The 119,237-nt window shown below is 44.5% G+C and overlaps 1 protein-coding gene and 1 long non-coding RNA gene across 2 annotated transcripts; both read right to left on the bottom strand.

The window, feature by feature from the left end:
• Positions 1–20,289: 20,289 nt before the first annotated feature.
• Positions 20,290–118,966, bottom strand: TMEM266 (transmembrane protein 266). Its single transcript, XM_072627117.1, has 11 exons — positions 118,919–118,966; positions 114,882–115,027; positions 108,514–108,702; positions 91,372–91,526; positions 86,493–86,566; positions 65,236–65,292; positions 61,715–61,853; positions 59,231–59,346; positions 36,397–36,571; positions 24,858–24,920; positions 20,290–20,933 (listed from the first exon to the last, which is right to left on the bottom strand). The coding sequence occupies exons 1-11, from the start codon at positions 118,964–118,966 to the stop codon at positions 20,329–20,331; spliced, it is 1,767 nt and encodes a 588-aa protein (XP_072483218.1). The 3' UTR covers positions 20,290–20,328.
• Positions 74,404–75,968, bottom strand: LOC140517418 (uncharacterized). The gene is made up of 3 exons (XR_011971581.1): positions 75,852–75,968; positions 75,371–75,458; positions 74,404–75,212 (listed from the first exon to the last, which is right to left on the bottom strand). It is a non-coding gene; the product is annotated as an uncharacterized lncRNA (long non-coding RNA).
• Positions 118,967–119,237: the final 271 nt, after the last annotated feature.

Raw genomic sequence — 119,237 nt, 5'->3', positions numbered from 1 at the left:
ACATTGAAAGATGACATTCCTCAACCATGCATATATCCTCCAGTATAAAGATTGTGGCCTCTCTGAGCCTTAGTCAAGAGTTTTTGTGAGTTATTGTAAAATTAACCACCCTACCTCCGACCCTCTGATGAATCTCGCAGACAGCGGGCAGACTGCCCATCACTGGGCTTCTCTGAGTGCCTGCCAAGAATTGTGCTCCCCTGGCATCAAGGCTTTAAAACTGGGGTCACCTATGGGCCAGTGTTGGTGCTCCCCTTACAGCTGCCCTCTGATACCTGGGACCAATATCATGATCCTGATTTTATAGATGAGGGAACTGAGGCTCAGAGTGGCCCTTAGCCACTAAGTGTCAGGACCGGGTGTCATGTAATGGCTCATGTCTGGTAACACTTTTCTGTCACAAACCACTTGACTACATTCTGTCATTTGACCCCCAGCCCTTAGGAAGCATATGTGATGGGTTTTATTGTTCCCAGTCTACAAGTGGGGAAGCTGAGGCCCAGGACTGGTCTGAGTCGGCAAGTGTGTGGCAGAACTCTCAATGACACAGCTCATGAGAAAGCCTCTGCCCACAGGCATCTCCTGAGAGAGAGAGTATGAAAGCTGACCACTGAGCCAGCCCAGGTTAACCCTGTATGGACCAAGTCAAGCTGGTTGATTTTACATCTTGTGTCAGTGTCTCATCAGTTTAGAACCATCTACGTCTGCTCAGAGAGGGAGCAGCTGGAGCCAGCGTGGGCTGCTTCTGTTGGGCATGGATATTTTGGTACATCATAAATGTTTAAAAAGTTGTTTGAAGAATGCACTGGCTGTTTGCTCCCCCTGAAGATCTATTTTGTAACTCCCACAGGGAGCGAGCTCATGAAAAATAAGGCCTTTGTTCCAGTTATTTCGATCGCCAAGCCACATGGTATCTCCCAGCCCCCTGTTCCCCCTCAGTCACCTCCAGGGGTAGTCCCATGTGAGTTTGCACTATGACTCCATGGAGTCCTGCCGAATGGCAGTACTAGCTTTTCCTCAAATACAAGTCCATTTTCCGACCCTCCCTCATCCCTGCAACGTGCTCACTCTATGTCTTTGCCTCCAAATTTATTCCTTCAAGGCCTGTCTTTTCTGTGAAGCCTTCCTGGACCCTCTTCTCTCCAGCCTATCCCCATTTAGTGCCTCCTAAACATCCTCTCCGTGCTCCCACCTCACCCTCTGTCTTTCCCCTTCATTTTCTGTAATCCTGTTCATCCCTTCATCTCTCCCTATTCTCCTAGGCCTTCACCTCTATCCTGGTCTTACCTGCCCTCTATTTGCATACATCCTCCATCAGCTCTTGAGTGCTACCATCTTTGATATCCAGTCAAGCCTCATTCAACCTTTGCTCATCTGATTCCCAGCACTGTGCACCTGACGCTATGAGCACTCCATCCTGAGGACCAGGGCTACCGCGTTTGTCATCTCCTTTGGGCCTGCCCCAATCCCCTCAAAACCAATAAGACTTCCTATACTTCAGCAGGAGTCCTCATATCTTTTGAGTGACAAAATCCATCATGAGCCTTTCTCCTCATCCCCCATGCTACAAACGCTTCTAAGTTCTGTACAATGACTGGGTTGTTCTGAGTCTTCCTTCTAGCTTTAAGTTAAGAGTCAGCTAAATGGTGCAGTGGATAGAGTATTGAATTCAAGACTTGCTTTGGACACTGGCTGAGTGACCCTGAGTGAACCACTGAACCTCTGCCTCAATTTTCTCATCTGTTAAATGACAAGGTTTGGATTCAGTGACCTCTGCAGCTCTAAATCATTCTGATCCCTTCCTGACCATCCCAGGTCAAACTGTGCTGACCCTCGATAACCTCCCTTTCACCCATCTCTGTAGTCACCATAATGCTAGCTTGGGCCACTTTCATCTCATTTCCACCACTCCTGTAACCTCGTAGTTGGTCCTGATTGGTTTCTCCTTTGTCCAATTGATGCATCATACATAGCTGCCTAAATAGTTTGCCTGATGCAAAGGTCTAACCATGGCGCTTTTGTTCAGAAACTTTCCGTGGCTCCCTTTTACTTACAAGATAAATCATAAACTGCCTGGTATTGGGTGCCAGCTAGAGAGTTCAAACCCTGCCTCAGATACTAGCTAGGCAAGTCACCTGTTCTCAGCCTCGGTTTTCCCATCTCTAAGTTGGGGATAGTAATATCTACTTTCCAAGGTGGTTATGAGCCGAATGAAGTAACCAATGTGATGCTCTTTGCAAAGCTATAAAGTGTTATATAAATGCTAATTATTCTTATTTGGGACCCTCCACAGTCTTGCTTTGACTTGCCTTTCCAGTCTGCTTTCATGCTGTACTCACAGTCTATGTTCCTGCCGAATGGCAGTACGAGCTTTTCCTCAAATACAAGTCCATTTTCTGACCCTCCCTTATCCCTGCAACGTGCTCACTCTATGTCTTTGCCTCCAAATTTATTCCTTCAAGGCCTGTCTTTTCTGTGAAGCCTTCCTGGACCCTCTTCTCTCCAGCCTATCCCCATTTAGTGCCTCCTAAACATATTTGTGTAAATGTAATCGCCTAGTGGACTGTGTAAGCTCATTGAGAGCAGGGACTGTTTGAATTTCGCCTTTGTGTTCCCAGGGCATAGGACAGTGCCTTGCTTACAGTAAGTGCCAAATAAATGCTTATTGTGTTGAATGTAAACAAAACTCTCATCTCTCCTGGGCATGGGAGGCAGTGAGTAGTTTGTGCCTGTAAAATGAGGAATCGTTTGTGGGAAAAACAAATTGGGCCATAAAGGGAGCAGACCACATATCTGGAGTCAAGGTTGGTAGGTAGACATCCAAGCATTCCTCCAGCCGAAATGAAGATCAGGGTGAGCAGGGAGGGTGGATGCAAGGGAGACAGATGAGAAATAGGAGGGTCCACATGCCAGATGATAGAGTAGGAGTCCTGGGAGATTGGGTTTTTAGAAAGCTGGGCCAGCTCAGGAAGCCTGAAATCTGAATCCTGTGTCTGTCAGGACTGTAAGATCCTGCGTGAGTGATAACTCCTCATCTGTGAGCTGGAGACAATGCCTGTACTGCCTACCCAAAAGATTGGTTGTGAGAAATGTGCTTTATAAACCTGAACTCTATTAAGAGTTCCATTGTCAAGGCAGAGAGAATTAGGAGGTGTACAGAAACCAGAGGGCTGAGAGAACGGGCATGAAATGTAATGGGGAAGGACATGGTTAACTGAGGCAGGCAGGGCTATGTTAGCTGGGAAGCTTTTATGTGTTTCCAGTTAGAGATGCAGCCAATCCCCATGTGGGACTGTGGGTGGAGGGAAGGCCTCCTCACTGGTAAGGGAACTGGGGAGGGGTGGATGTACATCTGGAGAAAAAATCCTCCAGAGGCTGGAGGTCCTACTGAAGGCTTTGTCCACACTGCCCAGAAGCTGTGATCTCGATCAAGAATAGAAGCATCCCTGGAGGAGGAGCCATATGTGTGGATGTCCACATTCAAAACAAACTCTATCTTGGACATTAGGGCAGATTAGCTCAGCAAATCCTCTCTTGGTTAAGTGCTGCTAAGCGAGGGTGCCACATTAATCTACCTTCCCAGGCCTGCTCACCCCGTCCACTACCCAAGGTGCAAACAGCATGACCACACCCTGCTGCTGATCCCTATAACCCCGTAAATCTTCCTTCCTCCTTGCCAGGTCACCCTAACCTAGTCACTCATGATCTAACCCCTTCCACTGGACCCCCCAAAACCTCCTCTTTCTTGTTCACAAAATGCCACCTCCTCAAAATTTTCAGCCATCATCCCTTCCTCCTAACCCTCTTCTGAAGATGCCAAATTCCTCTCTCCTCAGGTGGCCACCCTTCTCACTGACTCACAGGGCTCAGCTCCTGCTAGACTTTTCCTTCCTACATTGTTATCATCCTTCCATGACCTCTCTCCTTTTGAGGTCCACCTAATCTGCATGTAACACCATCCCCCCATGCTGGTTTGTGTAATTTATTGGCTTCCAGGTCATTCAGCTTTTTCTAAGGCTTTAGCGCTTGGCTCATGGTCTTCCTCTCCACCCCATCCCCTGCCATCATCCTCAGAAACTTCAAGACTGAGATGTCTCTCTTCCTCCAGTTTTTCAGCTCCAACGACCTCCTCCATTTCACTGTATTCAGCCCCACACTGAAATAGTCACCTCTTTAATCTGGCTTTCTCTTGGCCTCATACCTCTTTCATGCACTAGGTTTTTGAAAACTGCTCTGGCTTCAGCCTCCTCTCCTCTCTCTCCCATGTTCTCAAGCTCAACTTTGTCTTTATTCTCATTGAGGTCTGATATCCCTTCACCATTCCCCCCTATTTTTTAAAATTTATTTAAGTTATTCAACATTTATTTCCACAAAATTTTTGGTTCCAAATTTTCTCCCCATTTCTCCCCTCCCCCCACCCCAAAATGCCGAGCATTCTAACTACCCCTATCACCAATCTGTCCTCCCTTCTAACATCCTTCCCTTCCCTCATCCCCATCTTCTCTTTTGTCCTGAAGGGCCAGATAACTTTCTATACCCCATTACCTGTATTTCTTATTTCCTAGTTGCAAGAACAATACTCAACAGTTGTTCCTAAAACTTTGAGTTCCAGCTTCTCTTCATCCCTCCCTCCCCACCCATTCCCTTTGGGAAGGCAAGCAATTCAATACAGGCCACATCTGTGTAGTTTTGCCAATGACTTCCATAATAGTCGTGTTGTGTAAGACTAACTATTTCCCTCCATCCTATCCTGCCCCCCCATTGCTTCTATTCTCTCTTTTGATCCTGTCCCTCCCCAAGAGTGTTGACTTCAAATTGCTCTCTCCTCCCACTGCCCTCCCTTCCATCATCCCCCCCCACCCTGTTTATCCCCTTCTCCCCCACTATCCTGTATTGTAAGATAGGTTTTCATACCAAAATGAATGTGCATTTTATTCCTTCCTTTAGTGGAATGTGATGAGAGTAAACTCATGTTTTTCTCTCGCCTCCCCTCTTTATCCCTCCACTACAAAGTCTTTTGCTTGCCTCTTTTATGAGAGATAATTTGCCCCATTCCATTTCTCCCTTTCTCCTCCCGATATATTTCTCTCTCACCCCTTAATTTCATTTTAAGATATGATCCCATCCTCTTCAATTCACTCTGTGCTCTGTGTGTGTGTGTGTGTGGGTGGGTGGGTGGGTGTAATCCCACCCACTACCCAGATACTGAAAAAAGTTTCAAGAGTTACAAATATTGTCTTTCCATGTAGGAATGTAAACAGTTCAACTTTAGTAAGTCCCTTATGACTTCTCTTTGCTGTTTACCTTTTCATGCTTCTCTTCATTCTTGTATTTGAAAGTCAATTTTTCTTTTCAGCTCTGGTCTTTTCATCAAGAATGCTTGAAAGTCCTCTACATCATTGAAAGACCATATTTTCCCCTGAAGTATTAAACTCAGTTTTGCTGGGTAGGTGATTCTTGGTTTTAGTCCTAGTTCCATTGACTTCTGGAATATCCTATTCCATGCCCTTTGATCCCTTAATGTAGAAGCTGCCAGATCTTGTGTTATCCTGATTGTATTTCCACAATACTTGAATTGTTTCTTTCTAGCTGCTTGCAAAATTTTCTCCTTGACCAGGGTACTCTGGAATTTGGCCACAATGTTGCTAGGAGTTTCTCTTTTTGGATCTCTTTCAGAAGGTGATCAGTGAATTCTTTCAATATTTATTTTGCCCCCTGGTTCTAGAATCTCAGGGCAGTTTTCCTTGATAATTTCATGGAAGATGATGTCTAGGCTCTTTTTTTGATTCTTTCAGGTAGTCCCATAATTTTTAAATTGTCTCTCCTGGATCTATTTTCCAGGTCAGTTGTTTTTTCAATGAGATATTTCACATTATCTTCCATTTTTTCATTCTTTTAGTTTTGTTTTGTGATTTCTTGGTTTCCCTAAAGTCATTAGCCTCCATCTGTTCCATTCTAATTTTGAAAGAACTATTTTTTTCAGTGAGCTTTTGAACCTCCTTTTCCATTTGGTGAATTCTGCTTTTGAAAGCATTCTTCTCCTCATTGGCTTTTTGAACCTCTTTTGCCAATTGAGTTAGCCTATTTTTCAAGGTGTTATTTTCTTCAGCATTTTTTTGGGTCTCTTTTAGCAAGGTGTTGACCTGCTTTTCTTGCATGTCTCTCATTTCTCTTCCCAGTTTTTCCTGCACCTCTCTAACTTGATTTTCAAAATCCTTTTTGAGCTCTTCCATGGCCTGAGCCCATGGAATATTTCTTTTGGATGTTTGGGATACAGAAGCCTTGACTTTTATGTCTTTCCCTGATGGTAAGCATTGTTCTTCCTCATCAGAAAGGATGGGAGAAGATATCTGTTCACCAAGAAACTAACCTTCTATTGTCTTATTTTTTCCCTTTTTTGGGCATTTTCCCCAACCAGTAACTTGACTTTTGGGTCCTTTGTCAAGAGTAGGATATACTCTTGGAATCTGTAAGATCTCAGTTCCTCCAAGGTGGCACGATCAAGCATGTACTGGTCTGGACGCAGAAAGGGATTTTTGTGCCCAGAATCTTAGCAGTTACCTCTCCACAGCCACCTGGCCTCCAGTTCTGCCAAGTCAGCACTGGGGGCTGATTTTCAGATAAGCTGGATGGGCAAGGCCACCATTCAGTGTGAGACAAAGACCAGGGCCTCCACACAGGGCTGAGACAAGACTCAGCTCCTCAATGTCCCCAGGGGTTTTTATGCTCCAACAATGTATGCGGGCTGCTGTAGAGGCTGAGAACTGCTGCTGCCTGCCCTATGTGGCCTCTGCAGGCTGCTGCCTATGGCCAGAGCTATGGAAGGCCCTTCTCCCTTCCCGGCCAGCTGAAAAAACCTGTCACTGACCTTTGGCACCTGTGGGTTGAGGGATCTGTGAACCTGCTGCTGCTGGGACTGGGGATTCCTCCACTGGAGATTCCGCCCCTGAGGGCTGTTCCCGAGCTGTGCTCCACAAGCCAAGGCTGGGCTGTGCTCTGCTCCGTGTCTGGTGCAACTGATGTTTCCGTGGGCCTTTCAGGTCATCCTGGGCTGGAAATCTCCTCCACTCTGTGTTCTCCACTTTGTTGAGAGTTCCTCTTTACAGGTATTTTATGATCTGTGTGGGGAGACCCTGCGTATGTGTGTCTTTCTACTCTGCCATCTTGGCTCCACCTCCCCCCTATTTTCTTAGTTCATCTATCCCATTTCTGGCCCCAGTTGTTTCATATGCAGCCTTGACCCAATGGATTGCTACTTGCATGCTAACATTAAAAAAACACAAGTCTGTCTCTTCCCCTCCAGCCCAACCAAAGTTCAGAATCAAGAATGGGTTCCATTCCTAGTCTTGCCTAAGTTTGTGAACAAAATTAGAAATTATTTAGTCAAAAGACCTCATTTTACAGAGAAGGAAACTGAGACCTAGGGAAATCGAACTCCTTTGTGGCATGCAGTGAACTGCTCTTCTCCCCACCTCCCCTTGGGGCCTCTTCTGCTCCCTCATTTGGCAGGTGGAAGAGACAATCCCAACCTAGTTAAGAGGCTTAATTGATGTTAGAAAGGCTCTGGGACCTTTGGTGAAAGGTGCCCTAGAAATTGGAGTCATTGGAGAATTTTGAAGTTGTTCATTCTGGCTTTTCATGTTCTGATTGATTGGTGGGGTCATCAATTTAATTTCCCTGTTTCAGAATAAATAGACAGTTTGCTCCCCTCCCCGGCTGATGGCATTTTTGCATAAAATCCTGCCGAAGCCATCTCTTTGGCAGTTGGCTATAAATTTCAGCAGCTGACATTCCATCGTTTTCTTTGGGTAATTAAATTAAATATGCACCAGACACCAATATCAAACTTTTTTCAGTATTGGAGCCCAAGAAGCTAACTTCATTAGGGTTATATTGAGCATTTAATGTCTGTGAAATACGATGGGACGTGGGCCTCCATAGATTTTATGCCTAGGTGGAGAAAGGGGATCTGGTGGAGACAAGGACTGTAGAATCCAGCAGCCACACTCTACTCTGTTTCTATTTTCAGTGTGTCTGAAATCCGATGGTAGCTGACTGCGTGCATGCATGGTTGAGAACTGACTGCTCCTTTAGAGAAGCCAAAAGCAGAATTGGGCCAGAATCTGAGGCTCCCAGGGAGACTCTGGGTGAGGGTCAATGAACCAAGGATAGGGTTGGAGGGAAAGCCCTTCCAGACAGAATCCAGTGTAGACTTAGAATTTGGGGCTTCTAGGACATAGGTCAGACTGGAATCCCCAGCTTTTCCAAAGGAGGTGAATCTGAACTCAACTAATAATAATCCTTTAATGACTCACTGCTCCATCAAAACTTTCCCCAGCTCCATTACCCAAACTGAAACCCACCCTATGCCTTCTTATCTTGGTGCCTTGGCTCATGCTCTCTCTGGAACACTCAGCCCTCATTCCCTTCATCCCCTTTCCCTCCCTGGGGTTGATTCCTCTTCATTCTTCAAGGCCCCATGTAAGGGTCACATTTCCTAGGAAGTTCTCTCAGACACCCCAGTCTACCTTCCATTTTCTCTGTGTATCCCCAGTACTTGGCACACAGCAAGTACTTAATAAATGCTTATTGCCTTGCACTACATAGAATCAGACCACAATGAATTCTTCTTGAAAGTCTAAAGATGTTCCACATGGGAGGAGGAGTTAGTCAGGGACAGAGGAATTTGAAATCACAGGATCTGGATTCAAATTCCAGCTCTACCCCCCTCCCATCCTCGGTGTCCTCATCTGTCATATGAAGGACTGGGTGATCTTTGAAGCACTTGGCATCCTTAATGCCTAGATTCATGATGGGGGAAGAGTGGAAACCTTGGGTGACACAAAAGGGTCACAGAGAGAGTCCTTCCATTCAGCACAAAAAGGGACATGGTGACCTAGGAAGGGAAGCCCTGTTGTGGCCTGGAAAATTAGAAGGCTGGTGAGCGGCGCCATGGGCGAGAATGCTACCACACCCTTTCCAGGATGGATTGGAGTATGGCTCCAGAGATGGAAAGCATGTCTCCCCAAGTAAGCTGCCCCAGCAGCCCTTCCCTAGCGCCACGTGCTAAGCTCTTAATAGATGTTTGTTGACTGACTGCCCTGCCCTGCCCAGTCCTGCCCCGACTGGCTGGGCATCCCCATCCGAAATGTTCTCCGTAACCAAGCATGAGAGCCAGCCCCTGCCCAGGGTGGGCATAGTCAGAGAGCCTGCAGAACCCGGTTAGAATTCTGGGGGCCTTCTCTCCCCGCGTCCCAGGGCAGATAGCTGTCCAGGCCCAGACTGAGCACTGAGCCAAGCCCCTCTTCTGGACAAGGGAGACTCTTGGGGCTCCTTCCATCCTATTCCTCCAGATGCAGGACTGGCTAAGCCTGGTGAAGGGATATTTGTCCCCCTTTCCACTTTGCACAGTGGATGAGGAGGGTGGGAGGCTTTCTGCATGCTTTCAGTGAAGGAATTACAGCTAGAGAAGCCATCGTTAGGGTCAAGAAGAAAGGATCACGAGACTTAATCCAGAATGGGGCAAGGCATCTTTATGTCCTGATTCCCCTTTCCTGGCTCTGCCCATCTCAATCACTAGAATTATGCCTTTTATAGCTTCAGAAACACTTGGCAAGTCCACAGGCTCCTCCAGGGGGATCACAGCCCATCTCTGCCCTCTGATTCTGCCTGAGTCTGCCCTTCTTGCCATAAGTCATCCAAAGAAGAGACTCCTAATGAGTCGGAGACTTGCCCTGGTGTCTTTGAGTATTTTGAAGACACTGGGATAGAATGTGGGCCATCCCCTGTGGGTGACCCCTTTATCTTATGTAATGGGTCTGCCTACCTCCTCCTTCTAACTTTAGGTTTTCAAAAGTATATAGTTTATATGAAGAAAAAAGTGACATTAGACATGCTGAAGAATTGGTAAAACTAATTTTTTTTAAAGTAGTATTTCTTAATTCTCTGCTGAGAGAGTACAATTATCTGAGGGGAACCCGGGGTGCCTTTGAAAAGAATTTTTTTAGATTATGAATTTAATTTTATAATAAACACTCAAAAATACAAAGAACAAAGGACTGGGGAGAGATAGGATTTTTTAAAAAGGCCATTAAAAAGCATTTTAGAAGTTATAGAGCAAAGGAAAGAAAGGTCCTGGGGTGAGGAGAAAACGGTAAAAATAGAGCAGTTCTTTACCACCTAGATAAATACAGATATGTGAGTATGTTTATATTTACATACACATACTTGCTTGTATGCTTACATCTATATTTATTTGTATATACACAAATGTCTATATGCGCACATGTGTTATAACACAAATGAATGTGTGTGCATGTGTATTTATACACACATTTGTATATGCACAAATGTACAAGTGTGTATATTTATACAACATAATGTATATGTATACACACATAAATGTACATGTGTACGTGTATATTACACATGTGCATGCATATATATGTGTGTGTGTGTGTATGGGTATACACAAATGTATGCATGCATGTATGTACAAATGGTGTCCCAACAGTCTTAGTGCAGTTCCAGGCTACTAAGAACTTCTGGGACACCCAGTGTATGTGGTGAATGTGCAAACTGTCCCGCTGGTTCCACTGACTTTACCACATCTGTGCAAACAATTCTTGTCATTTTTCTGAACCCTCCATGTTGGTCATTTCTTATGCTGTTGTAATATTCCTCTTCTTGACGTTGGTGACCTTGCACAGCCCTCCCTTACTCAAATCAAAGTCAACTGCAAGTCATATCATCATCTTGATGTCATTGTCCTTTTCAAGAACGAAGGACAAACACAACAACCTTTCACTGACCACAATTTGCCCTACCATCCCCTGGTGGGTGGGCACCCACCTTGTTCTCAGTCCTTTGCTGCCACAGAAAGAACTGCTGTAAAGGTTGTTGTGTCCCTATCCTTTGCTTTTGATCTCTGTCAAGGTCAGTGCCTTTTTGGGGTATCACTGGATTAAAGAGTCTATAGCTCAGTGACTTTGGTGCAATGAGTTGCTTTCTAGAATAGCCAGACCTGTCAGAACTCTGGGTCCCTCAGGCCTGTTGGAGCTCAGTTTCATCAGTGCCAGATCTGACTGGACTGGAAAAGTTGTAGGTGCAGCCAGGTTGGGGGACAGGCAGCGTCTCCTGTCTGAGGTGAAGGCCTGTCTTGGTGAAGGCCACTTCTTCCTTCCTCAGTGCTCCCTTTCCTATGTCCTGCTATCTCTCACACCATTTGGGTACAAGTCATCCTTGGCAGTAGTGGATAGTTCAGCACATCAGAGCCAATGCAAATGCTTCCTAAATGAATATACTGCCCCCTATTTATACCTGCCCTGAATCTTTGAAATGTTCTAGGCATTTTTCATTAGGTTATTTTTCTTTAAGAAGTTTTATTAATGGCATTTGCTTTCTGGATATCTTACCTTCCATCTCCTCCCTGCTCCCATCCTTATGTAACAAGGAAAAACAGGGAAGCAAAACCATCCCCCAAAGTGGTCACATCTGACAGTGTATACGGCATCCCACACTTGTAGCCCCCTACTTCTCTTTCATTATCTGTTCTTCTGCACCAAGGTCAGTCATTGCAATTACTCAGAGTCTGGCGTCCTTTTAATGTACTTCTTGCTGGTGTCTCTCACTATAGATTTCTTCTCTTCTCCTGCCTTTTTTTTTTTCTGAGTGATAGGAACAACATTCTCTCTTCCCCTCATGGAGATTGGGCTGGTTTTTCCATAAAAAGTACTGAGGTCACCCTGGAAATTGGATTGGTTCAGGGGATGGAAAGGCTTGGGTGGTTAACATCCATTCTGGCTTGTCTGAGCTAAAACAAGCACTAGCGCTTCAGCCTAGTTTACCAACCATGATGGTAACTCACAAGCAGCACAACTTCACCTGGCTCCAACCACCCTTGGTGTCCTTAGTTGAATATCCTTCCCCCGCTATCATCAATCAAATCTCCCTCTTTAAATCTGTTGAATGACTTATATGTTTCATTTTGTTCTGATATTGAACTAAACCATCAGAGAGCTGTATGAATACCAAGACCACTTGGTATTCATAATTTCTTCCTAAGCACTTTGGATTTTGCCCATGCTGCTTCATGGACTGTAGCCATATGGCATCACCAGGAGAATACTGATGGATCATCATTCCAGGGAGCAGCTTGAGATCCTTAAAAGCCCAGTCCCATTCTCCTCATGTAATCCAACCTGCCTTCTTCCTCTAGTTCAATTCTAGATCTAGGTTATGGTCCATTTACAGGATCTGTCTAAGACACATGTACTGATGACATCCTTATAGCTTTCTGTAAGGATGGTCCTTAGATTCCTAAGCCAGGGCTCTTTCCACTATGCTTTAGTGACTCTGCATTGATACAAATATTCCCCTCTGGTGTGTAAGTACCTTCTTCATATTTCCCCATAGGCTCCCCATGGAGGATCCCAGGGCAGTGTAGGATTTGTTCTAGGCCTTTTTACATTTCATGGTTACTGGGACAGGGCTGGTGCAGTCTGACCTTGAATTCTCAGGAATGATGCTAGGGGAATGTAGGTCCTGACAGTTCTAACAAGATAGAAAGACTTGAATGTGGGTTAGAGGCATACTGTGTCTGCTCTTTGAGGACCAAACTAGCTATACATGTGGAGAGAATCATCTTCAGTAGGTTGACCCTTAGTTGACAGGGACAACCTGTGAAATAGATCTTACCACATTTTTCAAAAAAGGATTTTCAACAAATAAGGCAATTGCATTATTTAATTCTCACAATTAGCCCAAAATTTCACTGGATATAGAGAGTCAAGATATTCTACAAACATTTGCAGCAAATATTTCCCTTCTCTATGTGCAGTAGACAGAGAAAGTATATGGATGCCTCCTTGTTTGTTTTGGGAAGCAGACTTGCATTGTTTGAATAACCCATCCCTGGGCAGCCCCTGGTGTCCTCAGATGCTTGTCTCTGAAAGAGAGCTAATTGCCTGAGCCTCTAGCAATATACTGGAGGGGGAGAAGGGGAAGTATACCACCTGGTTGATGGTAGGGAAAGTATGTCAACTGTGATAAATCACCATAAGCCAAAATGGAGTTGGAGAAAGAGAGCTCCTTGTTGGATGCCCAGGAAGATGTCTCCTGGAGTACCTAGGAGATTTAAAGAAGGAGATTTGATTGATGATAGCGGGGGAAGGATATTCAACTAAGGACACCAAGGGTGGTTGGAGCCAGGTGAAGTTGTGCTGCTTGTGAGTTACCATCATGGTTGGTAAACTAGGCTGAAGCGCTAGTGCTTGTTTTAGCTCAGACAAGCCAGAACAGATGTCAACCACCCAAGCCTTTCCGTCCCCTGAACCAATCCAATTTCCAGGGTGACCTCAGTATTTTTTATGGAAAAACCATAGGAGTCCTTATCTCCCTAGGAGATACCTTGTGTGTGAGACTTGGTACCGCAGGAGAAATCTCTAGAAATAGAATCCCTTGGATCTGTGTTTTTGAGCTGTGATACAATTTAGCCAGAGGGTGTTGGAGACAGAAAATAAACTAATCCCCCAAGAAAAGGAATAGACACCATCTACTGGGAGTTGAAGAGAATTGCATGGATGGCTGGCAGGCTAGCTCATGGGACAAAAGGTGGTAAATAGTACTGGATCCATCTGCTGAAAGCTGAAAAGAATTGTAGGAAAAGAGGGACATAGGTGGAACAGTAAACTACTAGAGATGTGAGCTAGAGGAGAAGCAATGCTGTGGACCAGCTAGTGGAGCTAGACATGGGAAGAAGGATGTGGAGAAACAACCCCCTGCTGGAATCCCATCTGAGGAAGTAGAGGAGGGGGTTGAGTTCACTGTTGGGTATTTTCTATGATCTCTGATATAAACTCTAAATAAACCTGTCCGTATGTTGAGTCTTATGAGCCACCTGTGCTTGTATGGGGAAACTGGAGATTCTGCCCTTGAGTCGGAGGTTGTAGTCAGTAGGAGGGGCATGTTATTAGATACTGAAATTCCCAAATTTTCTGGGTAGATGTAATGAACCAGAGAAGTAAGAAGGACCATCAAATATACCCACATCTTTCATATATGACACAAGGTCTGCACATTTATTAGAATTAGCATAGTACATTAGAAAAAGTACTGGATTTGGAATCTTAGGACAGGGGGTTGAACTCCCAGCTTGGCTTTTTTTTTTTTTTAACCTACGTGACCTTGGGCAAGTTTCTTAACATCACTGTGCCACAGCTTTGACTTTCTTATTCATGAAAGGGAGGGGTTGGACTTGGTGACCTCTTAGGTCCTTTTTAGCTCTAAATCTATGATCTCCCATAACTCCTATGTGTAGAAGAATAGGGAAGGTACTAAGTTGAGAGAAGAAGATTGCCCAGAGGTGGTAGCACTGGAGTTGGATTTTAAGGATGAGTATAAATTCAACAGATGAAAAGGGGAGAAGGAACAGTCCAAGTGTAGGTAAAATGTGAGCAAAATCCACTGTGAGCAGTCAACTAATACTGACATTTTCTAGTACTTTGAGATTTACATAGTAAGGCAGATAATGGCAAGATTATTATCTCCATTTGACAGGGAAACTGAGGCTCAGAGAAGGAAATTGGTTCATTGGTGATCAGTGTTAGGAAGTATCCTAACTGGGACTTGAACCCAGGTTTCCTTATTACACAATGTTGTGCTGTGGGCAAAAGAGTGCAGCATGAGCATGGAAAACATAAAACAACCAGTGCGAATGGAGTGTGGCAAATGGGAATGGGAATTTTATGAAATAAGGCTTGAAAGGTAAGGTAGCAGTAGATGACAGAGGGCCTTGAATGTTGATCTAAACTATACTTGATAGGTCACAAGGAGACACTGAAGGTTTTTGAGGAGAGGAAGGACACGGTCAGGTAGATCTATGCATAAGGAAAATTGGTCTGGTAGAGTATGCAGGATGGTTTGGAGAGAAGGAGAGAGGTAATGGGAAAAACTGTTGGGAAATCACTGTAATCATCCAGGTTCATGGAAATGAGGATCTGTATTAGATTCTCAAAGGGGTGGTGGGACCAGAGAGGAGGAATGAGGCATTGCAGGGGCAATACTACAAGCACCCTCCCCACCCTACTTTTCAATGCTTTACATTCCTTTATTGATCTGTCTTTACTTAATGAAGGCATCAATCCCTCTTTGGTGACTTTATCTGCGCATTTGACAGTTTCCATGATGATACTGAACGTGTCCCCACATGAAAGCAAAAGCAACATGGAATGAGATTCATTATAGAGCACTGAGCTGGGAATCAGGAAGAGATCAGTTCAATCCTGCCTTTAGCACTTACTAGCCATAGAACCACAGGAAAGTCATTTAAACATTTGAGTCTCCATTTATTCATCTGTCTTTTCTGGGACTCATTTCACCTGGTAGTTGTGAGGTAAAAATGTGATAAGATAGGGAGGGCACTCTGCAAACCTTAAAGAGCTATTCAAAGCAGTTAATAAAATAATATTGAGGATCTCTTTAAGATCATAGCTCTAGGACTAAAAGATGCCTTTGCTGAAAGGCCATCAAGTCTATCTTCCTTATTTTACAGAAGAGGAAACTGAGGTATGTGGGTGTAGCTTGCCCAAAGCCACACCATCATCATCAGAGGCAGGATCTGAACCTATGACATTGAATTTTAGAGAATGCTTCAGTCTTCAGGAAAGCATTACATTGCCCAGTGGGAATTGCTCATGGCCCTCTACGAGAAGGACAGAGAGATACAGGGACTAATCCAAAGTCAGGAAATGACTGAGATAAGACAGTGATAACTTTGTGACTTTGGCAATCCAGATATTAGGGAGACTCTCAGGGCATGTTTCCATAATTCTTGCTTTTTTCTGAGCAGAATTTCATAGAATATTGCCGCTATTAATCTCAGAATTTCAATTCAGCATAGAGGCCATTTAATTTGACCTCTACCTGGACAAGAATCTTTGAGTTCTGGAGTCTGAGGGCTTGAGTTCAAATCCTATTTTGGCTATTTACTATCTATGTAGGCCTATGATCTAATTGGCAAAGGGAGCTCCTTCTCCTAATGAAGACCAGGAACTGTTCTGCAACTTGTAGTCTTGGGAAGGGCAGGGAGAGTGAACAAGTTAAGGATCACACAGTGTACTTACTTCCTGTGACTCTTGGACCAGCCATGGCATCCACTAGGCCATGTGGCTTGTCAGTTTCCAGCTTGTCAATGTCCTGCCTAGGATGTGGAACGTGATACTCCAGGTGTGGTCAGACCAGGGCAAAACACAGAGGGCCCATCACCTCCTAACTCTGCTAAGCATTCATGTTAATGGCTAATGTAGCATCCAAGCCCATTATGTTTTATGACTATAACATCACACTGTTGACTCATATTGCTACAAAGCTGCCACTCCCTGTCCTTCCAGCCCCAATCCCTGGGTTGTCCCTCTTGCCCTGTGTACTGCCTTTTAAAATATGTCTTATCTACCTCATAGGGATGTTGGGAAGGAAGTGCTATGTAGTCTTTAAAGCTTGCTATGGGATCACAGGATTTTACAGCTGAAAGGGATCTCTGAAGCCAGAGATGAACCCAGATTTTCTCATTCCAAGTTCTCTTTTTCCAAATAATAACAATTGACATTTATATGGATCCCTAAAACTGTGCCAGGGGGCAAGTACTACAGATACTATTATCCTCAGTCTACAGATGAGGAGACTGAGAATCAGATTTCATGACTTGTTCAGGATCGCAGAGCTAGCATCAGAGGCAGGATTTGAATCTGGGTCTTCTTCACTGAACATTGACATTGGCTCTGAACTTCTTGGCACAGCATCTAGCACATAGTAGGTACTTAATAAATGTTCATTGACTCTGTCCAATACACTGCCCACTATACAACACTGCCTCCTGATTGTGGGTACTAGTAGACATTTAATAAATGCTTGTTGATTGATTTTTATGCAATGGAGAGAGTGGTCAAAGAACCCTGTTCTTAGGCTCATGTGCGCTGTGTCCTGCCTGGTGCAGTCTCCCATTCAGAAGCTGGAGGTGAGCCTGTAAGTTCAGAGCATGCACAGGTATCCTCTGTCTGTTTCTTGTCTACGTATTGTGTGGTGAAGGAGAGACCTTTGGTTTGGTGGCCAGAATGGACAGAATATAGGAAAAGTTCCAATGGGGAAATTTACTCTCTTTTTTTTGCCCTGTGTTCCACAAAGGGCAGGGGGGAGGGGAAGGGCGCATTTTCTACCCCATCATACCAGTGATGGCCCCTGGGCAAAGCTATATTGAGGATGGGGGCCAACTTTGTGTCTTCTCTCCTTTGTACAGAACCTTGTCAGATCTCAAAAGATACAAGAATGGGAGCCTGTAACAGACTTTATGGTAGCTGAGCCAGAGGTGGGAATAGCCCTGAGGGGAGGACTGTAGGTGGCCAGCACCATGTTCTGTAAGCAAGGGAACTTTGTCTATTGGCTATGAACTTGATGGGGTGAATGATTTGTAGCGGTTGCTCTAGGTTTGGGCCCATTGGCCCCTGGGGTCCAAAATGTAGAAAAGAGAGGATCCTCCTGATTTGGGGGCACGTGTCTCATGCTTTTGTGTTTTGTGATGGGCCTGAGGTATTTTGGACTTTAGTTCTTGCTCTGTCTTTTCAGTAAATATCTCTAATTCATGTTAATTGGACAAATGGTATTGAGTCATTCATAACAGTACAATCAATGATACAGGGAAGATACTAACTCTAACTGATGATTGCTTTTGGGATAGCATATCAGAACAGGGGCTCCAGCCAATAGCAGTGAACGGACCCCTCCCATTGCCCCTCAAGAGTGCCCCTGGAACCCCAAAGCTGAGATGGAGTAGCCTTGCTTGGTGACACGGAGTAGGAGAGTAAGTCCAAAGTGCTGCTACATTTACAAATGTGATCATTCAAATTATTGTGTAACATGGTCATCAACTGGTGTCAGTGATGTGTTATCTGACCACACCAATTGTGACAGCCTTCATGGTGGTCCTCCAGGGATGCCTCATCCCAGGGGGAATGGCTTGTGGTTCTTGGAGTCTCTGGAGGCCACAGACTGGTACTGTACCATGGGCTGCACAAACCCAGTCTATGGGGAGGACCCATCAGTCTTGAGTTGGCCATTGGGGAAGGCTACCATTCATGGAAGCTCTGCTGTATCTGTCCATCTTCCATGACCTGGCCTCAGTTATATATTACTCCCCTTCACGTATGTGGCAGTTCAGCCAGACTCACCTTTTTATTTTTCCTCCATCTTCATGTCTTGCCTAGGCTGTCCTCCATGCTCATGCCCTCTTCCTCTTAGAAATTCTCATTACCTTCCAGGCTCAGGACAAACATCACCTGCCACAGGAGGCGTTTCCTACTTGCCAACCAAGTGTGAGTGCCTCACCCCGAAAGATAGCCTCTTATTGATTGTGCATACCCAACCCACCTTTCTCCCCGGCTGTCCCTCAGGCCTGCAATGCTCCTCCTCCTCATCTCTGCCCCCTGGCTTTCTTCCACCTTCTGGCAACAACCTTCCCTGGTCCTGTGAGACCATCCATAGTGTATCCTCTCTATTGCACATGACTGAAAAACGACTGAACGACAATAGTAAAAAATATGTCGTCTTTGTACATAGTTGTTTGCAGGTTTTCCCTGTCAGACTGTACTCTCCTTGAAGACATAGACAGGGATTCTGCTTTTTTTGTATTCCCAGAGCTTAGCACAGTGCCAGGAACACAGTAGGTGTTTAACACTGATGAACTATATACCTATCCATGCTATTTTCCCCAGCCCAGGCTGGAAGGCTGGCTCTGTCTCATGAGTTAAGGGAGGGAGCACCTACATTAATAAATAAAATCCTAGTCCCTCTGAAGTTAGCACAGATGATCTGGCCAGTTGTCTTCCTCTAGAAGAGAGAGAGGGTCAGGAGATCAGGTTTTTCAGCTGATAAGACTGGGAACTCTGGGTACACCAGTTGGACACCACAGCATGACACTTGGGGGTAGTAGACTGAACGACTTCACTGTGGAAGGAGTAACCTCACCACACAGAGCCTTAAATAGATAATTTTGTACCTGGAGCAAGCAGTCTAAAACTCTCCAACCACGGCACTGGATAGGTTGCTGCAGCCTAGGTAGTAAGGTGATGTGAGGGAACTCACCTTGAGTTCAGACACAGGCACACCTCTTTAACTCAAATTACCTTTGCTAACTACAATGATCTCTCCAATGAGGAAGGACTGCCCAGAGCTCGCAGCACCATGCCCTAGATTAAGGCTTGTCAGTATCTGAAACTTAGTAATAAAATAAATATACAAAATAAATATATAATAAAAAAAATAAATCTAGTTATACATAAATATATATAACTGTATTTATATTATATATTATAAATAAATATGAATATTTAAAAAATGAAATAAAAGCCTGGGCACCTCTGTAAACTTGGTCTGGACCTCAAGGCTGAAAGACTCTTTCCCCTTCCCCTCTGAACCTCCCAATATCTTCGTCAATTTGGCTAGGTTCTAAAAAAATTAATATAATTAAAGCTCCTTCCTCATTTCCACACTCTTGAACTTTACTGAGTTGTCCCAAGACAAAAACTAGATTTGTTTTCTGAATATCCAAAGATCTTGATGATAAAAATAGGAGACTGAAACATGAGAGATATGATATGAGACTGAAATATGAGAAATATGAAATATGAGATTGGAAGCCAAATGAAACAGAGTCTCAGACACCATTTCTTCCTGTCTTGACCTTCCAGAAGATTCTCTGAAAAGGGCTTTTGGGGTAAAAAATAAACGGAAATAAAATAAATAAAAACCAGCCACAATATTGGTACAAAGGGGTTTAGAGGTGTTGTGTACAAAGAAAATGTAAGAAATCAGAGAAAGAGAATTTGACCCTCAGCTGTCCTCTCCCTGGATTAAGCCAGACCCTGGTATAAGGGCCAACAGTCTTTGTAAAAATGACTTTTAAAAAAACAACCGCCATCATCTTGCCACCGCCCATTCCCGGCAAAGTCCACCCTTCCTGCCTCCCAGGCCCAGAATGAAGTCTGAAGAATCTGTACATCTTGTGAAGTCACTGTAGAGTGCAGTGGCTTTCCCAAAGGGCTAGCAGATGGACCTTTGGAAATTGGAACAAAATGGATTTGTGCTGGCTCTCAGGACACATGCGTCTGGAGGAAGAGTGGGCTTATTCTCACATTACTCAAGGAGCAAGGCCCTGCTTCTGGCTGGTAATGGTCCCCGTAAAGCTGTGAAATGATTGTCTCCCATCCTCCCCCCTCCCTTTTTTCTCCAATCCCTCCCCACTACCCACACCTGCCTCCCCTAACTCTACTTTAAAGCACGTCAGGACTCTGGGATCTGGTTCAACTTCTGATCTTTGGATTCCAAAGACTTGTACTTATCCTCAAACATGGCAGGGTTGGGCTGAACATGGATGACTGGCTTGATCTGAAAGACAGTGAAGCCTTCTTGATTCTTCTCATTGTACATCTTAACCCTGTGTTCCACCTCTGGGCTGGTCAGGGCTGAACTGGCTGGGCTAGGCTTTCTGAGATTTACTAGGTCCAAGCCTTTCTGTGCTAAGCAGGAATCCTCCGAGAAGGAGGACAGTAGTTCCTGGACCACAGTGCTGTTGACCTGGGGCTGGGAGGGCTTCACTGGGGGCAAGTTCCCCACCTGTTCCAAAGGGCAGAGCTCAGACGACTCATCCCGGGTCGTGCTGAAGTCTGTTGAGGAGCCCAAGGTCTGACTGCTGTCACTCTGGGCCCATGTGACTGAACTGCCCATGGAGCAGGACATGCTCCCGGATGTGATGCTGGGACACGTGCCATTGCTACCCAGGTTCAGGGGCATGTCCACTGTGAATCGATCCGAGGAGGTATCAGGATGGTGGATATCAATGGCGGCTGTGGTGATGACACAGATGGCCGGCTCAGGAACCCCACTGTCTGTAGGCAAATGAGAAAAGTTGGAATTAAGAGGGTCCAACAATGCATCTCCCCAAGCCCCCACTCAATAAACTCCAGTGACTCCCTATCACCTCCAGGATCAATTCTAAAACCTTCTGTTGGGCTTTTAAAGTCCTTCAGCCCCTGGCCCCTTCCTACCCTCTCAGTCTTCTTAGACTGGGATACATGGATGCTAGTCTTCTCACTGTTATTCACTCATGATCTCCCATCTCTCAGTTCTGTCACTGCCTGGCTGAATGCTCTCCCTCCTCCTCACTTTTGCCTCCTGGCCTCCCTGACCACCTTTAAGACTCAGTTCAAATTTCACTGTCTTCAAGAAGCCTCTCTTGATTCCCTACCTCTACTCCCCACCCCCCTTACTGCTAGGACCTGCCCTCTTCACCTCCTTTCCATTTTCATTGCATGTTTCTTGTATGTACAGATATCTGCAGATTTTTCTCCCCATTAGAATATGAGTCCTTGAGCAAAGGAATTGAGTTTTTGCCTTTTGAGATTATATCCCCAGTGCCTGGCACAAATGCCAGGCATAGTGTAAGCATTTAATAAATGCTTGTTGACTGAGAGACAAGTTTCCGTGAAGAGGACATATTTCTTGGAGTGGTTCTTAACGGACTTTAAACTTATTACATGTCAAAAGTTGGGAAGCAAAGAGAGAGAGCATGTGCCTGAGACCATGGGCACGGCTACCTGATTATTCTGGCCTACGTAAGGGCATCATCAAGGAGTGGATGCAGAGACTGGAACAGTAACCTGGGTGTGGAGGAGGGAGGGGTGAGTGTTAATGGAGAGTCAGCTTTTGCGTTGAGTGCTTGGAAGTTTATGTGTCTGAGTGTGGTTTGAGAGTGGTAGTAGGGTGGGAAGGACAGTCATGCAAATGTGAGTCAGTTTGTTGTGAATGGTGGGGGAGGGAGAGTGTGGAGATGGCCAAAGTTAGCCTGGGCTGGCTGTGCTGGGGGCAAGGTGAGGGGAACCCCGGAATGCAGGGCTGCTCCCCACCTCACATCACATGGCCTGACAAAGAGTGGAGAGGAGAGACTGTTAATTAGGTTTAGGCTGATTACCTCAATTGGACATTTTCTGATCTCTTTCTGGTTCTGTTTGGGAAAAGCATGATGGGCCTGGGCTCACAGAACGATCCAGGCCATGAGGCACTGTGATGGTGAGGGACGTTTTGAGACATAATTATCTTCGATGTCACCTGGTCCACCGATGCCTGTAAATGCACCCACCTCTCTCTAGCCTTTAAAAACCCTGCCTAGATCCTCTGATCCCCTCAACATATTTATTCTCTTCTCTCTTTCCTTCCCTTCTTGGATGAACTACTTGGGAAAGTCATCAGATGCTTTAATTTCCTCTTCTCTCTCTGGAGGTTCTGGAGGCTTTCACCCCATCATTCCACCAACACTACTCTCTCCAAACTTCCCAAAGATCCCTTCACAGACAAATCTAAAGGCCTTTTCTCAGTCCTCATTCGCTTTGACCCCTATGCAGTTCTTGCCAGTGCTGACCACCCTCTCCTCTTAGGTGGGCTCCTTTCTCTGGGCTTTCATAACACTTTTCTCTCCTCTCTTTTTTTGGGGGGAGGGGCAGGGGGAATCAATCAAGGTTAAGTGACTTGTCCAAGGTCACACAGCTAGTGAGTGTTTGAGGCCAGATTCGAACTGAGGTCCTCCTGACTCCAGGGCCGGGGCTTTCCTGTTTCTCCTTCTACCTCTCTGACTGCTCCTTTGTCAGTTTCCCACCTTGGCTCATCATTCTTAAGAAGGGGTATCAGATGTCAAGGTTCAGTCCTGGGTGTGCTCTCTCCCTCTCTCTCTCTCTTCTTCCATTTGGTGACCTTGTTGGCTCCTGGGGGTTTATTGATTCAGATGATATATTTCCAGTCTCTTTCTGAGCTGCTGTCCATTAGACATTTTGGACTGGGCCTCCGGCTCCAGATCCAACTTTCTTTTGACCTCATTAACAATGACCAACTTCCTTTGATCTGGTCAGACCTCATGGAGCACTGAGTTCAGTCCTGGGCACCATCTTTCAGAAAAGATATTGACACAATGGGATCACATCTAGAGGAAGGTGACAAAGCTGAGATACCCTGACATGGAAGGGTCAGTTGAAGGCATTAGGACTGTCCACTCTGAAGAAAAGGCTTTTGGAATAGTTGAGTAGGACACACACACACACACACACACACACACACAGTAGCCATCTTCAAGGATTTGAAAGGCTGTCATGGGCAAGCAGGAAAGAGAACTCCACATTAGTGGAGATATGTGAGTGGGGATTTGGTAAGCACGCTTTCCAAATGTTGTACAGTATTCTTGGTTGGGTATGGGTTTAACTAGAGAACCTTTGAGAGCCCTTGGAGCTCAGAGATTCTGGACTGAAAATTAGGTGCTCAAAGCTCTGGAAAGAGAAATTCCTGTTCAGTTGAATGTGTCTGATCATTGTCAACTGTTGGGGTTATAGAGATGGGACTTTATCAACTAGGTGACCTTGCTTTCCCAAGTATTCAAGTGAATAGGAAATGCAATAACTATTTCTGGGTCAGGATTCTTCTTTCTATCCAGGATCCCCAACCATGTAAAAAAGCAACTAAGAGCAGCACATTAATATAAAAAAACAAATTATCTATCTATCTGTCTGTTTGTCTGTCTCTGTCTAATCTATCTATCTATTTTTCTTCCTTTCTTTCTCTCTCTGTCTGTTCATCCTATCCATCAGTCCATGCATCCATCCATGCATCCATGCATCCATCTATGCATCCATCCATCTATGCATCCATCCATCTATGCATCCATCCATCCATCTATCTATGCACCTATCTTATACTTATTCCTATGGAAACAGATCTTTAGCTCACCTGCCTTTAAAATTAAGAACAAAATTGAGGAAACAAAACTTTATTCTAAAAGCACAAACCCTATTTAAAAAAATTTCAGTTTCGTATTCTAAAAAATTGTGGGAGCTTCAAGGAAAGTGAGAAAAGCAAGATGAAGAAAGATAGAGAGGAAAGGAGAGAAAGGAAGAATATGAGGGAGGGAGAGAGGTCTGGTTGCCTGTAGATGACTGCTATTCAGCGATTACATGCTATTCAAGGTTACCTTCAGAGTCTTATTATCTGTTACCTATTTGTCCTTTAAAAACCAGAGTAGCCGTTGTTCCCAGCTCTTTACTGTCCTCCCAAGCCTTCTGTTTCCAGAGGCTCTGTGCTGGCTGAAACAACCAACCCATCAAAGTGTGAGCAGCCATAGCAGGATTCAGAATAAGGTAAAGGTTGGTAAAGGTCAAGGCTAGTGTTGGCTTCTGGTCTGGAGTTTCCCTGTTGCGACCAGGAGTGACCTCCTCCTTCTTCTTCCTTATCATCTCCTCCTTCCTCTCAGGTAGTATTCCCTATGAGGCCATGTGCTCACTCACCATCACTCCTGGGCTTGTTTTCGCACAAACTCAAGGGCTGTGTTTGTATTTCTATCATGGGACCCTCAGGAAAGTTAGGAATTCATACATAAGTCACACAGAGACTGAATTCATGGATCAATTTTAAAAAAATGAATTAGATGTTCAGGAGGGAAAAAAATAACAGGCTATCCTTGAAGAGAGATGGGTTCCCCACCCCTGTATTAGATGGACCCTATAATCTCTTCCAGATCCAAATCCCATGGATCTGTGAAAACACTTGCCATGGAGAAACATGTGTCTGCACCAGCCCAGAGGCTGCTTCTTTTCTCTGGAGTACTTTGCCACTGAAGGCCACTGCCACCAGGTGGAGAGGTGAGGCCTTCCCCTTGGAACAGACAGGAGAGGAGAAGGATGGAGATGCCAGAAATGATCTATACAGAATTAATTACATCTGTCTCACGTTTTCAGGCACATTTGGACAGACAGAGCTTAGGAAAGGGGACTTACCACTGCTGGGCTCATGGTGATACTGGCTGATGTAGCTTTTCATGTCATCCTTCACCATGGCCTCTGGGAGAGACAGAGAGGGAGACTGCTGAGCTTTCCTGAATACTTACAGCTGCTAGGCACTCACTCATTCATTTGTTTGACAAGCATTTATTAAGGTCCTACTATGTGCGAGATGCTGGAGATACAAAAACAAAAATGAAGCTAGTCCCTGACTCAGTAGACTTGCATTTTATTGAGGAAAACAACGTGCATGCCAATAAGTAAATATAAAACATATGTCTCTATGTATGTATGGTGGGCAGCTAAGTGGCACAGTAGATGGAACATTGGGCCTGAAGTCAGGAAGCCCTGAGTTCAAATCTGTTTTCACACAGCTATGTGATCCTGGGCAGGTCACTTAACCCTGTTTACCTCGTTTCCTCTTCTGTAAGATGAGCTGGAGAAGGAAATGGCCAATTGCTTCAGTATCTTTGCCAAGAGAAGCCCATATAGGGTCACAAAGAGTCAGACATGACTGAAAAGGACATATATACACAAATATATATATATACACATATATATGTATATATACACATACATATATACACACATACATATATATAATACAATATTTATTTCCTTATCTCTATAATAAAGGCATTGAATTAAGTGCTCTTTCAGATCTAAAGCCTATGAACTATGAAAACATATGCTGTAGAGAAACAAGATGTTCAAAGGCAATTGGCCTTGTCCAAGTCTTATTATACAACCCAACGTATACCTATACACACACATACATACACATACACATATATCCCTATACTTATAACTACATATCCATACATCTTTTATTCCCCTTCCTGATTCTCTCATTTGCCTGAGTCAGCTCTCATGTTTGGGACCCTCATATTCAGCATCATGGGACCCTGACATCCAGTGGTATGCTGATAAATATTTAACAATCAGCTCTCCAAAGAATAAAAGTAACAGGACATACTCTAAAATGTAATCTGTAATGCCGTTTTCTCCATCACTTTCTCAAGGCTAGAGAATCAACAAGCCAATACATCGAGCCCTGATTTATAGCATTTGTTGATTTCTGAGTTATAAATGCCCACCTTGAAAATTTAACAACCAGCTCTCCTAAAGCAGTATGGGCTGGCTCCAGCACAGCCCTGCCCATACCACTATTCTCTCATCCTCTAGCTCTAGACTCATCTCCACCAAAGAACTTTCCTGGATAACTCCAGCCCAACACTGCTCTCTCCCCCACCTGCCTCCCCAGGGTACTAAGTATGCCAGACATTGCACAAATTCATAGCGATATTCAAGTGACTTATTGTGCCTTTGTCTTTTTGTATTCTCATTGTCTAAGGTGGGAACCTTGCCTCTAATTCCACTACCCAGCCCAAGAGCAGGGACTTTATTTGCTCCATCCCTTGTCTCTCTCACAGCATCCAGCCCAGGGAAGGGCATGGGGGACATTCAGCAAAGACTTTGGAGTTTCTTAACCTGGGATCTATATAAAAAACCTCCCTTTTAAAAAAAATAAGTGCATTTCTTTATTTTATTTTAAATAGCTGCATTTCATTGAAAATTGTTTCCTTTAAAAAATTTTTTTCCCAGGCATTTCAAGGCATGGGTTTTTCCAGATTCCTAAAGGAACAAATGCGTTAAAAATCTCTTTCTTGGAAAGTAAACGAACTTCAGCAACGTCAACTTCAACCATCATCAACCTACTCTACCTGCATTTTACAGGTAAGTGAAAAGGGGGTCCTTGAGGGGGTGACCTACCAAGGATCTTAGTAAAGTAATGGCCCAGCCAGGAGTTGAATTCATGGAGTTAAATGGAAAGGGTCCCGATCCCCTTCTCTTGGCAGCATGGGCTGGGGGTGGTGGTCAGGGCCTTGAAAGGGGAGTGGGGTTGAGGGTAGCCACGTGGAGTTGGTGGACCTGCTGAAAGCCTGGGCACGTGGTCAGCTCCTCTGAGAGTGAGCCTCTGTCCAGCCTGGTATCTAGCTGAAGCTTAAAAGCCTCCTTTCTCTAAGTGCTCTGGGGGAGGGGAGGCTTCAGAAAGACTGAGCTCATCCTTTGGAGCCAGAGGACCCCGCCCCCCCCCCCCCCCCAGCCCAGGGCCTGACTCTGGGGGCCCTTGGTGGTTTGCAGGTGAAAGGAACAGATGTTTTCTGAGGAGTGCTCTCACCACATGACAAGACCCAAACCACCGAGCCCTCCCAGGCAACATGCCTGTCTTCCGCACACTATTGGCTCTTAAAAAGCTTTTTTGGCCCCTGTTGATCCTTAAATGCCTCCAGTCAGAGGTGTGTCTTTCGCTAATGTCTGAGTTTAAAGGGGGCCTGGTGAGTCGCCTCGGGGCATGCTCTTGGACCTGCACAACAATGCTCTTGCCGGGGGCTGATGGCAAAATACACTTCTTTGAGTCCATCCATAATTCATGCTCTAAATACCCTCTCCCCATCACAGCTTGGGGCATCTGCCTGGGCTTGTTGGGAAGGGAGGCATAGCTGGTCCCCTTTGGGATTAGGGAGAGGAAATCCAAGTGATGCCAGCAGCAGAGAGGTAGACAAACCCTAGGGAAAGGGAACGTAGACTAGGTTGAGGTGATAGGGGGCAAGGAGGGTGGAAGGTACAGATCCCTTCAGTCCAGCTTCGGCAGCTCAAATGTGTGGGCAGGACCAAGTCAGCTGGGAAGCATCCCCTTTAGGTCTCAGGATTCTCTGGCAAATGGGAATGGGGACCCATTCCTACTTTAGGATAGGCATTGTTACAGGGGAGTGAGCACAGGTGTAACCAGGGTGAGGTGGTGGGGATGTTGGCCCATGTTGCCTCATATAGGGAGCCCTTGTAGTCTTTTGGCAATGTAGAAACAACAGATGTTCTTAATAACATAAAAGTTCTTCTCCCACTGCAAAGCTTGTCTGATTTGAGGTGTTTGCATTTGCTGCAAGCATTGCTAGGGACAGTTCTGGTGAAAGGAACATGGAGAGAAGAGCATTTCCTTTGGGATTCGAACAAAGTCCTGACATTCCCTCAGCTCCCAACCTGAGCCTGAGTTAGTGATGAGGGAGGTGTGGGTGCTGCTTCTAAAAGTATGTTTGGCAACTTCTCCATAACTTAAGTTTATAGTGTCATGAGTTGCTATGATCGAAAACAAAATGCTTACCCGGTGGATGAGCCCCCTTGCATGAAAGGCTATAGGAGAATCACTTTGTAGGCATGAGTTCCTTGCATGAAAGGCTATAGGAGAATCACTTTGTAGGCATGAGTTCAAAGCTGACCTCAGACACTAGCTGAGTGACCCTGGGCAAGTCACTTCACCCTGTTTGCCTCAGTTTCCTCATCTGTAGAATGAACTGGAGAAGGAAGTGGCAAACCACTCCAGTATCTTTGCCAAGAAAACCCCATGAAGGGTGGGACACTATTGAAAAACTGCTCAACAACAAATGATGACAGGACTGAAACTGACCCACAGTCCCATCTCACTGCTCTGTTCCCTAACCTGCTGAGCTGAGGGGTCCCAGACTAAGGGCCTTGAGGGTTAAAGATCAGGTGCTGGGTTCCCTGTACCTGGAATGTTAACCTGTCCCATTTTGACTTGCTGAATTCCTGCCTAGCTGTTAAAAGACAATTCAAATGCCTCTCCCTCTATGCAACCTTCCCTGAAATTAATTTGTAATGAATCCTCACATCATACTTTCTTTTGTAAAGTTCTAATACACTCGCCACAATATTATGCATTCTAAAAATCATATCAGCACATTAAAGTTGAAAAGAATGTAGATTGGCTTGTACCTGAACAGGAATTCCTTTGTCACATCAATCCATCCTTTGCTTGAAGACCTCCAGAGACAAGGAGCTCACTACCTCAGAGGCAGCCTCTTCCCCCTAGGGACAGCTCTTATGTTTTAGAAATATTCCTCTTAAGTCAAAATCCATCTGCCAACTCCATTCATCCAATGTAGTTCTGCCTCTGAGACCAAGTAGAATGAATCTAGTTTCTCCTCAGTCTTCTCTCTGAGTTAAACAGCCCAAGTTCCTTCAGTCCATGTTGATATGAGATGGTGGACAGTGTTCTCATCATCTTCCCAAGGATGTGGTCAAAATCCTCACTTCTAGTTCTATGTGTTGGTATCTTATACTCTTATTAAACTATAAGTTCCATGAGAATAGGGTCATGTTTTAATTGATCTTTTTATCTTTCCCAGGACTCAACAAAGTGTTCTAAGAGTAGGAGATTTGTTGTCAACATTATGTTTTGAGGTAGTCTAGTGTAGCGGTTAGAGGGCTGGCTTTGGAGTCTATAAGAGCTGGGTTTAAGTCATACCACTGCATATACTTGCTGACCGTGGGTGAGTCGCTTAAAGACTTTAGCATCCCAGGTAGCTCTCAGTTATAGAGATAAGCTGCTGACCTCCATTGGGGAAAGGAGTTTCCACAAGGGGAGTTCTCTCACTATGTAAATATTCCAATGGATCTGTGATTTCACTGAGGTGGAATTCCCTCCAGTGGTGCAGAGAGCCATCCATATATCCCTGCCCATTTTATATGACTCCTGGTCTCCTGCAAGTTTGTCATGGAAGGGTGGGGGTGGGGGTCCACCCAGCATGGCCTTCCTTAATTTCTCTTGATATAAGTATCCCAGTGGAGCATTTGAACTGTCCACCAGGCATTCTTCCATCTTGCCATGTCACCAGACCATCTCTTTTGTGAAAGGCATATTTCTTGGTTGTTCTTGACTTTAGTTCACTTTTATTGTTTCTCATTGGTTCTGTGTTGCAATCTGCTACACCTGCCATGTATCTCTGCCCTCTGCAAGATGCTAATTTTGAATTCTTTGGAATACAATAAATTACAGGTCCATGTGCCTCCCCAAATGTTAACATCTTGGGGAAGAAGGGATGTGTAAGAAACTGGAAAACTCATCTGGGATTTTCTCCTAGAAATTGAAATGGCCAAGTGACTGACATTCTGGCCAAAAGATCAGCACCCTCAAAGCCTGGCCCCTGACCTTCCTTGCTGGTCCCTCCATGGGGTGTAGATATGGAAGAGAAGACCGCCCCAACTTAGGAATAAAAAGCCATTTAGAGAAAAACCCCTTCCCTCCGGTGAACTCATCATGTAATTTTGATCTCTGGGCCAAGGGAAAAACAGTAAATTTGGAGCTTCCATAAATGCCAGCCCAGTCAGAGCATGCTGATTCCTCTTCTTGCCTGCCTTCCCCCAGTCCAACTTCTGTCAAGGTTGGGCTGTGAGCATCTTCTCAATGGTTCCAGTGTTGCAGCTGCTAACAGGCCAGCCTGGAATAGCATTTGTGCACATTTTTACGACAGTGTTTAGAAAAGGAGGAAGGGGCTGTAAGTGGTTCCAAGCATCCTTCTGCGCCTCCAGCCTTACCGTTTTTATTTCTGCTCTGTCCTTCCTGACTTTAACAGCTCCTCTCTGCTGTCCAGTTGGTTTTTCCAGACAAGGGAACTATTCTTCTAACAGGCTCTGATGGGGCCAGGCCAACTTGCCTGAGTACAAGGGAAAACGTGCCCTGGGATTATTTTAGAAGGGACTGTACCCCAATGGAATGGGTTGCTCTGGAATCTCCTGGTGATGGTGACTGGGAATTAGCTCAAAGTTCAGTCTCCTTGGCAGTGTACCTTCCTAGGGATGCTCAGTGAGTAGACAGCAAAGGATGCACTGTGATGTGAGGACAACCCCTGGCTCCAAATATTGCTTATCATGGGGCCTGAACATTCACTCTTAGAGAGTCATTCCTTGGGAGCTTCAAGGAGTTTTTCATCTCCAAGAATCTCTTTTGGATGAAAAGGGATCCCTTAAGCCTTTACTCTCTTTTATTTGGCATTTGAAGTCCTTCACAAGTTGGTTCCAACTGACCACTCTCCTTCATGCCTTCTCTTGTCCAGACAAGCTGGCTACTTCCCATACCTCCAGACTTATTCCTTTATACCCTCCATATTGGTCCAACCCAGAAACATTGGCTTTCTTGCTGTTGCTCACACACAACATTTGTGACTTCGCACAGGCTCTTCCCATGCCTGGAATGCACTCCCTCCACCCCTCTGTCTCTAAAAATTCAGAGCTTTCTTCAAACCTTGACTCATCCCAGCGGATGGGGAACATCTGGTCCACTCCCACAGCCTCATTTTGTGGGTAATAAGAGTTTACGTTTTTGTAGTGGTTTACACCCTCACAATTGCTCTGATGGGTAAGTATGGTTGCTCTTCTCCCCCTCTTACAGAGCTTCAAACTGAGGTTTTGAGACTTGGCCAAGGTCACCCAGCAGATGAGTTCTGAGGCCAGACTCCAACACTGGCTTCCAGAGCCCAAACCCAACAATGAGCACACTGTATGATTTAGCTTCTCAATGGACATGCTTGGATCATGATAATAGCAGCTAGTGTTTATAGAGCACTTTGAGGATTATAAAATGCTGTTACCGAAAGGATTGCATGTGACCCTCACAACCTTGGGAGAAAGGTACAATATTAACCCAATTTACAGGTGGGGAAACAGAGGCGAATAGAGGTTAAGTGACTTTCCCAGGATCACACAGTTGGTGTCTAAGGCAGGATTTGAACTTGAGTTTTCCTGATTCCAAGTCCAATACTCCTTCTTCATGCCACATAGATGCCCAACATGGAATTGTGGGTCATGGAATCCCAGGATTTAGAGTTTGAAGGGACCTTTGACATTATCTAGTCAGAAGAACTGTCAGAGCTGAGATTTGAACTTAGGTCTTCTGAGAAAAGGCAAATCTTCCCTCCTGACCATGCTGGGGCCATGGGATCATAGATTTAGAGATATGAGACCTCAGAAGTCATCTAGTTCAATTGTCCCTCATCCCCATATTTGTTAGAAGTGGACACTGAGATTCAGGGGTAAATTGACTTACTCCAGGTCATATAGGTAGCAAGGTAGCCAAGGGCACTAATTGTTCCCACTGGTGAGTTTCTTTTGGGGGTCTTCATTTTGGGCAGGGGCCCAGGTCTGGATGCCTTATTCTACACCTGGCTGTGCTTCTGCCTACAGACTTAGCTACCATACACTTGGAAGGACTTCTTATTTCTCTGCACCGCTTCTCTAATTCCCTTTTATGGGTTGTCATCCTCTACCAGAATATAAGCTCCTTGGGAGCAGGGCTTGTGTTTCTTTTTGTTTGTATTTGTATCTCCAGTACTTAGCACAGTCCCTGCATACAGTGAGAGCTTAATAAATGCTTATTGCCTTGTATCCAACTTGGAAAGTGAAATTCAAAGCCTCTAGGCCAATGGGGCTTTTAGCAGTGGGCAGGATGGCTGCCCAGAGTGCCTGAGGCTCTGTTCCTTTCTACCTTTCTGATACTTTCCTTCCTCAGCACCCAGAGCTCTTTGCAACCATGACCTCATTAATCCTCCCAAAGCCCCAGTCAAGTGGAGAGCTGACAGCCTTCATTATAGAGGTTTTGCCCCCTGGGGAAGGCAGCCTGACTTGCCCATGGTTGCGGCATCAGGGAGGGGAGGCAGGTGAGGGCAGGTGGCATGAGTCAGTGACAGAGCCTGGGAGGGAACCCAGGGATGCTGTCTCCTAGATCAGCAGCAAAAAAAAAAAAAAATGCCCAAAGGATTGAGAGTGACACAGAGTCATTGGATGTCTAAGCTAGAGGCAGCCTACTCTGCTGTAAAGAGCATGGGATTTGGGGTCTGAAGAGCCGGATTCAAATTCTAGCTTGGCTACTTAGGATCATCAGATTTAGACTCAGAAGGGAACTTTCAGCTCATTTGGTCCTATGCTTTCATTTTATAGATAGGGGAACTGAAGACTCAGAGGAATTCAGTCAAGCCCAAAAGGATGTAGCTGAATCAAGATTTGAACCTATGTCCTCTGACTTCAAATTTAGCATGATTCCCACTTCCCTGCTTCTTGCATTTGACTGAATGACTTAATGAATGAAAAAGCATTTATTAAATGCATTCTATATACCAGGCCCTATACTAAGTACTGGGAATACAAATACAGAAGAGAGACAGTCTCTATCTGTAAGGATCTTAAGGTCCTACTTGTAAAATCTCTTGGCAGAATCACTTTTTTCTCTCTGGGCCTCAGTTTCCTCCCCTGTAAAATGAGAGAAGTTCTTAGCTTGCGAGCTCTCTGTCATCCCTTCTGCTCCTATGCTTCACAGTCCTGGCAGAGGGGCTGGTGACTGTGGCGGAGCCTTACTTTTCCTCCCCTGACAATTGGTACCTCACCTGGACGCTTTTCTCTCCAGGAGGTAACAAAGTCACTACTAGCCTAGGGAACTTCAGCGGTGGCAGGGGGAGACAGATGGACAAGGCCCCCATCAGAGGGACTCTGGCAATTTTGAAGCGTCAGTGTGGTGGAACGGGACTCCAAGGACTGGGATGATATATGGGCTGACGTGGCTACGCCCGCTGGGGGCTGTAATTCATTCATTATGGGTGAGCTTTAAGACTAATAAATTTGGGAGGGAAGTATTAATGCCTACACAGGGGCACTGTGAACTTGGCAGTCCCCGAAGCCTGGGACTTTGCAGCCCTGGGTTTTAAAGATGATTTAAAGGAGTTAGGCGGGAGCAAGTCTCAACAGAAACCAGCCAGCGTTTGTAGGCTTAGGACCTAGTCGGCAGCTGGGGGTGAGGGGAGCTTCCCTTCTCTCTTCAGGGAGGGTCTGGCAATGGTCCGGAGAGTTTCTGTTTAGGTCTTGACATTTCCACTCCCTTTGGATGCTGAGCGGCTGCTGTGCTGTCACCATCCCCAGATGACAAAGAGGCTTTCTGGCCTCATCAGATCCTCTATCAGGCTCTCCAGAGCAGCAGGAGCTCGGCAAGTAGGGATCTGTTTTAACCATAGCATGGTTCAAACTGGCCTCTCCTCAGGATGGAGGATATCAGAGCTGGAAGGGGACTCATCAGGTCCAGTTTTCTCCTGGCTTACATTTATACAGTGCTAGGAGGCATGAGAGATACTTTGTTACCTATAGGATTTCATTTAATTCTCATGCAGCTAGTTGGTTGGAGGACCAGGTCTTGAACTCAAGTCTCCTGGCTCCAAAGTTCTTGCTGTTCCCACCATATCGCCCTGTTCTGTCCTGCTCCTTGACTTATCTCCAGAGCTGTCACTGGGAATTCTAGCATTTTGGGCAAATTTTGGGGTGCTGGGCATGGGGGATGGACACAGAAACTCTGGGAAAGCCTGGGGCGAGTACACATCACCACTGATCCCAGTGATAATCCTGGGGGTGGTTCTTTAGGCCATGCAGTCTACTCCAGTTGGATGCTGGTGCCCAGGTGCAAAAGTGGGATAAGACAGAAATAAAAAGGAGGAAGGGTTGAGGGGCATCATCTGGAAGTGGTCTTCAGGCCTTGATACCTCCATGTGGGCACCAAGAGGCAAAGCCTGGTGACTGCTGCCCATCACCATGGTTCACAGTCCTACTATAGATGTCTGCTGGCACATACTCTATCAACCTCCTCACCTTTCTTTGGAAGCAAACATTCTACCTAGTGGGGCTACCATCAAATTACCTCTAGCTCCCCATTATCTCTTTCCAACAAAGCCAAGATTCCTTGTTGATTATAGTTAATGGTGATTTGGAAACAGCACAGAAAATCAAAATCTAAAAGAGCTTTGAAGTAGCCTTGGAGCTGAGCAGAGTTAGTCAGCAATGGGTAGTGAGGGAGTCAGTGATGTGAGCTGCTGTGCATGCTTCCTCGGGCCATTTATTTTGTCTGTGCTCTCAGTGACTCTGGCCCTTGGTTATGAAGGAGTTGACAGATACACTCAAAACTGGAAACATGCCTTCTGCATGGATACGGGATGAGGAAATGCAAGATGGGGGATGAGGGTGACTCGCTTGGCAGCTGGAGCTGGGCAACAGCACATAGGCCAGCCACAGAGAGGAGAAGCAGGGCCAGGAGGAGTGTTAGATTTGGAGGTGCTTTGGAAGGAGGGGGAAAGGTGGAGGGATTTGCCTCTGCTTACCAGAGTACATGGATGGTTCTTTATGGAGAGAAAGGGCCATTTCTACAATTCTAAAGAATCCTTTCCCATCATCCTGGACTTTATCATCCCTCATGTGGACTTTGACTTCTCGGATCATAACCTCCCAGCAACCTAGGCTGGCCATCTCAGATTCACTCTCAACTCTCACTTTCACCTCCCTCCAGCCAATCCATTGTTAATTCTCATCATTTCTCCCTTCACCATATTTACCTTCTAATTGGTCTCCTTCCCTTGAGTTTCTCTCCACTCCAATCCATCCTCCAGTCAATAGTCAAACATTTACTAAGTGATCACTTCTAAGAGATGCTATGCACTAATAAGTAGTGGTAACACAAAAAAGGACAAAAGACAATGCCTACCTTCCAGGAGCTCACAAGGGGGGAGACAGCAAGCAAAGAAATATGTCCAGAAAAGCTCTTTACAGGATAAATAGAGAATTGAGGGATAAAACAAGGGATGGCCCCAGAACTGAGAGAGATCTTCCACAGAGCTGCTAATGCATGGGACTGAGCATGTCACTGTCTCCTCAGTTACCTCTGTGGCTCCCTATTACTTACAAAGATCAAATAGAAAACCCTCTGGTATTCAATGCCTCTCTCAAACTAGCCCCTTCTTCCCTCTCCAGCCTTCCTGTACAGTAACCCAGTGCTCCCCACTCGCTGATTCAGTGACATTGACTTCCTTACTCTGTCTCTGGGTGCCATACTTTTCCATTGGCTGTCCCCCATATTGGAACACACTTCTTCCACCCACCCCCTTTTGTTTCCCTGGCTTTCTTTAAGTCTCATTCCAATCCCACCTTTGGGAGGAAGCTTTTCCTGAGCCCCCCCAGAGCCGGAGACTCGCTGTAGGATGACCTTCAATCTACTTTGTATATTTCTCATATTTATCCCCCATTAGACCTTGGACTCCTTGAGGCAGGAACCATGGTTTCGCTTTTCTTTGTATAACTAGTGCTCAGTACAGTGCCTAGTACAGAGTAGGTGCCTAATACGTGCTTACTGACTGATTGGCCCTTCCAACTCTGAAAGTCTGTGATTCTGCTGTAGCCATTGCTTTAGCAGGTCTTCACACCTCTCCACATTCCTCTGGAGTAGATTCTGGACCTCTGACAAGGTGGGCCTGACGTAGAGCCTATGATGCCGTTTCTGTGTGAGGACACATTTCTTGAATGGCTGAGAGAAGCCTGACCCACGATGCTGTCTGTATGTGTCTTCTCATACCATGAAATATCACAGACTTGTGTCTCTGTGGATCTGCAGCCAGCTGTCTAGCTACAGGCCATGTCTTTCAAGTATCATTATAATTACCATGAATACTCGAACTCACCAAGGAGGGGAGAAGCCAGTTTCAACAGTAAAGTCCTCAAGCATAAATGGGAGGGTGGCCTTCCCTGATAGAAATGCTGGGACCTCATCTGTTCATAGGAACGTGGGGGTGGGGGCCAGCCACCTGCCAGATGATGGTGTTCTGCTAGGTCTCCATTGGCTTCCCAGGGCTCCCTGGGTCAGGGGATTGGGAGGACTCACCGTGAGGGGGCCGCAGCTCCGTGATGTTGTCATCCGAGTCTCCTGTGTCCACCACCTTGTACCTGGTGCTGCGCTGTGGGCTGAGGACGTGAGGGGCTTGCAAGGCTGCTTCTCGTTCAGCCGCCAGGTCCAGGTCCTGTTGGGCCAGATGGGCCCTCAGCTGCCGGATTTCAAACTGGAAGACCAAGGGAAATGGATCACAGGTACTGCATGGTGGGCAGAGGGGGTATCTTTCTTTTGGAACCTAGTGTCCTATATGAGGGTCATTGCAAAGCCAGGGAGAGGGTCCTGCTCTCTTATCAGCCTGTCCAGGAACTGCCCTCCAGGATACCTCCTACAGGAAGCCTTTCCTGATACCCCTAGACTCAAGTACTTTGTATAAACAGCATTGACTTAGCTTGTTTTATGGCCCAGTAGAGCAATGCATCCACATCCCCAGTGTCCAGCACAGTAACTTGTATGATAGGTGCTTAATAAAAGCTTGTTAAATTGAATAGAATTCAGGTGGGGTCCAAAGACCTGGATTTGAACTTCAGTCCTATTGCTTCCCAGATGTAAATCACTTAACTTGAGCCTCAATTTCCTTAGCCTTAAAATGATGATTATAATGCTTCTAATACTTCCCCATGGAGTTCCTGATTTCTCCCAGCTGCTGGTGTCCTCCTTTGACAAATTTCCTTGTATTCATTCTGTAAATGTTGCGTACCTTGTATTTATTCCGTGCGTATGCTGTTTGTGGAAGACCTAAGCTCAAATCTGATCTCAGACACTCGCTAACTGTGTGACCCTGGGCAAATCCCTGGACCTCTCCCTGTTCGCCTCCTTATCTGTATCATAGGGATAGAAATAGCATCTCTCTGCCAGGGTTGTTGTGAGGATCACAGGAGATAATCATGGTGAAGCGCTCAGCCCAGTGTGTGGTGCACAGTAAGGGCTATGTAAATGATAACTGTTACGGCTACATAACCATCTACAGCTACATCAGTGTGTCTGCACACAAACATGTCTACACATCCATGCACACGTGTGTGCCCACCTGGGCACCCATTCATAGGTATACACTCCTGTGCTCATATGTGCTGTGTCACCTATGTTCATGTACATATGGACAATATGCATATAGAGTGGAAATACAGAATTATGCTCCATATTATGTATGATTTCATATGTGCAAGTACAGAATGCATTATTCACTAATGTATACTTATAATTCATACATATGTACTTATGTGTGTGCATACATACATGCAAGCATGTTTATGGGATGGAGGCCAAGAAAGGGAGTTTGGGTTTGAGAGGTCTGCGCAGCCAATTGGCACACCCTCCGTAGAGGCAATAGCAGTGGTCATTTGGTTACAGTTCTCTTCACAAAAGGTCAAAAATAGTAGGTCAGGAGAAATGATTGGGCTGAAGGAGGGGAGGCCCCCAGTTCACCCATGACCAAACCTTAATATTGTCTGTTTTTTTTTCCACAGAGTGGTTTTGGGGAGGTCAAAACACACATGCCTTGTTTGTTAAAGTCCGCCCTTGTGTCTGCCTTCCCTCTGCAGAAAGGATGCTCTGGGAGGGAGGCAGAGAAAGGACATCTAGGCACAGGAACCAGCACTGTGTTCCAGGGGAAGGTGGCTAGTCAGGAGCTTCTCCTTCCAGTTTTTGTTAGTCTGGGGAGGCCTTCTTTAGGAGCTTAGATTTAGAGTTGGATAGGGCTTGAAAGACCCTAACACGCTTATTTGACAGATGAAGAAACTAAAGCCTAAAAGGTTTAAAATGACTTACCCCAAATTACCCAGAATGCATGCTTGACTCCAAGTCCAAGTTATCTTACAAGGTGGTTATAGGAAAAGGGCTTTATAAACATTAAAGAATACTGGAAATGAGAGTTATAGTAAGGATGGTTATTCTCTGGTTTCATCTTTATTTTTGTAAGGGGGAAGAAGCACTTAAACCCTGTGGAGAGAGCACTAGGCTTGCAGTCAGGAAGACCTGAGTTCAAATCCAGCCTCAGACACTTCCTAGCTGTGTGATCCTGGGCAAGTCACTTTACTGTTGCCTGCCTCCGTTTCCTCGACTGTAAAGTGGGGTAATAACTTTTGCCTCCCAGGGTAGTTGTGAGAATCAAATGAGGTTATGTTTTTGAAGTGTTTAACATTATCTGGGACACAGCAGGTGCTTAATAAATGCTAAGTCCCTTTCCTTCTGGCTTTGAACAGCCTCCTTATGACATTTGAGTTTGCCATTGTGTTTTCAGGGACAAATGGAAGCTTTTCCTGACTGTGTCACAGGTCGGAGTGGTATCTAGACATAGAGGGAAAAGTTAGGGTCACCAGCTCGTTCAGGGGGAGGCCTGAGCTCTGACCTATGCCCAGGGACCTGGGGGAAGGTTGGCCACTGAGCTGACCTAGGCAGTCAAAAGCAGAAGTACCTTCACTGCCATCTGGTGGTTAAAGTGTAGACATACACTCATTTCCATCCAGCTTTGTCTCATTGCCAGCGAGCTGTGAAAACTGCCCAGGCATGAAATATTTTTCCCTCATGCTACTAGAAATAAATTCTCCCTGTCTCACTGTCATCCACCTCATCTCCCCAAGGATGGATGGTCTCTGTGGCCAGGTGTCTTCCAGGCTTCAGGTTACATCCCAGGAGCTCAGTGAGGGAAGAAACCGAATGAGCTCTCGGAAGCCTATGTTATCATGGACAGAGCCAATGAGACCCGGAACATGGACTTCATGGCTATAGAACCTGCTTAATTTGCACCACAATGACGCTGGACTGAACCCCAATCATCCAGCCTTGACTTTGAACTTAAGCTAATTTTTTATCCTGTCTCCAGACAGAGCTTTCACCCCAGATCCAGACTGAACCTGGTCCCTGAATATGAATGAACAGAGCTTTAAGCCTGGCTTCGAACTGAACTCTAATTTTAGCTTCAGCCTGAGCCTTAACCCTGGGTGCAAAATATGCCCTAATCATGGTCTCAGATTTGTTCTTTCCCCTGGATATAAAGGAAACCCTAACTCCAGCTGTAGACAGAGTCCCCAGACCACCCCCAGCTCAGAGTAACTCCTCATCCTAGCTCTAGTTTAGGTCCTAACCCTTAACTTAAACCCCATCTTCAGACTGAGCCCTCACCTGCCCTGACGCTTTCTTGAAAAATGATAGTTACTTGAAGATAGCTATCACATCCCTCCTTCCCTCCCTCCCAAATCTCTTCTTCAGGCTAGACAATTTTTGGTGTCTTCACCCATTCCCCTACTCATTTAACACAGTTTCTGGTCCTAACCTCAGCCATGGAGTATCCATCTCACAAATGTATATATCAAGTTGTGAAATTCTGGACCCCTTGGCTCAACTTATAATGGAAGAAAAAATCCTTGTTAGAAGTGTTTACCCAGCCAGACTCTGCCCAAGACTTCCAGGGACAAGGAACTCACGCTCTCCTGAGATACCACGTTGTGTTTTTGACTCACTTTCATGGTTAAGAAGGTCTTTCTTATACTGAACTGAGGGCTGACTTTCAATTTATTAAGGGCAGACTGTGTGCCAGGTTCTGTGCTTGGTGATGGGGATATAGAGAAAAAAGGGACACTATTTCCATACCATTTCTACCAGTTCTGCCCTTGGGAGTCAAATAGAACAAGTTTGACCCCATTCTCCAAAACAGCCCTTCAAAGACTTCAAGACAATAATAACACCAGAGACTTAAAGTTAGAAAGTGACAAAGAGCAGACAGAAGCCCAGAGAGGGGTTGAGACTCTCCTAACATCACACAGTGAGTGTCCCAGCTAGGATTTGAACCCATGCCCTCTGATTCCAAATCCAAGACTCTTTCCATGACATGGTGGTTCTTTTTTTCAGACTCCTTTACTGGAATATAAGTTTCTTGAGCAAAGGAACTGTTTCTGCCCTTATTTATATCCCCAGAATTTAGCACAGTGTTTGGCACATCACAAATACTTGACCAATGCTTGCTGATGAATTAATTGATTTTCTGTGATTTTCTAACTTGCCAATGCTCCTCTACGGGAACGGAAATTCCTTGAGAGCAGGCAATCTGCATTTCTAGTTGTACTCCCAGCATTTGCCTGAGCACATAGTAAGTACATAATAAATGGTTTTTTATTCATTCATTCTTTCGTTCGCTGATTGATCAACTCATTCATAAAATGTGGCGTTCAGAAATGAACACAACATTCCAATGGAACATGATCTAGAGAGTGGACAACAAGCCCAGGCCTTCCTTCATTATGGCCCTGATGCCATTAATGCAGCCTAAGGTCACATTAGTTTTTGGTTTCTGACTCAGGCCACTACATAGTACAGTAAGGCTTCCAGGTATGAAGGTTGAGACTCCCTAGAGAAGGCAGAAAACTGTATGGAAAGATGCAAACTTCCTGGCCCCATCCACAATGATTCGTCATCACCCTAGGCTGAAAGGGAGCCATCTGGGTGGTCGGTTTCTGGATGTGGGTGACTGGTTTGTCTAGATGACAAAATTTAGTCCTTGGATATAGTGTGAATGCAGCATTGAATGAATGAATGAGTGAGAACAGGGCTCAAAAAGCAAGTGAAATAGATGACAGTTAGGCATTTGCCAAGTGAGAGGAGAACGAGAATTATTCCCATTTTATAGATGAAGAAATGGTATCTGTATGTAGCTCCTTGGAGCTGATTCCATGTTTAGGGGCAGGGGTAAATGGTTTTAGGGTCAGGTAGAGGCAGATGACAACTCTGGGTGAAGATTGGAGAAGTTGTGGTCCTAGTATCATGTTCTGGTCAATTCCCATGGACTAATAGCACCATTTAGGGAATTGTGATGACTTAGCCTTGGAGGGGAAAAAAGATGGTTCAAAGTTCTGGTAGTTTCTACATGAGAAAAGAGAGTTTAGGGAGAAGGTAAGGGACCCCAAGTCTGCATGGAAGTATCATTAGGGATAAGCAGGAAACCCTTATGGGAGGGACTGGTCTGGAATAGCTCTCCTTTTTCACCTGAATCAAATAAGTGCAACAAATATTTTTGAAGCTAAGCATTGAACTTTACACTTATGCCTACTCAATTTTATCTCAGATTTTTGCCTAATGGTCTGTTTAGGGAGGAGTTTTTGGATCCTGACTGAGTCTCTGGGCATTATCTCATCTGACAATGGATAAGCAGGTCATTCATGTCTTCCTCTGGGTCATGGAGAAAATATCGAAGCAAACAGGTTGCTGACCTCAATTCAACAAGTATTTATTAAGCACCTATTAAGTGCCAGGTGCTGGGGATAGGAAGCCAAAAACCAAACAGTCCCAGCTCTCAAGGAGTTTACCTTCCACTAGGCCAATGACCATTCTACTTTGGCACCCCTCCCTAAAAGGAGTCTTGGCATTGAAAGAAATCATCTGGTCCAGCCCAGACTAGGACAATAATTCCCTCTATGAAGTGTTAACCACACCCATGCTCATGCAGTTTTTGCTTTTATACCTTCAGTCACAACCAGCTCACTACCTTTTAAAGCAATCCGCTCGATCTTTGGGCAGCCCTCCTCATTTTTCCCTTACACTGAGCCAAAAGTTAATTCTTTTCAACTTCTATCTGTTGCCTCTTGTTCTGTCCTTTGAAACCCAGCAGGGAAAGCTGGAGTCCTTCTTTGTGTGAGAGCACTTACGGGTTTGCTGAAGGTAGGGTCACTTATGGCTAACTGAGTGATGCTCATAGAGTTCTGAGATTGGGCCAGGCTGGACAGGGATGAGCATTTACCTTTGAGGTGATGGTTGGAGCCTTGAGATGGAATAGGGAGAGTGCAGAGAGGAGACATGAGGGAGAAGGGGCAGACTCCTGAGACATTAGGTGGGGGGGATGGCTCAGGCTGGTCTGTCTCCACAGCTATGCTGGAGGCTCTCCCCTCACACTCAGACACTCACATGCACACGCCGAGAGGGGAGAGCACTTTTTTGGTTTGTTTTTCAGTGGGCTAGAACCTGGAGCCTAGGAAAGAGCCCCCACCTCCAGCCCAGCTCGAGTGATTGATTGACCCCTGACTCTTCTTCACAGACAAGACCAAGGATGGCTTGGGGCAGGGGAGCAGGGAGGGAGGAAGGTGTGACACTGGACCAGACTTCCTGTGGGCGCTCCCAGCTAACTACGCCATCTCTACCATCCCAGAAATGTGTGGGGGTGGGAGGGGGTAGATTTCCCATTCCAAACCAAGCTAATGGCTCACCCGGGCACTCAGTGTCATTTGTTATTTATAAGAAGCAAATAATCTAAGCAACTGTGGCCTAATGAGAAGGCTGAGCTTACATTTATTCCAGAAAGCAGGAAACAAATGGCTAAGCAGACCTGAAGACCTACACACACACACACACACACACACACACACACACACACACACACACACACACACATCTCAAAATCCCCCCATTTCTTTCCCTCAGCTATGGATGAACTCCAGTGTCCATGATCAGAAGAAAAACTGAAACATATATTGTATTTTCAAGGCAGGGATTGGAGAGGCAGCCTCCACACTGGGACCCCTGGGCTCACAAACCCTGCCTCTGATGCCCTGGGTGCTGTTTCAGCCAGGGGAACATAACCAAAGTCCCTAGTGCTCCAGATCTCCCACTGAGACTCTAAATCACAGAGAGGCAGTCAACCTCTGCTTGTAGAGGGAATTTCCTTATGTCAGTGGAATTCCAGATCCAGCCTCTATTCCTCTAACATCTGTAATATTATCTCATTGGAGTTTTATGATGACCCAATGAGCCAAGCTCTATTATTAATTATTGTATTATTATTCATTCGGTTTTGACGGATGATTTCATTTCAGTACAAAGGGATCCCAGAAAGGAAACCCCTCTGCTAGTGTAGAATCAGTCCTTCCTGCCCAGTGTAAGAGTCGTCCAGGGTTGGTGGCCACCAGGAGACTTTCCCAAGCCTCTTTAATTTTAATGTCTTTCCTCTAGCCCCAATTTATCTCCTCTAAATCTGGTTTGTCCAAAGCTGTGCGTCTCATCTCCTCTTGGAGACAGGAAGTTCCTTGAGGGAATGGACAGTGTTTTTGCCTTTCTTTGTGTCCCTGGGACTTAGCACAGTGCCTGGCACATGGGTTCTTATTCAGTCATTTTCAGTCTGACTCTTTGAGATCTCATTTGGAGTTTTCTTGGCAAATGCACTGGAGCAGTTGGCCATTTCCTTCTCCAGTTCATTTTACTGATGAACAAACTGAGGCAAACAGGGTGAAGTGACTTGCCCAAGGTCGGACAGTTGAGGCCAGTTTTGAACTCAGGTCTTCCTGACTCCAGGGAGACTGTTCTTGCTACTTCACCAGGCACACAATAGACCCTTAATGCATGCTAGCTGACTGACCTGAGAAGATTTGTCTGGGTCACACAGGGTCGCTGAATGTCAGAAGCAGAATCTGACCTGGTTCTGCTGCCCATGCTCTCTTTCCATGCCCTGCACTGACCAGACCTGCTATTCCTTCCATTTACTAGATGAGGAGACTGCTCTCAAAACTAAGTGTCCAAGGTGGGATTTGATCTCAGACCTCTCCTGACTCTAACTTCCTGCATTCTGCTCCTGACCTCCGCTTCTAAAAACCAGCATCTTTCTGGAGAAAGCACAGTCTGCTCCCCTGGGGCCCCAGGCCTGACTCCAGGGTGAGCCCTCAGGAAGCAGGTGTTGAGTGACATGTTCATTGATGGACCCTGAGTTTTATCTTAATGTCAAACTGGTTTAGGGTCAGCAAGAACACAGGCTTTGGTGGCAGAGGGTCTGGGTTCAAAATGCAGGGCTGTAGCTGTGACTGGTGGATGAGTCAACAACCAGGCAACTGCAGGATTGGCCTAGTGCTGCAGAGATCCTATCCTGTTCTGTGACTCGGAGAAAAGCACTTCGATTTCAGGGGACGGTGGGCAAGGGGTCTTTCATACAGAGATCTCGGAAAGCTTTCTCTCTTCAGAAAGATGAAGGGGGAGCGGTTGGAGAAGGATTGTGTTTCTGCACTTGGAATTTCATCAGTGTTGGGAAATCCCAGTGTTGAGACTCCCTCCACTGGTGCCCATAGGCAACTCCTATTTGTGGCCTTGGGCACAGAGAAGGCAGGTACCTGGTCAGGGCTACGCAGCCAGGAAGAGTCAGAGGCAGGACCTGAACTGAACCCAGGTCTTTTTAGTTGAAGTTGGCCTCCCTAGCTCTAAACTACACAGCCCCTCCAAATATTCATTAGATCAGGGTTGTGTTTTTAAGATAGTTGGTATTTCAACATAATTGGTTTCCTTTGTTAATCCTATGTATTTTTATTTTATGCATTTAGAACATTATCCTGAGAAGGGGTGTGACAGAGGAATTCTGCACGAAAAAATATAAATATTTTAATATAAAAACAATATAATATAATATATAAAATAATATAAAAATAGAAATATTTTAATAGAAAAATAGAATATAAATGACTAAGTAGAAAAATTGCAGAACTTCATGGGATTGCTAAGAGTGGAGCCTGACCTAAGGGAGGGTGAAAAGAGGCAGTTAGCCAGGGCAGAATATACAGGGAGGGGTCCTCTGAAGGACACTTTAAAGTGTGACTTTTTATAAGTCTGAACATAGCTAACGGGACTTTCCCCTTCCCCCAGGCTTGAGAACGACAGATGTCAGGACACTTCTTTCCAAACTGAAAAGGTCATACTCTGGGTGTGAGGCTGGAGGCTCAGCATCCCTGGTGAATGGTCCTTGCTGGCTGAGTGACTTTGGGCCCAGGAGACAGCGAATCTGAGGTCCTTCCCATCCCTAGGTCCAGGATCCTCGGACTTTACGGTCTTCCCAAGAGGGATGAAATTGAAGCATTTAGGTAAATACCATTATAATTTCTTGTCTTGTATCCTCGAGGATGCCCGGGATAGTGCCAAAGACGTCACAGTGCAGGCTGGAAAGAACTTAGGACTTGGAATCAGGAGGCCTGGACAGAGCTTTGTCCTCCACCCATCTCTCCCCAATTACATCTGGCTCCCATGAGCTTCATCCAGGACTGGGCTGCTGAGGCACTACCTTAGGCCTCCTCTCCATCCCTGGGGCCCTTCCCACTCCTTCCATCTGCCCTTTGTATGTGGTCTTCTTCCATGGGAATGTAGAGTCCTTGAAGGCAGGGGCTGTGTCTTGCTGGCTTTTATGGGTATACATACACATGTATACATATGTATATATGGGTGTGTGTATGTACATCTTCAGTGTGTGCTTAGCGTGGTGCCTGGCACATAGCAAGTGATTAATAAGTTTTCTCTTCTTTCCCTTTTTTTCTCTTTCTCCTCAATCTTATCTTTTCTTTCTTCTTTTCTCTCTTCTTTCTCCTTCTTTCTCTCTTCCCTCTTTTTTTCTCTCTCTTTTCCCTTCCTCTCTCTTATCTGTCCATCAGTAAACACGTCTCTCCTGCTGTCTGTCACTTCCTTTCTTTTCTAGCTGTAATATTCCATGGTTATCTGCACTGGGCCTATGCTCATGTCCTTCTCCTCTTCCTGTCCTGTGCCTCAGTGGTTCCTTTTGTCCTTTCTTATTTTCAGCCAGAATAACAATAGTAGCTCCCATGTATAAAGACCTTTGCAGATGTTATCTTGTTTGAGTTCCCATCTGCCTTGGGAGGTTGGCACTGTTATTATTAACACATGGGGAAACAGGCCCTGTAAAGGTTAAGAGGCTTGCTCAGGGATGCAGGGCTAGGATATGATGGGGGATTTGAACCCAGGTCTATGCTGACAGTGGAACCAATGCTCTATCTACTAAGCCACACTGCCTTTCAGTGGAGATCACAACAGGGTATGAGTTATGTAGGAGATAGGAGGCAGAGAGGACAATGTATAAGATTCCCTGACCATCCCTCCATTCTGTGAAGTTGTTCTGTTCTAGCAGAGTGCCTGCAAACAGTAAATGCTTAACAAATGCTTGTTGACTGACTAGTTTTCCCCACACCAACTGGAACAGGCAGTGCTGCATAGAGGGGGAAAAAGAATCAGGAAACCTGGGTTGGAGCCCTTATGTGGGTATGTCATGTCACAGCTTTGAGCCTCAGTTTCTCCATCTGTAAAATGAGCATACCCCTTGCTCTTTCTAGCTTATGGGTGTCTTATAAAGATCAAATGGGAAGGATATTATAACTACAAAGCACCATGTCATGCCAAGTGATGTTAACAGGTATAGAGAGGTGCTATGTCCTGGTGGACACAGAGCTGTCCTTGGAGTCGGGATGACCAAGTTTCACTTCTTACATGCTGGCCGTGGGGCCCTGGGGGAATCACGGAACCTTTCAGAGATGTCCTTGGCAACTCTTCAGGGTCAAGAAAGTGGGAAAATAGTCTCTGATCTGCTACTTGTGTGACCCTGAACAAGTCACTTCACTTCTATTTGCCTCAGTTTCTTTTTCTGTGAAATGGGGATGATCATAGCCCCTACCTCATAGGGATGTTGTAAGGATCAGCTGAGGTAATAATAGATAGTATCATGCCTGGGGCATTGTAATCACCACATACATGTCAGTTATTATTATTATTAATTATTATAAAGCAAATGTGCCTGATTTTGAGAGGAAAGAGGATTTCACTCAGCTCTTCCAGTGGAGGAACAAGAGAGGGAAAAACCTACAGACACACTGGAAATGGATTGCAACAAATCTGATGTTGGCAAACTGGGCTATTGGAAAACAACAAAGAAACCATCCCCAAACAACAGACTTGGGAAGAATTAACGGGCAGCCATAGCTCCACTTAATGCAATCCATTAGCCAATTATTTATAAACAGAGAGAATGACAGGGACCACTATGGATCCACGGGGAGGCCCCCTCATGCATTACTAGAGTGAATGGAGGTGCCATCCGTCCTGGCGCGAGTTGGACTACATGCATATGAGGAGCCTCGAGAGGAGGAGATAAATGCACCAAGCACTTCTCCTTAATGGGCCGGCCGGGGAGCGTAATTGACGTGGCCTTGGATGGATCGATGGACACTTTGGCAAGATACTTCATCGCATATAATGGAGGAGCCGTCAGTTCTGCTCCATTCTCTTACTGCCGTCTATACAGACGATCCAGCCTGAAAATTCATCTGCCATTGGGACGATGTCCAATGTTTATTTCCATTAGATTCGCCATTGTTGGGAACGATAAAAAAAATCAAGGGATAGTTGCAAACTAATGATTTACAAGCAGGGTGAAGTGGAGGCCGACCTTGGCCACTTTCCATGCACTAGGAAGATGACTGGGAGTTGGGTATAAATTTAAATTATTGCAAAAGAATAGCATAAGTTATTCCTCTGATAGCTAATTTTATCAGCTAAAGAGGCATGTCATTAAAGCTATCGGCTGTTTTACAAAACATTCCCCAAGTTAAAAAACTTGACTTTCCCTACTTGAGAGTTCTAATAATCAGGCCAATGAATTCAAGTCAACTTCACCGATATTTATTAAGCACCTACTATGTGCAAGGCCCTAGGTTGGTTGGGAAGGATGCAAAGAAGAAAGATGGTACAGTCCCTGATCTTATGGAACTTATAGTCTAAGGGGGTGGGAAATAGGACATGTCCGCAAATAAGTATAATGTGAAATGAAAAGTTTGGACTCGATGGTTTCTGAAGCATCTTCCATCTTTGAGACAATGTGGTTCAGTAGAAGGATTCTGGACTGAGAGAAGTTGAGTTCAGATCCGCCCTCTGACAATGACTACCTTGTGTGGCTTTAGGTAAGTCATTTAACATTCCTGGGTCTCAGTTTCCTCCTTGCTCTAGAGGTCCCTCCTAACTCTGGATTAAGAATGTTATGAATGGAGCTGATTCCAATTGGCTTGGAACTAGATGCTCCAAATGGAGGCTCCATCTTAGCTAGCTGATGGGGTCTGCCTGTGTACCAGACCCTCATTACAAATGCACAGTGTTTGAAGGGCAAGGGGAAGACCCAGAAAAATTGCCCTAGGAAAATCTGAGGAGGAAGAAATGTCTTTCACCTGGAGTCAGGGGAAGAAGAATCTACAAAGTTTCAAGGACAAAATGGCAGCTGAATAGGGATGTGAAGGAATTCCAGAGGCAGAGATGAGAAGGGGGTGAGTTACATTCTGTACACACAACAGAATCCATTCCTGATTCTCTACCCTTCCCCAACTGCCATCCCCTCAGGAGTGAGCTATTTCTCCCTCATGAAATCATTTTGTAACAATGATGATAATACTAGGGATAGTAATCCTAGCTAGCATTTATATAGTTCCTTGGGGTTTGTAAAGCACTTTATAATTATGGTTTCATTTATTTTTATAACAACCCTGGGAGGTAAGTGCTATAATTATCCCCATTTTACAGATGAGGAAACCGAGGCAGACAGGTGTCTCAGGCTGGATTTGTACATACTTAGTATCACTTGTATTTGTAGGATTTGTATATCTATTTCCTTGAGTTATATTCTCCTAGAAGAATGAAAGTCCTTTAAAGGCGGGCCCTCTTTTGTTTTGGTCTTTGTCCCCAGGCCCCAGCAAACAGAGTTTTCCCCTCACTAAATGATGGGGGTCAGTCTGTGTGATAGCAGGAAGGCCGGCAGGGTGAGGCTAGGGGGCGGGGCAGCTCTTCATCCAGCTTGACCAGAACATAGAGTATGTAAAGGGAAGGAGTAGTCTGAATTAAGACTGAAAAGGATCTTCTGGCCTCAGCTACGAGATGACACATAGAACCGTGGAATGGATACTGGATTTGAAGTCAGGAGACCTGGGCTGGAGGTCAGACTCTAATAGTCACCAGTTTTGTGTCCATAAGCAGGTTTTTGTTGCTTCTCTGAGCCTCAGTTTCTCCATCTGTAAAATGGGTATAATACTTCTTGTCCAGGGTGGTAGTGGTGGAAAGAACTGTGCAAACTTCAACATGTGTTATAAATGTAAGCTGTTCTCATTAGGCTCGTCCTTGGGCAAATAAGGTCACTACTCTGGTCCTCAGTTTCCTCATCTGAAAATGGGATCACGTTATCTGTAAGTCTGTTACTTCACAAGTTTGCTGTGAGTATCAAATGAAATCACATGTATAAAGCACTCTGTAAACAGTATAAGAATGGATATGAACAGTTGTCACTGCTGATTCTGCTTAGGCTTGGTTCCCCCAGGCTCCTAGCTAGGTCTCTGTCTCATCTGCCCATCAGTCCTGGCTTTATATGCCAGGCTATTTCATCAGGAGTAGAAAAGAAAGGGGATCTAGGTCGTGGGGCTCAGAATTCTTCTCCACTCGAGATTTGTCTACCCATCGTGATGAAGTCAAGTCAGTAGTATTATACACATTTATTAAAAGCACTTTACTGTGTGCTAAACACGATGCTAAACCCTGGGGGTAACCAGCAGGACAGAAATCGCTCCCAGCTCTCAAGGAAGCCCACTCCATCTAAATCCTTTCTAAGACTCAAAGAGCAGAGGGTGGGCACCACATCACCCCATCAGGGCCTCATCTGGAGGGGAGTGATGATGGGTGGGGAAATGGGTAAGTGGCTAAGGTGAATTGGTAATCAGGAGACCCTGATCATTTAACGGTTGTGCTTAACTAAAATAGCATTGGATCTGATGTTCATGAGTACCAACTCTCAGGCTTTGAAAGGCCGTGGAGGGCACAACCAAGCTGGCCTGTGCTTGGCAAGCATGCCCTCCATAGCCAGCCCTGCCAGCCGTGCTCTGGGAGCCCATTAATGCTGGAGGTAGCCTGTTCACGGGGCTACCCTGGGCCCTCCTGCCCCAGTTGGGTTAGAGAAGTCACAAGAGGCCAAATCTGATCAGCAGCTGCCAGCAGGGCTTGTAGGCTTGTAGGAAGGCACCCTTTGTTCTGGGATTAAAACCACTGATTTCAGGGAATTTAGTCCCCAGTGTTCCAAGCCGTCATCACCAGGATGGAGCTACCTCTCCATCTCTCTTGCCTTTCTTCTCCACACCCAGGCTATTTTTCAAGTCTCCTCAACCAGCCCTTCCTGACAAGTGGGTCAAAGGAGTCATTTAAAAGTGTTGTATTCTCTACTGCCTTGGGTGCTCAGTCCTCAAGTGTGGCTTCTGTTTTCCCAAGTCTTTCCAATGATTTTGATTTTTGAGTCACCCCCATCTGGATGGGCTCGAAGCTGATGCATATCTGTCCCCAAACCTGGCATCCAGAACTGTCTACCCCTGATTATATATATATATATAAAATATATGTATGTATGTATGTATGCATATATGTATAATATGTATATGTATATATATTTATATTTATAAAGCTATATGTATATATATATAGTTATGGCTATTCATCCTGTCATAGAGTTTGAGTTGGAAGGGATCTCTAAGGCCATTTCGTCCCTCCCCTAATTTGACAGATGAGGAAACTGAGATGCAGAGAATTTCAGTAGCTTGCCTAAGGTCACACAGGGTTAAAAAATGTCAGAGATGGGTTTTGAACACAGATCCTTGCTTCTGTCTGTCTTCCTTTGTTGCAAGTATGTTCTGAGGTAGAGGATAAGCTTATCACAGTTCTCATCTTGGATGCTGAGATACGTTCGTGCTGTTGGCTGCCTTATCAAATGCTGGCTCATGTTAACTCACATTGTCACTGGAATCCCTCGTTCAGTTTCATGTAAACTGTCAGGCACAAGATTCCCCCAGTCCTTGGCACAAGCTAGGCACATGGGGGAGAATCTATACTTTTTTTTTGCATTCAGCCCTGTTCTTGCTAACCATGCCTCTATTCCAGTGCATTCTGAACCACACACCCATGTGTGGATAGATGCTAGGATAGATCCTAGGGGCATTCATATTAGCATAGAATTTGTTGACCCATGGGGCTTAGTTGAGCACATCCGTCCTCAGTCACACTGGCTGCTGGGTCAATCAATGGCTCCACTCAGTGTTCGCGGCACAGCCATGGTGTTTTACGTTCTTCACAGGGACCACCAAGAAGCATCGGCTTAGCCTTGGAAGGTTCAAACTCTTCATGTTGGAGAGAAGCAAACCAATCCAGCAAAGGTTAAGTGTGACCTCCAGATTCCAGATCTGGCTCTCTTTCTACTACGACATTATGTTTCCCCTTCCGAGGCAGGATCGATGGGTGCTGCTATCTCTGCTGGTATCATCCTGCTCTTTATGGTGGAGGGCCCAGCTGCGGGGGGGTGATTGACCATGACCAGCTGCTTATTGATTCTTCCCATCTGTACTCCCCATCCTCAGAGAGAGACTGAAAGGTTTACAAAGCCCTTTACAGAAGAGTCTCAGAAGCAGCTTTGTGAATCAGGAATGACTGTCACCATTTATAGATGAGGAAACTGAGAGTCACTTTCCCAGGGTCACACAGTCTGTACTAGCACTAAATTCAAACCCAAGTTTCTGACTTCAGAACTAGTCCACTATCCTATTTGCCTCAACCATTTAAAGGTGTATTCTACCTTTCTTTCTTTTTCTTTCTTTCTTTCTTTCTTTCTTTCTTTCTTTCTTTCTTTCTTCCTTCTTTCCTTCCTTCCTTCCTTCTTTTCTTTCTTCCTTCCTTTCTTTCTTCCTTCCTTTCTTTTTCTTTCTTCCTTTCTTTCTTTTTCTCTTTCTCCCTTCCTTTCTTCCTTCTTTCCTTCCGTCCATCCTTCCTTCCTTTCTTCCTTCCTTCCTTCCTTCCTTCCTTCCTTCCTTCCTTCCTTCCTTCCTTCCTTCCTTCCTCTCTCTTTCTTCCTTCCTTTCTTTCAAGCCATTTGGGATTAAGTGACTTGCAGAAGGTCACACAGCTAGTAAATGTCTGAAGCTGGATTTGAACTCAGGGCCAGTACACTATCCATTGTGTCACCTAGCTGCCCCAAGTACTCTACATTTCTGACCCACTCTCCTACTACTTACTTAGATGTGCTCTCTGGAGCCCTCCTAACCCTCCCTATAACCCTCTTCCCTCACCACATCTCTCTCCTCCCTGACCCTGTGATTCACATTCTTTGTTTCTCTTCCCATCTGAATCCTGCTCATCCTTCAAAGCTCAGCTCAAATGTCACCTCGTGCAGGAAGTTCTCCAAGACCACTTCCTCTGAACATCAGCATTTCTCTGTAACACTCATTTATCCCTTACATCTGTCCTTGTACTATTATCTATTTCCTTGGGAGTATGTGCCTTGTTTCTCTAGCTAAACTAGTGGGGACTACAGCTTCTACATGTCTGAATCCCCCAAAGTTCCTAGCACAGGGTCTTACGGTCAATTAACATTCATTTATTAAAAGTGACTACTATGTGCCAGGTGTTGTGAAAAGCTCTAGGGATACAAAGAAAGGCAAAAGCAGTCCCTGTCATTGTCAGTTTCCAATGAACATCCACACGCACACATACCGACCAATCTCTTTCCACTTTTGACTTCAGCACTCACTCTTGTGGGTCAAATTTGTCCAGGAAGATCTCTGCAACCTATCTCCTTAAGGAAACTTAAAGGACCTGCTGCATGGGATTGTACTAAGCCCCAAGCAATCCTTAAAATCAATCAACCAGAAAGCATTTATTAAGTACCAACTGTATACCAGGCACTATGTCAATGTCAGTTATCACTACTATTACTATTATTGTACTGTACCTAGGATTTCATGAGTAGGGAGTTCCTGGGGAGGTGCTGACCAGCCCTCACCCTCTATGATCTTAGAGAATTGCGTGGGGCATGCTTGGGACTCCCTTTTCCTGGACTCCATCTAGCTAACATTTCTTGCCTTGATAAGAAACAGTCTCCAAAACTCTATCCCTCCACCTCTGTGTTCTCTCTAGCCACACCCTCTTTCATCCCCCGTTCTATAAGTTCTCTGCTCTTGAAGGTCACCAATAACCTCCCAGTGCCCAATAACTAATTTTCAGTCACCTTTGTCCTTGACTGCTTGGCAGAATACGATACTGTTGACCTTCTTGCCAATATCTCTGTCTTCTTGGCTTCAGAGACATCGCATTCTCCTGATTCTCTTTCCTCTCTAACTGCCTCACCTTTGTCTCCTGCACTGGCTTCTTGACCTCTTTGTGTACCCTATAACATGGACGTTACGAGGTTCTGTCCTTGACACCAGAAAGTTTAGACCTCGTTCTTCCCCGCACCTCCTTCACATTTGTAGGAAGCTTGAGCTGGAGAAGGAAATGGCAAACCATGCCAGTATCTCTGCCAAGAAAACCCCAAACAGGGTCATGGAGAATCGAACACAACTGAACAACACAAGCCACAGTCACAGGAACCTGAGGACGTGGCCAGAGGCCATTTACACTTGACTTGAGTTCTTTTCAGTCCTGTTGGACTCTGAACAATGATATCTGAGTGCTCTGCACTGAATAGGAGCTTAATGAACGTTTATTGGGAATGTACGATCCTCGAGGGCAAGGACTTTCACTTTGTCTACCTCCCTAGATCTTACAGCTGGCATTCAATATACACTTGTTGACTGATTGACTGCAGTGATTAGGAAAGAGGAAATAGAAAGTGACTCCCTAGATCAAACTTTTCAGTGGAGACACTGACCTCAAGCCAAATCTAGTCTTGAAAAATAGTATCCTTTCCCTCCCCCAGACCTACTCCCTCACAGGTCAGGGGTGTGGGTGTCATTGAGCAAAATTTTTCTCAATTTTGTGTAAAAAAAATGGCAACAAGATCCTCCGGGTGCGAGGCAGGATAGTGTAATTAAGAGAGGACTTGATTTTGGGTTAGAACTTCAGTTTCCTCCTCTGTAAAACAGGGACAATACTATTTTCCAAACCTTCTTCCCAGGTGCTCCTGAGAAACAAACAAGTTAATGGACAGAGAGTGCTTAGGAAGTCACGGGGACTCGGGGCATGAAGGCACAAAGGCTCTCTCATGGGGAGGTTATCACCCTTCCCGAGTGCCTTGTAGGAGGAGATCCGTGCCCTGTTGGCCAATCCTTTTAGCCTTTGGCTAGTCCAGACCTACTATGGCAGACCTACAGGACTCCCCTGGGCCTGGGCGTAGTCACCTTCTGGCTTGGTAGGATCAACCAGCCTTGGTTTTCTGCTGTGCTGGCATGCCCACCAGGGTCACCCTGGGATCACTTCCATGACACCAGGAAGTCTTCACTGGATTACTGCTACTAATTGGTCCAGGTCTATGACTTCACTGGTGTGAGGGTCAGAGGGCAGGGAGGGTAACAGGCATTAAGTTCCTACTATATGCCAGGTATTGTGCTAAGCATTTAAAAAAAAAAATTATCTCATTTGATCCTCACAGCAACCCTGGGAGATAGGTACAATTATTATCCCCGTCTTACAGATGAGAAAAAGTGAGGCAGACAGAGGTTAAGTGATTTGCCCAGGATCACACAAGTGTCTGAGGCCGAATTTGAACTCAGGTCTTCCTGAGCCCAGATCCAGCACTGTGCCACCTGGTTGCCTTGATCACAACAGCTTCCTTCTCTGTTTCCTTGACTCTTAGAAGCAATTGTATTGCACTGACTGAGGTTTTTACTCTCCCCACCCCCTCCTCGAATTTCCACAGTATTCCAAGTTTCCCTACTTGGCTTTCTCAGTCACTGCAGCTGTGCCCCCTGCTTCACATGACCCTGACTGGCATTTCCCTGTTCCCTGCTCCCTAACCCAAATGGCAGGGGCGATGGGTGGCCCTTTGTGGGGGGATGGTTTTAGAATTATTATCTTGTTCTTATCTTTCTCTATGCAGTTCAGATGAAAATGACTTTGGGACAAATCTCTACCTTCCTCTCAGAGCATCACAGGATAACAGAGTTTGAGAATTGGAAGGGACTTCAATGGCCTTTCAGTTCAACGCATGTGTATGCGCGTGTGTGCGCACGAGCGCGCACACACACACACACACACACACACAATCTCCATTATATTATAATGTGCCCTACAAGGGGTCACATTTTATGCTCAAAGGTCTAGAGACTACGGCACAGGTAGATAAAATAACTACTTTTCTTAGTTGACTAAAAGTCTTAGGATGCAGACTCACCCTTTTTACGCTCCCTGAGATCATCTCTGGGTCATCTGTAGCAGGCAGGGAGAATAGGTGCCTCCCTCTACTTTGAAAGCTTTTCATTCCATGTGGTTTGATTATGAGCATTTGGGATGGTGGCATCTAATCACAATGTTCTTAATCTATTCAAATCCTCCCTCCCTCCCTCCCTTCCTTTCTTCCTTCCTCCTTTCTCTTCCTTCCTTCCTTTCTTTTTCTTTCTTTCTTTCTTTCTTCCTTCCTTCCTTCCTTCCTTCCTTCCTTCCTTCCTTCCTTCCTTTCTTTCTTTCTTTCTTTCTTTCTTTCTTTCTTTCTTTCTTTCTTTCTTTCTTTCTTTCTTTCTTTCTCTTCTTTCCCTCCTTCTTCTCCTTCTCTTCTCCTTCTCCTCCTCTCCTCCTCCTCTTCCTCCTTCTCCATTATTGTTACAGTTACTACTACCACGACAACTTTTTCTGAGGCTCCCCCAACGAGGCAGGATAATATAGAAGTGTCCTTGCCAACTTTCTCCTTTTTTGTCTCCACCGAGATGAGCTGTGCTTTGAGTGTTTTTTAAATCAGGATGGTTTGCTTTCTTTCCTTACTTTTCCAGATGTTGCTCTTTAGGGAAAACCTGTCTTTCTTTATTGGTTCTTTCCTGAGTAGAATCTGTACAATTTAACCTCTGCTTGAAACATACACTCACAGAAAACCATAGAAATTGTGCATGCCAGAGCCAGAAGGGACCTTAGTGGAATAAAGCACAGTCTCTGGGATCACCACCCCTGGGTTCTAATCCCAACCCTGATGCTTACTTACCTGTATGACTTTGGACAAGTTACTTTACCACATTGAGACTCAGTTTCCTCATTTGTAAAATATGGTTTAGACGATCCCCGAGAACCGTTCTGGATGTAGCTCTGTAACCTTATGACGCTTGGCATGTGAGAAAACTCAGCCTCACAGAGGAGACAGGCCTTGCTCAAGGTCACCCGGCCAGAAGTAGCAGAATCTCAGGACTTCAAGTCTGGGGCCCCTTTCCCTACACCATTTCAGAAGAACAGAGGGCTGAGAGCAAGGGCCATGGGAGGCATTTAGATCTTGGATATTTTGAACACAGTGGGAGATGGTTTTTTCCCGTCCTGGCCGCCTGGATATTTGTGCCATCAATGTGACTTCACTCAAGCTGACAACCTGTTCCCTGCAGAATTATGAAACTGTTAATTTATGGAGGGAAAATGCGATGCTTGTGGCAGCATTTCCTCGGCTGCTCACGGCAGCAAACGAGAGCGTTTCCCTCGAATGGTAGCTCAGACCGACGTCTGCTTGGCCCCAATTCAAGGTCTATCAAGACAGAGGAAATTTATGAGCCGTTGTTTGCTGCTGGGATGTACTGTGTCCATCCATCCGTCCTTGGCCGCTTTGGAGGGCTGTGATTCCACTGGTGTGGGGCTCCCTCTGCTGTCTTTGAGAGCTCTAGGGGCTGACAACACTCATCAAACTCTGGGGGCCAGACCTCAGAGGCGAACCCCCTTCATGAAGCATGCTGGCTCTGCTTGAACAGCCTGGGAGACCTCCCCGGGTCACTTTGATGCTGACAGGAGGCCTTTAAGGCTCATAAGACTTTGGAGTCAGAAGTCTTGGTCTGACCAAGTCTTCTCTAGTCTAACTTCTGCCTTTTACAGACGAGAGAATTGAGGCCCAGGGAGAGGAAACGACTTCTGGGGTCATGGCAGGATTTGAACTTGGGTCTTCTGACTCTGTGCTTAAAATTCACCTGATCTTTTTTTCTTCACCATTACTTGAACTCTTTCTCTGCTGGGTTCCAATAACTCCCATAAAAGGTATGGTCGCCACTTTAATTAACATAATGGCCAACCGTGATTTCAGAGGACTCATGATGCCTTCCTGCTACCTACGTCCTGTCAGAGGCATGGTCTCAGGGTGCAGATTGGGAGACTTGTTTTTGTTTTGGACGTGACCAATGGGGGAAGTATTTTTTTTTGATTTTGTTTGGTTTTGCTTGACTAGGCAGACTTGTTACTACGATTTTGTTTTTCTTTCCTTTTTGTGTGTGGGGCAGAGAAGATGGACTTTCACCAGTTAAAAAAATAAATTATTTAAATTTATTTTAAACAATCAAAAAAAATCTGGTCTCCTGAAATGATTTCAAAGCTGTGACCTGTTTGTTTTAAGGAGGGGATTTCTTTGCAGTGACTGCACAGTCTCCTTGTCCTTCCTGTGTTCTTTCAGTCTCTCTAGTTGGAAGACCTGACTAGAATATCTAAGATTCATTCATTCCGTGAATACTTATTGAGCACCTAGTAAGTGGAAGATACTGGGACAGGGGAAATAAAATGATTTTCCCAAGGTTACACAGTACATAGAAGAGACAAGATTTGAACCCTGGTCCTTTGAATACATTCATGTGCCCCCTACATCATACTGGATCACCTTGTGGAGCTAGGAAGACCTCAGTTTGAAACAGGTCTCCGATATTCTCTACGTGACCCTGGACAAATCATCTGACTTTTCTGATCTCCACTTTCCTTATCTGTAAGGATGGATAATTGTAGCACCTATTTTAATGGATGGTTGTGAGGATCAAATATTGTGTAATGTCACATTTTATAAAACTTCAGATACTACATCATCACCACCATCATCATCATCTCCATAACCACTATGACTACCACCACCATCATCACCATCATCATCACCATAGTCACCATCATCATCACCATAGTCATCACCACATCATCACCATCATCACTTTTGTCATCACCATCATCATCATTATTAATTATTACTATGTCTGTGTAAGTGTGCATGTATGCACTAAGCAGCTTCAGTCTTTTGACCTTGGTCCAGAGATAGAGATGCTTCTGACTTTCCTTGGGATAAGTAAGAATGCAAGAGTACCTATGAGGCCCCAGGGATATGGGGGTGGGGATGTGGTCCCTGCCTTCCTTACCTGACCAGGGCAGCCCCTGCAACCTCTGAAACAATGTTTCCTGCTTAGTGGCTAGATTGGAAAATTCACTTCAGGGTTCAGCTCAAGTCCCATCCCTTTCCTGAAGCTTTGTTCTCCATTCCTGCAGCTGTCTGCCTTTCCCAGGGATCTCTCCTTCCTCAGAGTTCTTGGAGGACTCGTTGCTGATGTCACTCATATACTCACAGAAGGAGACTTGGTGCTGGAAGGGAGCTCAGGGACCACTGAGCCCAGTTTACTCCTTCATTTCGTGTATCCTGTACTAGACTTTTGTGAGCAGAACTTTGAACTGAGTGCCTGGCAAATATTAGGGGCTTGGTAACTCTTGATTGGGTGGTGGATTCTTTGTTCTAGAGAAGGTTGGATGTCTCTCGGACAGATATAAGGGGAGTTTTGTGCTGTTATTTGTGCCTGCACAAAGAGGCTGCTATAATAGAAAGGCTGGTCTGGGAGTCATACAATGGATGCTCCGCCACCATCTGGCTAAGTGCCCCTTTGAAAATCATGCTCTCCCCCAGGTCTATTTATTTATCTGTCAAAGAACGTGAGATTCAATGATCACAGAGGTCATAGGGCCACAGATCATAGATTGTTAGATCCGGGGAGAACAGGGGGGGTTAAGTCCAATGCCCTCATTTCACACATGAGAAAACTGAGGCAAACACAGGTTAAGTGACTTATCCAGAGTCACACAGCTATTAAGTATCTGAAGGTGATATTCGTGTTCTAAGGTCCTTCCCAGCTTTGATATTCTGTGTTCCAGGGTGACATTCTTGGTTATAAGGTCCATCCCAGCTGTGACATTTTATGTTCTAAGGTCCCATTTCTGACAGTTTATATTCTAAGGCTCCTTTGCCCATAATATTCTAGGCTTCTAAGTCCCAGTAAAACCAGGGCTATTGAGCAAAGATCCAACCAGAATAAAAAAACCCCAGGTGCATTACCCCTTGCTCCTGGCAAATCTGCGTCAGCCTCTCCAGTTGCTCATCTTGGATGACCTTGGCTTTCTCGTACTGCTGAATGACCATCTCCAGCTCCACTTTCACTGGTAGGACATAGGCTGAAAGAAAAGAGATGACTATTTTACAAACACAATGATGACCTGGCTCAGGCTGGAGCCTTCTGAGAGCTTGGCTCTGGTCAAATCTGGCTTGAAGACACCAAAGGGCAAAGCAACTTGGTGAACATCCCATGGATCTAATTCTTCGAGGAAAAAGTTGCTGGCTACCCAAGGGCTCCTAGGAGACTCAATCTAGCGAAAATGGTGACATATTCTTAGACCCAATCTAGGAACACCAGACTATTTACCTGAGGCTCTCCAACAGGCTTGGGAGGTCCGTTGGGTCAATTTCAAAGCTTTAGCTCATCTCTGAGTTGTTTGCCATGGTCAGACCCCTCTTTTCCAATGGTAATTTATACACTGTCCAGGCTGTGCATAGAGTCAGGAGACATGGATTCAAATCCTCTCCTTGATACTCACTAGCTGTGTGACTCTGGGCAAGTCACTTAAAAAAATCTCTGTGCCTCAGTTTTTTTATCTTTAAAATAGCTCCTAGGGTTGTGAGGATTAAATGAGTTAACATATGTAAAAAAAAAGCTCTTTATAAGCCTATGTAAATGCTAGTGGTAGTAGTAGTAGTAGTAGTAGTAGTAGTAGTAGTAGTAGTAGTAGTAGTAGTAGTAGTAGTAGTAGTAGTAGTTTTAGGAAGAGGAGGAGAAGGAGGAGGAAGAGGAGGAGGAGGAGGAGCAGCAATAGTTGTTAGCTGTGAACTACGGGGATCTCATTGTGCCTTTATGGAACTCAGCTTTCACATCTTTAAAACTGGGATACCAATACATATACTACTTAACTCCTTAAGGTTGTATAACTTCAGGTACCACCACAAATATCAAAACATTTTGAGTATTATTTTATTTTAAATTATTATTACTGATTTTTAAAAATTAATTGTTAAACTTATTTATTTAGATTCATAGCTGTTGTTAATTATTTTTTTTAAAAGAAGAGCTTCTTCCCCAGGTATTGGATGATAAGACAGCCTACAAGCTCTCTTCCGAGCCTGATTCTGTTACTCTTCAGTACTGGGCATGACCGTGCAGGTATCCTGGGAAGGGCACGGGGAGGCTGCCTCTTCATGTGTGCTCAGATTCACAGCAGCTTCCTGTAGCACATCTTTTTATCAGGAATCTCCAAGACGGGGAGGGATCGCAGAAGAAAGAGGGAGAGACGTCCAGGAAGGGCGTTTGGGGTGTGGGCTGTTATCTTCCATTAGTGTCTAAAAGTCCATCTGGGCAGAGCAGGCATAGAAGATGCAGGAAACAACATCTTGGTCCTCTGGCCTCCTGTCTTTCTTTCTAATGGTATGACTGAGAGAGGTCAGGGGCCATCAGGGAGGCCGTGGAGTGCAGCTGACGAAGTCCTGGACCCAGTCTCGGGAAACCTGATTGCCAACCTTAATTCTCATGTTTACTAGTTGTGGGCATGTGGGGAAAGGAATAAGCATTTAGGTGATACCTACTATGTGTGAGGCATTGGATAAGTACTTTACAAGTATTAGATCATTTGATTCTTACAACAACCTTTCAAGGAAGTTTCTGTAATTGTCTCCATTTTATAATTGAGGAAATGGAGGCAAACAGAGGTTAAGTGACTTGCCCAGGGTCACACAGCCAGTGAATATCTAAGGCTGGATTGGAACTCAGGTCTTCCTGACTCCAGGCCCGGCACTATACACTGAGCTACGTAGCTGTCTCTCTCCCAGACTCAGTTTCCTTGTTTGTAAAATAAGGATAATAAAATTTGTACTCCTTGAGTTATTGGCTCATAGACACATAGATTTTGAGTTTGAGGGGACTTCAGAGGTCTGGGAGTCCAATCTGCTCATTTTATAGGTGAAAAAACTGAGGCACAGGGAGGTTACTTAATCTCTGGGTACACAACTAGTAAACCTGAGGACAGGGCTTAGTCCCTTAAACACTATGTAGAATTATCTTTCCAATGCATGCATCTGCTTATGTCTTCCTCTTCCCTCCGGCTGCCTCTGCTGCCAAGGTGACCCCGTATTCTCTCCAAACTGAATGTAAGATCTCTGAGAACAAGGACAATCATTCACTTTTGTCTGCCCGGAGCACCATAGGTGCATCATCGAAAATACCTCTCATGTAATAATACCTGTACTGTAACCATCTGTATTTTTGTCTCCTCCCCCCAACCCAGCCTGCAAGTTCCCAAGCGTGGGGGACGCTTATCTAAATACTGAGTCTCCCCCAGCCTAGGGCAGGGTGATCTACACACAGGGATGCTTCATGCTTATTAAATGAAGTCTTGTTAAATGAGGTCTTCAGCCAGTTGGAGGACTGTCCCCTGTGGGGCACACTCACCTCGCCCCCAGACAAATCACTTTCTCTGCTGGCTGAGTCATGCTTACCATCAATGATTCTCTTGACTCTCCATATGCGCAGGGTGATGATCAGGCTGATGGCATCCCATGGACTGCTGGGGCCATTGGCAACGGTGGATGCTACCATGGGGGCCAAGGATAAGATGATCACAGCCCCATCAAACACCTGAGAGAAGGAGAAGACGGAGGAAGAGGATATCAGGTGGTCAGCTGGGGGCAGAATTGGGTGCTGGGATAAGGGGGCCAATCATTGCCATTATAATATCTAGAAAAGATGCTTTCAAGAGGTTATGACTATTTTCCTCAGTCTGGAATTTAGGCTTGCCCCTTCTTTCCTCGGCTTCTCTAAATCCTACCTTCAAGGCGCTGTTCAGGTATCGCCTCTGTCAGGCAGCCTTCCCTGGCCACCTCAGCTCTCTGGTCTTTCTTTGATTACCTGCCTACACTCACACACAGGCTCAGACAGGTGTAGACCTGTAAGGGACTTTGGAACAACGTCCTATTGTTGTTCAGTCACTTCAATCATATCTGACTCTCCATGATCCCATTTGGGATTTTCTTGGCAGAGATACTGGAGGGGCTTGCCTTTTCCTTCTCTGGTTCGTTTTACAGATGAGGAAACTAAGGCAAACACGGTGAAGGGACTTGCCTGGGGTCACACATTTAGTAAGTGTCTGGGGCTAGATTTGAACTCAGGTCTTGTTGACTCCAAGCTCAGCACTTAACCCACTTCCTCTAGCCTAGGAGGTCCCTAACCTTGTTGAGGATTGTGTACCCCACTTCTGGCAGTCTGGGCAAGCCTTGGGAACCCTTCTCCAAATCATGTTTATAAAAGCATATAATAAAAATACATAGGATTTCAAAGGAAACCAATATGACTAAATACCACCATCAAAATATTTTCCTAACCAAATTCACGAATCCCAGTGATCTGGACCCTGATTAGATTTTATAGATGAAGAACCTGAGTTCTGGAAAGGTAAAGGAATACAGCTCATCTGAGCAGGGTTTAACCTGGGGACGTGGGAGTAACAATTCCCAGCCAATTCAATTCAATTCAATAAATATTGGTTAATTGCTTGCAATATGTCCTGTGCTAGGGATGAAAGGATGCAACAAGAAAAACTTCCAACCCTCAAGGAACTTAGTGTCCCGTCATGTAGCATTCTTTCCTCTTAATCTATCTTGCAAATGATCCAGGGAGAAGGTATGCAAATGCGTTTTTAAAACAGACAGAAGGCATTACTGTTATATTATCATTAGGATAAGCCACTGGCTGGTTGGACCAATGACATACAAAACAATCCTCTTTCCTCTGCCTGACTGTTGGATATCCCAGCTTGCTGCTGTCCCTGCTGGATGTGCTGTTGATAGCAGCTTTCCATCGATGATTCTTTCCAATCAGATTGTTTTTCCGTATCCCTGCCCCCCCATCCCGCCTATACCAGGGCTTTCTCCTAGGAATCTCCCAGTGTGAAGCACCTTCTGCACCCACTCCACAATACCCCATTATTCCAACTAGAGCAACAATTCCCAGTATTGGAGGAAAATTCTTAACTTGGTCTTTCTCTTCATCTGACAAATGTCCTTTCCTTGGTATCTCCCACGTATTTTAGTACATCTTTCCATGAAAGTAAATTAAATTTGACTTGAGACATTCCTTGAAATTGGTTGGGATTGCCTGAGGCATTTTGCCAAGGTTGGGCTCCGATGATCTAGAGTCATGATACCAGTTGAATAACTGTTCATCAGTGAATTTAAGTGAATGTGAGGGCACTGGAGAATGGGGGACATTTTTTTTGGAGGGGGGATGTGGTAACTGTTTTCAAATATCTGAAGGGATGTCATGTAAAGGAGAGAAGGGATGTAGGATCTAGGATCCTGGGATTCTAGTATTTGGAGTTGCCAGAATCCTCTGTGATCATCAAGAACAGGGATTCTTAACCAAGGGATTCATGGATAGATTTCAGGAGGCTAATGAATTTGTATGGGGGAAAACACACTTTTATTTTCATGAACCCTTGGATTCCTTTGTAATCCTATGTATTTTATTTTGTGCATTTAAAAACATTATTCTGAGAAGGGAGCCATAGGTTTCACCAGACCACCCAAGGGATCCATGACACAAAATTCAGGATTTTGTGTATGGTTTGGGGGTGGTGTGTGTGTACGTGTATGTGTTCATGTGTGTAGGTGGGTAACAATGAGGCAGATTTTAATTCAATATAAAGAAGAATTCTCTAATAGTATCCAACAATGGACCACCTATGAAGGTAGTGAATTGCTCATCAGTGGAGGGTCTTCAAATGGGAACTGGGTGAGCACTTGTCAGGGATGTTGGAAAGGGGATTCCTGCTCAGGTAAGAGTTGGATGAGATATTCTTGGAGGTTCTAAGGTTTTACTATACTAACCATTGGGAACTTTAGCAGCCCTAGACCTTGGGCAAGTCACTTACTTCTTTGGGCCTTAGTTTCCCCATCTGCAAAATGAGAGGCTAGTGATGGCAGCTAATATCCCATCCATCTTAAAATCTATGAGCTTGTGAGTCTGCTCTGGGCCTCAGTATCCTCAGTGAAGATGCTAGATTTCCAGATTTCTTCCAGCTCTATAGTTCTATGTTCTAATGACTGTTACAAGTTCAACATTCAACGTCCTATGTTCTAGACTCTGTTTCTTCCAGCTTTGCCATTTCGTATTTTAAGCTTCCAGTATTCTACACTGCCTATTCTAAGAGTTCTCCATCTCTAATATTTTCTATTCTAAAGACCATCCATCTCTGACTTTTCATGTTCTAATGACCTTTTCAGGTTCAACATTGGACATACGGTATTCTAGGCTCTGTTGTTTCCAGCTATGATGTTTGGTGTTTTCTGGCTTTCAAAATTCCATGTTGCCTGTTCTAATACCCCACTATCTCTGGTGTTCTACATTCTAAGGCTCTGATGCCGTTTGTTCTAATGCTACTTTCAGGTTCAACATTTGATCTCTTGTATTCTAGGTTCTGTAATTTCCAGCTCTTCGTTTGTATTCTTCTTGTCTTCTGGCTTCCAAAATTCTGCACTATCTGTCCTAAGAACTTTCCATCTTGGGCATTCTCTTCTGTGTTCTAAGGGCCTTTCAGCTCTGAAGTTCCATGTTCAAATAAGCCTTCCATGTTCAACAGTTGATGTCCTGTATTTTAGTTTTTGTTATTTGGTTCTGTTACTTCCAGCTCTGCCATTTTATATACAAAGGAGTTCTAGCTTCCAAAATTCTACTCACCTGTTCTAAGAGCCCTCTGTCTCTGGCATTCTCTCTTCTGTGTTCCAAGGGTCTTCCAGATTTGAAATCCCATATTCTAAGGGCCCTCTAGTTCTGGTTCCTCCCACATTCCATGGTTCTTTACCCCTGTATGAGCTATTTCTGGGACCACAAATAAGGAAGGGAAGAAATACTTCCATTCCTCTTTATCCAATGTCTCTTCCCCCCTCTTCCTCCCTCCCCTCCCCATACCATGGACAGGTACCAGGAAATATCAGGCTACAAAGCGTGAGAGCAACAATCTTACCTCTATTTTGTTTTCGATGTAATCCCAGATCCCAAGGACCACAATGCGGAGAATTGTCTGAGGAGACAAATCAAGAACAGACAAGAACCAGTTTAATTTTATGGAGTTTATAACTTGTTTCAGGAGAAAATGAACAGGAATTTTTTGATTTTCATGGAATTACAAAATCATAGAAGATCAGAGTGAGAAGGGAGCTTGTAGCCTCCTCATCCATACTGGACATGAGCAGGAAGGCCCTCTATACCATCCCTGGTAGACGCACACTCCAGATTCCACTCAGATACCTCAAGTGATGGAGAGTACACCATCTCATGAAGCAACCTGTTTCACTTGGAAATAGCTCTAATTGTTTCTTAATATGAAATTGAAATTGGTCTTCCCATACCTTCATATCCCAGCTATTTATTCTGTGGCCATGGGCAAGCTATTTCCCTTTGATGGGCCTCAGTTTCCTCCTTTTTAAAAGGAAAGGGTTGGACCCAATAATTTAATTTCCTTTCCAACCCCAGGAGATTCTAGAAGTTTGGAAATGGAACAGATCTCTAAGGTCATCTAGTACTAACAATAGCAAAGCAGGCTCCTTAGGAGACAGCCGAGATTCCTTACTCAAGACATCCTGGCCCCATCACCCTAGAGAGATGCTTCCTACCCAAGAACTCATCTTGCTCTTGTAATAACATTGGAGGACATGATAATTCTATCTATGATCCAGCTACTATTTATCCTGAAAACCATCTTGATCCTCCACTTTGGACTGGGGAATGAATGGGATCTATTTTATTGAAATCCAACATTCTTCTTCGGCTCCTTGGTTTTTGTTGCTATCTCTGGGAGCTCAGAATATGGCAAACAGCCTCATCCACTTCCACCTTGATCCTGGACAATGAAGGAGAGGCATTATAGGATAGCAGAGAAAGGTGAGCCAGCCAAGAAGTGTCATCATCATCATCATCATCATCATTCCCATCCCCATCCCCCAAGGAAAGGCACCCCACCCTCTCTCCATGCCATTCCCATTCCACTTTTGAACAGCTCTCATTGGTAGGAAGTTTTTCCTGACATCAAATTTAAATTTTTCTTTTTGCAGCTTCTACATCTCCCTCCTAGTTCTGCTCTCAGGAGTCAAATAAAACAAATCGAATCCCTCCATGACAGCCCTTCAAATACTTGCTGGCAGCTATCACATTCTCCAAGTCTTCTTTTCTTCAGGCTCAACTTGCCCATGTATTTCTGCTGCTGTGGGTTCTGATCCCCTTACCTCTCCCTACCCCATCAACCTGGCTACTACCCTCTGAGCACATGTTGGTGTACAGATATCCTTCCCACAACATGGCTTGGAGAACCGGGCCCATCCTCCATATGGGATCTGACCAGGCCAGGGGATGGTGGGATCCTCACTTCCTTTAGCTGGGACCCCCTACTTCTCTCCATGCAGTCTGAAGTTAAGTTATTTTGAGGGTATTTGTGTCACATTGATGACTTTGACTGAGTTTCAGGTTGGCTGGAAGCTTTCAACCTGTCACCCCAAACCCATCTTATACAACATGTTCAAACTAGAGGATCTGGTCTTGACTCTTGTCTCAGCTATTTGCCACCTGTGTGTCCTTTGGCAAATAATTTGCCCCTTCTGGGACCTAGGCTCTTCATCTATAAAATAAGGGGCTTGGGCAAGCTGACCTCTCAAATCCATTCCAGCTCGAAGGGGACTATAAACTCAGAATTTAACTGCTCACTTTGAGTTAACATTCAAAGTCCTTTGTTCTAACATTGTAAATTCTAAGGCACTTTCCAGTTCTAGCCCAACATTATAAGAAATGTTCTGGGTTTCAAGGTCCTTCCTACATTTGACATTCTTCATTCCAAGGACTCCTGTCTCTGTGTTCTAAGGTTCCTCTAGCTCTGATATTCTGTGTCCTAAGGTCCCTCCCAACTCCAACGTTCTCTGTCCTAATCTCCCTCTCAGTTTAAGATTCCTCTTTTAGACAATGTTCTGTATTCTAAGGTCCCTTCTGTCTCAGATACTCTGTGTTCTAAGGCTCCTCTAGCTCTGATGTTCTGTGTTCTAAGGTCCCTCCCATCTTGGACATTCTATGGTCTAACATCCCATATTCTAAGTTCCATTCTATCTCCAAGACTCTATGGTTCTAGGGATAAATGAAGAACAAAGACAATGAGTGGTTGTTACATCAGTGTCCCAACAGTAATTCCCTATTACTGACTGGTGGCCAGTTCTGGTTGCAACCAGCTGCTTCATATGAAGTCATCTTCAGAACTGTGCTGTGCCCAGAGCTCGGGGATTTTGGCCTCTGAAATGCAGTACTCACTCAGCTCTTAGCCCTGAGTGCCCCCAAACTCTGGCTTCTCAGAGCCTCCAAAGAGCCTGTGTGGACTGAACTTCTGAGCCCTGTTCACAGGACAGAGGGGAGCAGGACCCAACCAGAAATGTCATTATGGCGTCCAAACCCACAGCCTCTGGAACACATTGAAGGCAGAGCCTCCTTCATTTTGCCTTCATCTCCTCAGTGCCTGGCACATAGCAGGAGCTTATTAAAAGTTGTTGAGTGACCCATTACTTCAGGCCCCCACAATGCCCCAGATCAAAGGTATGGGGATCAGAGCTCACAGTATTCTTCTTCAGGAGAAGTCTTCTGGGAAAGGCTCAATGACCACCTCCCCTCCCCCATTAGGTACAATGTAAGGAATTCTTGTTCTGGTACAGATCAGACTATTAGGCTTTGAAGTCCCTCCCAAAGCCAAGATTCTGAGGGTCTCCAAGAGGTGAAATGAGTCTAGACAAAATAGTTCTTCAGGCCAAGATGAAGAAAGCTGTCAACAACAGGTGCCCAGGCTGGGACTGCTGCCTTCCTCCCCCACACAGACCTTCTCTGAGAAGCAGTGAGCCATCCCCAGAGACACGGAACTGGCAGATGGTGCGTTTAACGCCCAGGGAGCCTCCAGAGCTTGTAAAATGATGAGGGTTTCAGGGTTTAAGTGATAAAAAGCAAGTGAATGGGGCAGCTGGAACCCAGCCCTTAGAAACATCTGGAATGGCCTTCCCAGGGTCCTTCAAGGCTCAGCTCAGGCCCTGGATGCTCCAGGACAAGTAACACAGGGTCAAAAATCAAGTCATCCATGATGTGAAAGTAACACAAGGTAACAGAGAAATTCAACTGGAGGTGAGGGCGTCAGGGTTGGTCACTGTTGTGACTCACATGGAAAAAAGGAATGCAAGCATCCAATGTTTGCATCCTCTAAATTTTAGTGCCCTGGGGGAAAACTCCTTTGTTACAGCTTTGTCTATGAGTCAGGAATCTCAGGCTGTCATAGTTAGAATAGTCCTCATCTTAACCCAAGGAGAGCATTCCAGGGACACTGGATTTGGTATCAAACAGGGGTTCAAATCCCAACTGCTTGTTCCAGGTAGCATTTTGGGCAAATCACTGGCTTCCCTAGGCCTCAGTTTCTGAGTAAGTAAACTAAGGAAATTGGACCCATTGATCTATATCCTGTGATTCTAAGTGTATGGTGACCAGGGCAAGAAATAGGCGATTTCTCAGCCCACTTCTGCAGTGGCAACTTGGACAAGTAAGTACTAAGTGTTTCCTAAACGCAGCCCTTGGATGCCTTGGTGCCTTAGAGAAACTTGGGGATCTCAAAGCATAGAAGGGACTTTGTGAGATCTTTGCAAAATAGAAGGGTGAGGAGGGTCCCAATGGGCCTTGTACTGCCTGGTGCCCAGCTCCCCTAAGCTCAGAGACGCTTATCACAAGAAATTCAGTTATCAAGTGAGAACTTACTTTGACCAAAGTAATTCATTCACTAGCTTGTTGTTGGTGGAGCTGTGAGCTGATCCAACCATTCCAGAGAGCAATTTGGAACTATTGCTATAAAAATGTGCAAAGTAACTCATGAAGATGTCTCAGGAAGGTCTTTGGTCTGCATGCATGGAGGGATCATGAGATGATGGAGCTTTTGATGTAATCAGAGAATGGACTAGGGGGTGGGGCGAGTGCACACAAAGGATAGGATGTGGCCCTTGCCCTCGGGAGACATAGTCTCATTGAGGAGTCAAGATTTATATACATGTAACAGTTAGAAATTATATATCACCTTGTATCTATTATCTCATTTTATCCTCACAAAACCCAGGAGGAAAGGGCTATTATTATCCCCATTTTAAAGAAGAGGAAACTGAGGCAAATAGGGTTAAGCAACTTGCCTGGTCACACAGCTATTAAGTATCTGAAACAGGATTTGAATTCAGCTCTTCTGGACTTCAGGCCCAGTGCTCTATAGACATTCAAGGACTCAACATTGCTGCCACTCAGTTGCAACCACAGCCCTTCTTTCTTCCCCCTCTCCATTTATACCAGATCCATCTACATCTGCAAAATGATGAAGACTAAATATTCTGGAAAACAATTTTAATTAAGGGAGAAAATTTACTAAACTCTTCATACCACTTGACCCTGAGAGTTCATTGCTGGACATGCAACTCCAAGAGATCACAGGTCCCTTTAAATATCAACCCCTCAGGGCAGTCCTCTCTTTAGCAGCAAAAACCAAAACCAAATTGGAAATGAAGTGGATGCCTGTTGATTGGGAGGGCTGAATGAATTATGATAGCAGAATATCATACTGGGAGGGCTGTATGGAAGTGTGTATATGAGGAATTTAGAGAAATATAAGAAGATTCAGTAGGATGGAAAGACCAGCTCTGGCAGGAGAGGAGCTGGATTCAAACCCCAGGTAAGATGCCTGCTTCATCCGTGACCCTGGGCAAGTCACATCACTTCCCAGGGCCTCAGTTTCTTCATCTGTAAAACAAGAGGGTTTGACCCAGTTCTTTCTAAGGTCTCTGCCAGTTTGAGATGTGTGATCCTATGTTTTCACATTAGCAGATGTACATGATAGACAGTCATAATTTTATATACAGTCTTCTCTATTCTTTGTATAGGGAAATGTCTGTGTTAGCTGATGTCAGTCCAATCCAGAATAAAAATGCAGAAACCACATCAGCACTAGGAGCTGATGGCTGCTTCTTCTTAAATAGCTCAGCTGAGCCAAGCTCCCTCCAGGATGGAAATGATGGTGATCACTCCCAGGATAATGGTTCTCCCTGCTTCCTTCCTGATTGTGCTAACCACATCAGTCCAGGTGGAAGAGACTTTCAATTTGGGGAATTTGATAAACCACAGGGTCAGAGATGGAAGGGAGCACTGAAGGTGCATAGTCAGACCAGTGCTGGAATGCTGAATGTCTTCTATTAAATACCATATAACAGCCTCCCAGAGGAACTCCAGGAAGGGGGAAGCCATGTCTCAAGAGGCAAGTGGCCTATTCTACATGTAGCTCACTAGGAAGCTTGTCTTTCCAGAGACCTAAAATCCACTTGTGCCCGTTCTCTTTATTCAGACCTGTAGGACCAAGCAGAGCAAAGCCAACCCACTTCCAGATGTAGATAGATAGACCGGTAGATAGATAGACAGATAGGCAAAGATAGAGGATAGATCAATCAATGATAGATACAAAGATGGGTAGGTGGATAGAGACAGAGTTATAGATAGACTTAAGTAGATCCTACATGTATTAAGTGCTTACTAAGTGCCTGTGCCAAGCACCGGGGATAAAGATATAAGCAAGAAAGTTCCTACTACCTCCAAGGAACTTGTGTTCTAATGGGGTGTGGCAATAAATAAAGGAATGTGGACAAGGTTAGCGGAGGAAGTAAGGGAGAGGCTTTTCACCTGCAAAGAGTCATTGTGAGGAGGTGAAGTCCAGACTGAGGGGTGGAACAGGGAGGCCTGGGTGCCTTCAGAAATGGTCCCAATCAGCCAAGACCTTGCCAATCAGAGGGGAGAGCAACAGGGCAGGGGCTTCTCCAGGGAGAAGAGGTGGAGACATCCAGAGAGGGAAGACAATGATCATGTAGAAATTACTTTCTACTCCAGACTAACCATCCCTAGTTCTTTGACTTGTTTCTCATTTGACATGGTCTCCAATCTCCTCCCCCCAATCCTGGTCATCATTCTCCAAATGCCCTCACTCCAGTTTTAAGCAGAGGCAGACTCTTGACTTAGAGTCAGGAAGACCTGGGTTCACATCCCACCTCGGAAACTTGATTCACTGTATGACCTTGGGCAAGTCACCCAATTCTCAGATTTCTCATCTATAAAATGAGGATAATACCAGCACCCACCTCACAGTGTTCCTGGAAGGATCAAAAGAAATCATGTGCATGAAGTGCTCTGCAAACCTGGAATTTCCAGGCAGTTGTGGATTATTATTATTAGGGAGAGGGACTGAATCTATGATTTCATTGGTATGGGGAACTCCCACGTGAGGAAACTCCCTTCACCAATGCGGGTGACTCCTAGAGCTGGAAGGGCAAATAAATAATAACAGTTATCATTAATCATCAGTATTAGCAGTATAATTGTTATTGCTTGTCCTTCAGAAACTATGTTGGTCCCAGTAAGCCTTCAGAAATGTTTAGAGGGTAAAAGCACTGAGGTCTGGTCTGGCCATAGATGGCTTCTTGAAGCAGGGGGAATCGGAGGAGGACCTGCTGAAATGATTGCTGCTTCACCTATTCTGAGTGGATGTGCACCAGTTTGGCTGCTCTGGGGCCCCAGAGCCTTGCTATGGTCTCAAAGGCACCAAGGACTCCAAAGACAAAGCAGGCCCATTATTTCTAATGACCACCAGGGTGAGCTGAATATAGAATAAGTCAGAGAAACAACATTAACAAAAACTGACTTTGTTTGGTGTGACTCTGAGAGAGTCATTTACCTCTCTCAGACTCAGTTTCCCTAGCTGTAAAAAAGAAACGATAAGGACACCAATCTCAGATGAACAAGAACTGATATTTTAAAGTGTGAGAAGCCCTTTATATACACAAGAGAGAGTCAGAACAGTTGACTTACGGAGCAGGGAGGCAGCAGCTATTGCCAAGGTTCCTGCTGAGGACATTGATCTCTCTCCACTCTGAGGCTGCCCAGTGGCCAGAAACAAAATCAGGGAGATCCCTGGTCTATGGGTTGGTGTTTAAGACTGTCATGGTGGAGCCACATATAATGAAAAGATGGACAACAGAACTGGGGGAGGACATTTCATTGCATTCAGGGCTTCCTAGTCACTGCACTTGAGCAGACAGGAGGCAAGATGACTAGCAGGCACCTTGGAGATAGAAAGCTCATAGAAAAAGGAGTTTAGCCACAAAAGCAGAAGAGGCACATGACCATTGACCAACAGAATACTGTCCAGTAGCAACTACACAAGACTCAAAGGAAGCAGTACCTTGCATAGACATATTGTGGCCACACGACTGGCAGAAACCACACAATACAAGAGACCCGTGCGAAGCAGACTCAGTGGGAGTAGGTTGACAGCTTTGTCGGAAAACATTGACCATCCTACTGTATGGTATATGTGACAAATACACATTTCCCACATGTATGTCTTCCTAAGTGCATACCTCAGACACCTGGGTGCCTATGTGTCCTTTCACAAATACTCCCTGGCCATAACTCCAATGAGTGTGCTCCTTCGTGAGTCTTCCTGAGGTGTATTCATTCCTTCCATTGATGGGATAGATTTGTAGGGAAATGTCTCACAGTTTTGTGGGGAGATCTGTGTTGTTGATACTTTTCTTATGCAGTTTCATGAAATACCTTTGCTCTGAATTCATGATGAGCCCTGGCTGATTAGCAGGAGCAAACACAATGGTTTACTTTCATGGGATCCTGGGATTTGAAGCTAACACAAATCCAACTTCCTCATTCTTTAGAAGAGGAAACTGAAACCCAGAGAGAAAAGTGGCCCCAAATCACTTTGGGACTAAGTGACAGAGCTGGGATTCAAACCCAGGTCCTCTGACTCCAAAAGTAGCATTTTTCCCACTCTTCCAGGAGGTATGATTTTTTGAGGGGCAAAAGTCCTGTGGAATACCGGACCTTGAATTAAGCTGGTGTGGTGAGACCCATGTTCAAGGGAGTAGAGGAGTCTAGAAAGTGCCCTCCTTCATTCTGTTTGGGTCCTGTCCTCTATATTGTTCACATGTTTGCTCTGTAGCCGGAGAGGCCTCTGACAACCAAATCCTTCAGAAGCCTTGGGGTCTGCATGGAGGAAGTTGGCAACCTAACCCCTCTTGGCCTCTTTAGATGGAAGGGAGCAACTCTAGACTCTGTGCTTGACCTTTTAGTGAATTCCCCAAATGTGAAGAGATTTCTTTTCCTTCTACTGAGATGCGTGGAAAATTCAATGCCTTCTCCAAATCCTCCTTTTGACAGGGTGCTGTGTTCTGGTACACCAGGAGCGGAACGGGAAGGGTGGCTAATGGGCCTTGACTGGCTTGCACATTCCGAGGCTCATGGCTGGCACCTGGAAGGCTCATCAGGCAATCCCTTCCTAAAAAGATTTCACGCTTCACTCCCCTCCCTTTCAGTGGACCCACCTGGCTAGTGTCAAGAAACATGTGTTGGCGGATGCGGGATTAGGTGGTAATGGCTCCAGGGAGCTTAACTGAAGTCACTTCATATGCTTAGTTTAATTCAGGAAGATGAGAAAAAGGAAGGATATAGACAAACACAAGAAGTCTATTTTAATTCATTCATTCAATCAAGGGGTCTGAACACTTCTGGGCACGACAGAGATGGGTACACAAAGATGGAGAAGACACCACGCCTGCCCTCAAGGAGTGTACAATATCATTGGGTGACAAGGCATGAATGTTTGAAGCAGTTAAGCAACAATACAGGGTACTGGATGATAAACAGCTGGAATGAGGAGCACAGGGAGCCAGAGTTCCCTTCTATGAGATCACTGTGGACTGGCTGGGTTGGGCTGGGCACAGCAGGCTTCATGGAAGAGAGGAGGCAGAAGAGTGAGGAGGATTTAGGGAGGAAGAGATGAGAGCAAAGGGCCTTCCATGTGGTGGTGATGGTGGGTAATTCACCCCATGAACAAGTTGTTTTAATGTACTGGCCTGAACATCTCTGCCTCATTTAAATTCAATTCACATGCAGGTCAAGACATCAGCCCATGGAGTCATTGGACCTCTTTGAAAATGAAAGACCACCACCACCACTTTCCTAGGAGTAAAGTATCCTTTAATAAGTATTGACTCAGTTTGACTCAGGGGTCATTTCACAGACTCATGGAGGAGAAGGGATCTCAGGACACTTCACAGTCTGCCAGATCCCAGAATAGGAATGTCTTCTAAAATACAACTGAGTGGGCGTCCAGCTCCCTCTTAGATACCGGGAAGGGGAACTCATTGCCTGTGAGTCAAAGGACAGATCTGAGGACAGATTTCATCGTCGGGATGTTTCTCCTTCTGTTGAAAGGGTTTTTTGTTTTTTGTTACTTCCCCTCATAGCCCCTAGTCCTGTCTCTGGGACCCAACAGAACAAGCCATATCCCATCTTCATTTGAAGGCAATGTTTATGTCCCCTCGAAGCCTGACCTTCAGACCAGGCATCTCTGCCTCCTTCAATGGATCCTCAGGGCACAGCTTTGAAGGAGTTCTCCTTTGAACACAAGCCAGCCAGTCAAGGACATTCCAAAGTATGGCTCCCAGAAGTGGGCATGATATTTCAGTTGCAGTGTGACCGAGGCAAAAGACAGTGAGACTAGCATCTTCCTGCACATTATGTTTTTATTAATACAAGCTGAGACCACGGTTGCTCTTTGTCTGTTCTCTCATACTCAGTTGATCCTGAGCTTCTAGTTCCCTAAGACCCTGCAGATCTTTTTCACTCAAACTCTTGCATCCTTATGCCTCTTCCATCTTGTACCCGTGTGGTTGATTATTTGAACCCAAGTAGGACTTTCCATTTGATTCCATGAAGTTTGATTTTATTCAGTTTGACCCATCGTGCCAGCCTGTTAGGATATTTTTGGATCCAAGTCTCTTGTCCAACATGTTAGGTTTCTTTTGCTATCACAGTTATTGAGTAAAAAGTCTCTTGCTGCACCTGAAAAACAAGCGGAAAACTGTTTGTTGGCACTTTGGGCTGTTCTACTCACAGATTCCATCTGAAAACAACTGAATTCGAAGGGAAATATGAAAGGAAGAGAGGGTTATTTACCAAAGGGAACCTGCTCTTGGCTTAAAGAAGACATATCTACTCACCTTGGGTCACCCCTTGGCCTCAGGATCCCTTTCTGAGCTAGCACAGTGATAAGTCCTGAATTTTGTATTGACCCAGAGTCTTGCACATCTGGTTAAAAGGAAGGAAAAGGAAGAAAGCTGTGAACACCCATAATCCATCCACCAAGATAGGCATCATACATTCAACTGATGTAGAAAGAGGATTAACAAGAGAGATTATGAGGATTTAACAGGAGACAAATTGCAAGAAAAGAGACATGGTCTCAGCAGTCTGTTATGCACAAATGCATAGAATACATATAATGAACAAGATAAGCTTGATATCGCAATATAAGGCAGCAGAATGAACCTCATCCATATCCCTGCACCTTGGGGAGATGAGATCTATGCCTGGAATATGACTCTGGAAAGCTTCATCTCATTTAGAAGCTACAGGGAGGTTCAAAAAGAGGAGGAGATACATATTAAGAAGCCATATTCAGATAAGAAATCTAGGAATCACCGGGGAAATATGGTGGAGAGCAATCAGATGGAGATCGATGGAAGCAGACCCAGAAGGGATATCTTCATTTGAGAACATTTCAGATCATCTGGACGGAAGGAGGAAGATGAAGCATTTGAGGAAATGGTGACAAACCTAGCATGGAGGCATGACACAACAATGGGAAAGGCAGTGGTGTAGTGGTAAATGTTTACCAGGTTCTCCAAGAGGACAGGAAATCTATGCAGGACGCTCTTTTAAGTTTAATCTGTATTACCAATAATTTCTCAGCATTTTCTTAAATCTAAACAGTCAACAAAGCAATACATCAATCCCTGATTTGTAGAGTTTGTGGATTTCTGAGGTGCAAATGCTCACACTGAAAATTTAACAACTGGCTCTCTAGCACACCACTGAGTAGAGTATTTGAATGATCTAGAAATCTGCTAGACCTTTTTCTTCTCTTTGCCAGTCGAAGAACAGTTGAAGATTTCTTGGTTGGCTTTAAGTGATAATTTTCTCCTTCAAAAGGAAGAGGAACCAAGACTGGGATATCTTGTTCCGCATCTGATTCTCACTAAAGAAGAAGCTGGTTTCTGGGGTGTAAATGGTAGGAATTTTGTGACATACGGTTATGATGACTTCATCTTAGAATTTTTTAGAGAGAAGGAGAGGAAAGCCATAGTCATGTTAACCCAAACACTAGATTTCAAAAGGATCAGAGGAAGGGTAGGTAGGTTTCTGTGGACTAAAATGTTAAAGGGAAAGGCAGTGCCAGAAGAAAAGTGAGCTCTCAAAAGTGAAGTCCTCATCTTTTTTTTCCTCTTTTAAATCTTTCTTGCAAGGAATGGCTCCCTGGGAAAGTCATATTTTGGAAATGAAGGTGATGTTGGAATGAAAGCATCTCTAAAAAGAAGATAAATATGTATGGGTTTTTTTGGTTAGAGAAACAGGGATATGTTTAATAATAGCTATGATAGTAGCTACCATTTATATAAGGTTTGCACATTTGATCTCATTTGATCCCTATAACAACCCTGTGAGGAAGGTGCTATTATTAACCCTGTCTTGCTGCTGAGGAAACAGGCTGAGAGTGGTTAAGTCACTTGATCAAGGACACACACAGTTAGTAATTGGCAGAATTTGAACTCAGGGTATCTTTGACTTCAAGTCCACAATGCCACCAAATTGCCTACTTAAATTAAAATGCAAATTTTACTTTTAAAAAAAAGGAGTTCTTGAAAGCAGAAAGAAAATCATTTCCAGTGAGGAGATAAAGGTGATGCTATTTAAAAAGGTTATTATAGGTACACAAGGAATTCACTGACGAATTTAGATTTTAATTATAAATACATATGTATATATGTAAGTATATGTGTGTGTGTGTACATATGTATATGATAGATACCAGGGCAGGTAACAGAAAATGAATATTAAAAAGTGTGACTTAATCTTATGAGAATAGTGTTAGGACTGAGAAAATCATATGGTGAGGAAAGCCAAGGATAGTAAAAAATTGGCTGAGTTTTTTTTTAAAAAAAACTATACTGAGGAAAAGAAAAAGATGAAAGAAGCGATTGGACCATTTATCCAGGGGGGTTGGCAGGATAAGCGATGATGGAGAGAAGCAAGGCTTCCAAATGCTGAAATTGTTTTGGTTTTCTCTGCTCCAAGAAGTTATTATTTTTTTTCATTTCAATGAATTGAGAGAGATGTAATTGCTGAGCCACTCATTCAAAGATCATGGAGAAATGGAAAGGAACCAGAAGATTAGAGAAAATGAAGTTATTCCAGTTCCATAAAAGGGAAGAGAAGGGAGTTGGTAAACTACATATTTTATTTCTAGCAGAATTCTAGGATGTAATATTAGAAGGATGGTCAATGAATACCTAGAAAAGGAGGCACCCAGCATAACTTTTTCAAGACAGGTCATGCCATACTAACCTATTTTCCATTTTTGAAAGGTTTTCTAGACTTACAGATAAGGGGAATGTAATTTACCAATTATTTATACTTTATATGTAACATTAATATTTATCACAGCAGTTAACAAAGCCTCATGCCATTCTCCTGGAAAGATGGAGCAGTGTGGACTAGGTGTTAGTATGGATGAAGTCAAAGGGTAGTCACTAATGATTTGATATTCACTTGAAAAGTCTCCAATGCAGTGCTCCAATGATCTTTTTTTTAACCCATTACTGCTTTAAAATTTTAATCAATAACCTTAATAGAGAGATGACATACTTTTCAAATTGGCAGGTAAAACAAAGTGGGGATTGTGCTGGATGACAGAATCAGGATCCAGAAAGATTTAGACAAGTTAGAAATTAGACTGAATCTAATAAAGTGGAATTTAATAGGGGAAAAAATGCAAAAAGTCTTACACTTGAGTACAAAAAAAAATCAAATCTATAAGATAGCAAAGGCCAAGCTAAAAAGCAGTTTGTTCGCCAAAAAAGATATGAAGGTCTTAGAGGGCCACAAAGCTCAATATAGCTTAATAGTATTATGATAGCAAAGAAAGGTAATTCAATCTTAGGCCAACTTTAGAGAAGGAGACTATCTGGGACTATGGAAATGATAAAGCCTGTACACTCTGTCCTAGAAAAACTATTTCTGGATTATTGTGATTGGCTCTGGGTGGTACATATTGGGAAGGAATTAACAAGATGAAGGGCAGCCAGAGGAGAAAAATTAGGATGGTGAAGGGCCTCAGGAATATGCCACATGAGTCTGGGCCAAAAGAACCACACATGTTTAACATGGAGAAGTCTTAGAAGGGGTGAGGGGGGGCATATCCGTTTTTCTCAATTATTTCAAAGAAGAGATTTTAAATTTATTCTGCTTGGCCCCAGAGGGCAGAGCTATAAGTAATGGGCAGAAGGGGCTCAGGTAAGGGAAAAAGTCATAAGAATGAGTCCCTGGGTACAATGAGCAGCTTGGGAGGCAGTGGGATCCCCCCTCCCTGGAAGTCTTTGTGACCTTTGGGTGACCGCTTCTCAGGCACAATAGAGGGGGATTCTTGGCTTGGCAGAGGCTAGACTGGATGGTTTCTGAGGGTCTTAGATTCTGGGAATCTCTAATTTGAACGTTTGCTTTTTTTTCAAAGCATTTTCTCCTGTGTTATCTCCTTTAAGTTTCATGGCATCTTTGGAGGAGGTGAGGCAGGGGTTGGAGGGTCATGGATGCAGATCTGGAGAGGCCTTTGAGGCCATTTCCTCCAACTCCTCCCTTCTAGATAGAGGTGAATCCCATAAGACCTCTCAGGTAATAACAGGAAGAACCAAGCCCAGGATAATATGTGGCTTTTTCCTCCACAGTTTACAAATGGAGAGACCTAGGCTCAGAGAGACTGACTTGTCCTTGCCTCACACAGTCAGTACATGTCAGACTCAGGATTCAAATCCAAGTTTTCTGACTCCAGACCAGGGGATTGAACCTACTACCCCTGGTCCTCTTGCCTAATTACCCCAGAGCAATGAACTAGCTCCTCTGTCCCTGTCAAGTCTCCTTCCCACTAAGCCATGGTGGCTTACTTATTCTTCCTTTTGCATGGTACTCCATCTCCCATCTCTGCACCTTTGCACATTCTGCCCCCACCCCATGCTTGGAATGCTCTCCTTCCTCACCTCTGCCTCTCAGGATCCCTGACTTCCTTCCAGTCTCAGTTCAAACACCACCTTCTACAGGAAGTCTTTCTCAGTCCCTCCCACCATAGTTGCTGTAGTTTTCTTCTGTAGGGTTGTCCTCCATCTTCTCTGTAGGTAGCTTTTACATACCTGCTTATCTATATATTGTTTCTCCTCTTAGAATATAAGCTTCCTGATGACTGGAACTGTGTTTTTGTTTTGTCTTTTCATCCCCAGTGCTCAGCATTGTGCCTGGAACATAGCAGGTATTTGATAAATGCTTGCTGATTGATTGGTTGAGGCTCTTTTCCATTTTCAAGATGGAAGCTGGAGATAGGGATACCCATCTCTATTTCCCCATATGCCCCTCATGTAGCATATTTCCCTTTTGTGACTTCTTTTCTATTTTTACATCTGGATACCAAAGCTGGGGAAAAGGAAGGCTGCATGTGGTATGATCTTCAACCCTCCCAGGAGCCATGCTGCCTTGTGGTGCCTTTAGCTTCCCTGAGGTTCTTACATAGCCTCAGAAAGAGATGGAGCTGAACTTATGGCAGTACCATTGGGGCAGAAGACTATTATAGTCCTAACCTGGCAAAGGGCACACTCTGTCCTTGCCAACCTTCAACAACTGGAATCTGTTTACTACCATGTGGGCCAGAAGTCAGTGATTTCGGAAACTGAACTCTTCACTGTTCTCCTTCAAACTGGCACCCCTCTCCTATCTCTGTGTTCTACTTCTGTTGATGGCACTACCACTACCATCTTCCTAGTCTCCTAACCTTGAAACATTAGTGCCATTTCCCATCTCTCTCACTTTTTCTATATCCATTCAATAATCTTTTTGAAATCTGACCTCTCCTACCCATGGATCCTGCAACAACTTCAGCTTAGGATTTCATATGCTTGCCTAGACTTTTTAAAAGAGCCTCTGAATTGGTCTCATTGCCTTGTTTCCCTTGTCCCAAGTGTACCTTTTACATGACTGCCTGAGTAATCATTTCTGCTGGGTACCACTCTGCTCAAAAACTTTCATTTGTCCCTCTGACCTGTGAATAAAGTAGAAACTTCTAACTCTGGCATTCAGAGTCATTCACCATCAGACTCCAAACTACTTTTCCAGCTTCATTACACACTATTTGCTTCTCTTCACACACCAGCCAAACTGACGTAGTCTTGGCATGACTAGAAAATTCATTAAAAGGTGGAATGTGGAGTTGAGCTACTCCCCTCTGACTAAAAAAGCCAGGATGGGTGATGTTGCCAGCTTCATCCAAGTGGGGCTCAGTGTTTCTAGATCATTTTGGTCATCACAGCTCCCTCTCCTTTCCCAGGGCTAAAGAATGTGCTGTCTTCTCTTTCTTATATTGTCCTGTCCCCTTTCTGTGCCTTTAGTCTCATTTCATCTCCTATAACCTGTCCTTTCTACACAATTTGTGGAGGTGGTATGGTGTCTGTTACTGGATAAAAACCAGAACTATTGATCCCAACCCCTGGATTCTAGCCCTGCTGCCTTTACCACTTTCTGTGTGACTTCTGACAAGTCATTTAACCTCTATGGTTTCAGTCTGTCAATCTGTAAAATGGGGATACCAACTCATCTACCTCACCACTTGTCATGAGCATCTGATGAGAAAAGAGAGATCAAAGAACTTCAGAAGGTATCACAGTATTACATACATGTAAGGCATCATTAAGCTTAATGTGCTCGAGTCACTAAATACTACAGATCCTTCTCATCTTGTAGCTCGAGAGCAGTCCCAGTGTGGTAAGGGCCACAGTGATTCCAATGGCCTGACACTGCTGACTCCATCACCTTCTATCCTTACTTCTGTGAAACAACCTACCCAAAAGAGTGATTGACTTTCTTACTCACTAGGTAACAATAGAGTGCCCACCTCCGGTCTGAGGTCAGAGGCATTTCTACGAGTCAGGATATCTTTGGGTTTTTTTTTTTCCCCAGTAAGTGGTATCCTGCCATGCCTGATGCATAAGCTCAGAAACTGTTGGAACTTGCAACGGGACCTTGCAGATCATCTAGTCCAAGCCCCTCGTTTTACAGATAAGAAAACTGAGGTCCAGGGATGTTAAGTGATAAGTATCTAAGGCAAGATCTTCACCAAGATGCAGATCTGACCCCAGAATCAGGTCTCTTTCCTTACTGTGGGACTCAGTTCCACATCTTTGGACCAAATCTCTTTCCACTGCCCTGCTTTTCCCCTTCAGAGTGCCACTCCACAGAAGGAACACTGGGGGCATCACAGGAAAGGCTGAAACACACATACTCACTAGAGGCTGTTCACTCAGAAGAAAACTCCATCCTCTGTGCCAGGCACAGGCACAGTTTACCCAGACTCCCATTTTTCCATTCTTCTTGATTGACACCTCCCTTTATCCTTTTTGATTTTGGGAGCCTGGCAGCATTCAACCAAGGGATGGGAATCAAAATCTTCCAATAGGAAGAAGTCTCCCCACCCCCGTCGGCTCTCTGCCAGCCTGCAGAGAGATGTCTCCCTGGGCACTGTGGGATAGTCATGATGCCCACGCAGAGAGGGGTCATTAATTTCAGACGGAACATCTCTGGTCTGGCAGTGACAAGGAAGGAAACGGGAATTCACATGGAGTCATAAATTTTACAAGAGCCAACATCCTGCCTGCAGAGGGATCCAAGAAAAGCGCTCCGACAACTGGCTAAACATTTGTGTTGGCACTCGCTGATCCATGGCACATTTGCTAGGGTCTGAGGCAATTCCGACAGCTGGCTCTAGCCAGCACTGCAGGGGCATGGGGGCTTAGGAGGTAATACAAGGAGAACGGATGGCCAACGGAGAACATTAGGGGCAGGTGTCCAAAACACCCCTAAATCACTCACTTTGTTGAGGAATGGCACAGATTTGTGTAGCTTCCTCCATTTGCTGGGTTTTGTTCTCTATACTCTCTGCCTTAGAGCAAGGTGAAACACATTCTATGCTCTGAACATCCACAAGGTAACCCAATGCCAGCGGACAAACACACTCCAGGGACATGAGTATGTTTCAGAGAAGTAGCGTTTTGGAATGAGACCAGAAGGGGTTGAGTTCCATGGAGTCCTGAGTGACATTTCACCCCCTCCCTCCCCCGTTCCTGCCCCAAGCCCAAGCAGCATCAAATGTTGCAAGCAAGCATGGGAGTAGGCAGATGTCCTCATGGAAACATAACATATTTAGGCTGAGCTCCAAGGCTTTGCCAATGCCATTTTCCCTTTCCAGTAATGCCCTCCTCCCTCCTCTTCATCTGTGTGAAACTTATCCATCCTCTGAGGTCCCCCAAAGTCACACCTCTTCCATGAAGTCTTTCGTAAGAGTTATAGATGTAGCGCTAGAAGAGCCCTTTAAAGCATCCAGTCTAAATCCCTCATTTTACAGGTAAATTAAGACAAATGGGTTACATGACTTGTCCAAGTAGGGTAGGAGTTTCCAGGTAGGAATGATGGAGCCTGAATTTGAACCTAGCCCCTCTGACTAAATCCACTACTCTTTTCACTGCCCCTTACTGCCTCTTGACTATTAACAGATTCCAACAGTTACCACACATCGCCTCAGTCAGATGACCAGCAGTACTCCAAGAACCTTAAAGTATTATACACGTTATTGTTGTCATTTGTTATAATTATTATTGTTCACATTACTTCAAGTTTTATGTGTTAGCTCTTCCTGCCCTCCTCTACGCAGCTGCCAGAGTAATGTTCCATCTCAGAATTAGGACCAATATCATAGTAACAAACTGACACTTGTTAATATAGAGGGACCTTATTTTCCCTGAACTCTTCATATCCCATATTTGTTTGGTTGAGGCATGGAATACCAGTGGCTCGGAAATTCAGGACATTTTCTTTCTCTTACCTTTCAGGATGATTACTTCATCTTTTAAAATTCACTCCAACGTGAATGGTCGGCCACTCTTCCTTCTGCATCTCTGGTCTTGCTGAAGTATCTTCCTCCCCAAACTGTTCTTCTCACTTCCTTACCTGTGATCTCTTCTGTCCCAGCTTATCTCCCACCACCATAGTCAGCTCAGCCTCCTCTTAGGTCCTATAGTACCCATTGTCTATACTCCTTATTTGACTCTGAATCAATCAACAAGCATTTATTAAGTGCCCACTGTGTTAGGCTGGGACCACATATTCCCTTCTGTTTCTATCTCACATCATTGTGTCATATTCTTCTTTCCCTTTAGTCTCCCCAGCCAGACTGGCCTTGTTGGAGGAAGAGTAGCCGCCTTAGACTACATCCCCTTGTACCCATAGTTTAATCTAGGCTTATGACATGCTTCCATACTTTCATGGATCTGTGATTTCATCAATGTAGGTATTTCCTCTAGTGGTGCAGATAGAGACTCAGCCAGACATTCTCATCCTACTCAGGTCTTGCCCATGTTTTCCCTGAGGTCCTCCACAAAGGTTGGAAGCCCTCCTTTGTATCTCTTTATAGTTTGTGGGTTCTAGAGCATCCCTTTGAGTATCCATCTGTTACACTTTGTCTGATCATAAATCTCCTCAATGCTTATGTTACTTCTCACAAGTAGGACACCATTAGAAATATGATGTAGTCAACAGTATTTGCCACTGTTATGGAGAACAAGGTCCAAATGAAAAAGAGAATCTCTACAGATAGTGAGATTTCTAGGTGTGCCAGTTTCCATGTGATATTATACTGATTGGCCTCAAGCTCCAGAAGTCTGTAGGGCCTCTTCAATGAGATCCACGAATATTCAGAAAAAGATTAGACAACAATCTATACAGAAAAAACTAAATGGTTGAAAAGGACTATTATCTAGAATATCACATGCAGTTGGGTAGCCACTCCATTGATCAAGTCCATCAGTTAAGTACATAAATCTGGGATAGGTCTGACAGGAGAATAATAGGTCAGATCCAGAACTGAACAGGAGGAAGAGACTGACTTTGAGAAACAGTGAAGTGGTTCCTAAGTTGTTCCCTGGTACAAAAATCTAGCTTTTCAACATGAATGCTCTCTTGGAGGCTCTATAGAATACCAATCTTAAAACATCTCCATCTCTAAAGGATTAAAGTTGCTAATGATCCAAAGGGCAACAGAGAAATTCATGATAGGTCACAGCACATAATGAGGCTATGTGCTTACAATAATTTATTTTTTGAATAAATGAGTGACTGTTAAAGTAGAAGGAATCTAAGAAAAAAAGGGGGGCACTTGATAAAAATGTAATTTGTTCTAAAGCTGGAATCCTAGAAGGTACAAAATCTGGATGAAAAAGTCTATACTTCAGTGGGGTGGACAGCCTTCCCTTGGAGCAGATTGCAACCCTCCCACATCTTAGAAAACCATTTCATAAGTTTCTGCAGGTCAGAAATGAATGATTTGGAGGCCAACCCTGTGGCGATGAGCTTCTCTGTACAGTGCTAGTCTGGTCTCTGGACAGCAAATACATTGTCTGTTATCCCCCAGTCTCTGGGACCCCATCTTCTGGGATACTTTTCTTGATCTCCCTTGTTATTACCGCTCTCTACCTCTTGCAATGACTTTGCATTAGTTTGCACATACTTTGCCTTGTGTTTACTGATCTGGGAACCTGTTATATCCTCCCACTAGAACATAAGTCCTTTGAGGGCAGGTACAGTTTTTTGGTTTCCCCAGTGCCCACCTCAGGGTCTGTAAAATAGACATTCCTTTGTTAAAGCTTTTGGAGTCCTCCTAGACCTGGCTCCAACCTCACTGGACCCTGCTCCCTCCTTTTGTACTCTGCAAACCAAATCCACTGGATTTTCTGTTATTCACTTACAACCATCATCTCCCACCTTGGAGCCTTTGTGCTGGCTGTGTCAGGTGTCTGGAAGACACTCCCTCCTTGCCTCTGCCTCACACAGGCCCCGTCTTTCTTTGAGAAGCCCCTCAAACACCACCCTTGGCATGAAGCCTTTCCTGGTTCCCTTTCCCACCAGCTGCTAGTAGCTTCCCTTACAAAACACCTTTTACTGTAGTCCTTTGGATATGGTTGTACTTATTTATATTTGTTCTGTCTTTATCTAGATACCATCTAATTGGTTTCCTCCATAATCTCCCTCTATATCTACACCTATACCTATACCTATATCTATATCACACTAACTCCCCCACTAGAATACAAGTTTCTTGAGACCAGGGATTGTTTAGCCTGTAGCCCCAGTGCCTGGCACATGTGTTTATGTATTAAGTACCCAGTAGGTATTTAATAAATACTTGTTGAATTGAATTATTGCCAAGCTCATACTCATAGATCATAAATCAAGAGTTGAAAGGAACCCTAGAGGCCATCTACTCCAACACCTTCTCCCCATTTTACAGATGCAGAAGATGAGGTCAAGAGGAATTAGGACACAAAGTCATTTAGGTTGAACAGGACAGAGGTAGGTCTTCTGACACCAAAGCCAGGGCTCTTTTCACGACAGCACATCATCTCTAAATCAAAGTGCTTTGGCTCCATAGATTCACCCAGAGATTGGGCTCTGTTAGTACGGCCTTCAGGAAACCGGGGCCACTCCATAGCACCCTGAAGGTGGACCTTGAAGGTGGCTGGACTTGTTATTAGCTATTTCTGCCCAAAGGGCCTTGGCATTTCTGACATCACTTCCTGCTGTATTTCCTGGTCAAATGCAACTCATGTTCTCTATAGACCTGGTGGTCCATGAACTTTTTTTCCTTAATTCTTTGATAAGTGCATTTCAATATAATTAGTCCAAGGAGAGGTCTGTAACTTCACGAGACTGCCCAAGGGGCTCAGAACACAAAAATGGTTTTAAAAACCTTGGACTAGGGAGGTAAAGAATCTGACTAACATCCCAGAAGCCAGAAAAGAGAGGACAGGCCTTTCACCAAATGATATTCTTAAAGCTAGAAGGAACCTCAGAGGCCATCAACTCCAAACCTCTCATATTATAGATGGGGAAACTGGGGCCAGGGATGTGAATGGCTTGCCCAGGGTCACACAGCTAGGAAGTGACTTTCTTTCAAGAGAAAGGCTGTAATGTTTTACCTACCTCTGAGAAGAACACAGACAGTATGACCAAGCTGATCCAGTGACTGACTCCAGCAAACTGGGATGAATTTGAAACTGCAAGGAACACAGTACAAAAAAAACCAGGCTCAGGACCAAGGACCATTAAGTATATGGGTGGGGAGGGAGTCTAGAGAGTAACTAGGCGGTCTGGAACCAGGGACAGCTCTAGGGAGTTCAGGGCAAAATCTACTGTGGGATCATCCCAGGAATAGTGTCATAGAAGTCAACTGATAGGAAACCTCAAAGATGATCATTAAGGAAAGTGAGTGTGTGCATGAGTACACGTGTACATGTGGGATGTGTGTGTGTGTGTGTGTATGTGTGTGTGTGCAGACCAGGGGAAAAAGGACAACCAGTTCCTTTGCCTCAATGCCAATGGGAGGCTTTAAGAGCTAACCATGGGAAGATGCCCCAGGTCTTTAGCACCAGCAAATGCAACCGTCATAACCACCAGACTTGGGGGCAGAAGACCTGGGCTTGAATTCCAACTCTTACTTATTGCCTGTGTGACCCTGTCAATCAATTCACGTGTCGGGATCTCAGTTTCCTCATTTGTAAAAGGAAGGTCTCTTTAAGCACCAATGTGGTATGAAATCCCCCAGTAGAACGTAAGCTAATATAAGGAGAATGTAAAGGCAGGACAAATCACTTTTGTATTAATATACACAAAACCTGCCACAATGTCTGGAACACAGGTGCTTGTTGACCACTGGGTTGCTTTTTGACTTGACCAGCCTCTTTCTCTCTCTGAGTCTTGGGTTCCTCATGTTAAAAAGAAGAGGTGAGGCATTCTTGGGTAGCATAAGGACCTTTCCAGTCCTGACATCTGGTGACCCTCTTTATCTCTAGTCACTACCTGCAAGGATGATGGGGGAAGGAAGCTGACTTGGAAGACCTACCAAGGAGGTGTCTGTCAAAACAGAGGGATGGCCAGTTTAGATGACTCAGTAGGGGCCTTGCATGAGCCTCTGTCAGTGATAGGGTGGCAGGGATCTCAGTGGTCACCTTGTCCAACCCCTTCATTTTATAGATGAGGAAACAGGCTCAGGCAAGTTATGTGATTTGCCCAGTCACAGAGGTGGGATTTGGGGACCCCTTTGGGGTTTCTCTTTTCTAAAATCTGAATGTCAGAACTAGGCAGCTCCAAGGACTAGGCACAGGAGTGACCTCTCAAGGAGACTCCAGGATCACCTTAGGAAGAGACATTCAGCTCTGGTACCCCCGAAAGCTGTCCTATGTTCCTTGTTGGGACAGGGTGAGAGGCTGGTCATTTAGCCTCCTTCCTGTATCAGATCAGCAGCTGAGTATATATAAACACCTCTAAGGAATGAAAAGCTCACAGTGTGGGGTCCTGATGTGGAGGGAAGGCTGGGTTGCACATCCCAGTAGGAGACCCTAGCCTACCAGGGGACAGTATAATGGACCTAAATGACTGGAAGCAGAAGAGGTGTAGGGGAATAAGGTACCAAAAGGGATTATCATAGGACTTGGAGCCAGAAGGGACCTTGGAAGCCATTTCATTTAACCCCGTCACTTTACAGGAGGGGAATCTGAGGCTTACAGAGAGGAAGTACCTTGCTCAAAGTCACACAGGGAGTTTTAACTAAACCTGTGATTTCATCAATGTAGGGAGGTCCCAGGTGAGGAAGCACCTTCTACCAATGTAAACTGGTTCTCCGTAATTTATAATCTAAAAGATTGACCTATATCACTGAGAAACTAAGCGACTTGCCCAGGGTCACACAGCCAGCGAGCATCAGAGGTAAGGCTTGAATCTGTCTTCCCAGCTCTGAGGCTGGCTCTCCAGACTATAACTGATCCCATTTTAAAGAGGATAGAAATGAGGGTCCCTGAGACTAAGTGAGTTGCTCCGAGGTCCCATGGCCAGTATGTGTCAGAGTCCTGGTCTTGTTTACCCATCATGCCGCCCTCTCTCTAACAATAATACTAGCTCCCATTTCAGGTTTATAAAAAAGGCTCTTCTTGGAGCCTCATGAGTTAGATATTGCAAGGAGGGTATTATTTTCCATCCTACAGATGAAGAAGTAGAGGGGCAGGGAAGGGAAGGGATTTTCAGAAGGTTGCCCTGGCTTCTGTGCTATAATTCACACATGCTACTCGCCCCCTACTTCTGGGCATCTTCACTGGCTGTCCCTGGCAGACGGAGTTCTACCTCTCCTCGTCTCTGCCTCGTGGCTTCCCAGCTTCCTTCAGATCTCAGCTGCAGTCCCGCTTCTGCAGGAAACCTCTCCCAGCTCCTCTCAATGTTAGTGCCTTCCCTCTGTGAGTGCCCCCAAGTTCTCTTGCTGGACCTGGCTTATACTGAGTTTTTATAGGTTGCCACCTCCCTCCTGTGTTGTCAGACTAGGAGCTCCTTGAGGGTAGGGACTGTTTTCATCTTTCTTTGTATCCCCAGGGCTTAGCGGCATGCCTGGCACACAGTAAGTAATTAATAAATGCTTGTTGACTTGACATAGCTACCATCAGAGTCCTCTGGCTCCAGACTGGCTCTATGACACGGCTATATTCAAAGTATAATAATACCAAAAGACCTAGAGAGTGAGCCCCCTGTGGAAGGGGAAGGGGAAGGGCATAAGCATTTATATACAGTACCTAATATGTGCCAGGCACTGTGCCACTGTGCTGAGTGGTTCACAATTGTCATCTCATTTGATCCTCACAACAACCCTGTTCTGTTATTATTACCATTTTACAGTTGGGGAAACCGAGGCAAACAGAGGTTGAATGACTTGCCCAAGAGCATATCACTAGTAAGTATCTGGGGATAGGATTTGAACCCAGGTCTTTCTGACTCTAGGCCCAGAGCTCTAACCACTGTTCCTGCCTAGCTGCTTCACAGGGAAGGCAAGGATCAGATCAGTAAGGAAGTAAAAGGGAGAGGATTTGACTTTGTGGATGCATTCCTTTTAAGCCTCTGTAGCCTTAGGAGCTCTGCCCCTTAAACTACCCCTGATTCCTCTGGGCCTCAAACTGCCTGGGGATCAGTGGAAAACGATCCAGGGAGCCCAGCATCTGTGTGATTCGGAGGAGACCAGAGGAAGACCGAGAACATAAAACTCTCTCTGGCCATTGTTTCTCAAATGAATTCCTGGACCTTTTTTATTTTTTATTTTTTTATGGCTTGTTTGAGAAGAGCCATAAATCTCTGGCCGTACATTTTATGGAATTTAAGATGCTTTTTATGAGCTGCCATTGGATCTCCTACCAAAACCAATCTCCTGGATACTTAATTTTAAGCAAAATTCCAGTCAGTGTCTGCTAGGTTCTTAGCTCTATCCAACGGCTTGGTTACAACCTGAAGCGGCAAGGGACCTACGGAAAATTCACGGCATGGAACCAAAGTCTTTATTATGATTAAATCGCATAAAAATCAGACAGTGTGTATGGGGGAGGGGGAAGGAAAATATAATGTGCTTTAATTCAAGACAGGTTGGCTGAGTATAAAGCCAGTATCTGTCAGCTCCACACCGGAGAAATACTTTCACTGGGACCGAGGGGCCACCAGGCACATTAAAGTCAAATGAGTCTGTCCGGCAGAGAAAGTCAGTCTGTTCTTACAAGCATCCTTTGTTAGAAAGAGCGTCTCTAATGGATGTTTCAAGGGGCCTAAAGACCAGAGATTCAGAGCTGAAGAGGATAGATGCCATGGGGCCCAACTTCCTTGTGTTACAGCTGGGGAAACCGAGGACCCAGGAGGTTTCGAAAGTTGCCTGTAGTAATACATAAAGTACAGAAGTGAGACTTGGACTTAGGGTCAGTCTGGCTATATCCTGGGTCACACGCGAGAGAGACCTGACCTCTTTGGTTCACTGACCAAGCAGAAAGCAGAGGAAGTCTTTGCTTGAATGCGAAGGTCATTTGTGAACTCCAGAAGTAATCTTCGCATTGTGCCTCATGACTCTGATGGGGAGATGATGACAACTATTTGATTTACCAGCCTGCAGATCCTCACTTCTTCCCCAAGCCCCATGCTCTTTGTTGGAGGAAGATACAATGGTTAGAGTGCTGGGTCTGGAAGTGGGAAAACCTGAGTTCAAATTTCACTTTGGACATAGTGTAGGCAACCTTGGGCAGGTCACTTAACCTCTGTCTGCCTCAGTTTCCTTATCTATAAGACAGGGTTATAATAACAACACCTTCCTCACAGGTTTATTGGGAGGAATAAACCACGTTTGCTATATAAATGATGGAAATTATTGGTGGTGGTGGTGGCAGGGAGAGAAGAGGGACAGGAAAGATTTTTGTACAGCAGATGCTCGAACTTGCAAAGTGAAGTGTACTGTGCACAAAGTAACAGCGATATTGTAAGATGATCGGCTGTGAATGACTTAGCTATTCCCAGCAATATAATGATCCAAGACCACTCTGAAGGACTTAGGATGAAAAATTCTATCCATCCCCAGACAAAGAACTGATAGTGTCTGAACACAGATCAAAGCATACTTTTTAAAAATTTAAAAAATTTTTCCCTTAAGTTATTTGTCTGTTTTCTTTCATAACAAGACTATTATGAAAATGTTTTGCATGACCTATATGTTTTGTATAACCTATATCTAACTTCTTGCCTTCTCAATGAGACAGGGTGGGGGGAAGGGAGAGAATTTGAAACTCATAGTTTTTAAAATGAATGTTAAAAATTGCTTTTATACATAACTGGGAGATAATTTAAAAATAAATAAATGAAAAAATAAGTTTAAAATAAAGAAAGGTACAATTTCCACCCACAGGTGATGCGCTACTAGCTGGAGAACCCTGCCCCATGTAGATACACAGAGAATAAATCAATAAAGGTAGACACGGATCCACACACACATACATGGATCTATCTTACTACTCACACTGGAGAGCCTTTATGTCTATTAGCAGTTCCAGGGTCAGGAGAATCACCACCAGCACAACGCAGGCCACCAGGAAGCTGTTGAGACTGGCACTCAGTAAGAACACCTGCCACACCGAGGCCCGCCTTCCACAGCATGGTTTCAGCCAGTTGGACCTAGTGGAACAAAATGGAGAGAGGGGAGGCAAGGAGCTGAGAGGTATACAGATGATCGGCCAGTGTTCCTGTCCATGTACTGCCACTGACTTGCTGTGTGACCTTGGGCAGGTCTCCTGGTCTCCCTGGGCTTAGCGGGTAGCAGAAAAACATGGGGAAACTGGCCCAAACTGATGCAGGACACAGCAAAGAGGTGACTATAATAAATATGAAAGAACACCGAGAAAGTGACCATGATGACCAATCTTGGTCCCATAGAACAGGTAAGGAAACAGATCTTCCTCCTTCTGACAGAGAGGTGAGGGGCTATGGGGGCCAAATGCTGCATACATGGTTAGAGACAGATGCCATATTGGTTATCTCTCATAAGCTGTTTTTATTTGTTACAAGGGAGGGGCTCAATGCAGATGTAGGAAAGGCTGCAGAAATGGTATAAAAACAAGATGCAATAAAACATGTTAAAAACTAAGTAATCTTTACTTGGTCCTGTGTTAGGTCTAATATGTATGGCTTTCTCATGAAGGTTTATTCCTATTTGCCATGTGTGCTCTTTTTGGAACTGGAATCTGGTGGTAAGAAAGTCAAGCCTTTGACATAGAGCTTTGATATATATATATATATATATATATACACACACACACACATATACACACATATACACATATGCTACATATACATATACACACATATATGTATATTCATTTCTGCCTCTTAAATAAGGGGATTAAGAGTTCTGCTTGAACTTAATATTATTTGCCCTAAACTAATAATACTTTTTGTGTGTGTGGGAGGGTCAGGTGGAAAGAGAGAGAATTCTGGCCCTGTCTCAAACTTTTGTCTGAGGAGAGCAGAGCAGCCAACTTGTGACAATCTCCAGCTTTCCTTCTGGGAAAGAATCAGTTCCCTTTGGAGAAGTGTAGGTAGAAGAAATTCTGGAGATGATTATTTATGCCTCCCTCTGAGCTCTATCTGGGCAGCTAGGTGGTACAGCAGATAGAGTACCAGGCCTGGAGTTAGGAACACCTGAGTTCAAATCTGGTTTCAGACACACTACCTGTGTGACCCTGGGCAAGTCATTTCACTGTTTGCCTCAGTTTCCTCCTCTGTAAAATGAGCTGGAGAAGGAAATGGCCAACCAGTCTGGTATCTTTGCCAAGAAAACCCTAAATGGGGTCACAAGGAGTTGGACAGGAACCTTTCCCAAGCCCTTGAACAGTGGCGTTTTCCCTCCGAGATCATCTCCAATTGGACCTGTCGCTGTCCTACAAATGCCTCATCTGCATGTGGTTGCCTCTCGTTAGACTGGGAGCCCGGGGGCTGGAGGCGAGGGGCAGGCAGGGACCGTCTTTTGTCTTTATGTCCCCGGTGCTTAGGACAGTGCCTGCACATAGTAGGTGCTCAATAAAAATGCTTGTTGTCTTGACTCATGTTTGAAGGAGTTCTAACACTGAATACCGTAGGTCCTGATGCCGAGTGTGTGTAGCTCTGCAATGACACACAGATGGAATTTGATGAAATGTGGGGATGAGAAATGAGTGATGTGACACGCAAACATGAACCGCCTCTAATCCCCAAGGCCTAAAATGTATCATAGATTTAGGATCAGAAGGGACTCAAAGAGATGGTTTGTTCCAACCTCCTCATTTCATAGATGGAGAAACCGAGGCCCATAGGGGTTCCAGCGACTTGCTCATGGCCAGACAAGCATCTGAGACAGAATTTGGATACAGGGCCTCTGAATCCAAGGGGAGTCGAACAGTATCTGCCTGGTGTGAGAATCCCTGAAGTGGAGGCTAGAAGCATTTGGGTAAGGATCAGAAGAAGGAGGGAAAGAAGGCATTCTGAAGACCTTGATAGGTAATAAGCTCCTCATCACTAGAAGTATTCAAGCAGTGGGCCAGGTTTGATGTTGAGGGGATTCCTGTTGGTGTAGTGTGTGGACTTCCTGGCCTCTAAGGTCCCTCTCAATGCTAAGATTCTAGAGGGACTCCAAAGAGGTCTGTGATCTGTAAAGGAGAGGGTGCTGGAAAAGATTCAGGAGCTGTGTTCTAGTCTCAGGTCTGTCACTGGGTGATCTTGGGTCCAAATTCTGCCACTAATTAGCTGTGTGGCTTTGGGCAAGTCACTGAGCCTTAGGCCTCAGTTTTCTCAAGTATAAAATGAAGAGACTACTGTAACTGATCTCCAAAGAGAAAGTCAATATTTCTAGGAGTCCAGATCTCAGTGTAGATCACTCCACACATTCCAAGGGTAGAGAAGCAGAGGAGGCAACAGGAAGGGAACATGATGTAAAGGAAAAATGTCAAGAGACTCAAGTTCTAATCTGGACCACATCACTAATTTGCCATTTGAGCATCTCTGGGATTCAGTTTCCCTATTTGTCAAATGAGGAGGGACAAGATGACCTTCTAGGTCCCTTCTAGCTATAAGTCTTCAATCCCATGAATATATATGAACTTAGATTTAGAGCTGGATAGGACCTTAGAAGTCAAGTCTATATTTTCCCCTCCCCATTTTATGGATGAAGAAATGGAGGCCCAGAAAAGTCAAATGACTTGTCCAGGGTCATACAGCTAGTATTGGAGGTAGGATTTGAATTCAGGTTTTTCTAACTCCAAGTCTAGTACTCCATCCACTGTGCTACCTCCATGATCTCAAGTAGTCAATGAGCATTTATTAACAGCCTACTGTGTGTTTACATTGTCCTAGGCACTGAGAATACAACATGAAATAGTCCTTGCCCTTCCGAGTTAACATTCTATTTCTAAGGCCTTTCCCAGCCCTCTTGACCACTTGGTCAGCATAAAAATGACAGATCCTTGGTTTGAACCAAAGCTGATGGGAATCTACTCATTCCAATGGAAAAGGTCGAGGGCTGTGGGGTCCTCCTGGTGTACTGAAGATGTGGGACAGGACGGCTTTCCCCAGAAGTCCTGGCCCAGACATCCAAAGGTGGACTGCTGGTCCAGCTGCAAAGCATTTTTCTGTGTTTCATGATCTCTTGATGTTTAAAAATACCTTTGGCTAAGATTACGCCTTTGTCTTCCCCTCTCCTGACTCATGCCTTGCTGTCTCACCTACGTGAGTCTCTCTGACACTTTGGAGAGGACCCTCCTTCCTCAACGTGACACTTCCTGCCTCCAGGGCAGGTTCCGCTGGCTCGGTCCCATTTTAACTCTCGCCCATCACGCCTCCTCTCCCCATACAGTCTCCTGGCTGCCTCAGCAGTTTCTCCAGGAGATTTCTTCCTCTCCCCCTGCCCTTCTCTCTGTCTGTTGACACATCCTTCATTCCTGGAAGGGCCGTCTTAAGGGTCCCTTGGGATGGAGGGTTTATTAGGTTACTGAGATCCTACATCAAACCAAATGGAATTGGCTGTGCCTCTGGAACTGACAGCCACTGACTGCCATCTGAAACTTCAGCCAGGTGTGCTCCAGTGGTGATAAATAAAGAGGAGTTGGCAGGTGGAGGTCACCTCCCTCCTCAGCACGGTTGGGCTTGGCGTGCTGGCAGGCATAGGGCTTTTTCTTGTTTTGTTTCAACTTTCAGTGGGTGAAATCTGGGGCCTCGTTCTCCTTAGGACTCGGTATATCTAGACAGCCTGGGGGTCACTTCTCAAAGTCTCCTTAGTCTTCATACAATGAAAAGTCATAGACAAAGAATGTCCAAGCTGTGAGGAAACCTAGAACACAGAATGTTAGAGCTAAGAAAAACCTTAGAACAGAAGATGTTGGAGCTGAGAGGGACCTTAGAACAGAGAATGTAAGAGCTGGGAAAGACCTTAGAACCGAGAATGTCAGAGCTGGAAGGGACTTTAGAACAGAGAATATCAGAATTGGAAAAGACCTTAGAACAGAGAATGTTAGAGCTGGGAAAGACCCTAGATATCAATTAACTCAACTTTCTCATTTATGTTTTTCATCTGAAAAACAGGATTTCTCTAGGTTAAGTCCTTTTCAGGAAATCTTACTTGTTCATACATAATTTATACAAGGTGAAACACACGTATACATATGCATAAATCACTTTAACCCTCAGTTTTTAAGTTGTATTTAAATGCATGTCTATTTGTCATTTCCCCCTTAAAGTCAGAATCAATACCAAATGAGAAGAAAGGATAAAGATGAGAAGGTCTATCATATGATTATCTTACTAAAAACTCAGCTTATTAAATATGTTACGCTAGGTGGTGCAGTGACCCTGGAGTCAGGAAGACTTGAGTTCAAATCAGACACTTAAATGAGCTAGAGAAGAAAATGGCAAATCACTCCATGTCTTTGCCAAGAAAACTCCAATGTCATGAAGAGTCGGACACAACCGAAAAAGACTCAACAACAGCAATCGATTCTGAAAAATTAGAAATGGATAAAAGTGAAGACACTGACTCTGATTATCACCTTTCCATGTAGAAGTTTAAGCAATATAAAATAGTCACTACCATGAGGAGACCAAAAAGAATCAAGAAACATCCTCAGTCAGTAAATATTTGGTCTCTCAGAGAGCAAATACCTTGCTCTTTAAGCAGAAAGACGTGTCAACCTAAGTTTAGAGTGTAAGTTCATACTTAAATACTTAAAGGAAGTTCATAGGGAAAACATTATGGAGGAGGATTAGGTTCGAAGATCATGAGTAGTGTTGCTTCACAAAGCTGGGAAAAACAGTAAAGGGAAGAGGGTGTTTATCAATTAGGGAGGTTACTGAACAAGTTATGGATGCAAATGTAATGGAATAATATTGTACGAAAAAGGGGATGGATTCAGGGAAACTTGAGAAGATTTGTATGAATCAATGCAGAGTGAAATGAGCAGAACCAGGAGAACAATTTATACAGTAACAGCATTATTGTAAGGATAATTTACTTTAAAAGACTTAAAAATCTGATCAATGCATGACTAGCTCTAATTCCAAAACAGCTAATGACGAAGCGTACTACTCACCTCTTGATACAGAGTTGATTGACTAGAGGTGCTGAATGAGACCAACATTTTTGGACAAGACTAATATTTTAATTTCTTTTGCTTGACTGTATTTATTAGAGTGAAGTCTTTTTTTTTCTTGGAGGAAAGGAATTGGGGTGGAGCAGTGTTTAGTGATAGTGATGTCAAAAAAAGAAGAAAAGTAGGTAAAGTAGGAAGAGTAACATGGAAGATTTTTTTTAATGTCCAGAAAAAAAGAAAGAAGTTTAGAGGACACAGAGAAGCTGAAAAGCTTTAAAATAATAGATTGAATGTATTACATATTTTAAAAAAATACTACAAAAACCCCAAAACTCCACGCTTTATATAATAAAGGTACAATTCTCTTTTTCTGTTCTTTATATGTTCATCTATGTTGGTGCTTGTCAAGTTCAAAATGACTAAAAAGAAAAAAAAGAGAAAAGCAACAGAGGGGGAAAATGAGGCTACAGAAAACTTTCTAGGAGTGTGAACTATGCCACTTGATGCCCACATAATTTATGAGGATAACAAACAGACCTGAAGAACAATAGATTTGCCAGAATATTTCTACCAATCTATTCTCATCGTGGATAATAGTGGAGCAGATACCACACTGGAGCTCTTAACACATCATTATGTGATGATGTAAGGAAGTAGAAATAGATGAAAGAAAATTCAGCCAGAAAGAGCAGCTGGACCCCAAAAGAAATATGTGCTAAAAATGACACAATTGGAAAGGCATTTGGGAATCCATTTCCCAAAGGTGGCTCAAAGAAGGAATATTCTTTCTTCCCACCAAAATCTTGAAAGAATTGCTGAGCTTAGAGTCACAGGATATGATTTCAATCCTGGCTCTGTTGTTTAATGTGACCTTGGGTAAGTCATTTACTTCTGGGACTTGTTTCCTTACCTAAAAAATAAGGAGGTTCAACTAGATGATCCCTTAGCCTTCTTCAAAGTCTATAATCCTAGGAAAAGTTTGCCAATGATCTTATTACATAAGAAGACTTCAGCAACTTCAACCCTATATGCTAATTTTCTCATTTTGGCGTCACAAGGAAATATTAATCATAAGAATTCAACTGGTGTTAGACAAGTGATCTCTCAGTCTGAGATGGAGCATGCCCAGGTGTTGAGGTCAGAACCAGGGGTAGGCTGGGCCAGCTTATATAGACTCACGAATGCTATCACCTTTTCAGGGTGAGCATTTACACCTCAGAAATCGGCAAATGACAAATGAGGACTTGATACATTGTTCTTATGATATCCTAGATGCGATGAAAAGATGGAGAAAATGTTCCTAGGGCAGATTAAACTGAAAAGTGTGTCTTGTGTACAATCCTGCCCTTAGAGAACTGGCTAAACATTTACCAGCACACTCATAGGCAGAGCCAAGGGGCAGTCTAGGAGTAATTGCACCTACTTTTCCCACTATCAGGGAGGCAAGGCAATGGATCTTCGGAGCAACTGTCTCCAATGGTCCTAATGAGGACCTTAGATTCTTAGGCTGCCTGTATCAAGTTTATTAAAGGAAAAAAAATCCCAGGCTTCTGGGACAGTGTTTCCTAAGCTGGCAAACTGACTTGTTGACATGGAGTAGAACCAAAGAATGAGGGGGAATCTCTTTGTGGCAAAGCAGTGTAAGCCTTTGGGACTCTGGTCACCTGGCTAGCTTTCTTTGGGGAAGTTATCATGCATTGGACTAAAAGCTAATGTGGGTTTTAGGCCCAGAGAACACCAAAGGCTAGGTAGTGATGACTCTTCTACAAGAATAATGACACTTACTTTGGATAACACCTTCTCAATCTTTCCCTGTTCTCTTACATGCCAAAAGTCAGAGAACTCAGGCAATTAGGTCATGAGGCCTTGATAAGTGACAAGTAATAAGCTTATTAAGGAGACTAATTTCTCTTCCCACCACAGGAACCTTAGAGATCTTGGTGGTGGTCACACATGGCTGAGTGAATAATTGGGAGATAATGGGACCAGTCCTAGACTCTGTCAATATCATTTATCTTTTCTTTAAAAAAGTTAGTTATAGTCAATTCTTCATGACTCCAGTGGATTTTCTTGGCAAAGATACTGAAGGGGTTTGCCATTTCCTTCTCCAGCTCATTTTACAGATGAGGAAACTGAGGCAACCAGGGTGAAGTGACTTGCCCACGGTTACACAGCTAGTAAGTGTCTGAAGCCAGATTTGAACTTAGAAAGATAAGTCTTTCTGACTCCAGGCCCAGCACCCTATCCACTAAACCACCCAGTTGCAACCATGGCTGATCACTAAAGGCAGTGATAGCCTCCTTGTCCAGTTTGAACTGGCATTTCAGACATACCACTGAACTTTTGTGATAGACCAAGCATTGGTGACTTTTCTAATAGGAAAATCCAGGTTGAATGGATGGAAAGGTTTAGAGCATTTTGACCTTGGGGCACCAATGAGCAGATCCAGAGAGAAATTCCCATCAGGCAGTTGGAAATATGAGACTGGAATTCTGGGAAGGGCCTGGGAGGAAGCATGCATTTGGGAGTCATCTGCAAAGAGGAGACAACTGAAGTTTTGAAAGTGGATGAGGTCACCAGGAGAGAGAGAGAAGTCTGAGACTAGAACTTGGGGGGCACATCTGACTTTAAGGGGTGGGAGGAGAATGTGGATGATAGGATCATAGATTTAGTGATGGAGGGGACCTTACAGGTTATCCAGCCCAAACTTCTAATTTTACAGACAAGGAGAAGTGATTTTGCCCAAGGTTATATAGGTAAAAAGAAGAAGAATTAAGATTTGTACCCAGGTTCTCTGATTTCCAAAGCTAGATGGACTCTGTTGAGTCAGCAAAGAGAGAAAGAGCTGGTATGCAGATTATGACCCACGTAGAGTATGTGATGTTTGTCTTTCTGCCATAAAGTAATCATTGTCCATGCATAAAGTATAGTCTAGCCTCTCCTAAAAAATGGCACAGGATCTCTGAGAACGCCTCTCTATACTCCAGAGTAAATAAAGCATTCTTTGAGGAGACAAAGAAAGGTGAACTGAAGAGGCAAAAAAGGATGGAAGGATGGAGGATAGAAGAAGGAGGACCACTGAACATTTGGAGGTGATGGATAGGAAGCTGTTTGCAAGGATGCAGCAGCTGCTTGTTCCCCAAGGAAAAAAGACATAGACTCATAGGTGCCTTTATGTGAGAGATAAGTTAAAATCAGAGGAAGAAGAGATGAGCAATTGTGATTGATTGGTGATCTGCAGAAGCAGCTATTTGTCAACCTGATAATACAATTATTGGAATGTGCTATCTTCCTGGAGCAGGTATCCAAGACAGGATGGAGAGCCTTCCAAGACCTGTCAAACCGGATAACCACTGCCCACTTCTGCCGACATGTGGTCACAAAAGATGCCATGAGAAGTCAGGAAAGTGTTGCCAAGATGCAGAAAGTGTTGGGCAATAAACTAAAGACCGCAAGGGTACAGGTGGTGTTTTTATCACTGCTGCCAACTGAAAGCAAGGGCTTCAGATTAAAAGGAATTGAATAACTAGTTAAGATGGTGTTTTAGGGCAGGATTTAGCTTTCTGGACCATGGTTTAAATAAGAAATGATGGGTTCTTGCCCACGGATTATGTGCTCTTTAAAAGAGTCTGGTGAGAACATATTTAGTGCAACTAGGTGGCACTGCAGTGGATAAAGCACAGGACTTGGAATCAGGAAGACTCATCTTCATGAGTTCAAATCTGGTCTCAGACACTTCCTAGTTGTGTGACCCTGGGCAAGTCACTTAATCCTGGTTGCCTAAGTTTCCTCATCTGTAAAATGATCTGGAGAAGGAAATGGCAAACCACTCCAGCATGTTTGCCAAGAAAACCTCAGACAGGATCATGAAGAGTCAAACATGACTGAAAAGCAACTGAACAACAAGAAGACGAACATATTAGCTTTGGCTAATGGAAAAATTTGTTTTGCTTGACGATGAATGTTTTTAACAAGGGTTTCATTTTCCTTTCTTCTTAACTGGAGGGGGTGCAATGAGAGGGGGAGGTGAATTTTTTCTGATTGAAAAAAAATTTAAAAATAAAAAATAAATCTTTGCTCAGTCTTGCCAACCTGGTCCAAAAAGGCCTTCAAAATTAAAAAGCAGAATGAAGATGCCCAGAAATTCACAGGAAACTAGCAAGGCCTAAAGTCTGTGGCTTCAAATGTCTATATCCAAAATCAGAAAATATAAGTAACCAGCAATCCTAACACAATGAGGCACAATAATCTGAAAGATATCTTTGAGTCTCATTTGGATGGAACCCAGACTTGGGCTGCCTTATTTAAATGGAACAGAATAGGAAAAGAGATAGTGGTGCAAGGGAATCCAGGACCACTGGGGGAGGTAATCATAAAGGTTATTTAAGTGAAGGTCAATAGAAAGAGAAAAAAATAGTGATATGGTCGTTGGAAGCAAGATGGCAACCCCAAAATCTAACAATTTTAGGTGGCTTATTGGATGTCTAGCATCCAGGACCATGGAAGGAATACTATCTCTGTCCTCTGCCCTCCTAAGGCTACATCTGGAGTGTTGGATTCAGTACTGGCTGACACACTTGGCTTAGTCTTACCTTTTGGGTCTTCTACTTCCCTTCCTTCCAAGTACTCTATGATCAGTGACACTGACTTCTTGTCTGTTCCTTGTACAAGATACTCCATCTCCAGGCTCTAGCTGCCCCTCCCCCATTCCTGTAATACTCCCCCTCCCCATCTCCACCTCCTGCCTTCCTTCAAGTCTCAAATAAAGTCCTACCTTTGTCAAGAAGCTTTTCACAGTCCTTTTTAATTCTAGTGCTTTCTCTCCAAGACTGTGTCTAATTTATCCTGTCCATATCTTGTTTACATAGCTGTTTGCATGTTGCCTCCCTGTTAGATTTTAAGCTACTTGAGGGCAAGGACTGTTTTTGCCTTTCTTTATATCCCCAGTGATTATCAGGTATAATGCCTGGCACGTAGTAGGCACTTAATAAATGACTATTGACTTGACAAGTTGAGAGAGTAACTAGAGAAGAAAATCAGACCTTGAGAATCAGTGGCATGCTGGTAAATATTTTACAGTTAGCTTTCCACAACATTTTGAAGTTTAATCTGCATTATTAATATTTTCTCAATCACGTTCTTAAATCTAGACAATAAACAAAATATTAAATAATAAATAAAGTGAGTGAACAATGAATGAATGAATGTGCCCTCGGTATAAATATTCACACCGAAAATTTAACTATCAGCTCTTGGTGTAAGCTGACTTCAACACATCTCTGCTTGAGATCATGCTACATGAGTGATGTTTGAAGGATGAGACATGGGTGGGGGGGGGGGGATAGAACACCAAGCATTATTACACAGGCTATCTTGTAGATGAGGGATTTCATTTGTTTTGGCTCATCCTAGAGGGGAAAATTTCAGGTGGACAGAAGGAAAAACTTCCTGACAATTCGAGCTCAAAAAGTGGGGTGGGCAGCTCCTTCAGGCCCCACTTAGACTCCTCCACTAAAGAATATGCATTAATGTCTGCCTTTCTGCCTAGAGATCAAATGAGGTCTTTGGAAAATGCTTAGCACACAGTAGGTACTAAATAAATTCTTGTTCCCTTCTCCCTCACTTTGAGCAAAGCCTGGATGGCCATTTGTTGGGGATGGTGTAAAAGGGACCCTTGTCTGGGGCTGGGTGGACCTCAATGACCTCAAACATTCCTTCCAGCTCTGAATCTCTACTCTTGGGATCGATAAATGGAAATATCTGCTGTCAGTGGCAATGACCTCTCTCTCCCATGGAGGTTGCCTGGAGTCAGCTCATAAAATATGAGATACCCAAGGTTTCTTGGTTGGCATTTCCTGAATTGCCCCTTTATTTTGTGGAGCTGATTTGCTTACAGAAAGGAGAGAAAGAACCAGATGGGACCTTGCACCAAGGCAATGGAGGTGGAAGGAGTATGGCCAGCTGAGTGGTGTTCCCTCCATGTCTCTGTTGTTGCTCCCCTCTGCTGTGCATGTCCCTGGGAAAGTCTCAGGCACTGAGATGTGCTCTAAACTGCCTGAGCTCTTAGTCAAAGAACCCACCAAAGGGATGGGTGGAGATGACTCTGTCACAAGATCAGGGATGGCTTCATCCTTAACAGCACCTTCTAGACCCATCTGTAGCATATGCTTGGATCTGAGGTCATGGGAAGCAATGCCATCCAGAGCTCAGATAGTACACCAGAATCCAGCATCAAGCAAGCAGATCAGGAATCAAGAGATCCTTCCAGCCTAAGGGTAGAAGGGCCAAAACCGGAAGGAGGAGAAAATGCGGAAGTGGTATGATGTCACATTCACAAACCCTTCTGGAAGCTTTTTTATCCTTCCTGCTCAAGGAAGGGCTAATCTCAGAAAGGGGATCAGGCTGACAATGGATAAAGGAAGACAAGTGGGAACATTGGAATGGGATGGGGGTAAGTTAAGATGGTGGGAAGATGGAAGAGGGAAGGTTCAGGTTACTTCCTTTGCAATGATTCATGCACCAGTATAACAGGTTCAATTGCCTTCTTCCCCCATGGGACTTCATAAATGTATCTCTTCTACTCACCCCAAACCCAAGGGAAGGACCTGGGCATGCTTGAATAAAGGGAAAAGATCTGAAACATCTGTAAACAAACCTGAGAAAATCTATTGGAATTTGTCTCTTCTGGTCCTTTCCAACTGCTTTACCTTTAGGTTTCTCTCTTCTCTTGAACAATTAATAACTAATAACTAGTAATGAGGGCTAGGGGATGCAGTGGATAGAGTTCTGAACCTAGAGTCAGGCAGACCTGAATTCAAATCTGTCCTCAGACACTTAATAGCTAACCCTATTTACCTCAGTTCCTCATCTGTAAAATGAGCTGGAGAAGGAAATGGCAAACCACTCCAGTGTCTTTGTCAAGAAAATCCCAAGTGGACCATGAAGAGTCAGAAATGACTGAAAAGGACTTAACAACAACAGATAACGTAAATAATGATATCCAGTGTTTATGTAGCCCTTTCAGGTTTGCAAAGTGATTTACATTTATTATCTTATTTCATCTTCATGACAACTCGAGGAGGTAGGTGCAACTATTACCCCCGTTTTACAGATGGGAAAACTGAAGCTAAGAGGTGTTAAGAGACTGCCATAGCATCCATCAAAAAGCCAGCAAGTATCCGGTACAGGATTCGAAATCAAGGCTTTCTGACTCCATGTCCAGACCTTTCTCCACTAAGTTACTGAGCTGCTAAGTTCAGTGAACAGTACAGAACCTTGCACTAGCCCTGGGCAGCAAAGCTACCTCCTGTTAATTTGTAAATATATTTTGTTTTAGTTGTATCTGAGGGTAGGGACTTTTTTGCATTTGACTTTGGATCTCTGGATCCCTAGTCCAGTTCTGGGAATGTTGTCGGAGCTTAAGAAATGCTTGTTGAGCTGGGGCATGCTGTTTCATGCCTGTAGGCCCTGGTGCTGGGAAGGCTGAGGGGGTGGATCTCTTGAGCTTGGGAATTCTAAGCTGTGGTCAGGCTACAGCCAATTCAGTGTCAAACTAAATCCAGAAACAAGATTGGGGGAACAGCTGGCTTGTCCAAGAAGGGGCAAACTGGACCAGGTGGCTATCTATGGATCAGGTCAAAACTTCTGACCAACAATGGGATCAGACCATTGATGGGGCAAGATGAAGGCAAGGGCTGGGGCCTGCCCAAAGTCACCTAGCCACTTTGGATCCTAGCAGGGACTCAAGGTTAGGGCTTTGCAACAGTTCTAAGTCACTGGAATTGCTATGGAAATGGGATCCCAGATTCAGAGCCAGAAGAGACCTTAGGGGACATCAGATCCAAGCCCTTTGTTTTAAGGAGGAAAGAGCTCAAGGTCAAACATTCAGTAGGTCACAGGGCTGCTTAACCTAGAGTCTCAGATACAAGTTGACACAGACTTCATGGGATTCTGGACATTTAGCAGCAGCACCTCCCTAGCCCTGACCAATCCCACTTCGCAAGATTCAATGATCCACCTAGAGAGCTCCTTCCATTCTCTATCCTGGTCCAAAGGGACATGGCACACCACTCTTTTTCAAAAAGTTGCTGACCTCTGCTCTAAGAGTGCTTGGTCTGGGAGGAGGCAGGTGGGAACCTAGGTTCTTGTCCCACTCTAGCTTCCTGGCTATGGCTTCAGCCTAAAATGAAGGGCTCTCTGTCTCTGTCTCTGTCTCTCTGTATCTCTCTTGAACTTTTGGATGCAGCCCCTACTCCTCTAGTGCATTCCCCTCTTATCAATCTCCCCCCTCTTCTTCCTCCTCTATACATGTGTGTATGTATGCAGATGTATATACATAGTACATATATATCTAGAAAACTGTGTGTCTATATGTACATGCATGTACATGTGCACACATATACACCCATGTGTATCTACCATCTCTATCTATGTTTCTATCATCTCTACCTATCTATCTGTCTGTCTATTAGAACAGACTCTCTGAGGGAGGGACTATTTCCCATTCTTCTTCGTATTCTCTGAGCCCAGTTCCAGTAGACATGGGGGAAGACTTGTGGAGGTGTCATACTCCCCCACTCTGGGCTTTGGTTTCTCATCTGTAAAAGAAGGGGGTTATCCCAGATGACTTTTAAGCTCTTTCCCCCTTCTACATCGATCGATGAGCCTATGGTCCTCTGAATAGCAGCCTCAGTCCTGAGTCAGTTGCTGGAGGGGGATGCTATCTTTAGAAAGGCCAGCAGAGGGCAGGTGTTGCCCAATTTCAAAGGACTGAGCTTGGCTGGTTTTCCAAGGATGCTTCCATAAGGCTGGCTAAACCTGTGAATAAGAGAAAACAGATGGCATTGCTTGGCACTTAGGCTAGTGTTCCTCAGTGCAATACAGCATTTGACCAGGGCCTCCCAGGTTTTTAGAGTGAAGCTCCCGTAGGAGAGGGAGCAACAGAGCCAAACTTGCTTCTGCCTGCCCCCTCTCTGGCCTGTAGATCCCAGGCTCCGTTGCCTTTTTAATCCTGAAATTCTATGACACCGTGACTTTGGGAACAGGACCTCCCAGAAGCCAAAATGAGCTTCTAGTCTGTCCCTTTGGAGAGAGAAGAAGACCCTATGGGTACCTGACACAGGCTCCAATGAACCAGGGCTCATAAGGAGTGAGCATGGCCAGGCAAGAGATAGAGAACCCTGATGTCATCGCTTCATGAGATGCCATGACAGTTTCCTGACATTTAACTGGCCCCAATCTGACATGGGTATATATGGTATATGGTGCCAAAATATGAATTATTCAGTCTTTGTGCCTTAGAGGCAAGAGCTCGGTACTGGATATTTGGAGACGAGATTCTAGTCCTAGCTCAAATATTTATTAATTATGTGACCAGACAAGTCATTGATCCTCTCTGGGACTTGGTTTCCTTATCTGTCATAGAGGAGGCTGGAACATACGTTGGAGGGCACCACTATCTATATCAGGAGTTATCAAACTATCGCCCATAGGACTGAAGGTAGAAGTTTGCTGACTCCTGTTCTAAACTTAGGTTTCTATCTGGTCTCGTATCTACAACCGCCTATTGGATATCTCAAACTGGATGTCCTGTAAATATCAGAAACTCAGCATGAACAAAACTGAACTCATTATCCTTCCCTTAAACTCTCTACCCTTTTAAACTACCCTGTGACTGTGGAGGGTACCAGCATACTCCCAGGCTTACAACTGAGGTGTTATTCTTAACTTCTCATTCTCTCTTACCCTCCCCCAGTCTCTCCCATTTCCAATTTGCTGCCAAGGCCTATCAGCTTTACCTTTTATAACATTTCTTACATCTGCCCCCTTCTCTCTTCTGACAGTGCCACCACCCTGGTGCAGTCCCTATCTCATCTACCTCATGCCTAGACCATTGCAATAGCTTGCTACTTAGTCTGCTAGTCACTCTCATCCATCCTCTATCCAGATGTCAAAGTGGTCTTCCTAAAGAGCCAATCAGACGGTGTCTCTACTTCCACTCAATAAACCTCAGTGGCTCCCTATCTGCTCAGGTATTACATATAAAATCCTCTGTTTAGCATGCAAAGCCCTTTATAGCCTGGCTCTGTCTGCCTTCCTCCTTTCTAGTCTTCTTTCACCTTATACCCCACCGTACACACTGTAATTCAGTGATACTGGCCTCCTTGCTGTTCTCTGCACTAATACTCCATTACCCAACTTTGAGCATTTTCTCTGGCTTAGTATCATAAATACAGAAATAGAAGCCTTCTGGTCTAACTCCCCCTCCTTCCTCCCCCACCCCCCCATTTTACTAACGAGAAAACCCAGAGATATTGAGTGATTTCCTCAAGGTCACGCAGGTAGTAAGGAATTGGTATAAAGATAAAACATTATTATTTTTTAAAGCAAGGCCTTTCCCCTTTCAAAATGCATTTCCCCCCCATCTGCCTCTGATTGAGTTTTGACCTTGCCGTGATCTCCCTTCTGCCAGGAAACCTTGTCGCTGTAAGCAGGGGGTGTATCAGCTGATAGAAGATTGTCGTCTGGGCAAGAGTGGAATTCCGCTGCTAACCTCCTTTTCCTATTTATTCCCCAGCTGAATCTTTGCTAGGGGATACAAGCACATGCCCTCGGATTAATGACAAAGCATCTCTCTTGACATGTCAAGCACTTCAGATTCAGGGTCTCTGATATTTATCTAACCTAATTGAATTTGATTTCCCCTACTTGGGAGTTAGAACTTGCTAGAGAGAAATGTCTCATGAAGCCTGATTTTGGAAACAAAATTAATGGCAGGGGTTCCCCCCCCTCCTTTCTCTCCTCCCTTTTGGGCTGAAGTGTGGAAATCCACTGGCCTGTAGACTGCTGTCTCGAGGGGTCTGATTTCTAAGTGTAGGTTAAAGCGTATTTAAGTATTGGAGATTTGAGGCTTGGGCAAAGCTTTTCATACCATCTCTCCTGATGGATAGAGAGAATTTAAAGAACCAAGGATTCTTTGAGTTGGGAGGGACATCAGAGATCCTTCCTGGGCCTGAGCAGGAGTCTTTTCTCCAACATTTCTTGTTAGTGGTCACCCAACCTCTGCTTAGATCTCCAGTGATGAGAAACTTACTACCTCTCCAGTTAGCCTATTTCACTTTGAGATAGTTCTAATTATTATTCGTCAAACAAGATAATAATTATAAAGCAGCTAGCACAATGCCTAGCCTCAGTAAGTGCTATATGTTAGCTATAATTATTAGTAATAATATTAGTAGCTAGGAGTTGTGAAACATTTTAAGGTTTGCAGAACACTTTACATAGATCATCTCATTTGAGTCTCACAACCACTCTAAGTGGTAAATGCTATTATTATCCCTGTTTTATGGATGAGGAAACTAAGGCAAGCAAAAGTTAAGTGACTTACCCAGGGTCACACAGCTAGTAAGTGGAAAGAGGGCTGAATCATGCCAGAGGGCATGGGTGTTCAGCTCCTGTCTGTGAGATCTTGGGAAAGACCACAATTGCCTTATTTGTAAAATGGGGGTGAGGGAGCAGGAAGAAAGAGGGAGGCTCAATGCCTATAATCCTGTAATTCAGAGGTGGGAAACCTGCAGCCTTGAGGTCATATGTGCTCCTCTAGGTCTTCAAGTGTGGCCCTTTGACTGGGATTCAGGGCCACACTTGAGGACCTTGAGGGCCACACATGACCCCAAGGCCATAGATTCCTTATCCCTACAGTTTAATTAGTGGGCTATTTGTCCCACTAGAACCAGACCACAACTAGCCTTTGCAAACCCAAACAGGAGGAGACGAATCCATTTTCCCCATGAGTTCTTGTCAGATTTTTGAAGTCGGAGACTATGGCCCTGACAAAGCCTTCTCTTGTCCAGACTGAGAATCCTCAGCCCCTTTTCTGTTATCTTTGCTTCACTCAGGGCTAACTCCAAGCTTGACGTTGCCCTTTCTACGACATGCCCCTAGAGCTGGATCCAATGTACCTGATGGGGCCTGACCAGGGCCCCAGGACCCCGGGGCTGCTGTCCTTTCAGAGAGTCTCTAAGAGGAGCTCAGAGTTGAGCAGCACTTACCCTTCCCTTTGGAATTCCTCGTCCAGGTTGGATAAGAGTTGTGAGCCAGCAGCCGAGAGATCCAGGGCAGCCAGGGGCAAGTCCCGATAAGCCAAGTTCACCAGCTGGACTGGAGCCATGCTTTTGGTTTCTTCTTCCACTTGTTGGGAGATAATCTCAACCTCAGGAACTCCTCCTTCTAGAGTGGGCCTGGGGCAGGGAGGGGAGAAGAGGGAGAAAAACAAGGCAGTTGGGTGGCCATACTTGAGAACCTTGGTTAGGAGTAGAAAATAAACTTTCCAGCATCAGCAAATGTCTAAATAATTCCCTAGGGGATAGGGCTCAGGTCTTGGAGTCGGAAAGGCATGGATTCAAATCCTGCCTCAGACAGTTATGGGCTGTGTGACCCTGGCCAAGTCATTTAACCTCTGTTTGGATCAGTTTTCTCAACTTTAAAATGGGGATAATAGCATCACCTACTTCATAGGATTGTTGTACGAATCAAATGAGATAATAAACGTAAAGAGCTTGGCATACAGTAGGTGCTTAATAAATGCTTATTTCCTTCTCTTCTCTTTCCAGTTGGGGAGATGTCAGCAACTGATCATTAGTAATATCTCTGCATTGTATTAATGATCACAATTCAATAGAATAAGCATTTATTGGGTGCTAGAATAATCACTATGAAAGTTGGCAATTATATAGCTCTTTAATGATTACAAATTATTTTAATGAATAATCTCATTTAAGCCTCATAACAGCCCTGTGAAGTGTGTAGTTTAGGCAGGATGATTCTCATTTTGTAGGTGAGGAAGTTAAGGCTTTGAGATATTAAGTGATTTGGCCATGATCACACAGCTACTAAATGTCTGAGGCTAGATTTGAACTCAGGTCTTACTGACTCCAGCCAAGAGTCCTGGATACTATGTCACTTAGCTGCCAACCAGCCAGAGTCTCTGTATTTCACCTTTTAGGGTCCTCATTGATCTGAAGCTATGTGACCTTGGGAAACTCACGTAACTTCCTGGGGACTAAATTTCCTCATCTGTAAAATGTGGAGACTGGACCAAATGGCCCCTGGAGGTCCATGTCAGTTCTTGACCTAAGATCCTCTGATCTCTGTCCCATTCCTTTTCCCCAGTTCATTTAGAAGGATGGTGGGAATGGCCCTTTACCCTTCTTCCCTCTGCCCATCCCTCATATCACTCTACCATAGGATCCTAAAGGATTGTAGCTTTGGAACCACAAGGAATCCCAGAGGTCATGAAGTCCAACCCTTTACTTTTACAGATGAGGAAACTGAGGCACAGAATGCTGAAGTGAGTCATCCTAGGTCATATTAAGTAGAGAGACCAAGCTCTGGGCTTACCCAGAGCCTCTGACACCACATTCAGAGCTCCCATTGACAGACAGACTAAATTAAGAACGACTGAGCAAATGGAAGGAAACGTAGCTTTGAGGGGAAGTGCTGAGTTTTAGTGTAAAGTGGTTCAGCATTCATATCCAGGCATAAAGGTCCCTGGAAGCCAAAAGACATGGGTTCTAGTTCCAGCTCCTCCTTTAACTAGCTTTGTGACCTTCCACAAATCACTCCCTCACAGTGACAGACTCATGGAATCTCAGAAAGAAGAGAGCCCCACAGGGCAGCTCTCTCAAGTCACTTCTGAGCTAGTAATCCCCAGAAACGTGCTCACAGAGCTCTGCTTGTAGACCTCCAGTGATGAGGAATGAATTAAAGGAGACAGCATTTAACAATAATAATTCCTTCTTGCCTCCCTGCCTGCCTCCCTCCCTTCTTCTCTTCCTCCCTCCCTTCCTTTCCCCCTCCTTTCTTCCTTCCCTTTCTTTTTCCTTCCCTCCCTCTGTTTCTTCCTTCTTCCTCTATTCCTTCTTTCTTTCCTTCCTACATAGTAAACACTTAATAAGTACACCTCATTCATTCATTCATTCATTCATTTATTCAACCTCAAGCCTCTCTCTCTTCTTTCTTATTTATTCCTCACACATCTGCCAAAAATTCACAGGCCACTTTCCTGCTCAAAATCCTTCAGAGTCTTCCACTGCCTATTGAAGAAAGCACAAATGCCACCTACCCTGGCATTTAAGCTGATTGATGACTGAATGTACACTAGCTCATGTAGCCCACTAGATCCATTGGCTGACTCCAAACGCCTGACCATGCTTAACTTTTACATTCCTTCCAGCCATTTTGCCATCCACCCAAGCCATCTCACCATCCATCCACTGATATTGCTGTGCACCCTTATTCTCACGTCCACTCCTTTCCATCTCTTGCCATGAGCACAGTGAACAAATAACATTGATAACACCAAGGGGATATCATATATATGAGCTCGCCATCTCTGATATTCCTCAGAGCAAAACTTCTTGCCTTGACCATCACCTCCCTATGTGTCTTGTCTTCCATTATCAGAATGAAAGTGTCTTGACATCAGGGAACATCTCTTTTTTATGTTTGCATCTCCAGTGCCTAGTACTGGATAATGGGTGAATGCATTTTTCATTCATTCATTCATTCATTCATTCATTCCCCTTGACAATTTGCATTCAAACCATCTTAATAGGTTGCGTAATCACACCTTATCCCTCACACACTTCTATTCTTGCCAAATGGAGAGCTAGCTATTGCCCAAGGTGAGTAGAGTGACCTCATTTGGGTTACTTACTGGGGACTGGTCATGATGAATGATACATCCGAAGCAGTTGGTTTTTCTGATCTTTAGCTGCCCTCCTCTGTGAAGCCTTCATGCATTGTTTCTATAAAAGACAAAAAACAGGAAAACATATCCTGAAAACAAGTAATAGAGTGCCAGTTTTATCAAAGCAAAAATTTAGACACAAATTTCAGAAAGTTCCAAATCCTTAGCATCCCAGGAGGATGAAACAGAAACCACACAACTCTCTTCAGTAATAACATTTTTTCATTTTAAAGACTTGTTTTCATGCAAGTTTATTCCATCAACCCAGCCTAAGTGGCCAATTTTGTGAAAATCCGGAATTCCTAGTGACCTTTGCATTTTCTTGTTGCTTCAGTAAATAGGAAAGGAAGAATAGGAAGAAAAGATGGATTGACAACATGATAAGGGCAAGAAATGATGCATAGATGGCCAAAGTGCTCCACTGCCACCCTGTGATATAAAGGATAGACAAACAGACCAACAGAAAGAAAGACAGGTGAGTAGACAGAGAGAGAGACAGGCAGGCAGATATGCTGATAGAGATAGAAAGAAAGATGGATAGGCAGGCAGATAGATAGGCAGATAGACAGATAGGTGGATAGACAGACAGACCAACAGATAGAAAGATAGGTGGGTAGATAGATAGATAGATAGAGAGAGAGAGAGAGAGAGAGAGAGAGAGAGAGAGAGAGAGAGAGAGACAGGCAGGCAGATATGCTGATAGGGATAGACAGAAAGATAGATAGATAGACAGGCAAATATACAGACAGGCAGATAAACAGAAAGGAAGATAGATAGACAGGCAGCTAGACAGGTAGATAGACAGGTAGATAGAAGGATAGATAGGCAGGCAGTTAGATAGATGGACAGGCAGATAGACAGACAGACAGATAGATGGATAGATAGAGACAGAAAGATAGGCAGATAGATAGGCAGACAAAGTATTTATTATGTAGTTCCTATGTGCTAGACAAAGAAAAGGAAGTTTTTCAGCACTTTGGGCTGACCCCTGTAGTGGACTTATGGGAGATGACAGATAAGTCATATAGTTGTGTATGAGTTGGGATTTGCATCGTTCTAATTTGAGTTCACAATTCCATTTGAGTATTTGTATTCACTAAGTCTGGATAGACAAGTTATGCTCAGAGCTTGGGTCTAAGATGGGAAGAACAAAGCTCCAGGTTAGGGATACCCCAAACCACAGTCCCCTCCCTCAATCCAAGGAACACAGCAGGTCAGAGATCAGAGACAAGGTTTCTAACATCTGGAATTGAAGGAGGAAAAGGTCACTGAGTAAGGGGCTATTTATCTTCTGAATAACTTAAACTGTGGAGTATACAAAGAGCTATTGCCCCTAGAGAGTTCACAGTATATATAGTAGAGAGGACAAAATATGCTTATGGAAAATAAGACTGTGGCTTCTAGAATGTCACTGTGAACTGGGTCCAACCATTACAAAAAGCAATTTGGAAATATGCTAAGAAATGACTCGTGTCCATACCGTATCTTCAGCTCAGAGATCCCACTGCCAAGCATTTACTCCAAGAAGGTCAAAAGCAAAGTGAGATCGCATACGTACCAAATGATTCCTAGCAGCACACTTGGTGATAGCACAGAAATGGATACAAAGTCGATTAACCAGGGAATGGATAAGCAAGTCGCAGCTATTAATGTAACGGAACATTACCACTCCGTTAGAAACGATGAATATGAAGAATTCAGACAAAGAAAATGTCAGGTTCTTGTTTCCTGAGCAGCTGATGCTGTGATGAGACCCATAAATGGTTTATCAGGTTGTTATTTAAAAATAATAGCCCCCAAACAGAATGTACTGTGAAGCAGAGAGTCAAAGGGGAGAGACAGCTGGTCTGGCACTCTCTAAATGTACCACCAATGTGCAAACCTGCTGTCTAGTGATGCTGGGAGAAGGGGAATTTAGCTTGTGGCTTTAGAGTAATTGGTTCTGACTCGCTGGGGATAAAAGTTTGTTTCTTATTTTAAGTTCCAGTGAAAAGTTACCCGCTGCTTATGAAGCATCTACTGCATCTTCTGGCCAACGTTATGTTAACTTGCTCCAATCAGCCCTAATGATCACCCTCACCCCACAAATCACGGTTCAAACTTCTTACTTCTATACAGCCTTGGAACACGTGATCTTCCAGGGGTCTTAGCTCTAGGCTAACAGCTATCTTTTTGTACAGATAGGAAAACTGAGGTCTCCAGAGGAAATATAACTCATCCAGGTTCACACAATGAGTTAGCAGCTGAACTAGGTCTTCTGGCTTTCAGGAATAAGCTGTTTTTGTTACTCAACAACTTTATTAGACACTTCCTATGAGCAAAACCAAAATTTAGGCAGTTCCTGCCCTCATGGAACTAGTGAGGAGATAAGATATAGACCCAGATCAGTGTGTGAGGGAAATAGATCAGGAATGTGCATGTATGGTTGGGGTGACTCATCTGGGAAATCCTTCCTCTGTTGCTACCCCTCCCCTTACCACTGTAATGATTCTATAAGAATGGAGAACCATCTATGTGAGGCCCAAGGGTTCATTACCCACCAGGAAGATCAGGGAAGGCCTGAAGTGGCATGGCAGATGTAACTGAGTCAGTGGTGACTGTGACATTAGATTTCCCCATAGACTTGTCCCAATTGCAGGGCTTTAGGGCCATCAGGGTGTTGGAAGATACCACAACAAGATGGCTCACTTCACGTCTTCCCCTGTGCCAGGCCTGCTGCCATAACCAACACTACCTGACTGTTCCCAAGGGAAATCTCCTCATCTGTAAGAAGAGGAGGTTGTAGGAAAAGTCTGTCAACTGATTCAGAATGAAGGGTATAGAATCAGCAGAACACTGTATAAGATGACCACAATCATGTAACAGAAAACAGCGTTAAGATTTCAGAACTCTGACCTAACCAGGAATCAGTTAGGACTTCAGAAGACAGTGAAGACCCACACTACCCACTTCTTGGCAAAGAGGTGATGGGTTAGAGAGTTCTGGAATGAGGCAAACACTGTCAGATGTGCTCCTTGGGTTGATTTGTCTTAACTATATGTTATTTTGTCCAATGGAGGACTTTTATCTGGAGGTGAGGGAAATTATTGATGGTGAAGATAAAGAAAGAAAGAAAAGAAGGAAAAAAGGAAGAAAAAAAAGAAAGGAAGGAAAAAGCATCAACGAAACATTTTTTAAAATACACAGAAGGAAATTGGGGCAATACAGACCAACAGGACAACATTGATAATATCATTTTAAATTCAATAAGTACTTTAAAAAATATGTCATAGAGATGAGCAGTTTCAAATACAACCAATCTTTCCTGAGCTTTGTATAGTGAAATATTCATGTTTGTTGCTGTTTGAGGTCATAATAAAAATGTACAAAAATAAAGAGATTGATCCCTTGCAGTTCTAAATGTAAGAGCCTATGATGTAGGTGGTTCCAATCTGTGGAAGCATCAGGCTTCAGTGGGAGACAGAGAGTCTAGAAAGGCTGAGTTCAAATACAGATCTGCTCCTGGTCACCTTGGTTAAGTTGTAACATTTCTTTGAACTTCAGTTTCTTGTCAGTAAAATGGGAATAAGAACAAAACCTAGTTTGCAGGGTCATTGCAAGAAATGGGCTTTGCAAAATTTTAAATCCTATAAAAATATGGTTGTTACTGTTATTTCTTTCTGCACTCACCCTACTCTGCTGCAGTTTTCACTGCCAAGGAGTAGAAGGGACGAGGGGGTCACAGGCTGCTCTGGCTGACTTGCAGTGACTGTACTTGATGGATAGCCAAAGAGGTTGGCCAATGGGACAGATGGCCTTTGCCTCCCCAGGGCGCCCTGGAGCACAAGGGACCAAGCCCTGCTGTCCCCTTTAATCCCTGTCCCTTTAGACCTTTTTTGGAAGCAAAAAGGGCTGTAGAATTCTCGAATCAGTCAGTCAATATTTATCTGTGCCACTGTGGAGGCTTTGGAGGTACAAACACTGTGAGTACAGGGGGGCTCCTGCACCCCACCCCCAGGAGACCCAGAACACAGAAACACAGAACTGAAACAGTCCCTGCCCTCAAGGAACTTTTATTCCACCTGAGGAGACAAGGTGTAAGGAAATATGTAAGTCTACACAGAATCCATACCAAACAACCCGAGGCAGTTTGGAGAGAGGAAGCAAGCACAACTGGGGAAATTGGAAGAGGATTCCTGTGGAAGGTGGTACTTGAACTGGAATGAAGGGATTTCACAAAGTGGAAGTGAGGAGGGCTTGCACTGGGAGTGTGGGGAGAGGAGTGCTCTGGATGAAGAGGCCAGTTCGACTAGACTGTGTGTGGAAGTTGGGGTGGGGAGTGGTGTAGAATAAAGCTGGAAAGACAGGTGGGAACCAGGCTGGGAAAGGCAGAGGAGTTTATATTTGACTCTCAAGATCATGGGTGGAAAAATGAAAGTCAGACCTGTGCTCAAGGATAAGCCTTTGGTAGCTGGACTGGAGTGAGGAGAGTCTTGGGGCAACAGTCCAGGGGAAAGGTGGCGAGGGCCTGGGTAAAGATGGTGGCTTGGTGGGCAGCAGTGGATGTGAGGGATATTGTGGATTTGGCTCACTTTCTAGCTATCCAAGGAACTCTCCAAGATAGTAAATTGCTGAAAAGATACTGCTCTGGATTGGGAGAGTTCTTCACCAGGAACTTACTAAGCTGACAAAATGGTTAAAAAAAATCCATCCAGGATCCCCTCCTACCTTTATTGTGACAGGTTCATCGCAGCTCTGAACCTAAACCATCATGGTCCTCACCTGCCACTGCTAGCGATGGATGGAAAGGAAGGATTGATTGTTCAAGAAGCCTCAGTTCATGGGGGTGAGAGAATCAGCTCCGATCAATTAGCAGGCATTGTCAGTCAACTAACTTTTATTATGAGATGTGGGAGCCCAGTAGTCAATGTACATGACTCTGAATTGAAAGAGACCACTCCACTAAGAAATGGCTTCAGTGTCTTGGGAGGTGCTGGGAAAGAGGATGCAGCCAAGGGAGGTTTACCAGCCTAGAATCTGCCAGACAAAACTGAGTCAGGAAAAGGCATGCCATTCACTGGCCCCTTGACCACCTTAGGATGTCTGCAAAGGGGCAGCGAGGTGGTACAGTGCATAGAGTGCTGGGCCTATATTCAAGAAGACTCATTTTCTTGAATTCAAATCTGGTCTCAGACATTTAATAGCTGTGTGACCCTGGGCAAGTCACTCAGCCCTTTTTGCCTCATTTTCCTCATCTATAAAATGAGCTGGAGAAGGAAATGGCCAATCACTCCAGTATCTTTGCCAAGAAAACCCCAAATGGGATCATGGAGAGTTGGATATGACTCAAATTACTGAACAACAATATGTGTAAAGCACCATGCTAAATGGTAGAATTACACAACAGGTGAAATTGTTGATTTCTTGCAACAATCCCACGAGATAGGTGCTACATGGTTAATTATTCCCATTTAGCAGATGACAAAACGAAGGCAGAGAAGTTAGGTGGATTGTCAATAGTTACACAGCTATCATTGTGTGACTGTCTCAGAGAACTGATCTGTATTCAAGTTTTTCCTGACTCTAAGTCCAGAGCTCTTTCCACTATACTATGCTTTCAAGGTGAGGGGAACTATATTGTCTTGGGATGCTCTGGGACTGGATCTGAGACTACAGCATCATTGATTCAGAGCTGGAAGGAACCTGAGAGGCTGCTGAACCCAATGGTCTCATTTTGCAGATAAGAAAATAATGACCCAGGAAGATCGTGACTTTCCCAAGGTCACAGAGCTAGTACATGGCATACCCAAGTCCTCTGATTTCAAATCTAGCTCTCTGCACCAAAATGCCTGTAACTCCAAAGTCAGCATTTTTTTCTTAAAAAAAAATTAGGAAGTAAGACTTTCTTTATTTGACAGGTAACTGTAGCTGGAATGATGTCACATGAATATATATGCATAGATAAAAAAAATATATGTAAATCTGTATCTATATACATATGTATATATGCATGCATATATGCATCTCTATCTATCTATCTATCTATCTATCTATCTATCTATCTATCTATCTATCTATCTATCTATCTATTTATCTATCTATCTGTATGACTGTAAAGTCTAGAGGATGGAGCTGTTTCTCGTTATAAGCAGTTGGCTCCATACTAGCACATATGTTCTAACCGAGGGTACCCTGGATCTCAGGGAATTTGACACGGTAATTTGCTAACATACTCATACCAGCTCCAAACCTTTCTTTTGGTCAATTGAATTCATTTCAGTAAGTATTAAGTGCCTACTGCATTCAGGCTACCATTATGGGCACCAGAGATATCAAAGATATGCCATAGACCCTGCACTCAAGGAACATCCAATCTAATGGAAGTATAAGAACGGGCACAAAATAAATATCACAGAAGTAGACAGGTCACACCCAAGAAGGAGTGATGGGAAATTGAGGTGAGGGGCTGAGATAATTTTCACTGGGGAGTGGGCTCCAGGGAAGCCTTTGTGGAGAAAGTGCCACTGGAATGGGACCTGGGAGTGAGCTGTTGGGGGTGGGGTAAGGTCCAGTGACAACGTGAGTGCCCGGGGTAGGAGATGCAATCTGACACAATCAGAGCAGCAGGGCAGTTGATTTGTGGGGCCGGGAGAGGGCAGCTGCTACCAAACCCATCGTGAGAGCTCGTCTCTCTGCCACTTCAAAGATGCCTGTAGGAAATGGATAAAAAGCAGCTGTATTCTTGGCCTCTGGTTTGGTGCTGAGGCTGGCCCCATTATATTAGGTTGTTATAAACAGACGTGCTGGTCGTGCAAGGGAGAGGGAGAGAACTAGGAGAGGCCACTTTGTGGCAGGGGAGAACTGTTGTGGGCAGACTGATTATTTGGCTGGCTTTTCCTCTGGGTCTGTGTGTGTATGGGAGGGGGTAGTGTTCTGTGTTGTATGTGTCTCCAGAGAGAAATCTGTGAATTAGGCTACATGCTACAGTCACAAGCAAAGAGTCTGCCAGAGTCCCAGGCAGGATGGCTGTGTCACAGGGTCAGTGACAGTTGCATCCTTGAGGATGTCCTCTGGGGCAGCTCCTTTAAGCTCTTCCCCATTCTTTTAGTGTGTGCCTAAGAGGCACTGGGACCCTGGCAGTCAGTCAGTCGTCATGGATCCCTGGCAATAAGATCAAGGAAAAGGAGCAGCTCCATTTGACTAACAAGTAGGTAACATGAAGAGGGAAAGAGGGAAATGGAGAAGGAAAGGGAGGTTGTGGCTCCAACCTTGGGGCATCTAAATGTGCCTCTTACACTTGGTACCTGGGATAGGGTGGAGCAGCCTGGATTTGCTTTGTTAAACACAGAGGAAGCACCAGTGATTGGAGATGAGCTGAACCTCTGAGTTCCCTTTCTGTTCCAAATCTCTGATCTGATAATGAATTATGACTCCCACCTGTGGAGGAAGCAGGCTATGGCGGCGGGAGGTAATGTGGCGTATCAGGGAGTTAAGGTCTTCCTAGTGGTCTCTTTCATGTACAGGTATTCACCAGGGTTCCCACTCTCATTTCCCCCATTTCCCTGGAAATTAATCTCTCCCAAATAGCCATAGAATCATCAAGTAGTCAGGATGCTGGCCTTGTGTCTCAACTAAACACTAACACTTCTTATGGCACAGTGCCCCCTGGCACCCTGAGGGGCACGGCTCTATCAGGAGTCAGGGATGAGTGCCATGGGTTGACTCACCCACACTTGCTCTGCAGAACCCAGGGGTTCTTGAAGGTCTCCCAACATGGTGCTGTCCCCATGTGACTGCCTACTTCTCTTGAGATCAAAGAAAGAGCCAATGGATCCATCCCACTTTTAATGGAAGGATGCTAGCTAGCTCAGTTGCTCGTAATTCTATGAGAAAAAGATAAAAATAGAGAGGGAAATCAAGTCCCAAGTCTTGACAATTCACCTTTCATTATTTATAGAATCTCAGAGCAGGAAGGGAACTTCACAGGTGATTTCATCTCTTCTTAAATGCCCCCAAACTGTGATAATCCAGCAGCCACTTGAAGGC

The sequence above is a fragment of the Notamacropus eugenii genome, chromosome 1 (assembly GCF_028372415.1).
Source record: "Notamacropus eugenii isolate mMacEug1 chromosome 1, mMacEug1.pri_v2, whole genome shotgun sequence".
Lineage (NCBI taxonomy): Eukaryota > Metazoa > Chordata > Mammalia > Diprotodontia > Macropodidae > Notamacropus > Notamacropus eugenii.
Note: the sequence above shows the minus strand (reverse complement) of the source record. Positions and strands in the feature narration are given on the sequence as shown.

What these genes read in the sequence shown, in the direction of transcription:
- TMEM266 (XM_072627117.1), bottom strand. Translation starts at nt 118,966, where the DNA reads ATGTTGGGAGACCTTCAAGAACCCCTGGGTTCTGCAGAGCAAGTGTGG. An exon ending in GAGGAATTCCAAAGGGAAGG is followed by an intron (nt 91,527 to 108,513) that starts GTAAGTGCTGCT and finishes TTGTTCCACTAG; the next exon opens with GTCCAACTGGCTGAAACCAT. An exon ending in AGTCAAGAGAATCATTGATG is followed by an intron (nt 59,347 to 61,714) that starts GTAAGCATGACT and finishes CTTTTCTTTCAG; the next exon opens with CCTATGTCCTACCAGTGAAA.